The following is a 141,772-nucleotide window of genomic DNA, read 5'->3' as shown; positions in this document are numbered from 1 at the left end:
AAACGCGTTCGGTGAGTCAGTTAAAAAAATAGTGGACAAAGTACTGGCTTTTCGCGCCGTCCATGCGAGTTCGAATCAATCTCGGCTTGATATTTTATCCATTTGAGAGAAAGTATTGTTTCTTTTCGCTACAGGATGGATTTTCTCTTTGGTTTCATGTCAAACATGCTCACGTAATGAAAAGACGCTGTAGATAATAATAATAATAATAATAATAATAATAATAATAATAATAATAATAATAATAATAATAATATGAAATATTAGTAGCTAACTCGTGTGTGTATTTCGACAATATAATTTTATATTATTATGTGGAAATAAGTAAGACTGGCTGGCGCCCGCCTCCCTAATTTTTTCGATGCGCCTCATGGGTCCACGGTGTCCAACGTTGGTCCCATCGCTCTACAGTTTCCCGTTCTCTCGATATAAATTGCTAATATTTTGTTTGTAAGGGAGATATGGCGTTACAATCATTACGTTTGAAGAAGAACTGAGGAAGATATTGCCTTGCCACAAACAACACCTATTATTATTATTATTATTATTATTATTATTATTATTATTATTATTATTATTATTATTATTATTATTATTATTATTATTATTATTATTATTATTATTATTGTTGTTGTTGTTGTTTTACTTACCACTAATCTTGCCTACCTTTATTTGCAATGCAATGTGTTACTAAAAAGCAAATCAAATAACACTCCTCGCCATTCAGGCTCCCGAACTCGAAATACATGAGTTCTCTGTGTTAGAGGAATGCACATTTATTATATTATTCTTTCAAATAACACGTTACATAAGTTACTTCACTTTCAATGTGTAATTTCATATCATCACTAACAATCATCTTGTTCCAATAGGAAGATAACCCCTCCTGAAAAAAAAAAAAAACTGACCGTAGCGAAAGGGCATGAACCTTCTTTAGGCGATTAATCGGGTCCAATATTTCAATAAGTTTCTGCACACAAATATTTCAGTAAAAGAGGAAAATTTATTCAAACTTTCTGAATACCTATTTATGGGCGAAATTTGGTTCCCTTGGAACTTTTTAAGAGTTTGAAGGGCCACCATTTTGAACATTTTCATCTGATTATTCTGGTTAACGAACTCATCAAGATATTTCAACAATTAATGTTTGTGCCAAGTTTCGTCTCAATCCGCTGAAAATTAGGGTGGTTATGGCATTCACAAATAGCGTTATATATATACAAATAGATAGATAAGTAGACACACAGAGGGAGAGAGAAAAAGTGTTTTTCTCCCTTCTCGCACCTGTGGTGCGTCAGAGCTAAACCGGGCCCCTTTGCAAAACGTATTGACGAGCCTAACCTAAACACAAGCCTCTTACTTGCTAACGTAGAAACGTGGTCGGGAGGTGTAAGGCATGTAGAAATTGTATTTTTAATAACCATGAGTATGGTCGACTTCCATGTTTTTCCTTTTACTTTTTGCAGCTACTTCGGAACGTTCAATTTTTATTCTTTACTAATTGCAAATGGCGTTTACATTCAAAATATGAGGAATTTTGGTGGCATTTGTTCGGATATTCTTCTCTTTGGAAATGAAGAAAAGAATAAAAGCAATACGCAAAGACAAAAAGTATTATCAGTACTAAACATTACCAATAATAATTGCTACGAAAAACTAAATACGACCTCTTTTACCATCTCTCATGAGTTGTATGTATTATTAACAAAAATTTTTTAAAATGTACTCGCTTAAGATTAGAACTTGCGTCCTTTGCATTTGTAAGCCAGCACCTTAACCACTACACCAAGATCATGGCATGGAGACCGTTTAGTTGTCGGCGTATTTGTTGTATTTGTGTTTTATGTTCCCACTTCGACAATTTTTACTCTTTTTTTGTAAGTTTAACAGCTGTTTCTGGCTTTCTCTTTCGTGTCGTCCTTTATTTACACAATGCACTATTCGTATTCACAGCTTGTGCCCCTCTGCAATGTCTTATTCAGATTAAGCTTTTCTTTTTGCCCCTCAGTAAACATTTGATTGATTTAATTCTCATACCCTCCACGGATGGAGCGCAGGAATGCCAGACTCGAAAAATAGGTGTACATTTACTTTCCTGACAGATCATACCTAGATAAGTAACAGTGAGAGTGATGTTTTGTAGATTTCCGACAGTTGAAAGGGAAAAAGGATATATACTCGCAACTTGTTGGAAACAGTGATTTATCTACAAATCCTAACATACCCCCAGCAGCCCCCTAAAATGGTGATATAATTAGGATGCTTCTTTCTTTTTCTATACAAGAGCTAAGAGAAGAAACACAGAAGCGAGAATAGCGACTTTCACGTTCCGGATTGTAAGTTACAGTGAGAGCATTAGTCTTTAGACTTCCAACAGTTGAAACGGAGATAAAATTATTTTAAAAACTGAATTATTTAATTTCATTTTCTTCCAGTTGCAATATTGATCTTCACAAAGCAAAAATAGTATTATAAGAGACAGCGAGAAATGGATTTTCGATATCGAATCAGCATACCAAGAATAAGTTGTGTTTGTACCACAGGGCCGGATTAAGGGGTCTTAGAGGGCCTGTAGGTGGACAGGGGCCCCCACTCTGATCCGAATCTCGACTGGTTGTCTAAAAACAATCATACAAGATACAATCATCATTATAAAATAAAACATAACCAAAAATATGAAACATATTTCCTTAATTTCCTGCTGTATCGTACTTTCGCAGAAATGTATTAGGTGAAGTCAGCAGGGGCCACATATTTTTTTCTAATCCCGGGTCTCCAGATAAGTTAATCCGGCCCTGTTCTACTGTTATTCCTATGTTTGAAACGGAAGTGGTGGAATTGTACAGCTTGCGGTTTTTACACCGTTTATCATACTGAAGAAACTGTAATAAACAGCGAGAAGAAGTTTTTCAGTACCGCAGGAAGAGATTTTGTATCCACCCTTTATGTCTCTACTAAAACTGGAAGTGGTAGTAGATTTTTACCACTTCCGGTTTGAATATTGATCTCTGTAGAGAAAAGACAATGCTAATTAATGACTTTCTGAGATGGATTCAACATTCCACGTTTCATCTCTTTTTTTTCTCTTTAATTCAAACCGGAAGTGATGGAAATTTCGATTTCCGGTTTCAACGCTGATCACAATAGTGAGGAAACAGTAATAGATAGCAAGAAGCAGTTTTAAAAAAATGATTCAATAAGATTAAGATTAGAATAATGAATTAGATTTCTATGCTTTCGTCATCTATGACCATTTTAGCCCTATGACATACTGTATGAGAGATGATGTCCCTTGACGATCACACTGCCCATAGAATTGGAGAGGAAGAAAAGGAATGGGGAAGAAAGGAAGGGAATATTACGTTAGGTACTATCACAGCATTTGATTGATGTGAATGACGAAAACACAGAAAAAAAAACCTCACTCAGGATGGCTGGTTTCAAAAAGTTTTCGACCGAGTGCTCTCACCGGGTATCAAAACCGGAACCTCAGCACCGAAAAAAAAGGTTCCAACTCCTATTTTATTCTTCTATTGCAGTGGTTCCCAACGTGGGGAACGTGAAGAGCGAGCAAAAGAGACGCAAGATATGACAGAAATAAAACGTGAAATTATAAATAAAACACAATTTGTAATAAGCATTTACATTTTAGCTTTAGCAAACTTGAAAACAATACATGATTGACATTTTACCTTTCGCATTCCTATTCAAGTTTTTACTTTGTTAAAAAAAAAAAAAAAAAAAAAACACTAAATAATTATGCAAATTAGATTTTTTAAACAAAATGATCAAAAATGACTATAAAATGCTATTTGAGTGTATAAATGGAGTTCAAAACTTATCAAATAAGAACAATCAGTATAATAGTTGACATTGGTTTTCCTTTACAAGCTCCATGATATTCAGTGATAAGTTCGACAAAGCACACCTCAGATCACTTTCTACTTCCAAATGGTTGCCATATTTTGATGTTATTGTGGTGAACGTAGACAATCCTAATTCACAGAGGTAAGTTGCCGAGAGCTGAAGAAGAAATTTTAAGACTTTTATTTGCTACTCTTGGGTAAACAGGCAGAAAACAAACCCAAAATTCTTCCAAAGAGGTCGACTGAATCTGAAACAGTTTTTTTGGCTCCTGAATCGCACCTCAATTCAATAGCTTCCTCCTGAATTTTATATAGAAATAAATCCACATAAATGGTGAAAGGTGTCTTTGCTAATTTGCACTGCCAGTCTTCACATAAATAAGGAAAATATCGCTTGAATTCATCATAGACTGAGCGTTCACCTCTGGTGCTTGGGGTCCTGGGTTCGATCCCAGCCCCTGCCAAGTGAACTTTGTGGTGGACAAACACCATGTGCGTGGGTTTTTCTCGGGGTTCTCCCGTTTCCTCCCACTTTCTTCATTCCACCATTTCATTCATTCTTCATCATCACCGTCTCCTTTAGCCTAACCGGCATAAGCGTGGGACGTAAAACTCAAAGATTTCTGAGTCTAGGTGTAAGTTGATATTGTCTCTCCACACGGTTGAATCACATTCTTTATTGTCAAGAAGCTTTTCACCTAGCAGTTTGAAATTGGGATTATTTAATATTTGAACAAATAAATAAATAAATAAATAAAAACGCAGCAAGATATGAAATATGTCATCAGTAACAGAAGTATAAAGTTCATCTTTTCTACACTTAGGAGAAATATTTTCACATTAGACTTAAGCTTGTACAGACTACTTAACTTATTACCTTTCGACAACCAACGAACTTCGATATGGAAAAGTAAAAGTTTGTGTTCAGTACTGAGGTCGTCATACAAAGCCTCAAAGAGACGAATATTCAGAGCTCTTGACTTTTCAAATTTAACAACTTTAAAGCCAATGATAATGCCTGTTTCAGTTTTCTCTGGTAAAGTTTTTACAGTGCGAACCAATAAGATTAGGATTCTTGTACTTAGCCAACTTTAAAACTCTAGACTGCGAACATAACATTGCTGGAAGCCGTAATGGCAGCACCTGATCTAACTTTGGACTTTGGCCCCAACCTTTGTGCCGTCAAAGGTCAAAGATCAATGCCCTTGGCCCAGGTTCAATGCCCTAGGGGTACTTAGGACCACCCCCTCTAGATTTTGGCAGAGGTACCTTGGGCTATGACGTCACAAAGGTCGGGGTCAAAGTCCAAAGTTAGATCAGGTGCTGCCATTACGACTCTGGAGCCCCATCAGCAAATAGTCCTACAACTCTGTCTCAAGACAAATCATTTTAAAAGAGAACTGATAGCAGAGAAAATATTAGAACCATTGGATGATGTTTCCAAACTTTTTGAAAACAATATTTCTTCCATTGACCTGTTTTCATTTAGGAACCAACAGTACACTATTAAAGGATAATACTGAGATACGTTCATCGAATCATGACATTGCAGTGCGAAAATTTGAGATGTTTTATTCTTTCAACTACCTGATCTTTTAAATCCAAGGCCATTTAATTAATTCTGTTTCACACTATTGTCTGAAAGTGATATTTTGTAATTGTTTTCACCTTAAGTATGCAAGGTTTGATAAGAATTTTACCAATAGTATGAGGTTTTCTTATCTTTGGCTGTTAGAAGAGAAAGTTCATATGAAACCATAGTTTTTTCGGGATATTCCCCATTTCCTTCCACCTTCTCATCCCACCAAGTCTTCCATAATCGTTCATTTGCCTTAATTATACCGTAGAGGGGGGCTACTTAAACTTTGGAGGAAACTTTGACGTTTTCGGCGATACTTTGACACCATGTTCTTTAAGATATTGTTAACTCACATTCAAGCACACCAAGATGGAAAAGAAAAGGTTGTTGTAATAGGAGACAACTTGGGATCTCATTTCTACCCAAATGTTGTAAAAGCTGCAGTGAAAGAAGGAATCTATTTCACTTGTCTGCCGCCTAACTCAACGCTTCTTCTGCAACCTTTAGATGTCGGAGTATTTGCCCCCCTCAAAAAACACTGGATACAGATCTTGGAAAAATGGAGGAAGGAATCGCGTCGGAAGGGAATCATACCTAAGGAGCAAGTTCAAATTATATTGAAAAGACTAATGCATGCTTTGGCTGCTAAAGTTACAAGCAATCTCCAAAGTGCTTTTAGAACAACTGGACTTGATCCCTTCGATAAGCAGGCTGTGCTCAAGAATTTTCCTGGCGATGACAGTGGTACATCTGAAAGGATCTTGGGTGAAAGCCTTTTGGAATTTCTGAAGGAAGAACGAGGTTTCAACCAAGAGAGAATCCGCCACAGAAGAGAAAATAAAGTGAACGTAGCACCTGGAGCACCAGTTACTTTGAAAAGCAACAAGAACAACAATCAACTCGAATCTGAAGAATTTCCAGAACATGAAGTGCAAAGTGATGACTTCCCACTGGATGAACCAGCGTGTTCCAATGTGGCCAAGAAAAGGAAAATAGACGACAATTTTTGTTCACTTTGTAAGTGCAATTTCGCCCATTACCGAGGAAGAGATTGGATTTGTTGTGTGCCATGCAAGTTGTGGGTCTGCGGGATATGTAACAAAGGATCCAGAGATCCGTTCTATGAATGCAAAATTTACTAAGATGATATGTAATAGAACTCGAACTCATTACTTATTACAAAACATTTTGTAGTTTCAATTTCAATTTTTTTTTAATTATTTTTCTATTGTTGCACTTTGTTTGATAGCCAAATTTTAGTTTCAGAATTTGTTAAAAGTGTTGTCAAATGTAGAAAGGGCAAATAAAAGTACAAAACTGCCCCAAAATCTGCCTTTATCATCCATTAACAAAAAAATGTTTTTAAAAAATAAAATCAAGTGTTAAACAAGCCCCAAAAGGCACCCAAATTTGACCTAAAATGAAAAGAAGTTACGTGTCAAACTAGCCCCAAATCGTGGGGCTATATAGTCACCAATTTAAGTCAGAATATTTTGGTGTAAGACTTAGTGTAAGGAAACGTTATTAGTAGGGGTTTGTAGCCGAAGGTCCATTTGGTGTAACTGCACAGATGCAATATAATATCGAAAATAAATACGAGAGTTATGTTCAATAAACTTTCCAAAACATGTCAAAGTACCCCCCCCCCCTTTACGGTACCGTAGTCTTCCTTAGGCTAAAGGACATAATCATTGGGCGTTAAACTGGGAGTTTTAATTTCATTTCATTTTCAGATAGAGAAATTCGTAAGAATTATAGAAGTATAAATCAGTGTTGCAAAGTGACTACAACCACTTGTCGACAATACGAGAACATTGGAGAGGTGAAAATATAAATGCACTTTTGTTTGTAAAGGAATACAAAAGCTCATATAAAGCTCAATATGTAGTTGCAGCGCTCATGCAACTATGAACGAAAGTCATTTTCTTTCTTTTAACTTTTATTTGTATGAATTTTTGAAAAGTACGTTTTCAATAGTGTCTTTCGATAAAGAGCAAAAATTTTATTGTCATTTAAACGCAGCTTTAATATTTCAAAAACATTTTTTGAAGTTACAAAAAATAGACGGTTGGACAAACATGGAACTTAAGGCAGTAACCCATGCCTACAAAATATCCGTGTAATTTATATTTGTTCGATCGTCAATCGTAATGAAATTACAGATCGACTTTTGTTTCTTCATAAATACACAAATACAACTTGTAATACTAGATATTTACGTCACAAGAATGGCACTGAGCTCCTTCGTGGCTAAGCGGTTAGCGTACGCGCCTTTGGCGTGAAAGATCCGGGTTCGATTTCTGTCGGAAGCTCATGTGGTTCGGATTCCACGTTAATCAGTAGGTCCACGTCTCATATAGCCTCGCTGCTGAACGGAACGTAAAACTCAAAATCAATCAATCAATCATATAGCTTCGCAGCTGAAAAGGGACGTTAATTTCATTTCAATTTAATAGTTGTAAGAGAGATAGAGACTGTTTCGATATAGATTCAGCATCCGATGAACAGGTTCCGTCTCTAGCCCTACCTCTGTATTACAACCAGAACGTATAGATGTCTACTCAGTGGCGTATTTAGATTTTGTTTCGGGGGGCTATGCACAACACATGAATAAGCACTTATACTTTTCCTGTTGGGTGCCGACAATTTTTAATGATGTTGTGCAAATAAGAAATTTATTTCGGGCGGGGTTTGAGCACGATAGCCCCCCTAAATACGCCACTGGCTGTATCTACTATTTACGTTCCGGAATTGAATTCACATAGTTTACTGTAGTTCCAAAATGTAGAAGGAAACTCATTTGTACCTTAATGTAACATACGGTTGCCAACTGACCATTATTTTACGACTGGTCGTGGGAGACCCGGGTTCGATTCCCGGCGGGAGCTCATGTGGTTCGGATTCCACGTTAATCAGTAGGTCCACGTCTCATATAGCCTCGCTGCTGAACGGGACGTTAAACTCAAAATCAACTCAAGTCAATTTACGACTGGCCGGTATTTTTGTCAAGCTCAACTATATATTTCATGGTTTATAATGCAACTATTCTTCATCTGTATTGAGAATTATGAGCGGGTGCTGGTAATTTTATTTTTTACAGTTGGCTACCCTCACGAAAGCACTGCTTGGATAGAGACGTGATCATGTTGATTGCGGTACTCAATTCATTGGTTACTTAGCTACCAATAGTTCTCTAAGCACGTGGTTTACGCAGTCATGATAACTTACCTTAAGAATAGCCACGCGCAAAACATTAAGTTTTGCCCCATCCTTTAGTGCTAGTCCTTTACGCGTAGCACGCACTGCGTGGATTTAGTTTTGTCACTTTTAAATCGCTTCCGTATTTACTTCCTGCTGTTCTTTTATTGGATTTCTTTCTCCCCTTTTCTGTTTTTGAAGTTCCCAGGACTAGAACTTAACGTTTGTTTACGAGGTTTGATTCTCCTGAATCGGGGTCTAGAATACAGGAATCAGACATCATAAAATGAATTTTAGAGTGGCAAATGAGTACCAAGAGACGATTTCTATTATTAACTTAGGAGAATTAATTTTATATTCAAAAATTAGTGAATATAATGGATAGTAATACTGAAGCAAAATTCTGAAGGAACGATGTGTGTGGAGTTTTCAAAATACTAAACTTTTGTGGAGGACTACTAAAGATCTAGATCAGTGGTTTTCAGACTTTCCCATAAGCAGACCCCCTGTTCATTCGGAAAGTGATCAGCGGATCTCCTTGCAATACTATTTGAAATTTCACATGGTATTAAAAAAATATACTAATTAGAATTAAAAACTGACAAGAAAAATAATGCAATAAGTAATTTATCCTAAAGATACATGATTGTTTCCTAGTGAACGAAATTTCAATTGAAAATACAGTAACTTTCAGGACTGAAAATCATATTTTTTTTCCTTTAACGAAATCTACTTGATAAACAATGTTCTCAAATGAAATGAAATTCTGTTTTTTCCTATAATTGCATTGAAATCTGGAATAAGTTTTGTCACCTTCAATATTAGGTCCGATTTCACTTGAAGATGAAATCCATGAAATTTCGAGGCGTCGTGCAGTTAATGTATAGTACAACTACTTTTGCAAAAAGTTCCCTAACAAAGAAGAAATTTCTCTCACTTGAAGTAGTCCTATATAAAGGTCGACCGACTTCAAGGCAGAAATTTAGTAAAGAATGAAAATATTTAAATTTACAAACGTACGTATAATTTCTAATTGCTTTCTTTTTAGTAACTGAAAAATGCTTCTTGCATAACAGCTGTGAGTTCCATTATATTACAACACATTTCAATTTTTAGGCGTCGCGAACTCCATTTTGAGAACTACTGACCTAGCTGATGAACTGTATGTCCACTATCTGCTAGATTATTCCGCCGTACAATTACCACTGACAATAGAACTTAGTCTTTCTGTCGTGTTCTTGGTTACTGCATAATAACGTAGGACTACCACTAGAATGTGATCAAATATTGTATACGTTGTTTGGATCTGAGATCACTACGTTGACTTTCACTGCACTGACTATAGTCATATGATAACACCATCACAGCTAATTTCAACATATATCTTCACAGTAAAATATCTCATTACAGTAATATAGGAATCACTGTTCACTAACTCCGCGTATTAGTTTATAGTAGGTAATAGTTTTTCACACACTCCCTTCAGTGTGTTAATGGGGGCTGAACTTGAACTTAAATGTCATCTGGAGAGTCACTCTTTATCAAGTGACCCCGAAAACTATGGATTCAACACCAATACAGATCTCTTTTTTAATCATTTTTATGTCTGCCCCTCGAAGGTTAAGCGGGTTTTGCCACCACTAGGGTTGAATTTGGACTTGAACGGCATCAGAACTGCCACTAATTAACTTAGCGACGCTGGAGCAGTGGCGGATCCAGGGGGTGCGATTGCCCCCCAGAAAAGGAAACTTCCTTATTTTATATATATAAATAAAACCCATCCCAGTTTGAAGCTGTTAAAAGTAGGCTAGCTCTAAGTAACAGTATGACAACCCACCGCCCCCCCCAGAAGTCTGTCCTGGATCCGCCACTGCGCTGGAGACTAATGATTCGACATTATTATCGGTCAATTTCGATAGAGAGAGAGAGAGCGAGAAAGAAAGAAAGAAAGATGATAAAGTGACCAAAACCTCACCACTTTCATATATAAAACTATTTTTAGACTATTGAACCGAAAACCTATGGGAGTTCTGTTCTGCCCTCTTTACTAAAACTCGATTTAGCTTCTTTAGAAGTGAGTTCTCGTGGACATGAGTTTGGGGAACGTGAGTTTTCTGTCTGGGACCATGATTCGATTTTGGATATTTTCTGTTTGTACCCGCATGTTCTCTTTATGTTTCTGATTAAATTTCACGAACGTAAATCACGGTTATAATGAGAATACTGAGAAGTAACTTTCGAATGATAAATATATGTAAACAAATACACTGCACACACTTACTTATTGCTATCACATGATTTTCTTAATTTGTATTTTAATATTCACACGTAATATACCGGCGTGCTGTAAACATCTAGCACATCTAACAAGATGTTATAATTTAAACATAATGAGATGTTAATTTTAACATTACATTACCAAACGGGAATCGAGCTCACGACCTTACTCTCAGAAGCTCGTAGTTTACCACTGAGGTAACATGATCACCCTTGTAGAGCTACTTCTGAAGAAATCTAACTAAATTTCCAAGACAATGACATTCATATCCGTTGTAAATGCTCTTGTTGTTGTCTCTCCTTTATCTATTTTATTCCATTAAAGATGAGATTCGCTGTCTTTCATTTCATTCGAAATGTTCTTTCACGTAGGAAAACTTTAAATGACAAAACCAACATGTGCTCACATATAGGTTATACCTAGTTTCGAAATATTGTATCATTAAGAATTTCAATCAATATTATTTTTTCTACGCTTAATAACATTTCAAAATGTCTTATTACTCTTAAAAGAAGAAAAGCACAGGTGCAAAATTTTACTCGTTTGCGAAGGTTGGCTTGAAGGTTCGAACCTGATATCTTTGGTTTACTGTTTCCGAAGATACCCAAAGTTGGACTTAGATTTTTTTAAATCTCAAAACAGCCATAATCAATGTGCTCATTCTTTTTGGAATATGGTGTACATTGTATTTTATTGTAGTTATTTCATTAAGAACTTTTGTTTGTGATAAAGCCATGTTCAACTTTTAATTGTGTATCTTTGAGTTTAAAAGGTATTTGTGTGTATTCAAAAAGTAACTTCTGCCAGTGTAATACTTAAAATGAAAGACTTGCAAATATAGCACCTCAGTCAATCCAAATGAAATCGACAAATGACAGTTGCTGACAAAATTTAGTTTTTGATTATTTGTTTTACCTAAGTTTGTACCAGATTCTGAGGGTTGAAAACGGGTATTCATTTATTCATTAGCCGCGCAGGTTTTGTCGTAGCAGCCATTTTGTATAGGCGCCTGAGCGTTTTTTGAACTTTTCAGAGGATTCCGTTAAACGCTCTAACTTTTTAGGTTTTAAAAATAATGAGTTCAAACCAAAATCATATGACTGATAATGGAATGGAAAACACTCTGTGTTCTGTGGACATTAAGACGTACTTTAGAACGTCGGGGGAAAAAGCTCTGAACATTGGTATTGGAAACCTAAAAATGTCTATTTTGAAACGAAATAAATGAGACTCACCTTCAATTTTTTTGCCTACATAGAGACTAGATAATAGAGAATGGTCCAAACAAGTTTCAGATCTGAGAACCATATACTTGATTTTTTGGAAATTTTTAAACATTGCGAATTTTCGAAAATCGTGTATTTTCACCATCAAATATCTCAGGAAGAACGCGTATGAAAAATCTGAAATTTGCACAAAATACACGATAGTATAGCAGTAACAAGTGGGTAAAATTGCATCACTGAGACTTGAGTGGTTTCTGAGTTATAATTGTTTTCTTTACTGGGACTTAATATCATGAAGCGCCATGAGGCGCGGATATAAACTTTGTAGCAAAAGTCAAAATAACACGACAGTAATGTTAAATTGGTGAAATGTGCACAATTTATGAATCATATCTTGTACAAAAAACGAAACGCGTCTGTTATTTCTTTTCTACCTATATCGCTGCTATTATAGATATAGTGCTGCTGCTACTACTATATGCTACATTGACTTGATCCCTAGTCTTCCACTGCAAGCGCTGCTATCGGCTGAAGGAATTCCACTCGCTTTCCCTCGCTCAGCAACAGCTCAACCCTTACTGGCTCAACGCGTGGGTGTGAGCGTTAGTTCGCATTTTTGCCACGGCTCAAGACATTTTGGCAGCACAATAGACATCAGTGAGGTAAACAGTTGACTAATTTATGTTGAGGGTTTGGCACTGATGTTGAAAGTACGACCTGTAGGAATTTTGAACTCTGTGGGTGTGAGTTTCCGGAAAACCTTAGTGTTTGGCACTCACACCTTGTCATTCATAGGTAGTTTAAAAGAGGTTTTTGGGCCATGGGATGGAAAAAGTGAGCAAAAAGATCGTCCTGACTGATGTCTTCAATTCTCCCAATCCGCCATTTCTCGTCGTAAATACAGACTACGATATCATTAGGTACAAATGACAACATGCTATGTTCTGGAAGTACTGAAGCACTGTATTCAGTGAATTCATCTGGTTGTGACAATTCGTAACATCTGATTTGTCTGCGTCAAAGGTACAAATCTATGATATGATCTGGTATTGATAATTCTTTTACAAGTAGCAAATCTCGAATTTCTTGCTGTTTGACTGCACTTTCTCTGATAAAACATAGATAAATTGTATGCCTGAGATAGTGTCAACACAAAACCTGTATATCTGTACAGCTGTTAAAATTTCGAATTTCACATCATTGCAACAACCTATAACTTAGAAACTACTCAAGTCCGAGTGATGCAATTTTACCCACGTGTTGCTGTACAACTATAGTCTATTTTGTGCAAATTTGGAATTTTTCACTTACGTCCTTCCTGAGATATTTGATGATGAAAATACTCGATTTTCGAAAATTTGCAATGTTTAAAAGTTTCAAAAAAAAAAAAAAAAAAAATCAAGTATATGGTTCTCAAATCTGAAATTTGTTTGGAACGTTTTCTATTATCTAGTCTATGTAGACAAGAAATTGAAGGCGAGTCTCATTTATTTCGTTTCAAAATATACATTCCAAAACGGTCATTTTTAGGTTCCAACATCAATGTTCAGAGCTTTTCCCCCGACGTTCTAAAGTACGTCTCAATGTCCACAGAACACAGAATGTTGTCCATTTCATTATATTTCATATGGTTTTAGTTTAAACTCATTACTTTTAAAACCTAAAAAGTTCCAGCGTTTAACGCTATCCCCTGAAAAGTGCAAAATACGCACACACACGCGCCTATACAAAATGGCCGTTACAAACAAACTCGCGTGGCTAAAAAATAAATGAATACCCGTTTACAACTCCCTGAATGTCGTACAATCTCAGGTAAAATAAATAAATTTTGTCAGCAACCTTTGACCTGGAAATTGGTCGATTTCATTTGGATTCCCCCGCCTGCCAGTTTACCCTCTTGGAAATATTAATCATATGGACGCCATTGTACTGAGACTTTTTGAGTTTTCATTTATTACGGAAATATTTTAATGCTTTAAGCAACAAATATCATTCTATTTTGTCCTATTAGTATTACATAACTGTAAATATTGTCAGGTAAACCAGTTTAAAATTACATAATAGCTTTTAAACTTGTTCTAGCATTTAACAGATTTTTAAAATTTTCTTTCAATTACAATTTAGCACAATGCTCTGGGTAACTAATAAAACTGAAATTGTTTTTCCTCTGGAAACTGTGATTACCCTACTAATTGTAAAGATAAAAGAAGTTGTAATGCTGTAACTTGAACAAAGGAGCGATGTTTTTCTTTTCTTGTCTCGCAAACGCTCTTCAACTTTCGTCACTAAAGGCAAGATCTTTTAATTTCGATCCCTAGATGGCAGGAAAAGGCAATTCGTTACATAAATGCAGAACACTTGTGCCATCTACCACATGTATATCGAACTTGCAGAATCGAAGCTACAAGTTTCCTCTGCAGGTTCCCCTGATGCAATTTCACTTTTGACGGTGTATTGAAGGTTTAAGAGACTGCCTTACTAAAAATAATACGAAATTTACCATTTTCTTTTGCTTGATTATTCATCAGTGAAAGGAAATAATGAAATGCAAGTTACCACAATCATAGATAATGCTATTCTACAACAGAAAATATGAACTTGAAGAATGTTCAGTGTTGCAGTCCATAGAAATTACAGTGTTGCCAGGAAAACACTTTCTCCAAAATCTAAGTTAAGACAGCGAGTAGAGGAATGAACTCAACTGCATTTGATTACGTATCACGTTTAGAGATGCAAGGGCTCGGAAAAAACCCGGCTTTTTTGGAAAAAAACTCGGTTTTTTCTGCTTCGCTTTTTTGCTTGGGAAATTTTGGGCTTTTTTGAAAATTCTGCTTTAAATTGATAAACCAGATTTTGTTTCGCTTCTCCACAACACAAAAAGTCATTTAATTAGTGGTTGATGCCGATAATAATATAAAACCTCGAAAATAAACCATGAATTTCGAAAAGATATTTCAAACAGTTTTACTTCTCAACATATTTACATTATGAATTCCAAAGGATTAACCAATGTATATAATAACATTTTTTTTTTAAATCTCCTACATACAAAAGTAAGCAGGGTTGGCAAGAGCCATGGTTGTTTTTGAAAATGCCAAAAACCCGTTTTTGGGGGGAGTTTAAACTAGGCTTTTTTGGTTTAAACCAGGTTTTTTTGGGTTTAGATATTTTGCTTTATGTATTTATATTACATATTGACAGAAATAAGTTTGTTTCGCCTTGGTGATATTATACAACAACGGGGTTATGCTGGAAGAGGTCATATAAGCTTAAAGAAGTCCGGTCAGTAAATTTCTTAAATTGAGAAACTCCCGCCCTAGCCATCGGGAAAATCCCGTCATTACTCTAAATGTAAAACAATAACGGAAAAATCCTGTTATTGCTTTGCATGTAAAATTTAAAGGTCAACGTATCATAATCAGTACGCTAAAACTGAGGTATTAAGGCAATCGATAAATTTTGTCAATTTATATCAGTATATTTAAGCAACCTTGGCTTCTTTATAAAACAACAGGCATTTAGGCATGCAGAAATATACAATTTAGTTTCGTTTCGTATGTTCAGGCTTAACATCCTTACGTAATACCGAGGTTATCAAGGAAAAGACTTTCGCTTAAAGTGACATCCGAACCGCTACCTTGTTTACGCATGAAAGAAGGGTTGTGGTTCGACCGAGAATTGAACATGGGACACCTTTATTAAAAGGTGAAAAGGAAATAAAACTAATGCAGATGGTTTGATGTATGGAAACGTCACCATGAAGTTCACACGATTCGCATTTTTCGTACCTTTTTTTTTCGGTTTAAACCAGTTGTTTATTTTTTTTTTTTTAAAAAAAGAAGAAAAACAGCTGGTGTAAACCAGCCAACCCTAAAAGTAAATACTTCTTTTAAAAAAATACTCAAATAAGTAGCAAAATTCCATGTAGTATTTTTACTTCAAAATATTCCATACCCTCTTTTTGGAACAAAATAAAATTAAAATAAAACATAAGAAAAATACTTAGATTTATATGATACACTTAAAGGCTGCACACCTAGAGCTTTTGGTTTTGTATATTCTTGAAATTCTACAGTTTTATATAAGCACCATCACGGTTTATTCAGTCCTCAAGTTTTCTGTATTTTTAACAAGAGGGATTGAACATGAAGGGTGTGAGATAAGAACATGGTAACCCATAATTTTACTATTTTAAGAAATTAGAAATTTTCTGCTGCACAATCCATTTTGAAAGTCGGAAAGCTGATTTTTCACATAAGTCTATACATGAGGGATTAAACGAAGCGGTATGCGTTGCTGCCTATCTGATGCTGCGTAACTCAGCAATTGAAAATTTGTTAGTTACCATGTTCTTGGCTCACACCCTTCATATCATTATGGAACTCTCCCCACCCCACCAACACACACACAAAAAAAGGACTACGGAATATATTTAAGTTAAGATAAATACAACTGCACAACAAACATGATTGACTGGAGCTTTTGCGCTTCTATCGAGAAGTCCGGAATTCAACTCAGCATTCGACTATTCTGACAAAATTTTCTTCATTCCGTCTATGAAGTAGAAATAGTGCGTGTACTGTGAGTTGGCTGACTTCATTTCTTATTGTTTTTAAATCGTTATTATTACTAATTACCAGCAGTGACGGTTTTGCGAGGGTTAGAGGGGGCGGTCTTTCGAACTGAAGCCTGTTCCCCAAAATTACGGAATGTCTAAAACAAACGAAATATCTATTAGTTATGCCTTTACTCATAAACTTTAAGCTGCCGTCAAATAAAAATTACGAATGTTTAGAAAAACTAAACATTAGTAAGAAAAGAAAAACCTCCCAAAATACTTTTCTAAATCCGCCACTGATTCTCAGTATAAAATGATCTTCAGGGTTGTATCCGGAAGATTATCGCTAAATATATAAACGAAACGAAATACAGTATTAGTTATGCCTGTACTCATAAACTTCAAGCTCCTCCCAAATAAAATTAGGAGATTTTAGAAAATGAAACAATCAGAGAAACCCGTCCCAAAGTACGTTTCTAAATCCGCTACTGATTATTTGTATAAATTAGTATTCAAGGTTGTATACGGAAAATTATTGCTAAATCGTTGCACAGCTACAGTATAACAGAAATGTGGAAGTATGGTTAGACGGATATATTGAAAAACGTACGCTTTGACGGATATATAGAAAAACGTAAGTTTAACTTCTGCGTTAGAAGCTAGAGTACTAAGCTCTTAGAAATGAAACAGACGACAAACTGAAATGATATCGAGAAGAAAAAATATCGATAACTCAAAAGTTAAAATAAAGTTAAATAGCCTCTAAAATTGCCCTCAAATACTACATTCTTCATGTTAGCTTTAATTCGTAAAACATGTGCTCCATCCATCTTGATGGTGAATTTTAGAGTGAAATATGGCATTTAGGTCATGGAATTCTTATCTAAGTATAGAATATACTATAAGAAAGCTATTTAGATAGAAAAATCATGAAAATGAAAAAAGCCAAAATTTCCAAAATTCTCGTTTTTTCCCAAAAAAGCCGGCTTTTTATGTGAAAAAAAACCATCGATTCAAAAAAGCCGGCTTTTTTGCATCTCTACTCACGTTGTTTTGGTTTCTTGTGAACTACTTTTTAATTAACATTATTATTTAGTTTTAACAGTGGTGCCCCCCCCTTATGTCTATGACGCACCCCCAATTGTCTATCCGTAGGTGTTCTTCCATGAAAAAAATCTTCTTTTCGATTAATTTTAACCCCCCTCATCAAACATATTTATATATATTTAACCCCCCCAAATATTTCAATGACGCAGTTTGCGTCATATCCCCCCCTTGTGGGCACCCCTGGTTTTAACAACTGTATGTTAAAACTATTTTGTTTATTACAAACTAAATACAACTATTATTTAAAAAGTAGTTCACAGGAAACCAAAACAATATGATACGTAACCAAATGCAGTTGAGTTCCTCTACTCGCTGCATTAGCTTAGATTTTGGGGGAATTGTTATTCTGGCAACACTGTAATTTCTATGGATTGCAACACTGAACATTTTTCAGGTTCATATTTTCTGTTGTAGACTAGCATTATCTATGATTGTGGTAACTTGCATTTCATTATCTCCTTTCACTGATGAATAAACAAGCAAAAGAAAAATGGTAAAATTTGTATTATTTTTTTTAGTAAGGCAGGCTCCTAAAGAACTAGTGAAATTACCGCAAACATTCACTCATAATTTCGTTTGTAGTTCAGGAAAAATTGGTGCAACAAAATGCTGAAAGAAGTTACAAACTGGAAAAACAAAGAGAAAAAGACACATCAAAGACAAAAATAAAGCAGATTGTTAAGCATACAGAATCACCAACAGTAACATTTTAGAACTGATTTTCTGATTGCTCAAATTGCATGTATGGGGTAAAACGTTTTCCTGAAATTTGATGACTGATAACAAATGTAGCCAATATGGTGCAAAGAACATTTCATACTTTTCTACAATTTTTAGATGAGCAGACAGAGTACTGAAGGTGAAAAAAAATGCCAACTACACATTTTACAAAATTAACGTAACTTTTAAAAAGTAACAGAGAATTTCCTTGTACAGGTTTAAAAAAATATATTTTTGCTTCGCTCCGTACTACCTGGATCTGACTCGACTCCGTGGCTGCATACATACAGTCTCCCGCCGAGTGGAAGCGCGTGGTAACCAGGTTTCTCCACGCTAAAAAGCTGTCGATATCAGAAATCCACCGGCAGCTGTGCAAAGTGTATAGACTAGATGTTATGAGCAAAGGTAGAACTAGAAAAGATAGTGCAGAAATTCTTAACAGACCGCATCAATGTACACGATCAACACCGTAGTGGCCGAGCGTCCATGATTACGTCTGAATGGTTGAAAGTGAGGAGCAAGTGGTTCACAATGTACGCACATCTTCCGTTTCCTCATTTCCATACAATGAGATTCAACACTGAAATCAGAAAGTTCGAGAGAGACCCTATTCTTGCGACGCTGAATTCATATCAAAAACACTTTTACACTCTCTTTTATAGTTTTTGCCAGGGGATCCAGGACGAACTTCTTGGGGGAAGGGGTTGTAATTCTGCTATTTAGAGTTAAAGTAGAGCGTCGATTATCCGAAGTAATTGGGGGACATGGGTGTTCGGAAAACTGGTTTGTTCGCATAATCGAACTGTACTGTACTGTACTTCTACAGCTAGTGCCAAACCGACAGAAGTGTGCTGATTGTTGAAACACAGCGACTGGCGGCTTGGCCGGTCAGCAGCGCCTTATGAAGGCCCCATTAGAGGCAATGTTCCGCCAGCGGTGGCTCAGTGCGGCGACTACTGTGGGAAACTTGGTTTGGGAGTGAGGGGGATGATGGACGGTAGGGTGGGAGAGTCATAGGTGCGAGTGAGTACACAGTTCGGTTGACCGACGTTCGGATAATCGACGCTCTACTGTACTTTTAGGAGCTCCAAAGTCTGGGATGGGTTTTATTTATATATAAAATAGAAAAAAGTTTCCTTTTCTGGGGGCGATCGCCCCCCATGAATCCGCCACTGGTTTTTGCACTATAGAAATGAATACTGAAACCCGAAGTTCCACTAGGTTGTATTTACTTCCGGCTTCAGTAGAAAAATAAGAGCTACGACGGAATCTGTTCTTGGAATCTTGAATGGGTGAATCCACGTATTACAATTTTAGTTCTACGGCAGCATAAATACACCCTCCATTCCAAAAGAAACCGAACGTTTAAAAAAAAAAAAAAAAGCAATGTACATTTTGGAACAAATCATTTTTATTAATCAATGTATTCCCCTTCTGCATCGATACACATATTTGCACGCTCCAACAAGTTGTCAAACGACTTCTCCATGTCCTTTATTGGAATGGTCTTTAGGACGGCGGTCGTCGTCTTCTCAATGGCATCAATCGATGCGTGCCACTTTCCTTTCATCGCCAAATGCAGTTTCGGGAACAGATAGAAATCGCACGGAGCGAGATCTGGTGAATAGGGCGGATGATGCAACCGAATAATGTGATTTTTGACCAAAAATTGAGTTACAAGTCGCGAACGATGTGATGGTGCATTATCGTCCAAAAGAGTCCAACTGCCGATTTCGCGATATTCGGGCCGAATACGACGAATTCTTGCCAGCAAACGCTTCATGACGCCCAAGTAAAACTCTCCAGTGACTGTCTGGCCGGGCTGAACAAATTCTTTGTGGATAATTCCTTTTGAATCGTAAAAACAAATCAGCATCACCTTAACTTTTGACTTCACCAAGCGACTTTTTTTGGGTGTTCCTTCATCCGGCGCTCTCCATTCAGCACTTTGCCGCTTTGTTTCGGGCTCATATTCAAAACACCACGTCTCGTCACCAGTTACAATCGATTTCAAGAAGTTTCTATCCTGCCGAGCACTTTTAACGATGTCTTTGCAATGCGCAATTCGATCAAGTTTTTGGTCTTCGGTGAGTTTGTGTGGTACAAACCGCGAATTAACCTTCTTAAGGCCCAAAACTTCGGTCAAAATGCGGTATGCGGTTGTTTGAGGAATGCCTAATTCCATTTCAATAACTTTCACCGACGATTTTTTGTTATGTTTGATGAATTCACGCACTTTTTCGATGTTTTCTTCCGATAATCCGGTTCTGGGACGGCCTGATCTTTCGTCATCATCCAGCGTCTCTCTACCCGATTTGAATCGCCTGAACCACTCGTAAACTTGCGTACGGGATAGACACTCATCACCATATGCATTTTGTAGCATTTGGTGCGTTTCACTAAAAGTTTTACCCAGTTTAACACAAAACTCAATTGCAGCTCGTTGTTTGAAACTCATTTTCCGACCGATGTACACAACACACTGACAGTTGAAACGCAATAACTTTGTTGCCGTGCATCCAAATGTCATGACATTTATACCAGTTGTCAATGAGGGACTACGCCATCTACCGGTAAAATATTACAACAGATGGCACTAGTGGTACTATTTGTTTTCAAAAGTTCGGTTTCTTTTGGAATGGAGGGTGTAAATCAGTAGGCTACCACCTGTGGCTTTAGTGGCTAAAAACCGGTAGAGAGAACACTGAATCCATCCATATTTTTGAAAAAATCGTTTTTTGTTACTTATCATTTCTCTGTGGAAATCAGTGTTGACACGAAAATTCTTAATTTTTATTACTTCCGGTTTGAATAGAGGGAGAGGGAGATATGGGTGATGACGAAACTCAGTCCCTGGCACACTGAATCCACCAAGCATGTTATAAAATAGAGGATCTGCCCATACAACAAAATCGTGAAGCCATACGTCACAGCTTCGCCACACCTACGCTGCCCACTCCGCGCCACTAAGATCGCAATGTTTCGAGCCAACAATCATGGCGGAAACGAGAGTAGCCAATCAGACTTGAAGGATCAGACGATGCTCGGTTGTTTTGGGCTTCGTTGAGTTCATATATTGAAGATACGAATGGGCAGATCCTCTATTTTATAACATCCGTGGAATCCACATTGAAGAGTAAATTTTTCTTCATCGCTTATCGTTCTTGTATGAAAATGAATACTGTAGCTTTTTACAACCTTGTGGTAATTTATCAACGTTCAAACCAGAAAGTTAATTTCCACCACTTTCTGTTCGTATAGAAGATTAAGGATGAGATGGAATCTCTTCTAAGTAACTGAATACATAAAAAAAAAAAAAAAAAAAAAAAGTTTCTTGCTCTGATACCTATTGATAGACAAAGAAACAGGCATGCGCATAACATAATTTTGAAGTCTTAAAAAACGCACATACATGTGCTTGCCCGTTCCCTGTTGAATGAGGTCGCCACCCATCGACTGCAGTTTCGCAAGTTATCTGTGCGATGGATTCGAAAGAAAACAACTGATAATGGAGCCCATGAAGAAATGCCGTCTGTTTTGACCTTACGTTTCAGCAATTCAGCGATCGCGTCTTCACCGGAGGCGAAACATGGGTGTCCTATTTTCACGGTTGGTAAGACCCAGTCACCTGCTTTCCGAAAAAAAATTTGTATCGCTTCTGTGTGCAACCGTTTTGTCGCAAAAAATTCGAGAAATTGTAAAATTCTCAAAAATCGCCATTTTCTCGAAAACACCATCTTTTAAAATTCTGAAATTTTGTCAGATGGTTTAGCTTTACATGAATAATAAACACACCAAATACCATTCTCGACCAATACTTCATGAATTAACTACAGCCTTTTGAAGTTAGCGAAGTTTCGTTAACTTTGATATCACAGTTAGCAACACTGGAAACAATAAAAATGCAATGATTTGACGATATTTGTGGCTCACATTAATTAAATGAAGAATAAAAGGTTTTCCTGACTGTTTTTTTTATTATTTTGATCAAAAAAGCGCTCGGAAATAGTAAAATTATTCCTCCCCCCTTCTCCGTTTTTTTAAAAACGAAGTAATCTGAGATGGGAATTACGATTACAAAACACATAAATTTTAAGTTCATTTACTTAAAATGGTCTTCGGAAGCAAAATTTCACTGATTTTTTTTTTTTTTTTTTTGTATGGGCTTATCATTTGCTTGCTTGGTGTCTTTTTCGCTAATAGCAGTAGTACACTTACAACTCGTCCAGAGGTGGATCCAAGGAGTCGATCGCCCTCCCAGAAGAAACTTTCTTATTTTATATATAAATAAAACCCATTCCAGAGTTTGGAGCTCTTAAAAGTAGCTCTAAGTAGCAGTATTTCATCCCCCCCCCAGAAGTTTCGTCCTGGATCCGCTCCTGCGTAGCACATTGTCGATAATCACAAAACACTTATTTTCACTTCTCTTATGCTCTTCTGGAAACCTGTACCCTGCTGAAAATCCATGTGGAAGCACAAACAGCACTTCAACTGTACGTAATTCATGATTTATATATATATATATATATATATATATATATATATATATATATATATATATATATACCTTCTGCATCTCAATCCCCCCCCCCCTCAATCTACAGAGAAATCGGAGCCTTTGAGCATATGTATGTAACAAAAGTTCCTTTTTGCAGACTTCTTAAATCTACACTTTGAATTGCAGAAGCTCGATTTTGGGAGAAGCATGAAGTTAGTTTGTGTTGACCCGTTACTGCCATAAAAACTTCGCCATTTTCCGAAAGCCAAAGGTGACTTCGTTGAATACCAGTTACCGGTCACATACTTTCCCATTCTTGCTTTTTCTTTCTTTCTTTCTTTCTTCCGGAAGTTGTCGAATTCAGTTCCAGGCAACAAAACGAGAGTAATACCCGGAGTTTATACTTGCACTATACTCACGAATTCTTCTGCGGTTTTAATACTGTGTACCTGTTTTTGCCTAAGGTTATGCCGCGTTGCCACATTCTTTACAACTCCCCCTCCCCCCCCCCCAATACTGTCGCAGAGACCCTAACATGGCCGGTTTCACTGCAAAACCACTGCTTTATCGGACCTGTCTGCATCTCGAACATCTGAAAGCGATTTTTAAAGTGGGATGCAACACCATCATAAATCACTGACACGGTTTGGGAAATTGTAGACACTTATTTCCACGTATTCGAACCTTTTTCTATAACCTATATTTTCGCTTTTCTTCGAGTATTTTTAGAATCTTGTCTATGGCTATGAGTACATGAGCCGAATCGTGTGTTTTGTCGTCGCTTATTACAACAAAACTGTCAGTTGTTCCATATTCCGGTGATATAACTGAATTTCACTTTGCAGAATAACAGTCCAGTTTTCAACGAAGTGCACATGAAGTAAAATAGAATTTGTATCTTGAAATTTTATACGATGCTTTCGGTAGCAATTAGTTCTCTTTGGATTTTCTTGATGTAGTCATGAATTACAAGTCTTACAGTTAAACCAGCAATGTACGATACGAAAACGGAAAGTGGCACAGTTTTTTGTTTAACGAGATCATTGTTTTCCCATATGGCATACGTAACACTTTCATTTTCAGCAGGATCAAAGACTCCACACTTATTCCTTTCATTTCAGGACATTCACTACATTCTTGAAGGAGACAGCTGTCTTTTTCAGCGGATCATACTACTAAAGGAAATAGGTCTCTCATGACTGCTTCAATACAGGTTGCACCTTTGATTTGTTGCAATGCAGTAGCAGATAACTTAAAATTTGCACAATACACACACACACACACACTTCCCTAGCAGGTTGCGGACTGACCCACTTTAGTCGAATACTATAAAATTCCGAGTGACCCATTCTTATGCTGAGATTGTTCTGTTTAAAAGAAAGTCCATAATTTCTTTGATGGAACGGGTAAGAAATTGTTTGGATTTTTTAAAAAACTTTTTGTCCTTTTTCGATCACTGTAATGGCATCGCACTTAATTGAGACTTTGTCTGGATCATTCCAAGTCATCACTGAGGTAATAGTGCAGGCTTTTTATAAATCATCAGAATTTATTGGATGGCCATTTTAAGTAAACTTAAAATTTGTGTGTTTCGTAATCGTAATTTCCATTTCAGATGACTGATTTAAGAAAACGGACGAGTAAGGAAGGGGGGGGGCTCATTTTACTATTCCAGAGAGCTTTTTTGATCAAAATAACAAAAACCAGTCAGGAAAACCTTTTATTCTTCATTTAATTAATGTGAACCACAAACATCATCAAATCATTGCACTTTTATTGTTTCCAGTGTTGCTAACTGTGACATCAAAGTTAACGAAACTTCGCTAACTTCAAAAGGCTGTAGTTAATTCATGAAGTATTGGTCGAGAATGGTATTTGGTGTGTTTATTATTCATGTAAAGCTAAACCATCTGACAAAATTTCAGAATTTTAAAAGATGGTGTTTTCGAGAAAATGGCGATTTTTGAGAATTTTACAATTTCTCGAATTTTTTGCGACAAAACGGTTGCACACAGAAGCGATACAAATTTTTTTTTCGGAAAGCAGGTGACTGGGTCTTACCAACCGTGAAAATAGAATTTTAAAATTCGAACCGGAAGTGCTCGAAAAAAAATCGCAAACTTCGACTTTTCAGATATATTAACGTTCATTTGTTAATTTATGTACAAAAAGGTACGCATGCGCAAACCGAAGTACAATAAAATATACATACCACAACAAGAATTATATCTCTACCTGTCTCCATAGCTGAATGGTGGGGCTCCGAAGTTGACCATTTTCCATGTCTTTTACAATTCATAAATTGTACTCCGTCTTTGATGGCCCATTACTTGGCGGGAAAATTTTTTTCGACAAAACAAAAAAATATGGGTCTCTTAAAAACATGTCTAGTTACTATAAAAAAGTTTCAACAATATCTGAGATGGTGATGGTACATGCTCTGCCTGAATTGAGATGGAAGGCACCTTATATGAAACGTGAACCTACAGCTTAACACGAGATTCGAACCACATGAGCTCCCAACAAAAATTGGACCCGGATCTCTCACTTCAAATGCGCATATGCTAACAGCTTATCACAAGGAAGCTCAATTTACAGATCACAAAATAACGTTAAAAAAAATAGAAAAAAGCAATTATAAAGGGTGATTATCGCAAACTATGATAAAATGCAATGTTGCGTTGTGGTGTTTCGGCAAGCCATTATGGACTGAGGCCAACGGATCACTCATCGGTAACACCAAATGCCAGATGCGCCCTGTCTTAAGTCGCATGCTTGTGCAATGCCTATTTGTAACATCGACAAATGTCAAGAGTAAAAAACTCCCCTCTTCAGAATAAAACAACATTGAAATGTCTAAGAAGCTGAAAGAAGCGCTGTAGATTCACTCGTGTGCAAACCTTAAGGCCGAGATAGATAAAGTAGCATACAATACTGCATTGTCGATGGAAAGGAATGAAAACCTGGCAGCATCTAACCAGAGATGTCCCACACATGCACAGCGAGCAAGATATTGTATAAGTGAGCGTAGCCCCGAATGGGTCTGCTTCCCTAATATGAAGCAGGTGAAAAAGAGGGAGAGACAGTATGTGTTAGCCAAAGAGCTGTTAAGGCGGACTGCAATGGTGTTACTCGCATCATCATTTAGATGACTTAAGGCGAGTGTGGCCAACAGCATCATTTGACGTGCGAGAAGAGCGTTCCGAACCACAGGCAATGCTGTGCGAAGGAGAGGTGATGGTCGACCACGCCCAACTACAGCAGCAGACAATCACATTATGCAATAGGTACAGTATGTGTTTGCAATTGCACGCTGTGTTTGATGTTGGTTCCTTATTGTTTAAGAGGACTGGCAATCGCCAAATCTGACCTTACGCAAGTTCACGGTGTAACTGCACTGCCACAACCAGGTAGTATGTTGGATATATCAACACCAGCTACTGACCTTCGCCTTATCTCCATTCGCATGCAACTCACGGTGTGAGGGCCGATTGACCACATACTTCCACAAAAAGCGACAGAACTTTCTTGGTTACCTTTACAGTCTTGGTCTGACAAGCAATCATTCGAGATATCGATGAAGAGACCTGTATTTCGTACACATTGCTTCTAAGGCGCATATCTCCTGTACTAATGAAGATATCGGAATCGTCCAAAAACAGGTAGGTAGCACACGTAATAGGCATTAGATATGTATCACATTCATCACACTCACAGATCCCAGTATCCAGGGCAAAATTCCGGAATTCATTTCAAATTTTTGTCTCCCCACTGAATTGACACAAAGTTGTTTGCTTTCACAATAATACAAGCGAGCGGGAAAATAAAGAGGTATTTTCACAAATTTGTTTGGCTTCTTCTTTCAATCTTGGCTAGGTAATGCGTCCTTTTGTGTGTGTTTATGTCTGGGAGTAACAAACGGTTCTGCGAACTCGAAATTTTTTAACAACCTGTTCTAGCGAATCGACTGAATAGCACCACTGTCTGTGTATATATAAAGAACTATTACTCGTCTGATTTTTCTCTGCATGCGGCTAAGTTGAGAACTAACTTCCTTGTTTACAAGTGGTAGGAGCAACATAGCAGGATTGCCAGAGGTACTAGTTTCTTGAGATTTCCTTTATGGTCAGGTTTTCGAGAAAATCAAAAGCATATGAACAGAAATATTTTCATTCAGTGTTGCTTAACACTGTGTTGATGGTGCCGGCAGGAGAATAAAATAGGGAAATGATATGCATGGTATACTCTATGAGGGAAATGAGGGTGTTTGGCGGCGGAGGCACAAGGCCTGTTACTTTGTAGGAAGACGTCCTGGCAACCCTGTAAAGGAATACAGAAAACCATTCTTGCCTTCCCTCCCACCACACCCTTCGCCCAGTGCCAAAACAAACACAACAGCAGCGCCACTACAAAACAAATGCACAGACTCGTGCGACGGGTAATATGTATAATAAACTCAAAAAGAAGAATAAAACGCAGTTCTATTTTCTGCAGTCATCTTCTGCAGTAAGCCATCTTCTTCATGAGTTTTTTTTTTCTGGAATCAGCAAAGACTAAAGCGACGTAACTAAGGCGGGGCAAACGGGAGCTTGTGCCCCGGGCGCCGGATTGGGGGGAGACTCAAAACGGGGCAAATATTTATTTTCACTATAAGACAAGAAAAGCAATTTTAGCAAGGATAAGAATTACCTCAAACTTAACAGGATAATGACTCACCAACCTTAGGATCATATCCATAAAACATAATTTAGCTTCAAACTTATCTTTTGAGGATATTGTGAAAACCTTTGCAGCCAAAAAGGCCTGCAAAATTACATTTTAGTTCCAGCTTTTTGTTTTCTCATTTAACTTACATACATTTAAAAGATTTCCAAAATGTCTGAGTATAATATTCGAGACAACACCTTGACTGTTTGTCATAAATATTCAATTCTAAAGCAAGAGACTGTTGATTCATTCCATACATACTCGTATGCACATCTCGATATAATTCCAAAAACATTGTGATTTGCAGTTGTTATGATAAGACTATAAGAATATGTCAAGCATATGCTACTCTCAGATTATTTGGCAATCAAATACTAATTAGTTTGGTGTTTTATCTTCTACTAGAAATTAAATTATGTACTCCAATTTTGAAATCAAGCTTTACCATTTGAAGAAAAATGAAATAGAAGAATTATTGTGTGATGCCAATATGAGGTGTGGTTGGGGAGCATTTTGTTTGGTTGCTTAGGAGGGGTGGGGGTTGCTAAGACGAGTTCTTGCCCCGGACGACAATTAGCCTAGTTGCGTCGGTAGGACTAAAGCAGATAACGTCCTTCAATGGTACCGATGTACGAAGTCATCTCTCTTACATATATCTCTAAAACCATAATTTTCAATAAATTGACCATGGGTCGTCAAAAACGACTTCGGGAGAATAACTTGGAGTATACAACAACAACAGAAAAAACGACTGCTAATATTTACCATTTATTATATTTAAGTCTTTTTCTTTTTTTAATTCGAGACACAGATGCATGTCTTGTCATATACAATATATATAATCATTATTTACTATACAGTAACATACAAAATACTCTATCATTTTTTTTTTTATCTGAAAGAAAATTAATGAACCAATATATAACCTTGCTTTACTATACATTAATAAATACATTGGAATGGAGTATGAATGGGGCAAAAAAAACAAGCAAACACATGTTAACATTTACAGCACCATGTTGTTGTTTTTTTTTCTTTTCTTCCTAGCATTGTGTTAAATATTGCATAACACGAACAACGTACACTTAGCTAATTAATATTACATACTACCTGTAGTATACTGGACATAATCACTAAATATATTTTTTTTTGGATAAAACTATTGGAACATATTTAAGGCATTTTTATCTTCAATCAATGATAAAATCTAATTTTTTTTACAAAAATTATTTATTTATTTAATAGCAACAACACATCCACCTGAATCAAAGTATTTGTTTTCTTTTATAGTATCTATATATATACATATTACATACCATTAATCACTTACCACATCAAAGTAACACATAATAAACCCTCACCTACCACTGCATATTTTTTACAAGTCGTCATAATCAGTTTGCAACTAATTTGGTCTGTGGACTTTTTTCTCATATCAAGACCCGAATTTCCAACAATTATTTTTCCACAAATTTCCACCAAACACATGTGATTGACTAGCCCTCCTTTTTTTTAAAAAAAAAAAAAAAAAAAAAAAAATCAATTATTATTTTTAGTACTGTTAAAACGGATTAATTACTGAAATTATCATTCGTTTCATGAATATAAAGGTGTCGGTCAATTTATCCAGATTTTAACAGCACTTTTTATTTTTCCTGAAGGCAAGACGCATTGTTACATTCAGTACATATAACTTGTCACTATTCCTCTATTATGTATTTTTTTAACACGTAATACATATAAACAAGAATATATATATATTTATCTTCATGTGCTACTCTTTTTGCTTTCAACAGTAATAGTTAACATTGAGGCACCAAATATATAATATATAGTTATTTCATCTTTGCAAAAAGAGAGATATGGTTATGTATATAATTACGCGCAGCTCTGCTGTTTTCACGTGGTGTTATTTTTACAGTAGAGAAATCACAGCAATGGGCAATACTGCTTTGTTGGTTTAGATTACATATACATATGTGTAAAGAGGCTGAGGGGCAGACGAGAAAAACAGAACTCAAAATTTATGAATTCTACAACTGAAAAGGTTAAAGAAAACACACGCAAAATATGTGTTTAAGTTGATTAAACAGAGGAATAATAACAAAAAAAGAAAGTAATGTTCGGAAACTTAAAAAGGTTTGTTTTTTGTTTTGCCTAAGTTTTGTTTGAATTTGCAGCTGGTTCGTTTTGGGGTTGGGGTGTTACCGGACTCGCTCCTCCACTTCCACTATCATCGCTCGAAATTGAGGATGTGGCCCAAACTAAAAGAAAGAAACAGTAAAAAATAATTATAAAAATAAAAATAAAATAAAATCTACTTCTATCACAACTTTACACATTTTTTTATCCTATATGTTTTTAAAGCAGGCTATATAGATATTTACAAACATCATATATACACACATACACATATTAAAATATATCTTATACATACGAGCAGAATTACATAATTTTATTCTACAATTGTGTTATTCTTTTAACTAACTCTTTGCTGATTTAATACATTCAATGTTTTATTCAAGCCATAACATTACACAATAAAATGTGCTCCCTGTATAAACAAAACTGGATAAATATAATCTCAGGGAGACACTGTTGTTTTTTTTCTTCATACCTGTCAAGCAAGTGTTTCTTCCAGGTGAATTCAGCTCCACCCACCTGTCCCGAGCAGCATCTCTGATCTTGCCCCAAGCGGTAAGACTAACACATTCTGATCTTAAAGGGGATACCACGAAAATTGGCAGATCTACAGCTTTTGTATATACTGGACATTTTAAAGTCATATGAAAAGGAGACTCAAAAGTGCTCAACAGCTTTTGAACAAGCCAATGTAGACATACTACATTGTCAGTCCTAAGCCTGAATAAAGTGTGAAGGAAAGTTGAGACTTTTTTTTTAAATGTGTTTACTTTCTCAATATATGTTTTTAAAGTTTCATATTATGATCTTACTGAATTACATGTGTTGACTATGATGTTTCCCCTAAAATTGAAAAGTATTAGTCTTACTGCTTGGAAAACGGGGGGCGGAGCTGACTAGAGCTGGAAGAAACATCTGCTTGACAGGTATGACGAAAAAGAAGAACGATGTCCCATTGAGATCATATTTATCCATTAAAACTATATATATTGGGTTAACGGATTGATTTTAACTCCCTTTTCGCACCAAGGAAATGTGAAACGAGACCAATGGTTTCAAGAGGATACGAAGGAACAAAGTGAAACTGGAATCGTGAGACCTGTGGATTTTTTTTTTTTTAATTCAACGTTCCGCGATTATGCTTTTTAGGCGAAAGGAGACGGATAATTAATATGAAAGCTTATGAAAGAATTGGTAAAATGACAAGCTGGAAGGATATAATTCCTAGAAATACCCACGTTGTACAACTCACGCAGAATTGTAAGAACTAGGAATTCCTCGCATCTGATGTATGTATTCTACCACCGAGTCACGCTGCCATATCCAGTATGTGAATTAAGCTATTTTTACAGTAAGATGGCACTTGAAAATCCGCAAAATGCTTTCTATTATACACTGGAATATACAAATATATACTTCCCCCGCCCAGCGTGAGCTTATAATTCATTATATAGGGGAATGTGCTATTTTCAAGAGGAGTTTCTGTCCTTATCCGGTAATTCTCATCCAGTTTTGCTTCTATACGAAATTATACGAGTTTGCAAACTGGTGGTACCAGCGCCTGCGAAGGATTACTGTATATTCAAATGCTTCCATTAGAGCATCATCGGTAACGGCTGTTCAGACACATTTCCATATAACATCTATTAAATAAGCACTGTGCAACAGCATAACATCTCACGGTGGACGAAACAGTTTAAGACGGACTATTTGAGGAAGGAAAATTGCACAAGCAAACGCGGGTGTAGCAAAACCGTGACCATTGTTTAGATATCTACCGAACGGGACCCACATCGAACATCTATGAATGTGTATGTGTCCGAAAGAAAAAATAACTTTATGGGAGTTTACCGTTCATGTTTCATCGGTATTCACAAAATACATTCATTAGAGAATCACCGGCAATTTTTCCTTTTTGTATCATTCGTATTGAATTACCCTGCATATAAACTCGGTGATTTATAGATATACAAATAGACAGTGCGTCTACAATACCCGTAATTTCTCTAAATCTAAACACTGTCGGACCCAAAGGGAGGGAGCAAACTGGAAGAAGGAAGTTTTGCGAAACAGTTTTGCCCGGAGCAATTTAACTCTTTGATTCCTCAGTGTGCAACTTCACACCGACGGCGCACTGTGATCCAAATGAAGCAGAATGTTATCAAATCACTTTTCGTGTTCGTAGTGAGTGTATACATATTTGAAGTATAAGGTTACAGTCTGCGCACGTACCGATCGAAATTCTCCCGCAATTTTGCCGCGCGGTGTTGCAAGTTACCCTGGAGCAGTGTGCGGCTGACCTATTTCAATGCATGGGGAGCTAGTTTCCGTCAAAACCCCAACGGAGTGAAAATAACTGCAGCAACACATACTTCACCTATTTGCTCTTTCAGTGTGCGGCTTGAGTCTATTTCAAATGTGTCCCTGCTGGCACTGCTGTCGACGTGTTTTTCCCTACCTTTCTCGAAAGAGCTTGTCTGTAGTGACATCTTTCAATTGTTGTATGCGGGAGCGTTGCCGCAATGAATTATTTCACGGACTTCGCTGTGCTCTGTCTTCTTGGCCATTCTTAAGTAGCCTACGATCTTCACTTGCCAAGACCAAACGACAGAATGACAAATTGCCAACACAACCGAGGTCTTTCACTTCTTTCCCCAAAGCAAAGGGAAGATTTACTCCCGTTAGAGGGCGGCGGGAGTAGAACCGAAGTATGTTTCATATATTTTCCGAGGGCACACTTCAAATAGAAATACTTTTAGATGTTGATTCTCGAAGTTTATCACATTTAAAACACTATGCATACAAATAAATGGTAGAAATACGAGAACTTATACGAATTATGGAACGTTCTTCGGTGCTTCGTAACTGGGAGTTTAAGTCTTAATTTTTTATAGGAATACAGGGGCATATTTTTTTTCATAAAAAGCTTCGAAAGGGTGATATAAAACCTCATTAAACATAATAAACATGGCATTGTAACTATACATTTGCCAAATAAAACTCATGTTTTAACACCCGTCCTAGGCAGTTTAAAATAATACATACTCACTGACAATTATTCACAGTTTTTCTTCTTTCTCTAAACCACAATATGAGTTAGACAAAGCAGTGCTACACACACACACACATATATATATATATATATATATATATATATATATATATATATATATATATATATATATATATATATATATATATATATATATATATATATATATATATATAATGCACACCACGGAGTAGCATAATATAGATACAAAAATACGAAGCATTACTCAGCTAAAACGTTATAAAGACTTGGTCCACTGTTTGAAGGGTAGTATATTTACATAACAATGCTTGCGTTATTTTTCTTTTGCGTTTTCAAAAACTAGAAACTGTTAATTGTACAAAAATAGCTTCTAATCAATTGGTCATACTGCGTGGAAGAACTCGAGCCATATATAGTTCACGGACACATTATATGGTATTTATATAAATATAAATATACTAGAAAATATACATGATTTTTTACGAAATCAATACTACTATTCAGTCGATATGAAGCATTTGTACAAACATCTTAGGAAAAAAAATATATATCCTGACTACACTCAATAGTTGGTTGCAACATTGCAATACCGTATAGGTCCGAATATAACTATATGTCAGTTTTACAGAAATTTCTTCTCACTAACTTATGACAGGATCACCCACTTACCTGAAAGTGAGTTTAAAATGTAATGTATTTGTTTGACGATTGACAATGATGGTGAAATTAGCTCTTTTTCTTTTGAAAACTTCTTTACAAAAGTCCTACCTCACAATATCTGCAGCTTAACACAGAACTCACATTTCTGGCTGGCTAATTTCACACTAAACCACGCTAAGGTCTGCTATACACTATAAGATAGATCCTAGGAAATCTCTTACGATTTCTCCTAGAGTGAAAAATCTCAACGTGTATGGCATCAGATCGCGTATCATTTCCTATGTTCTGAACGATCCTACGAGATTTCTCTTGTTTAGAACACGCTCTATTTCGGAACGAAAATTCGTAAGATTTCGATTTAAGCGACACCAAGTGAGAGGAAGTGAAAACAAATTTGTGTTCTTCCCGCCAACCGTATAAGGGTGAAAGAGTAAAAATACTCGACAAAACGAAGAGTGGTGCAGGACCTGATGAGGTATCTTTTGCTAATTTATATTCTGATTTTTATACTTTGTTTAGAGGTGTGCAATTTAACAATATAGCGCCTGGTATTAATATCAGTAGGATATGCAGTATAGTTATGTGTATGACACAAAAGAGTAGGATTTCGTACGAGACATGTAACTTTTTCTCAGATAAATCCTAAGATATTTCCTGGAACTTATCTCCTAGTGTATACACGCCTAACCGTACGCGTTTTTATCTTTGTAGCTCAACGCTCCATTGCAGCATCGAGGCTAGAACTGACAAGTGAGAATCGATTTCAACGTAGGATCAGAGACACAGCAAGTGAATCAGAATAATACCCAAGAAAGGCGAGAACTTAACATATTTTATCATAAAATAGTTCCTGACCTTAATTAGGATAAGTAATCCTTTATATTTTAATTTTGATGTATTCACTTAGGTTTGCCTCATAAGTACCTTGGATAACTTACTTATCTTCTTTATAACGTGCCTTCATCCTAATTAATGTAAGACCGTCACATACACAAGCTGTCTTTCTTAGAAGAACTTTCCGAAATTCGGACCAATATAGTATTTCAAAAGCATGTTATCTGCGTCCAAAAAAAGTACTACTGAAATGGGTTTATTTCTAATTTTAATTTTCAGTCTCCCAATTTCTTTATGGTAATATAAAATAACAACAGTAGCAAATTACTAGGAAAATCCTGTCTACCAGTAATACTTGTTATTAAAGCTAAATACATTAAGGATGAGAATACAGCCAAGATAGCGCATATCTCACATTTGCTCTTGCACTATTAGAGTCACTTTCGTAAGACCACACAAGCCTCACTGACCATAGCTGTTAATAATGAGGTTGAGGTCAACTGAGGCAGTGGCGTACGCAAAAGTCTGTCGAGAGGAGGGTTCAAACTCCCAAGTTTATATAATTTCAGATGTTTGTATATGTATTTAATTTTGTATATCTTGCCCTTTGCATACGCCACTGAACTGAGGTATAATGTCCACGCTGTAATACAATACTATGAAATTTGGAATTTAACACGTAAAACTGAGATTTTTTTTAACATTCAGCCCTAATGCACACAAACACTGAACAATGATCATTACACATTAAAATAACACGTAGGAGTACAAAGTTACCAAGCCCCAGATCAAAATGTGTTCATATTATGTGTATATGGCGAAAGAAACACTTGTTTTAACTTCGGAACGGTTTAAAGACGGAATAAGACACGAAGTTACAACAGTTTCAATTTGTTAATTTGATGTGTTTTCGAGTTGAGTGTTCCAAATATAAGCAATGAGTACATATAAAACGTTGACTCATACGGTTCAACGTAGGGTCGGAACCATATGCACTCCTCCGAGAATTAAACCCAAGTTTCTCGCATCAAAAGGTAAGAACTGGATTTAATTCCTGGAAACAGTTATATGTGGTTTCAATTCCCGTCTCATACAATGTCGACGCTCAAACAGGACAGTCATATCTAAAGTACTGTAGCCTTCCGAATTACGACAATTGGAGTTATGTAGTAAATCTGGAAAAAATACGACTACTTGCGTTTATGAACATGTTTACGACTTTGACATCCACTGCAGTATTTAAGACATACTTAATACATATTTTTCTGTATACAAGAATACATGTAAAAGAGCCTTTTTATATCTGAGTAAATACTGCCGCAAGATGTTTCATTTATAAAATAATTATGTGTTTCTATATGCTTACAGAACACATTACTTAGATAAGTCGAGGGGTTACTGTAATATCAAAACTTAACTATCACTTCAGTTTTCTCTGGAGAATATTTTCAGTATATTGTAAGTAATTTACTCTGATTTAAGAACACGTATCACATAACCAGTTCCTTACCGATAGTTCAGAATTAAGTTCTGATCCCAACTTGCTAATCTAACCTACCTTGAGTTATTACCCTCATTTCTCTCGTCGTGAACGAACTTCGTTCATTCATTCGTGAGTCTTAGCTTACTTCTTCAGGGAGATACAAAGGGCGTCCAGTAAGTTATCTACCTTGACAGGAAAGGAGGAGTGGAGCATGACGTCTGACATGTACGCCAAGGCCACTGTGGGGAACCCCAAGATCGTCTGGCGAAAGTGTACTGGGATGCAGCATCCGTGTTTTTCGTCGGACAACGAGGTCTAACAGACTGTTTCCCAGCGATTTGCAGGGAATGACAAATGCTTTTTTCTCTCTGGGATTTCTTCGCTGCTTACAAAGTGGCGACGGTGCATAGACCTTCATGAAGACTACTACATCGAAAACAGTGATGACCAGGTGAGCCTATCTGCATTCCTTCCTGTCTAGGTAGATAACTTATCGAATGCCCCTCGTAAATATGACAATTGTAAGTGTAATATTATATATTCATACATTCCAGGTAAGAAGTTCCATCCCCAACAGGTACAAACATGAAAAAAAAAAAGGTAGTTTTACCAAAACTTTCGATGAATCATCATTTACTTCGCTACTTTTAATTACTAAACATATACCTTATCAATCTTGCAAAAACATGCCAAGTTTCACGAATGCATGGAACTGTTTGTTCACGTCAAAGAAATAAGTACACTTGAATACCAAACATGATTTTAATTCATCAAGTCGAGAAGTGGTGTCAAAACTATTTTAGAAAAAGTTTTATGAAAATTTAGCTATTCAACACCAGAAAGTAAGAAAATACAATCCTGGTAAAATTTCACTCCACTGTGTAGAATATTCATAAGTAGCTATTTAAAAAAAAATTGCATAATTCAATTTTTAAACACGTAATAACGATTCTATACAATGGCAGTGTTAGCTACTCTTTAAAAAAAAATAGTACTTATGAAAATATACCTAGAAAACTTACCCATTTCATTTTTATTACTATTATAGACTAAGATACATTCAAATTGTGTATCACCTATAATGCTATATAAGGATTATCAAATAGCAAAAATAACTACTATATCTGCTGAAGTAACGAAAACTCGTACCAAATGCTTGAAATTACAAGAAAAAAGTTATCCTATACAAATGTATATATATATTAAAAATATTTATTTCCCAGAATTACACGATCCAATAAAACTGATCGTTTTAATTTACAAATTTTTTCTACGCAATGATATGTTCATAGGTATCATTTTAAAAGATTTACGTATTTATATTATGAGATTACAAACTAGGTTAGAAAAAATTAACTGATACTTTTTAAAGTCAGCTTAAAATATAATTGAACTCTGCTTCAAATTTTCTGTTTTTCGAGGATTATTTCTGTTGTTGTTTAAAACAGTACAATCCTAATTTTCTTTCACAAGTTCTCAACAAGAATATGGGCCTGGTAACAGTGCCTTACATGACGACCAAACAGAAACGTACTAACCAACATCGAAAGATATTTATTGATAATGCACACACAAACTTTGATTATGGTATTTTCACTTAATTCCTGAAGTAAAAGTTAAGGGGAACGCAGGGGGACGTCGTACCCCCGCTTCAAGAAAATATCCGTCGCGTCCCCCAACTTTCTAAAAAATTACAATGGGCAAAGATAGATACGGGGGACGGCGTTACGTCATGCATCCCCCTACCTATTCAGATACACTTTTACCCCTGCTTAATTCAACAATATACTTTTAAAACAATTGGCCACCCACTTTGGTCTGAAGCTGTTCCTATACTGACATTATATATGTAATATTTCAAATAGCATTTACCCTCGTACACTGGCATTAATATGCGTAATATTTCAAATAATTATAATAATTTTATCTTATCTACTCTTTCGTGCTAGCAAAACCGAAATGTCACTCCATTATGCGAAAGTCCGATGCAGAATTTAGATTTTTCCAAAGAAAGGGCCTATTCGGTTGCAATGATGTATACAGACTTTGGAGAGATGGCAGAAATTTAGCTTAAATATAGAAGAGACAATGCAGATTCTATATTCGAAAAGCAAATTGTCCTAAAACTGACGGAACATAGTTTTAAAAAAATCACGAAACATTAACATTGTCAATGGAAATTCAATGAAATAATAATAATTCCTCCACTTATCTCAAAAACCAAACGAGGGAGATGACTGAAATTCAGCTTAAATATAGAACAAACTATGTAGATTCTATATTTCAAAAGCAAACCGTCCAGAAATGGATGGAACATAGTGAAACGTCACGAAACATGAAAACTTGAAGTCAATGGAAAATCAATGAAAAAATTAAGTCGCTCACATATCTCAAAAACTACAATACGGAGATGCTAATTGAAAAATTTTTGCAAAGACATAATGAAGAGCTTCAAAAAACGATGTATAACACGTAAGGTATATATGGATAGAACATTGTCAAAAGTCAAGTTGTTTGAGTAAAATCAATGATAATGATAAGGTATATGTATCTTCTTCGAATTACCCAGGGCGCCCCCACGAGAGCACGTGTCATTATGTGCTTGAAATCTCTCATATTTGGATTTGGAATCTCCACACTTGATTTAGCACGCAACGTGACGTTTGACCTGATCAAGTGACACAGTCTGGTCCTTATGACAAACCGGATAGGCCCTTTCAAAACTGAATTACTTATATTTTCGACTTAATACGTTAAATTTTGAGATACAAGAACATTATTTTTTAAGATCTGAAAGATGAATTTAAAATGATAGGTCACCATTAAAGCTTTATTCCACGATTCTATATGCTTCACATGAAAAGTCACTCAAGAATATGAGATTTTTATCTTTATTCTTCGGTCAATAACCTGCGAAGATATTAACCAACTGGAATATGAAAACAAAATTTTACCTTACAAATTTCCACAACAGCACGTTAATCTACAATTCGATACATTTTGAATAAAAATCAATGTCATTTTCTAGACAGAAAAACGTTATCGAAACTAGAATACTAAGGAATAAGTAAAATTTATCTATACTTAAATGCAACAATCATCTATTACGTTCCGGCTGACATCACGTCACAAGACATGATAATCTGTTGCTAAGTTTTAGATTCAGGTAAGTTTTAAAAATGCCTTTGAACCTCTATAAATAAATAAACCGTAATGTAGTTTTTATCTACGTGCTTTTTTAACACCTTTCTTGCCTTTAGCCCTAAAGTTGGGATTGATTTCTGTACAAAATAAAAAGACTTATAGTCACATCCTACTGTTAGAAAGTTTAAAAAAAACATCGATTATATTTTCCTGTGCTTGATTCCTGGAGTAAGTTTTTCTTTGTCGAAAAGATAGCATTTCCTTATTTAAATAACCTTCCTACTTATTACTGTGTGTAATTTTTCAGGCATTCTTTTAGTAATCTCAAACAATCCTACCATGCAGTCATTACTGCATGTAACCTTTCAAATAATCCTGCTACACTAACATTACTGTACGTAATATTACGAAGAATGCCTCTTTTACTGGGCACAGTAACTTCTTTGTCTCTCTAAAGGTTGATGTCCGTTTAAAAGACAAAGCGCAGGTTCCTTATGCTGCCTAACGTCAGTACAGCTCCACAAGTTTAAGATTTCATTTATTTTGGGCAATTGGTCACTGTTTTATTATTTATTTATTCTTATTTTCAATATAACAACACGAAAGATAATACTGTTAGAGCTTACGTTCTGTTCGAATCTAAAATTAATTTCCAAACATTTTATACATACTTCAAGAGTGCAAGGTAATTAAAGTTTCAGTATAAAAATAAATCTCATTCTTTTTTTAATCAGGTACGACAGTTAACTCTTTTTTGTTTTTCAGAAGGCTGTAAATAAGGGAAATTTCATCAGAGCTATACGTACATATGACGAAATTCCTTGTATTTTTAGAAATAATAAAGTGGGTTTTTTAACTGTTCTGATTCCTTTTTTTATATGAGTATTTCGATATCATATCTTACTAAAAATTAATTTATTATAAGATAAAAATATTTCTTCAAACTACCTACAATAATATATCTACAGGATTTCAATATTTTTCCGGGGATTTTGTACTAAATGATTAGGTGTTTCATTACGAAATATGCAATATATTTGAAACAGTCCCACTGAAAATCTAAAAACCGACACAATATCTTTCTAGCGTTAGACTAAGAACTGAGATACAAAATTAAATTTATTTTAAATATCTTCAGCATTTCATGAGGTTGGTGTGATTTGTATGTGTGTGCATGACCATTTGCATATACATTTCAATAGGCAGCTCCGAAGCTGAAAACTAGCTTCTGTTCACGATAGAGGGATTTATTACTTTTATTAGAAATAAATCTCTCGATCTCTATGCAATACACTTTCAGAATAAAACAAATACACAGAATGGCATGAAATTGTTTCCTCCATTATATTTATAGAATTAAAGAGCACTTTCCCATATACAGGGTGTTTCTAGTCACAGTCAAAGAAAAAAAAATACAAATACAGGCTCACCTTATTCTGTACTGGTGAAAAGATAATTTCGTCAGCTAGAACTGGCGTCAGAAGTTTCAGGTTTATAAAAGACACAAAAGCTTTACAATATTAAGATAAAACTACGCGTAGTTTATTATTTAGCTTATTCTTGCGTCAGGCAGAATCAAATCTATGCCTCATAAAAGTTTTACTGGTGAAAGCTAATCATTCTTGTGAGTGAATTTATATCTCTAAGAATTATTTACGGTTAAATTTCGTAAACAAACAAGTATGGCTCGTCAATTTAAGTTTAGGTATACAAACTGAGACAGATTTTAATAATTGATGCCCGACATCATTGTTTTGCCTTCCAGGGGAAAAAAATATATTGATAATTGCGAAAGAAAGAAAGGGTTAATTCAAATTTTCACGTGGCGACTGTGATGAAACTATCACGTCAAACATATCTCTAATTCTACAGCCTATGGAACCCAGAGGTTCAATGTTGCGTTCACAGAAGCTTTCTACTAACTTCTATCCTTAGTCAACTGGGTCCACTTTCTACTTTGTATTCCTATTTCTGCGAGATCCATCTTAATATTCTCCTCCTATCTACGCCAAGGTCTTCCTAATGGTCGTTTTCCGATTGGTCTTCCAGTTCCTACTTTCTTCCATTCTGGCTATATGGTCTGCCTACCTGAACCTCTTAGATTTGATGACCGTAATCATGTTTGATAAACGGTATAATCATGTAGTTCCTCGTTAAGAAATTTTCGCATCCCTACTTCCGTTTCTCTTATGTCCGAATATTCGTTTGGGATCTTGTTCTCAAATTCTTTCAGTCTACATTCTTATCTCAGAGTAAGCGACCATGTTTCGCAACCGTAGAGGCATGATTATCGTTTTATATGTTTTAAGCTTCAAATTCCTCGACAGAATTCGCGACAAGAGATTTTGAACTGAATAATAACACGAATTCCTTGCTGTTAGTCGACATTTTATTACTGCGTGAATACGGTTTTGGTCTGTTATAACGAAGCATGAAGTATGGACATTGTGAAAACTTCTAAAAGTGACTAGCTTTCTAAATATGGATATGAAGAAGAATGGAAGGAATTATGAGGGTAAGATGAAAACAGAGGAAAGTTAGCATGAACGGAGAAGAGAATAACAATGATATAGATAAAAAGTGAGCAGAACCTGGATGTGAAAGAAAGGAGGGAAGAAAATGTAGAATAACTGTATGGCAAAACAAAAAGATTAGTGGAAAGTTGTGATGCATGGAAAATGGAAGTCTTTATTTATTTAATATATGAAACACCCTGTATATCTTGATCAACACCTCTACACTAAATCATTTTTTTCTATAATATGTTTTTTTTAATGAAGGAAATAACTTCTGTCAACGTTTAGCAACGTTATGTAGTAACATGTACAAACAAGAACAGAAAGACAGAAATCACTGTATTACATACGTCACGAAGCTTTTAACAATACTTGACACCAACTTTTCTGATTATCAATCATATAACAGCAGCTCATTGCATCTGACCCAACTACCATTTACAAAACATTACAAGCAGTTTTCCACATTAACAATACGCTTAAAGCAGTCAGTTATATGGGAGTTTAATTCCCATATTCAGTTGTATTACATAGACAAACGACAAGATACAGAGAATGTTAAATGCACAGGTTGAAGGGAAAATAGAACAGGTATAACTAAAAGGGCCCAACGTCCTCATGGGTCGTCCATTTTATTAGTTGTCAGAAGTGCTTGGTCAAAGAAGTCCACATGCGATAGGCTTTCAAACTCTTGTTCTGTTCATAGAGCGAACGAACACAAGGAGTGTGAGAGAGAAGTTACCCTGCCGCCCAAGCTGCGAAGAAACCAAGCATACAGCACAAAACAGTTAGCATACGAAAGTTCAAAGTAGCAATAAATAACACTTAATTTCCCAAACAGTTGAATTTGTTACAGCAAGATTTACAACGTGCAATCTAAATGAAATGTTAGTTCAAGCTAATAGTTAGTAATAGTGTTCCCCTAGACTTTCTACTTGTTCTAAATATTCCTTTCCCAATTTCTAATACCATTCTAATGTATCTAGCATAAAGGAAAAAAATATATAAATACATATCACAAACACACAATTCTTTAAAAGTGTTGAATTCAGACATATTCCCTACTCACTAAATAGTAACTTCTGACAACTGTCTTGTATCCACTAAAATAATCTGTTCCATCTATTTCACTGGTCGCCAAACTTATGAAACTTCTGAGTCACCATACCGTTTTCAAATCCTACTGTGAGCTACCAACTTTTTTTTTTTTTTTTTTTTTTTTTTAAATATATCTTACATTTGTTTATTGCCTATAAACTTACATCTCTAGTAAATATGAAATCAATCTATCCAAGTTAACAAATGTCTAATATAGACACGAAAAACATAACGTGCACAACCCTACGCGTATACAAATCGAAGTGAGGGATGAGCCTACCAACGTCAGCTGCGCGGGAGAAAGAAGCAAGTTGTTTTCGTCAGCACCCTCTGTTATTAGTGGAATAATCACAGTTAGCCAACCGGGGCGTTAACGCGATCTACCAAAAATGTCCCCGCGAGCTACTAGTAGCTCGCGATCGACGGTTTGGCGATTACTGGTCTATTTTGTTTAACGAGGTGATTATTGAAATGTCACTGCATTAACTGTGCTGCTTTCATTATCCGAATCAATGAAAAAGACTTTCATTTAACTTTCCATACACTTCCCTTGTCCATAGAATAAAGGACACGAATGGCGGAAGTAAGTGAATGGTAATGGAATGCCTGCGCCTTAGCCTAGAGCGCTCGCTTCAGCTACGATGAGTTCCCAGTTGGAACCCAAGCCGTGTGTGATTGTGGTGGACAACATCGCGTCCGTTACTTTTTTTTTTTTCCACTTTCACGTTCCACCAATTACTTTCACCTTCATTAATCAGTCCTCGCCACTGGTTTACCTTTGGTACATAGGATTCGTTTTCCATTTAGTCAGTCTTGAAAGCTGAACGAATTACGATGTTTCGATTACCTTAAAACTGTAGATTCATGTCTCATATAGCCGCAGTGCTGCAAAATATGCTAAACTTCGATTCAACGAAGTTTTATCAATATTCCATGCGTCACCTTCAGCCTAAAGGGCATAAAGTTGAGGGTTCAATTAAAGATGTCTTTTTTACCCTACACCCTAGTCATATTGATCTTTCAGTTTTCGTGACATTATCAAAGTCAAGAAGTGCGTGGTCTTGCTAAACCTTAGATAGGTAAATACTACCGAAAACCAGATACCGTTTACAGAGTGACGTTCACCCATCATCGTGAAGACTGCTACAAAGTCACCTGACAAGGAAGAGGTAGAGCCTTTCTATTTGAACTGTGCCCCTTCTGGCGCTGCTGTCGATGTGTTTTCCTGTACTTCCCTCGAAAGAGGAGGAACAAGTTGCTGCGGCCGATATCTTTCAATTGTTGGATGCGGAAGCGTTGACACAATGAATTATTTCACGGACTTCGCTGTGCTCTGTCTTGTTAGCCATTATAAGCAACCTACGATCTTCACTCATCAGGGCCAAACGATTGAATGAAAAACTGGCAACATAGCTGAGGTCATTTACTTCTTTTCCCTACGCAAAGGGAGGATTTCGTCCATCAGAGGATGGCGGGGGTGTATAGTTCGCATAGTTTCCGAGGGCACAGGCGGAATAAACAGGCTCTAGCAGACTTAGCCAAGAAAACTACCATCAATGGCGATATGTTGACCTCACACCTCGCACTTTAAATCGCCGGCTGGATGGCTTAAACATACCGAGTTTAGCTTCTGGTACAGAATGATGGAAATGAAATATTTCAGTTTACCGTCGCACGGTTATGTTCTTTAGGCTAACGGTGAGGATTAAGATACGTGAATGATGATGGAATTGGTAAAATGAGAATATGGGAAGAAGCGGAAGTACTCGCGAGAAAACCCACGAGAACAATGTTATCCACCATTGGTACAGAATGATAACGGGACGGGAAGACATGATGCTGTTCACCATAAACTCACTCATAATCTGGAATCAAATCACGGATCTTTGCATCAGAGGTGAGCAATCTATCACTAAGCCACCATGCCCAATCGTTACACGAAATCTAAATCTGAATTACTATATCTTTTCCTAACAGCCATGACTGAAAATACTTACGAACGCTTTGGACATTTACAGTTTCAGTTCTTGAGTCAACTTTCGGTGGTTAGTTTATTTTAATAATAATAATAATAATAATAATAAAAAACCTAATAGGCTGTTTCGTCCTGGTACACTGACTCAAGAATGTATTACGCGGAACGAGGACGGAGATATTCAAATATGCTAGCTACGAAACAAATGTACTTTTGCATAGAGGAATACCACATTTACGTGTAGACAACCTTCCGAAGTAAAAACAATGTAACTGAATTCAACACAGAATCAATCATGCTTGCTTTCACACATTCTTAAATTACGTGATGAATGGACTTCCAACGACCAAATGACTGCACTGTTGGCCGAGCTAAATATTTCTTACTATTTAATATTTCAAATACTGATGTTATTTGCTTGTTCAAGCAATACGCTGGTAACGGGTATTTATTTATAAATTTTACGTTCAACAGTTGTACCTTGAAGATTTGTCGAACAAGTAAGTGAAGTTCCACATTTGCTAACAGTGTCGACGAGTCAAAAGGTGTGTACTTCAAGTGGGTCATTAACAATCTTTGCACCATTTTCCTGTTTCTTTAAAAATGTAGAACATTTGAAATCCATTAAATCCAAATTAAAATCCATTGTGTTCTGGCATGTACAAAGTGGTCTGAACAACAAATTCTGCATATGCTATATTCAGCGAAGAATTGTTCAATTTGATGACATAACAGTAATATTTCTCTGCTAACAGTAACACTCAAGACTATGATTCAGGGTAGAATGCTCATAAATTCTAATACTGTATTTTTTTATATATATAAAATAAAAGACAAATCCTGACCAAAGCAAATACTACGTATTTAATAAATAATAGCGTTAGGCTAGTTTTAGATGGAAGCATTTATAGCAGCATTTGTCGTAGCAAATGTGCTGCCAAAAATTTCATATAATATTCTATGGCATCAAAAGTATATGGTGCTTTGAAACGGTAGCATTTTGATAAGCATCTGTCGTGACGTGGCAAACAAATCACTGGAGAAGAGCGCAATTATGGCTCCGAAAGTAAGCGTGAGGTAGCTAAAGCTATAGTAATTGTAACAACAGTTCTCGCCGGTCATATTAAAAACGAAAATCAAAAAGAAATATGTGGACAAAGAGCATCCTTACTCCAACTCATTTTTCTTTACTACAATTCAATTTCTCATACAAAACAAAGAGCATGGATATTTGGCACAAAATCTTTCGCTTCTTTTTAACACACCACGGCGCTGCAATCGGACCAGAAATGCAGGGAAAAATGCTACGAAATAAAGCAGGTTCTATCGACAAGAAATACCATAGGATATGCCATTGCATGGGAAATGCTATAGCATTTGCTACTTTACACGGTACGATATCGATGATACGATTTTTACTATGAGAAATGCTACGATAAATGCTTCCGTCTAAAACTAGCCTTAGAGTTTCGACAAAGCATCTTTGCCTTCATCAAACGCATTCTGATCAAGGTAAAGATACTTTGCCAACTATTATTTATTAAATAGTATATGCTTTGGTCAGAATTTCTCTTTTATTTTATGGAACTTCCAAAGCTGGAATGAGTGGTATTCAGACTACATTTTGGTTTAGTTAATAAAAAACAAGCATTTTGTATTACTTTGAATAGTTTTGAAACACGTCCTATACGGGCTTTTGTGTTTAGTAAGTGCTAGCTATAGTGCTTATATTACCAGAATGAACATCTACATTGTTTACGATCAACAGTATACAGAGATACGATATCCCTACTGGAACGAAAAGTATCTAATCTCTTCCACAAGTTAAAGAACAGTGTAGCTATGCTTAATCTTTGTTTGACAAATATAAAGACCACCCCTTGTTTCGTGACTGTTACTAATTTTGAAACGTGTAGCAAAATGTACACAGTGTGGCAATTAGGAAGCGAGATTTTTTTTCTACGTAGTCAGTTTTGTCACGAAGGTTTTTCATAATGGTGAAATCTCGCTTTAGAAACACGTCCACAAATTTCCAACTCGGCCGGTCGCCAGTATAGCGTGTGATGCGGCTAAGTATAGACTGCGATACCTCGTCACCGTTTCAACAACGGAACATAAAGTGAATATCAAGTTCTGTTCGCGTTTAGAGAAAACACCAACATAAATATTTGAGTTATTGAAAACGACTTAAGGGGGCAATGGCTTCTCTCGGTGCCGTATTTCTGAATGGCATAAAAGGTTCAATATAGGCAGAGAGTTTCTGAGAAATTACGAGCCTTCAGGTCTGTCAGAACAACTGAAATGAATGATAAAATTTGGCATACTATTTTGCATCATTGAAATGCAAGTTTCAGGACATCAACTCTTGTCGGGGTGAATAGGGAAAGATCGATAAATAATAGCACAAAATTTGAAGAAACGGAGACTACCTGCACATTTTGTGCCCCATTTCCTAACGACGGAGCAGAAATTGAAAAGAGTGCATCATTATCAGGAACTAATGGCCACTGCTACCCCACATATTGCCCAGACCTCCCTCTATGATAATTTTCTTATTCTCAAATTAAAAACACTACTGAAAGGTTGCTTTATTTGACGATGTTTCCATCATTCAGAAAGCAGTGATGACCTTAAACATCATTGTCCAGGGCTTCCACAAGTCGTTCTATGACTTACTGGATTGTGCAAAGCTATGTGTAGACAAAGGAAGTTCCTACTTTCAATAAAACGAGATGATACGACTCCTCTTGGTATTAATTTATTATTTTTATATAACTAGTCTCATTTTCTAATTGCTGTACTGTGTACATACCTAAGCTATTCTGAAAATGTTGTATTATATCACAGCAAACATACAATCATTCCAAATGCACAATAGAGAACTTCCCACTCAACTTTATTATCGTGCTGTAACTGGACAAACTTACACATTAACCCGTTAAAGACACTCAGAAGCTCAGAACTATTGCAACTAAAAAGAAAGACACAATATGTGACTAAATTTATTTAACACTGATATGGCTTAAATGAAGCATTTTCATTTGTACCATACGCACTACCATTGAAGGGTATAAGGTCAACGGTGTACTTGGTAAAATAGAAAGGGTATGATAGTTCAGAATTGAAGGGTATTTCCAAAAATGATCGAATTTTCTGGTGCTTAAAGAACGCTGGTTTCTGCGATTTTCTTGTAAATAGATGACTAGAAATAAACCCTTCAATTCAGTAACACGTGGACATCCCTTTAATTCTGGTTACCGTCATTTATTTACTACACGAACGGAACACAAGACGTCAATTTACGATCACGGGCAAGTTTGAGACTATCCTCTACCTTTTTCTCTCCTCATATTATTTTGTGATTCGTGTAATCGAATCGATAACTTGCCTTAACATTGATCCGTGTGGTCCTGGATTCCATATTTTCGACTGAGTTAGCATCGTGATGTAATAAGAAACTAGATGAATTAAAAAGTAACAAAAAGCAAGAAATCGCAGAATTTAGTCTCCGATTCATAAAATGAAATGAAATCTTTAAGTTTTACGTTCCACGTTATGCCGGTTAGACTAAAGGAGACGGTGATGATGAGAAATGAATGAAATGATGGAATGAAGAAAGTGAGACGAAACGGGAGAACCCCGAGAAAACCCACGAGCACGGTGTTTGTCCATCACAAAGTCACATGGCGCGAGCTGGGATCGAACCAGGGATCCCAAGCACCGGAGGTGAACGCTCCACCACTGAGCCACCGCGCCCCTTAGTCTCCGATTTCGTTTTGAAGCTACTGTACACTGGAGATATTCAACAATGAAACAAGAGGTTGAAGTCATCCAGACCCTATATTTTAAAATGTTATTCAAAATGCTGTCTCAGAACTTCCTTATAAGACGGACGAAAAATCATATAAAACTTTCAAATTCGTGCCCGAAACCTTTAGATTATGCGAGAACACTTGTTGTGCACCTACACTGATTGATAGAGTGTCCTACTGTTGAGTACATTGTTATCGAATTACAAAGTTTGACCTCGAAAGTGTTCTTGACCAGTTACGACCGATATATATTAACCAGGCCCCTTTCTTTAAACCCAGATCCATTATATTTTGCCAACTCTGCTTCTGATACAAAATAAATGGAAATCGTTGGAAGTCCACATATTACCTTCGTGTTATAAATTATAGACTGTTAGGTGTAACTTACAAGCTATCATATAAACTTAAATCTACGAAGTTAACCATACATTACTAAAAGTAAACACATACACACATATATCCAAGCAAAGATACGAAATAATATTCTGAATCGACTGCAAATACAACTAACGTTTAATTAGACTTGAATCAAGAAATCAATCAATTATTGAATACAAAGCTAGTAGTGTTTTTCGTACTGTAAGAGTATGATTTCTTTGACTATCTGATTTTTATTTTAAATCATCCTTCGGATTTATTAGGAAAAATCACTAAAGTTAAGAGCTAGTCAGACTTCTCCATTTTCCTCATATAGTTAGAAAAGTTCTGTCGTTTTCTGTCCATGATGTTAAAAGAAAAAGCAATAAGTTTAATCATCTATATTCTTTGGTCACGAAAGCACGCTCTATTACATCCTACACCCTTCTGCTATTGTTTAATAATGTCTTAGTTTAGTTGTTCTTATGTATTTGCATATGCGCTAGCATCTTCACATATTTAATTATTTATTTGAAGAATCTTGCAGTAACTTAACCCATCTTATTTGGTATATAGCGAAATCTACCATATTCTGTCCGAGTTGTCATGGGAATGTGATAACTGAAACGAAGTTTTGCTATCCAAACCCTTAAAAGTTTGTCGAAGTAAATGGAAGTTTTTTCTTCGCCTCCTCTATCCCCTCTGAGAATGACGATCTGAAAGTTTCTCGTACGCTTTGCGCAGTATCCTAAGGAGTACAACTGAAATAACACTTTAGCCTCGTTCCGTGAATTCAAACTGGGTAAGTTTCTCAAATATTATATATATATATATATATATATATATATATATATATATATATATATATATATATATATATATATATATATATATATATATATATATACAGAAAGAGAGAGAGAGAGAGAGAGAGAGTGAGAGGAATCTCTTTTGGAGGCTGTGGTGGTTTTCCGGTTATATCCAGAAATTATTTAATAATAATCGCTGACATTAACATCGTGGATTATATACGCAATTCGGTTACCACTGATGATAGTAATATTGATACGTGTAACATCTGGCTACTTCTGAACAAATTACATGTAGTTCCGCAGCAATTCTCTCTTGTAAGGCATCGTCATTTATGACGTGAAGTATCTTTTAGTCTCACCTTAACCAGAGTTCAGCTGTCTAGTCATCTGAGTCATTACCGAACATCTAATATTACTTATGCTTCTGTTGTTTTCCTGTACTTTCAACTCTTAAAAATTAACGCCAACTGATTAAGTTTTGCCTCATCAAACACCACTGGAAGGGTCGGTGCTCTCCCTACTCCTGTCGCCATACCTTTATTGTCTTCTTGAAAAGCTGTCATTCTATCCGGCGGTTTTTTTTTTTTTTTTTTTTTTTTTTTTTTTTTTTTTTTTTAAATTCTACCCGAACTGTCCTTTATCACTCACATAATTACCCTGTTTCTTGCCTGAAACTTAGCTATTGCGAAGCAAAACGTGATTGCTTACTGTTGTTCCTCTCTTTCGCACTGATCTCAGAGATAAGTAAATTTTGAAAGAATAAGTATATATGTGTATATAACATTCTTCCTGCTTACATAGTGACACGTGTAGGAATACGATGAACACAAGAAATCAAATCAATGCCAACTTACGAGAAAAACTACGAAGCCAGATACCATTTTTCTGCTATTAAAACTTTTTGAACAATATTAGTTTTCCTAAAAGTAATGCACTGTACAAATTCACCTCAGCTACATGTATCTTCTCCTATAAGATCATTGGCACTATCATATGCTCCTGAGTTCCTTCGTGGCTAAGTGGTTAAGCATACGCGCCTATGGCGTGGGAGACCCGGATTTGTTTTCCAGCGAGCGTTCATGTGGTTCGGATTCCATGTTAATCAGTATGTTCACCTTTCATATAGCCTCGGTGTTGAACGGGACGTTAAACTCAAAATCAATTCAACTCATATGCTCGTAATAATCAAGACTACACCTAGATTTCTAGAAAGCAAATCTAAAAATCCATATCTACTGAATTTCACACCTTTAAAATTCATCTGTTTATTATGGTTGGATTACTGATGTGGTTCCTGATCGTTGCCATGGACATATGATATTTTTCTACACAAAAGTGTTAGTTGCTTGCTCTATACTTTGGTGCGGTTAATCAGAAGCTTCTTAATACAGTGTGTTTGAAAAAGAACTTCCTAGTTTTAATGTGTCCTAGAATCTGTACAAAGTGACATACACTATTCTAGTTCGTGATGTTTGATTCATCAACTCTCCAAGTTTGACTCCCCTGCAGTTGGCAGGTCTGCTTGACCTTGAGACGGCACCAATGCTCTTCCCATATCAAAAAGGACCCGAAAACCGTACATAACTAAATATGGAGACAGAAGATATACATATTCTCGGAATTTTTCCAAGTCTTCTTGCTCATAATTGTTTGCTTGCATTTGTTTTCAATCTTCTCTAGTTTAAAGCACATAATTGCGAGGTGTTATAAACTGAAGGTTTTGTTTCAATGTGATCAGATACTGCCTACTATTTCGGATAACGCATTTTCTGCGAATTTCCGATAATGATGAATCGCGTTATGAAGTGCAGGCTTTGAAGATGAACGTAATTGCGAAAACAAGTTTTTTTTCTTTCTTTATTTCTTTCTTTCTTTCTTTTTTTTTTTTTTTTTTTTTTTTTTTTTTTGCCAGTTTGAATTTAATTTTTTATAACATGTTTTGCTGGTATTCTTCAAGAATATCATTCAAAATCACTTTTCCACGCCGAAAATAGTCATTTGCTTAGAAATAAGTTGTATATTTGCGCATTTACTTTGGTCAGCTGTACTACGACTCCCTTAAAATTAATCTATTAAACTAATTAACACACAAAACTAGAAAAATAAACACACTGCTGAACAAAACTGCACTTATTTAATATAAAAACACATTTACACGTGACGTTTCGATTTTATAGCCAAGATCCTCATCAGACGAGAGTGTACGTCTGATGAGGATCTTAGCTAGAAGATCGAAACGTCACATGTAAATGTGTTTTTATATTAAATAAGTGCAGTCTTGTTCAGCAGTGTGTTTATTTTTCTGATTTTCTTTGCAAGACGTATGACTATGATTGTGTGACACAAAACTAACATTTATAATTAACACAGAAAACTTAATATTTCAGTACTGAGTTTTAACAAGCCTAATGCAATCTTGATATTACATTATTTATTATGCAAACACACACACACACACACAACACATTCGCACTTTCTACACATAATTTATATCTATATTATTAACAATAAGAGCTTAAGAGAACTGTGAAAAAAATGTTATCACAAGAGACAATATAATTTATTTTTTAATTACCAAATTTAAACTTCTTACAGATCTTGGATTCAATTACCGGGTAGCACTCAAATTTTGTTGCTGGCCTAGCTACTTCAATTGAACAGTAGTTAACTTTGGTTGAGAACGGAAACACAGTAAAATGTTGCTGTAACCAACGTTCAGTACTATGAAATTTTCAGAACTGTGAATTAGTTTTAGCCCTCTTCCCTTTTTCTCAATTAAAGCGTTATTTTTTTTTTATTTTGACGAATTTCAAATTTTCAGCATGCAAATTTCAAATTAGTGTTCAAGTAATAATTTGTAATTTGAATAATGTTTCGAATTATTATTCATATTACAGGAGAAAAAAAATTGGAATAACTAAAGTAACTTTTTTTTTTTTTTTTTAAATATATATATATCACTACCTCAGATCGATCTTTTCACAGTGCCCCTTAACACTCTGAAATATTCCATCACCTAAGGCTTAGCTACAGTAAGAGAAAGATAAGAGAAAATAGCGCACACCTGCCAGCCTTATGAAACAAGAAGTTGCACAAGAGCACAGAGTATTTACATGAAGTTAACTAGAAAGAAGAAACATTCGAATAAAGCCATGATTAGTACATTAATTACAATATCAACAATACATTAAGAAACAAGCCCATTCTACTTGCGATTCTAAAAGACATTTGTACAATTAGTTATATAAAGCTCAAAACAGTTTGAAAAAAAAATGGATAATTAGCAATTACTGAATTACTGGAGAATATCAAGCAACGTTAAGGAAGATATTTACAACTGGATTATACTTTAATTTAATAAGAAAATACACGCACACACACTTGATAACGATTTTATTATTACCTGGAACACCAAGATTACACTTTCTAAGTTAGGATTTGAACACATTATGAAACAAATATACTGAATTCTCATACTGCCAACACCACACGTCACCATAATCAATTGAAAAACAAAAAAAAAATTACCTTTCTGGACAGCTAGAAGGAAAATGTTTCTCTTAATCAAACATCATTACTTCCTCCGACAATTAAAGGAAGGTAAAACGGCTTACGATGCAACTTTACTTCATGGCCGTTACCAATACAATAAAGTTTTTTTATACTTTAGAAACCGTTATAAGAAGTTTTTGGAGTGTTAGGCTTCCTTTATATTTATACAGGGTGAGCATAAATGGTTCATTCATTTTGAAAAAAGGCTATATTTTCAAAAGTATTACATGTACACACATGAAAGATATATGAAAAGAACCAAGTTTATACACCCCACACAAATATTCACCAATACAGGGGTGTCCACAAGGGGGGGTATGACGCAAACTGCGTCATTGAAATATTTGGGGGGGTTAAAAATCTGAATAAATATGTTTGAGAGGGTGTAAAAATTAATCGAAAATATTTTTTTTTTCATGGAAGAACACCTACGGATAGGCAATTGAGGGGAGGTGCGTCATGGACATGAGGGGGGGGGGGGCACCACTGACCAATATGTATCCTTTTGGTGACAAGACACGTCCACACGATACTCGACGTTTTTTTTTTTTTTTCTTTCTTTCTTCTTGCTTTTCCTCCATTTTCGACAGGTACTAACCTCGTACTGCCACATCCGATCGGAAAGATAATTGACTCGTGCTCCCACACAATATAAAAATCGTGAGTTTGTGTTTCTTTTCATATATCTTTCATGTGTGTACGTGCAACAGTTTTGAAAATATAGGCTTTTCAAAAACGAATGAATCATTTATGCTAACCCTGTACGTTAATGGACATATCTTGTGCTTGCTAATTAACTTCCTGAAACCTATTTCCAATAGCTGTTATTTATTATTTTTGTCTTGAAAATTCTGCCGGGGAAGGCCACTAAAATTTGATTATTTTATTTTACTGCAGTCAGATTTTGACAATCGAAGAGCAACGTGAGTAGCATTTGTTCATATACAGGGTGAATCTGAAAGATGTATACAAACTCTGGGAGCTGATTCGTGACATCAAAAGAAGACAAAAAGTCCTCTAGCTTACTGTCGAATTCCGCGTCGTGTACGCTGTACACATCCTTCTATTCCGTTCCAATTGTCAGGATTCGAGTTTCGATTCCAAGGTGGCAAATTCGAAAACATGCAAAAGAACTTTTTGTCTTTTTGATGTCACGAATCACTTCCCGGAGTATGTGCACATCTTTCAGGTTCACCGTGTATAATCCAGCTCTTCAAGCAGCTTGCATTAACAATGTGTTTTCACTAGTTACATCGTAAACCTTTTTCCATTTTGCCTGTAAGCCCATTTGGGAAAATTCGATCGCTATACAGGAAGCTCAGGAATGCTACTGGTTGTCTGATTTTCTTTTGATTTGATAAATCCTTGCCCTACCCCTATCGTTTGGTGATTGCGGTTAAAAAGTAGAGGACCGAATGCATTGGAGACAAATAGTCCAATGATACCTTCTGCTCTTCTTCAATAAGCGTGTTCTCTTTTTTCTTTAGATTTTCTTATTTTTAATTATTTTGAACAAGTGTTTATTCAAGGATATGAATTGACGCACATTTATAAAAATGAGTAAACTTACTCTTTTATTTAATGCGTCCAATATTTAATGCATTGTTTAACTGTACTATTTCGGCATTCTTTTGACACCTTCCTCAGCACATCTGGACAACTCAAATGGAGCTTATCTTCTTTCTTAGAATTTAGTCCTGCACTATTTCGGTGCACGGTATTAAAACTGTGAATGATAAGGCATAACAACTTATTAATATGGTAATTTAAATTCCCTGCACTAGTATCCTCTTGTTTTGAAGGGCTTATTACTGTGAAAAACTTACGCGAAAGATCACAAATTTGTAAGTTTTCGTAAAAATCTTACTCAAAAGTGTTTATGAAATGAAGTTTTACGTCCCACGCTTATGTCGGCTAGGTTAAAGGAGAGGGGATGATTAGAAATGAATTAAATGGTGGAATGAAGAATGTGGGAGGAAACTAAAGAACCACGAGAGAACCTACGCACACTGTGTTTGTCCTCCATAAAGTTCACTTGGCGCGAGCTGGGATCGAACCAGGGAATCTACGCGCCAGAGGTGAATGCTCAACCACTGAACCACCACGACCCACAAAAGTCTTTATAGCAATAAGACATTCAAAGTAAGTGATTCTACTGCAAGGATTTTACGTGATCATATTAACAAGTTCTCTGATTTCGTTCTTTACCGTGCACACGAAATAGTCAAGGCTATTTTTTTAAAGAAAAAAGTTATGCAGATTTATTAACAAAGGTAACAAAGAATACTGAAACAGTACAGTTAACAGTACATTAATTATTAAACACAGTACATAAAAACTTACGAATTACTTTAATCAAGGCTTTAAAGGGGGAAGAAAGTAGATCATGCAAATGTTTTCCGCGAATTAGAAATGGGATTACCATTTGAGAAGTGAAATATACAAACACGGTAGGTAATTCTTCTACATTTTAAAATGAAACGCTACACTAATAGAAATTCTCAAAAGAAATGTCATGTCACAGGTTAATAATAACTTTCTTACATGATAAATAAATACATGGCAAACGGAATTAAAAACATTTATGATTTTTGAACTTCATAATTAAGTTCTGAAGCATCAAATGTAACTGGCTCACTAGAAAAACAACAGAAAATCGATCTTTCCTTACCGAGCTATCGGCATAGTTATAGTAAGTCTGAAGAAAATCCAGTTAAGCACTATGATATTCACAAAACGGACTCCAACTCATAAAGCAAAAACCCAAATGCTTCATTCTTATTTCTCACGAGGTTACGGAATATGAATAATAGTATATTGACTCACCTGTATGTTTCTTGAATAGGTATTTCAATTGAACTATCGGTCAATTTACCTCAGAGCAAAGGGCTTAAATTATTTTCCTACAAATATTTTCACACAGCTATTATAACTAGCACTGGTATCTAGTAAAGAATTTTCATATTTGCGTCCTTATATGACGTATTCACGAATATTTTTTAAAAAATCTTACCAGTTAAGAGATCATACCTTTTTTTTTACTATTTTAATAAGCACAACTATTATTTATGTTCTTTTTAGAAGTCACTCAATGCGATCTTCTTGTATTTATCTTCATTATATCCAACCGATGAGAAATTTGAAGCGCTATTTTATAGTATATTATTAAAATATACTATTAGCTATACTATACTAAAGTATACTATGTTCCTCAGTGAGTAATTACGATTTTCCTTTCTAGTAATTTCTAAAACCACTACTATTTTATTGAAAATGTAGAGTAAAAGAAAAAACATACAACCCAATGTAATTCTTACAAACATGAATATGTAATTAATCAACTTTTTAACCTATCATGCATGATGAATTGCTTATTAGTCGTTAAGCCCAAAATACCAATAATTAAAAATCGCCCAAATAATTAAGGTGTATTAATTAAGTACTTGGAACACGCCACCAACCAGAAACTTCCTCCAGACTATAAAAATATTTAGAACACTGAGTTGAGTTGATTTTGAGTTTAACGTCTCGTTCAGCAGCGAGGCTATGTGAGACGTGGACCTACTGATTAACGTGGAATCCGAACCACATGAGCTCCCGCCGGGAATCGAACCCGGGTCTCCCGCGCCAAAGGCGCGCACGTTAACCACTTAGCCACGAAGGAGCTCTATTTAGAACATTGAGAACAGAAGGCTGACGCATAACATCTCTCATATTGATGCAATGCTGATATACACATACCTTTTAACAGTGTCAGTTCCTACGTAGCTCATGAATTATAGATTTTTTTTAATGAACTGGAATTTTAACGATATGATTTTACTGAACGTTTTTTCAAGCTTATTTAAATTTCTCTTGTATTTTTAAAATTCATTGCATTATACGGGGACACCATAGTTTAGTGCTTAGAGCATTGAACTCACGTCCACGTGGGTAGAGCGTTCACCTCTGGTGCTTGGGATCCCGGGTTCGATCCCAGCCCCGCCAAATGAATTTTGTGGTGGACAAACACCGTGTGCGTGGATTTCCTTGGGGTACTCCCGTTTCCTCCCACTTGCTTCATTCCACCATTTCATTCATTACTTATCATCACCGTCTCATTTAGCCTAACCGGCATAAGCGTGGGACGTAAAACTCAAAAGATTTCATTTCATTTTTCACGTCCACGTGGTCCCGAGTTCAATTCCGGGCTGATGCTTCCCAATTTTCGACGTACACCAAGCGTCGTGAGGCAAACTGGGGAGCCACGTTAACAAAAAGACGTGACGATCACTAGGTCTAGAAATCTGTTGATACGCCTATTTAGAGACATGGCGACACAGCGCTCTCATCATGTGTTTCGTCGCTAGACTGGACATAGTTCAGCCGGTCACTAGCTAACAAGATGGCGTAGAACGGCTCAGGCCCACAAAAAGGGCTGTTACGCCAAGTGGTTTGGCTTTTGTTTGTATTTGCATTATACAGGACATATCAAAAGTCCATGGCCATAATTACTTCCCTTATGAGTAAAGATATGAAAAAAAAAAAGAAAAGTTCCTTGAAATAGGTACTTTTTCAATCCAAAATGTTGGAATTTTTCCAACTGTACTAATTATTTGGGCTTCACATTGGTACGGCGCCTTATGTTAAATATAAAAGTAATGCTATCATTTCACAAGGCTGTTCCTTTTGGTCCTCACAATATCAACAGTACAGGATTGTTGGGAAACCGATTCGAGGTGTTCGTTTAGTTCCATCATACAACAATGTGTACACGTTTCATGCGTCATTCATCCTTGAAATGAAATGAAATCTTTAACAAGTTTAATGTCCCATAGTTATGCCGGTTAGGCTAAAGGAGACGGTGATAATAAGAAATGAGTGAAATGAAGAAAGTGGGAGGAAACGGGAGAACCCACGAGCACGGTGTTTGTCCACCACAAAGTCCACACGGTGCGAGCTGGGATCGAATCAGGGACTCCAAGCACCGGAACTGAACGTTCTACCACTGAGCCACCGCGTCCCCCTCGTCATTCATCGTTGTCTCCCGTTATTTTCCGTTCACACAGCCTGCTGAACTGGAAATGTTGCCTTTTCATGTAACATACAGTGCCCTACCCATACGGAGAACAAATGCGTTTGGAAAATTCTCACTATTTTAGACTGAAAATAGCTTACTTCAAACAACATTCCATTTTTTTTCGCATTTTTACAAATAACGGTTCTACTATGGCCCCGAATTTTTTTAATATATATAAATATAATTTTACTGAAATTTGATAATTAAGCATTATAATTACACATAACAAAATTTTATATTTACCAAAAAGGGACATTTAAATAGATTTGAAGACATTAGTAAAATCAAACCATTAAAATTCCTTACACAGAGATAGAAAAAATGCATGAACCGGAGCGGGAATTGAACCCGGAATCTTGGGCGTACCGTGCCGATGCGTTAACTACTACGCTACCCAGTTCGCTCCCAGAATAGCCATACACCCTCCCACTCAATGTTCGATCTCCGGTGGAAGCGTTTTTTTTTTTTTTTTCTACCGTCGTTCTAATGCGGCTCAGGTTATTCAATATCTTGGGATATCTGTAATAGTGGTGGGCACAAAAATCGGTTTTCTCCAAAAAACGGTTCGGTTTTTCACCGGATCCGGTTTCGGTTTTCTTCAAAAACGGTTCCGTTTTCTTCCAAAATGTGTTCTATTTCTGACCAGAATAGTGTTTCGTTGTCCTCCGGAAACCGAATCTGTTTCCACAGAAATAGATTTGTGTTTTCCAAAAGTTTTTACCAAAACCAATTTCGGTGAAAACCGAACCGGTTTTGGAGAAAACCAACCGGTTTTGCCCATCCCTAATCTGTAACAATCCGGGAAGTTACGGGGAATCGGAGGATCGGGTTGACTATGCCACCTTCTTGAGTGCCCATGTCAAGACAGTTGTGGAACCTTTACCTTCGCAAATACACAGCCTTGGTCCCTTATTACCTGTCCTGAAAGCAGTTGATTTTTACTTTATATGCATATACTAGACTTAAAACATTCGCCATAGTGGCTTGTCCCCATTGACAAATGCTGAGACAAGGATGTGTAATCAGCTCTTGACGAATTAATAATAGGAAACAAGATACTCAACCTAATGGCAAGAGGGAAATCGCTTCAAGCCAGATATCAGATATATTCCCATACCTCAAGAAAGTCTAGTACTTCGTAGTACATGCATTTACGTACTCACCACTAGAAATCTGGGATTTTAATACATTTTGTTTCGCCGCTATTAAACAAAAAAGTAATCCACAGAGAACTCTTAATAAGAGCCTTGTAAGGAGAGAAAAAAAATCAAAGCTATTCCAGACAAAACACATAAGCGCTTGAAAACAACTAAACTAACTCACCTACAATTATAATAATTAGTACAATTGCAATTGTTATTAATATCAGCAGCATCTGAAATTAAAAAAAGAATCATTCTAAATGTTAGTAACATAACCAAGAAAATTAAATACATGCACTGTTACCAGTATTGGAAATGCTTGCTTTCTTTCACTGCAGAACTGATTGTCGCTGATTACGAAAGTACGAAGAAGTGGAGATAGAAAAGTAGAGAAAGACTTGAGAGAATATACACAGTCTAAGAAATACTTTCCATTGCTCTTTTCTCGTCAACCAATTTATCAATTAATATTCGGAGGAGTTATACCAATATACAGCAAATGATACAATTAGATGCCGATTTTTTAGAGCTGTAATCCTGTAGAAATGACATACTATTCAGCACTATGATTTTTCATCCGAATTTGTTAAATAATTGTTCGGTAATGGATGGCCAGCTCTGTTATTTGTGGTTTTTTTTTTTTTAATCGATGGCCCTTAATCCAAGTAGCTCTTCAAATGCTCCATGATGCTAAGTCAATACAGAAAGTTTTTCTTTCACCGGGAATCCAACCTCAGATTAAGTGCACTATAGGCAAGCATGCTAATCATGAACAAAGTTTCAAATACAGCTGATCAAGTCATTTTGCAGTGATGAAAAAAATAACTTAATAGGATAAGAATCGGCCAGAAATCTTGAAAATAAATTAATCAGGGTATATTCGCCTGTTGTGACAACGAAAAATTTAGTGAGATTAATCAGCCATGAGATTTAATTCAAATCACCTAATTCTGAAGCAACATTAATTCTTCCATCTCTGCTTTGTGAACGTTTTGAGGATTTATATACCCCAAAAGTCCACTCTCCATGTAATGTGGGTCCCTGTCACCACGGCATGGCACATCCTCAGGCTGTGGATCAAGAAGAAGGCCTCTAGATATAAAGGTTTGCTAGAATATACTGAATAAGCAGTCGCGGACAGACAAGCAGTGGTCCTCCAGTTTGGGGATTTGGCGTGAGGCTGTTGTTCTGTTTGAAACATAGTCACTTACTCTGAGGGAATATTCGGCCCCGAGAGAAACGGGATTGGGGAATGGCTGAAACTTCATAACAAGAAACTACATAATTTATACAGTTGATCGAACATTATTAGAGTCATCGACTCTAGGAGGCTCAGATGAGCAGGCCATGTAGCCAGAATGGAAGAAAATTCTAACTGGAATTTCTAACAGAAAGTTCTAACTGGAATTCCAATCGGAAAACTATCATTAGGAAGACTTACGCCCAGATGGGAGAACAATATTGAGATGGATCTCGCAGAAATAGGAATACAAAGTAGAAACTGGATCCAGTTGGCTAAGGATAGAAGTCCATGGAGAGCTTTTGCAAATGTGGCATTGAACCTCCGAGTTCCATAGGCCATAGAGTTAGCTAGTTAGTTTTAAAAGTCTCTTCCAGGAATAGTGAATTTGTTCACTGAGGTCAAACTGCTTGACAAAGCAGTTTGCTTTCAGGAGTACATACGAGTTTGAAATTTTTGTTCGGAGAACTTTCTTATTTACAGAAGCAAGATTCAAGAAAAATAATTAAGATTTGTACACAACTAAACACACCTCAATCATTGTCTTACCCTGAGGAATAACAGTATTTACATTTACGACTGTTCTGAATGAGAATTTACACGAACTCAAGCTCATGTCTTTAAAAAACCTTCCGCAATTTGTGTGTTGCGACGTTTGACCTAGGAAAACATATTTTTATTTTATTATATACAGATTTGGAAAACCTGAAAAAGTCTCTCTCTCTCTCTCTCTCTCTCTCTCTCTCTCTCTCTCTCTATATATATATATATATATATATATATATATATATATATATATATATATATATATATATATATATATATGTATATGTATGTATGTATATGTGTGTGTGTGTGTGTATATATATATATATATATATATATATATATATATATATATATATATATATATATATACCACAAAACGAACTAAGTTATTTTATAAAATATCCCCATCTAAATAACTGAATAAGGCAAAAAGAAAAAATGGTTTCTGGGAGGTAAAAATCTGTACTTAAAACTCCCTGACAATATCAGATTCCTTCAGCTTTTTATGAAGTTCCCGGACTCTTCAGGACTTTTTACGAGTAAACAATTTTAGCGGGAACCCTGGCTATTCATACAAGATGACTAAATAGAATTACACGAACCTTGGCATATTTGTAGCGGAGAAATGTAGTTCGTAATATAGTAATAGTTGCCTATCAAGTTACATAAGATTGTGCACTTTTTTTGTTTTTCAATCGACCCTCATACTAGAAGAATCGCCTTTAAAAAGTTAATATAAAGCTCAAAGGTCATACAGGTGAGGTGCCACAGAAAAGGTGCTATTCGCAAACACGTATCCCAAACAGAAAAAGAAAGAAAAAATGAAAAGGAGAGAGAAATCTCCGCAACAAAGAAACACACAACTGTTAATAGGCACGTTTACCCACATATAACAGAACAGCTCGGCCAAGAAAATCAACTTACTTCACTGGCAAATTCAAGACCATAATCCTTTGCGATGATAGCTGGTCGTTTCCTTGACAAGTTCAATGGTTTTTCTAACAACGAAAAAACAAAAAATGGAATAGAATAATTTTGGTTCTTTTTTTAAAAAAGAAAGGAAGCACTTCCATACCGTTTACATACAGGAAAGCCACTCATGCTCCAAGATGCTGCATGGTATCTAGAGAAAGATTCTACAACTAGGCCAAATATAATTACTTACCTATGATTATGATTAATATTACAAGAGCTATCACGCCCATGATTATCATCATCTGAAAAACCATAATAATTAAAATGTATTTTGCCACTGAATACAAAGCGTCCCAATAGAAAAAAAAAATCCCAATTTCTTACAAGTATAATTATCATTATCTAGTACCAAACACTTAAATCTTCAAACTAGGTACCGTACCAATTAAATACCTTTCTTAAGATTGTAGACTAGACACATCATATTTAAAACTTTGACAAATGATTTTATGTAGGGAAGTATTCATTTCCTTCTGTCCCTCGATATACGAGGCGCATCCAGAAAGTAAGTTTCCCATGCGTTCCATAGCTAGGAAACCGTATGATGCGCGAAGTGACTGCATGTACGTGAGAGTAAGGTCCTAGCATGGCACATGCTAGTGCTCTCAGCAGCATCGTGGCAGCGGTTGAAGATGGACGTTCCTGTTCCAGCTCCCGCCACGTGTGAAGTGCGAGCAGTGATAAAGTGCCGAAGTAACTGAACACAAAGCAAGGCGCCTGAAATCAGCATTGACATTTTTGCAACGATACCACGATGAGAGAGAAGGACCGATCATCACAGGGGATGAAACGTGAATTGCTTACAGGACGCATCATGCAAATTTTGACGTCCTGCTGCAAACTGTCTACACCAGCAACGCATCATCTGCTTGCCCATGATGTTGGGCTCCGAGACCTGGCACAGCTGACGATGGATTTTAATCGGCGCTATGCCCTGTGCATTCAAAAATTATCATTGCTCGCATTTCACACGCGGCAGGAGGTGGAATAGGATCGTCCATCTTCAACCACCGCCTCGACGCTATTGAGAGCACTAGGGAAGTTCCGCTGTCGTATGCGCCATGCTAGGACTTCACTCTCTCACGTGCACGCAGTCGCTTCGCGTTATATACAGTTTCCTAGCTATAACACGCGTGGGAAAGTTATTTTCTGGATGCGCCTCGTCATAATATTCCCATCATAATTTACAATAACGGACAGAATAAGAATGTCATCTGATTTAGAATAATACAAGTGAATTTGAGCGGAAATTCTAACATATAGACGTAACGGCGTATAAATTGAAAGCACACTGAAATAGCAAAACAAATTAAATCAGAGCGTGTATCACATAATTCACCTTTATTTGTACAAACATTTCACATACAACAACGAACTATGATGTCTGTAGTCTTACAGTTTTAACCACTTCGTAAAAATGTTTTATTCGACTGTAAATACAAGATGACCGCCTTATGACAAATTTCTCTCTCTACCGATGAGTTTGTTTACTATTTGCCGACTACCAGGACGACTCAGTGTGTGCGACAGCTAGCGAGTTGCATGGTTGTCTTCAAATCAGCAATGCTGTCACGTCTGAATTACAAAAAGCGTTAACATTTTCGTAGTGTAGAAATTGTTTTATAATCATTATGAAATATAAAAACTGACACAACCTAGTTCTCATTGCAGTATTAAATTTATTGGAACATTTCTATTTGTCAGTAGAAATCATTCCTTTAAAATACGAGATAAAGAACTCCAAGGAAACTGCAGTGTGTCTAAACACATGGTTTGATATGTAACTTCTGACTGTCAAGACATAATTAGACACAATGAGAAAGTACACTATTACGTTTTCAGGTCAGAACGCTTTACCAGATAGGGAATGGAAGAAATAGGGAGGAAACCGAAATACTAGAAAACAAAGGGTGATTCGTGGAAGTGTAGGAGTGCGAAGGGATAATAAACAGGAAAATAAATGCAAAATTAAAATTAATAACTCGTTCCAATAGTTAGTTCTAATCCACGAATTTGTCTATTTACGTCTCGCGATACGTGGGAGGTGCCAAAAGTACGTTTATAAGGCATACGAGGTCTGTGAGGAAAGTAATGAGACTGTTTCTCTATTTCAGGAACTACACACAGTTGTTCAATGAAACCAATGGAGCTGATAGAGGCATCCTTTGGCTACAAGCAGTGAAAATTTGAAGTACCTACGGTGAACACAAGTGAGTATATAACATATTTTGTGAGGGTGTGTTAGTGTTGCTCGTCGGAGAGATGGCGAGTACAAGACTGGAACAACGCTACGCCATCAAATTTTGTGTGAAACTCAAGGACAATGCAGCAGAAACATTTAGAAAATTAAAACAGGCGTATGGGGACCACACAATGTCTCGTGCACAAGTGTTTCGGTGGCATAAGGCATTTATGGAGGTAGAGAGGAAGTTGAAGATGAGGCACGTTCAGAAAGACCAAGCACGACACGAAACGATGAAAATGTTGCGAGAGTGAGGGATCTGGTAAGAACAGATCGGCGCTTAACGGTTAGGATGACTGCTGATGAATTGAACATTAATCGCCAAGCAGTGCACGAAATTCTTACTCAAGATCTGGGAATGAGAAAAATTTGTGCGAAAATGGTGCCAAACAACTTAACAATTGAACAAAAGGAGCATCGCATGACTGTGTGTCGTGACCTCATCAACCGCATCGAAACTGAACCAGACATTTTCAAACATGTTGTGACAGGTGATGAGACATGGGTTTTCGAGTATGACCCTAAAACCAAAAGACGAAGTGCTGAGTGGCACACAAGTAGCTCACGACGACCAAAGGCGACCAGGAAAAGCAAATGAAAAATCAAGGTCATGTTGATTTGCTTCTTTGATCATCAAGGCGTGACCCATAAAGAATTTGTTTCTCAAGGACAAACATTGAATCAACAATTTTACATCCAGGTCCTGGAAAGACTGAGGAATCGGGTCATTCGTGTCCGTTCTGACATGTCCCAATGATGGATCCTCCATCACGACAATGCGCCGTGCCACACTGCTCTTTCTGTTAATGAGTATCTCGCGAATAAGGGCATTCCTGTTTCGCCACAACCTCCCTATTCCCCAGATCTCAGTCCTTGTGACTTCTTCCTATTCCCCAAAATCATAAATGCTGTTCGTGGCCATCATTTTGGGTCTGTAGAAAACATTGAAAGGGTCGTGATACAGGAACTTCGAAGGGTGTCACTTGAGGACTTCTAGCAATGCTTCCATGAGTGCGAGCAACGTCTGCTTCGGTGTGTAGCTTCCCAAGGGAACTACTTCGAAGGTGACCATATGGTTTTGTAATGCATTGTAAATAAACATGTTTTACAAACACAGTCAACACTATTTCCTGACAGGCTTCGTATATGGCAATAATCACTTATTATACTCTACTTAAACCAGTCGATACTGTTTATTGACACAGCATGCAGCAAGTCGAAACGCACTTGCTCTGAGAGAAAGCTGTCATAAAGCTGTCAACACTATTTACTTAAAGCAAGATTTCCCAACCTATTTCACACCATGTAACCCCTACCCTTTATTAAACCTCTTGCCAGCGATCTCCATAAGGAATTTCCGATTTGTAATAAGCTTTTTCTTTTATTATCGCTGCTTATTGCTTACAGTTTTATATATAAATGAAAAATTTCATATATGTGATGAAAATTATCAATATTTATAATATTTTCCTTTATCATTATTTATCGTGACCCTTTACATTCGAGGCGTAATTCATCTGCGGGAGAGGCATCAACAGTGACATTTGTGTATACGAATGGCAACAGAGCAAGTAATGTTATATTCTAACTGTACAACTATAAAGCACATATCCTGCATTTATTACAAGGAACAATAGTAAAAGTAAATAAATAAAATTAAAAAAATGAATTATAACAAAAATGGGTCTTTATCATACTTTGACAGTTGTGCTTCCAACACTGCGCCTAATTGGATGCTTCACAATTATTCTAATATTAAGATGTACTTTAAAAATGCTTTTATTATTCAACTGCGCGTATATTGAAAGGGCAGTGATCACACAGAAACTGTATTTCTGAGAATTCTAGTGAAGTACTGATCTGATAAAGCACAACACATCCATTTATTATAGTGAAGGAACAGATCTTAATTAAGTACTAGTTTGACAATGAATGGAAGTTTTATCTGGACCAAAGATTTTAAATGCGCGAAAAATAAAAGTTGACAATCTGTTACAACACATGGTTTCTGTGCTGAATTAAGAAACTGAATTCAAGCGAGCGTTTTCATGACTTAGGGCGATAAAAGCACAAATTTACCGGCATATCAAAAGGGCCATAAATAGACTTCTTTAAGGATACTTTGAAACTTAGTTGTTAATTATTGAAGTTTGGTTGTTTTTCAGGACTCAGCCTGTATAAAGGCGTGGACCTACAGTTAAGAGCAGTCGTTCTTTCAGACGAAATGTTCCGGGGAAGCACTGCTGGTACTAATCTATTTATTATTATATTATAGACGTATTATTTTGGTCTCATCCGGGGAGGCACTCTCGGAGCTCCGGGGGGCAGTGCCTCCCAAAAACATGTCTGGAAGAAACACTGGTTAAGGGTGGAATCTGAATCAAATTTCAAGGCTCTCCCACACCGAGAATCCAAATCGACACCCTGTGAACTAAAGCCGCGCAGACTAGCCATCCTACCAGGACGAAGAGCTACTTGTAATTTTGAACTCTTGTCAGAAATGGTACGAACTAAAGCAGCCATGTTCAACAGCCGGCCCTCGCGCTGATTGCGGCCCACTGCACCCATTCATCCAGCCCGCCTGATCTGTTAATGGAAATGTATTTCTTACGTAACCTCTTAACTTGAATTTATTTATTTATTTATTTATTTATTTATTTATTTATTTATTTTCCTGGATAACTGACGTCCGCCTTGAAAATATGCTTTGCGTTGGAACATCCAATTTACCTTCAATTCATTTTGACTATTTAATTCTTGTGAAAATGTTATACATTATCTCGTACGGCCCTCAACAGTAGTTAAGGCCTTTGTGATTGGCCCAACCTTCTTCCGATTTTCAATGCCTGCACTAAAGTATATGTACCTAAACTAGCCTGTGTGTTCCACAGACTTCTCGAAAATAAATTGTATAGCAGGATATGGCCTTTCGTTTGCAACTGTACGTATAATCTATGAAAATGATGCTGCTATTTCTAATATTTAACTCAAATTTAATAAATAAATAAATAAATAAATAAAACTGGAGAAATCAATGCTTAAAATAACGAACATACGAAATCTCAGAATAATATAAAAACATTTTAAATTACAGTATTTCTAACACTCATCTATTATGTGCCGTGGGAATCCAAACTGGACAATTGTTCCTGACATGGTTTGGACGATCGATCTTGCTGCCTTCCATACCTAGGCACTGGGAGAAATTATGGTTGGTTTAAAAAAAAAAAAAAAAAAGTTTAGATAGATCCCCACATACTTCGGGTACTAGACCCTAACCAAATCGCTTGAACTACTAGCGTAGATTCATTCATAAGTTTCATGTGACCCCCTTCATTGTCTCTGCCAGAGTTTATTACACTTAGTATTTTTTTTTTTTTTTTTTTTTTTTTTTTTTTTTTTTTAATATTTCTTTTGATTGGAAATACTAAAATCAGCAATCAGCAACAGCATACTGAAAATCAGTGTGTGTTGTAAGCGACAGTTTTAGAAGTTATTGCCGATTTTAATGTTGCTTTCAAAGAAATGAAAAAAGAAAAAACACGTTTTTTTAATTTGTGTTTGACTGTGGAAAGCAACAGGATTGGTTCCTGGAATCATTTCATGAATAGAATCATTCAATTAGGATTCTCAGGGTTCACAATCGGCGAGTGTTGGTTAATTCTGTTCTTTACAAGACGACTAAAAAAGAAAAAAGAATAATTTTGACAGTAACCAGCGGAGTGGGATGGTTCGATTAATACAACAAACTATTTTCAAATATATATATATATATATAACTTATTCAGAAACCATTTTTGAATTTCTTTTATTACCTTTAGATTTTTCCACCAATATTTCCTCTTCAACTTGCCAGCCTGCTGTTCAAATTGAGAAGCTCCTTGTTGTAAAGCATCTAGAGTTTTAAAAAAAAAAACGTTACAATTACCAAACATGCCACAACACAGTTATATTTTGTAATATTCATTACTTATAGTACAAATAAATTCAACATTACTGCCTTTATGCTAGATTGGAGCCACTATACCAGCGTATACTTCATCCCTATACGGCAGCAATGCATCTATAGTTGTCATTCACCATTACAAGGTGTCCAGTCATACGGCGAAGTCAATATGTCAATGGTGACGTTTATAGAGCGGAAATGAAATCTGTTTTAGTCCCACGGTTATGCCGGTTAGGCTAAAAGAGACGGCGATGATGAGAGATGAGTGAAATGGTGGAATGATAAAAATGGGAGGAAACGGGAGAACCTCGAGAAAACCCACGAGTACGGTGTTTGTCCACCACAAAGTCCACACGGCGCAAGCTAGAATCGAGCCAGGGACTCCAAGCATCGGAGGTGAACGCTCTACCACTGAGCCACCGCGTCCCCGTTTATAGAGCGGATAATAAGTGGAAAAAAAATCTTACAACCCTTTTACAGACATTCCTGTGAAACTACTTGAAATTTTATTTTATTCCCGTTGTTAGGCTACCGACAGTCGCGCAGATCCGATAGTCTTTGAGAAAGTTAAGAAGAATGGAGCAGATTTATTCAAACTGGTCTTCAACAGAATCTCCTTCAGTGAAATTGAGATGTACGCGATAGTTAACAGACATTGCTTGTACACTGACTACAACTGCTGATAGTATCGCAGTATTTCTTAAACTGCAAGGGAACCAATTTAGTGACACACTTCAAATGAAATTAACCCAGTTATGCCTGAAAAAATTTCTACTATTAATTGTTTTAATTTTTTTATTTTAGTTCATATTACTGCCTTATGACGAAAAAAAGGCAAAAAAGATGATCCCCACTTCCAGTTTCACCGGGAGGGGGTGTGTTTTAAAAAGGGCCAGTAGAAAGCACATTGGATTGATAGAGCATAGACGAGGACGCCTTAAAATCAGTATTGCAGAGTGTCCTTTTAAAAGGATGGTAGGCATATCTGGGTTAAATGAAATTTTTGACTTTTACGTCCCATGGTTATGCCGGTTAGACTAAAGGAGACTGTAATGATGAGAGATGAATGAAATTGTGGAATGAAGAAAGTGGAAGGAAACGGGAGAATCCCGAGAAACCCCACGACCACTGTGTTTGTTCACCACAAAGTTCACACGGCGCGAGCTGGGATTGCTTTGAATACAGTTTCAACTTATGTCAGTATACTTCGTCCTATACCATGTTGCTTCCAAACCGCTTTCCTAACACCATCAGGAAGACAACTCGAGTTTTCCGGCACTGACTACGTTAAGACTTCTGGTGAACCTACATTGCGCGCACACACTGTTTAAGTATTTGATTATTATGCGCTACGCAAAACAGGTCTTGAATTACAATACAAATATATATAGTCAAGTAAATAAATAAATAAATAAATAACTGAACTGTGTAACCTGTATCTCTTAGTAGGTAGAAATACAGTAAATATATCCATATATATACATATCGAAACTTATAATTTATGATTACGAGAGCTTTAGAACAGACATGTGTACACAGCATTTAGTAAAATTACATTATTCATTATTGTCTATCTAGAAGCAGAATACTAAACACAATAATACTAAAAGAAAATACAGATGAAAAAAAAAGTAACCCAAACTATTAACAACTAATTCAAAAGCAGTTTCTTATCTCTTAGTTATAGTTGTAACTTGATTTATGTTTATAGCAATGTATAATTCTAGTCTCTCAATACACTGAGCATTTGTTTCACACACATATGAGTATTAATGACTTGCGTACTCTCGGTAGGCTTTTTCCAATAAAGGGAAACTTGAGTTTTCTTGATTTAAATCATCCTGCTGTTCGTTGAAACATGACTACGTACGATAGAAAAATTAGGAACATATGTATCAAACACTGTAGAGGACATCACGCATTAAGAATACTTGTGTTTAAATACGAGGCGCGTTCGGAAAGTACTCTCCGATTGGTCACTGTGTATGAAGCAGTGGAGCTGCGCTACCATCTTTGCACAGACGTGCACGGTAGATCAGTCTGCATCCAGCCGTGGTAGAGTGAAGGCTGTCTGATCACTAGTTCCACTTTTGTAGCGTATCAAAATGTGTGCTTCAATAGAAAACCCCGCTAAGTCCGCGCTGTTATACGTTTTCTTACGGCAAAACAATATTGGGCAGCAGCTATTCATCGGACACTCTGTGCCGTGTATGGACCAAGTGTGATGAGTAAAGGAGTTGTTCGTGAATGGGTTCGTTCATTTAAAAGTGGACGAACAAATATTCATGACGAAGAGAGGAGTGGCAGGCCATCAGTGGTCACTGATGAACGTTTCCAGAAAATTGATGGTAACATTGCCCATCCGAGATTTGACACCCAAGGATTATCATCTTTTCATGCATATGAAGAAATGGCTTGGATGATGATGATGAGTTGAAAGATATGGTCCCAGGCTGGCTCTAGGCATAGGCGGGGAAATTTCTAAGCTAGTGCAGAGATGTGATAAGTGCTTGTATGTTTATGGAAACGATGTTGAAAAATAGAGCAAAGTAGTAGTTTTCAGATGTATATAATAATTTCTTCTTATCTTACTTTGGTGTTACTTTTTTAACTGATCGAACGTTACTTTCGGAACGGCCCTCGTATAAACAATTTACTTTTACTTGGAGTGTACTTTTGTCACATAATTACTTTATTCCCTCCTTTAACTTGAAATTACTTTATTTCACAGCGAAAGCTTAGATATCAGCTACATTATAGTGTACGCGTGTGAAACAAAATGGCTTGTTCTTTATCTGACATGCAAAATTATGCCAACTATAATGTCCAAGAGAAAGAAATACTGCTAACGAAAAACCAAGAAAAGCTTTTACTTTTTGTAAAGTTATTGTCAATACCTGTCAAAACATTGCAACAAAGTTACAACTCACAATAAGCTCTACCAGAACAACTCTAAGTTAAGATAAATTTCGAATTTTACTCTAACCCAACCAGATGTAAAAATCTACGTTGTAAGCCACCAAAGATAATATTTTATCTACATTTAACTACTTGCAAGCACAAATAGCACTGGCCATTCACGTTCTTTTCTTTCCACTATATATAAACTAAGCCCAATATTTTTCTTTCTAATTATATAACATGAAAGAGCAGTATCGAAGCTTACCGAACATTGTCACATGCTGTGGTACAGTAAACCCAAACTCGGCTAACTCTGTTTAATACAGCCGCCAGTACCTATTTTGTAGGTGATCAGTAACTTGGAAACGAATGGTCTGATTCAAGTAATAGTTTCTAGTTAACTTATTTAAAATTATAATTTAGTTATTTTTCCTTTATGTTGGAAGAAACCGTATTCATATTACCGTAGTACGTACGGAATTCATTCGTACGGAATTTATTGATAACAGAGCCTGTATGAAGTTAGTATGTTCTTTCAGAGTGTACAAAGATCCTGATCAGAAATTCCTTCGTATTAAGGAGTGAAATGACGACAACGAACTGGTTCCATGACTGCTATTTAGAGGTAATTCTGGCACATAATGCAGTTTCTTTAATCCTTTCACAACTGAAATCGTAGTATGTTCTGCGCCCCATCTCGCTTGCCATACAACTAAAACAAAAGGTGTGTTACTAGTAAATGAATGCTGGCTTTGTGTCTCCGAAAATGGCTGACATTGTAGTTTTTTTTTTTACGATTTTTTTACAACTGTATACATATGACTATTTAAAAGACACCCTCAAAATACAATTAAATTATTAACTAAGTAAGAAAAAAAGTATTTTAAATACATCTGACTTTTTTCGTTTCTTTTCACATTGTAACCAAGCGAGGGCGGGTGTGGTATATGAACATATAATAGATTGTTCCGTTGAGGACGTGTGGTATATAAACATATAACAGATCGTTCCGTTAAGGATGGGTGTGGCACAAACACATCAGATCGTTCCATTGAGGACGGGTCTGGTATATAAATATATAACACATTTCGTTGAGGACGGGTGTGGTATATAAACAACGTTTGCACGGGGAGGACGAATATGATTTACAAGACTCATTCCCTTGAACTTGCCAAATAAATCATTCAATATTCAATCATATGCTTGGATGAGTTTTAGGGAGTCGATCTTTTTCAGTCTCTGAAAAAAGACTGATAGAGCAACACCAGGGTGTCTACTAAAATTCCAAAATGAAATTTCGTGACCTTTTCTTCACCAAATCATAAAATTTCCTAACATTTTCAAGAGCGAATTTGTGTGCGAATTAGGCCGAATTTTCATCCGTGCGATAGAAATGTACTTTGCTTGCGATTTGGTAGCGTCTAAACCCGACCATAGACATTTTTGGTGGTGAATTTTGACGTTTTATGGAACGAAATTTTCCAATCTGTACTTACATTTGTACAGTTAAAAAAAATCGTGACCCAAGAGCTAAATTTCGTGACTTTCATGACCGTTTTTTGATTTCGTGACTTTTTCGTGACTTTCTGACCGATAGACACCCTGTACACCCAAAGGGTTAATAACTGCAAAATTTATTATTCAGTACAAAGCGGTCAGCAGAAGCAAATATTTAGCACAATCACAGGAATACAAATTCAGCAGTGAAAGAATTTTCAATAAAATAAATTATTTATCAAGATACCAGTCCGATATTCGCTCTGTTTACAAAGAGAAATCAAGAAAATTTCATATGGAGTACTTGAAATTAAACCCGAGTTCTCTTTATTTCAAAGTTAGCACTGGATTTCCCATTTCTATTTTTCTCTCAATATACATGGTAAAATACTTAGAGAAAAAGATCTTACCTTGCTTTCGGGAATAAAGAAATTTACTTTACAATTTCGTTGCTTCCTGGTACCTTTTTTCACATGCATCTACTGCGCTGCTCGACTAGTAACATGAGACGGGCTTCTTCCTTTCTCTGGAGTCTCTTTTCTTAAAAGAAATTAGTAGATTCAATTCTCCCTTCAAAAATTGTGTAGTATCTTGAAACGGGAACTAAATTTACTTATTTCTCTTAAGAAAAGACTTCATGGAAAGAAAAGAACCCACCTACACTCCATTTGATACAATTTGTCCTTTCTGACAGGTACTTTCCTCTGTTTTTTCCCCTTCTTGCACGTGGTCACAACAATCAACTGTTTCTATGGCAACAGCACGTTCAGCCAATTATAGTGGCTCATTTTTCTCGCTCTGCAATGGTAAATATTCCACCCTTTCCACATGTTGCCAATTTGATTATAAACAAATGCACATCGTTTTAGTCGAATGTCAACTTGAGTACTGAACCTGCTGGTTACTGAGAGCATTCTTTTTAGTTCTCTTTTGTGTCATTTAATTGCAGTGAATAATTTCGTGTTTCAATACCCGACGCAAAAGCTGGCAAAACAGCATTGAGCACCACGTGCGCGCAGGAGCTGTCAGAAAGAACAAGTAGTGTCAATCGCAGTGAATATGCTTTCCACTCAACCAGGGCAGTAGATGACTTGGAAAAAGATGCCAGACAGTACGGGAACTGACTTCTTTTTAAAAAAAAAGTAAATTCCCGGATACAAGATAAATTCTTTAGTAATCGATATAGTTACTGTCCTGATGGCAGAACTTTCTTTGTCTTTCTGCGATGCCTTTCCTAGAGTCAAAAATTTTCTGCAGGAATTATTCAAAAATTTTCTGCAGAAGAAACACTTGTGATTGTTAAAAATACGCTTTACGCGACAGAAAAAACAGTTCAAACAATATTTATGCGAGTCGTCCATGCATTTAAGACATCTACATATAGCAGGCATGTTTTTACACTTTTCTGTACAGGCGCGGCAAATTTTCTGCAATTATATCGCAGATCGCGGCATGTTCTGCTATGAGGGTTACTATAGCAAACATACATGCTAAAGATATATCACAATGACTTGACACTTAGTCTTCTGTTCCAAGCGCTGCTATCGGCCGAAGGAATTTCACTCCCTTCCGCTAAAGCTCTCTCGGTTAGAAATAGCTGAACCCTCATTGGCTCAACGCGTGGGTGTGTCGAGGGGTGAGCTTTTAGTTCGCATTTTTGCCACGGCTGAAGACATTTTGGCAACACTATAACATATTTACGTTTCGTATTTTAAAATTAGCTTGGGTTTACTGTATATAAAAATATTACCTGTGGAAAAAAAAAAAAAAAGAAAAACGAGTAAACACTGAAAGCAAAGAAAACACCACCTTCTTCCCAATAAAACAATCCTAGGGAAAAACAAAATACTTGCAAAACTGCGAGTAAGTTTCTGTACCTGCACGGTCATCCAATTCCGAGAGCTTCTGGTCCCGCTCCAGGACTTTTTCTACGTTAGTTCTCATAATACCCACTACCTGCAGTTACAGCAGCATGCACAGAAACAATAATTTGCATTAGTTTAAAACTTACAAGCTACTTCTTTGAAAAGAAAAAGCAACTGGTATTTGATATTGAAGACTGAATGCAATACATACAATATAATGATTTGTGCGTCAAGCATCCCTGTATTTTGACTAATTAAGGTAAAATTCCGTATCTAAATATTATGTTCTAAGGGTAGAGATATATATATATATATATATATATATATATATATATATATATATATATATATATATATATATATATATATATATATATATATATATATATATATATCTATATAAAAGACAATGCTAAAAATTGGATAACACAGTACCTATAAGTTTAAGGAAATAAGTTTGGATTGTTATTTCAGCTAATACACTTACAGCCTTCCACTTAAGACTGCAGAAACAGTAATCAAATAGAGTAATAAACTCCATTCATTTAGGATTTTTTTTCTATTTTACAACATACTTCTTTAATAGAGACGTATTTATACCTGGTGATCTAGTATGATATTAGACTTCGTTACCAACAAAATATCTACAAATAGTGTGACTGTTTCGTTTCTTTAAAATACCACTTTTATCTTGCCATAGTGGGACAATCTTTGGAACCAGTGACGAGAATCTAGTTATATAACATACAACTTTACTTCTAAATCCCTAATGAAAAATTTTAGAAGCTCTCAAATTAAGGGATCTAACACTTTGCTGTGACTTCTCAAAGTTCAGTACTTTTCAGCGGTCATCGATTGAGGCAATAGTATATAATAAAAAATCACTTAAAAGAATGCATCATTACAGAGAGAGAGAGAGAGAAACGACGCCGCCACGGTGACTCAAAATATTTTTCAGGAAGAAACTAGATATTTGCTTAAGGTTTCGCATCACTGCAAACATTTATACATCCTACACAGATTTGAACGTTAAATATGACCATGTTGCATTTTCCAAGAGGAGCGAACACCTCATGAGGATTAAATTTATAAACTACACATGTAAAACATTAAATGCTGATTCATAAAGGACGAAAGATGTTTTTAAAAAAATCAAAATTATTGCGTTTTAGTGTCACTTTTTGCCAGAGGATGATATAGTTTCATCTACCAATAAAATAGAGTACTCGAAAAATCTGAAGAATTGTTAAGTTTTGTGGGGCTGACGGAATTGTTATACACATGTTCATTCCTAGCAAAATATACTACTTGTTGATCACGGAAAGCATTAACAAAACAGTCTTCAAAATCAAATATCAAATGCTCAACAACAAGCTTCAATTGTACCCTAGCTTAAGATCAAACATTCTGTCGTGCCTGGAAAATATATGTATCTTGCTTCTACTAAGAGAAATGTCTTACACTGGGGAAAAAGAAAATCAAAGCATTCCCTCTTTTTTTCTTGTGACTCATGCTTCGTTTAGATTCTCACCTGCTCTGTCATCTAATTCTGATAATTTTTGATCACGTTCTAAAACCTTTTCCACGTTCACTCGCATGATCCCAACAACCTATGGGAAGACAAGACCCAAACAAAATATAAAAACTAATCAATATCTATTTACTTATTTTAAACTTTACTGACATGCTAGGCACGCAGTAATGTATAAAAAGGAATCACTTAACATTAAGAAATAAGTTAACATTCTACATTATTTATTTAAAAATTCTGAGAAGGAAACATTGCAACCTGGAAAACAGTATTAAAGACTTGTTCCCATGTGCAAGAGTAAGTTTTTGGATCTTTTGGATCTTTTTCGGTATTATATGGCTGCCAGCAGAAGTGCACCCTGTTTAAGTCTCCCATTTTAACTTTGGGATGAATCTGCCAATTCAATTCGACTTACACAAGCTCCACTCAATAAATAACCGCAATACAAAACGTCGATAGTTTTTTTTTTTTTTCCGGTGTCCTAGAACAGGGTGTCTACTAAAATTCCAAAATGAAATTTCGTGACCTTTTCTTCACCAAATCATAAAACTTCCTAACATTTTCAATAGCGAATTAGGCCGTATTTTCATCCATGCGATAAAAACATACTTTACTTGCAATTTGGTAGCGTCTAAAGCCGACCATAGACATTTTTGGTGGTGAATTTTGACGTTTTATAGAACAACATTTTCCAATCTGTACTTAGATTTGCCCAGTTAAAAAAAAAAAAAAGTGACCGAAACGCTAAATTTCGTGACTTTCATGACCGTTTTCTGATTTCGTGACTTTTTCGTGACTGATAGACACCGTGTAGAACTATTATTAGATTAGCCTGGCTCACCTACCTCGCGAACGGGATGCTGGTAATCAGTGAAACGAGATGGCAGCACGCCTGCAAGTTTTTGCACCACCGTGGACCAGCGGAGTGTCATTTGATTTCTGTTAGCTGAAGGGTCGGATGAACATCAGTGTCGGATCAGCCCACCATATTTTTCATAACGTACTGATGTTCATCTTTGCTGCAATATTACCCATCGTAATACGCCTGTTTTTCCCGTATCAACTCAACAACTCTCGCAATGTTGTTCTCCGTGACTGTACAGACAGGGCGCCCTGGTCGTGGCGAATCTTTTAACACTTGTTCAACATATTTCTGCCCACTCATACACTTGTGTCCGACTCAAACAACGTTCACCACATTACACTGCCATCCGACGGTGAATTTCTATTGGTTTCAAACCTTCAGCTACCAGAAATCTAATGACATCCGCTGCCCCACGTTGACACAAACCTGAAAGGATGCAGCATCTTGTTTCACTTATTCCCAGCATCGGAATGCGTTTGCGGGGCAGGCATGTCAGGCCCATCTGATAATAGTTCTAGGATACCACCAAAAATAACAAAGCAGCACAAACTTTGTCGAAGCTTTATATGTTTTATACAACATTTTCCAGTTATTTATTGAATGGACCCGCTTTAACTACAAAGAACACTAATAAAAGGCAAGGTACCTGGATGATAAACTTGAAACAGTCGCGAATAAATCTAAAAAATACTCACAAACTTTCGCTAAATTAAATTTTCATCATTTTAAAGAGTTTACAAAAAATTAAATAAAATTATCTTTAACGTCCTCTAGGTTAAAGGGGATGGATGGTTAAGTGAATGTTTATGACAACTGGTGGAATGACGGAGTGGAAGGAAACAGGAAAACCGTGAAAAACAGAACACAGTGTAGTGCTTAATAAATTTACTTGGCCTGGGATCGAACCACGAGCCTCTCACACCAGAGGTACGCATTCTACTACTAAGAGATGTGCTTCTAAGAAGCTGACGTATTAACGGAAAAGTTACATAAACAGGAATAAAACCAAAATACGCAAGATAATTGCGTTGCTTACATCAACACTTCGGAACAAAAAAAAAATTGACGTTGCCAGCTTTTCATTTATTTCTTGTGATATTCTTCTCTGGCCGTATTGAAACGTGATTTAAAAAAAAAAAGTTTTTTTCTCTCGAAGAAATTTTAATGCACGCATTCAAGAAAACTAAGCATTTAACTTAGCGAAAACAAAGTGTAAAAGTAAATCTACTCAGTGCGGTTTTACAACGACTATCTAACACGTAGTCTTATCGTAATTCGACTGATTTTTACGATTCAATCATAATAGAAAGAACGTAATTAATATTGTCAAAATTCGCACAAACATTTTGCTCAGTCGTTCTAAAATTCACAAAATAATAATAATAATAATAAAAGTATATGGGACGGATAATTATTTTTGCTGCTGACTGTACAAAATACTCTGCTTTCTTGAGTTTACGAGACGTTTAGGTTCTCGCACACTGGAAATAAATATTTCTGGACACCACAAAACAGACCTGCTGGGGTGCTCACCTGACCAATTTTAAAATCAATCGAAAGGTTTTCAAGTTCACTCATCTTGCCAACAATTTGATATGTGCTAACAGTTCACGTTTTACAATGTCTTTATATGTATTCACTCACGTATCGTATTCATTTTCGCCAATTACGCGAAATTCTGAGCACTTTTAGTTCTACTCTTCGCTGAACATATACAAATCTTTGGTCCTTAAGAACATCAGTAGCAAAGGATATGTTATGCACAACAAACAGTTACTAACAAGTACTGTCCAGTCTCCATCGGAGAAGTATTACGAAGAATATAATTCCGCAGCATCTCACATACTGTCATCGTAAAGATTTCTGCCAAGCAAAACCCAAAGCTACCTATTCTTGTGAATCAAGAATCAATGGTGTAACGCACAATGCACTTGCATCTTAAATTCATAAACCGTGGAGATTTAATAGTCTGTGACAGGAATTTCAAATAGTTATTCAAAGAGCAGAACATCAAGTTCACAGCAGATAAACAAAGTAATGTTCTTATGCGAGAACTACATTACAGCGTGATGACAGATTTTGCAATATAATTTCCACTACTCTAAAATAATTGAAATTTTTGTTCGGAGCCAATGAAGTGCTTGTGTCTTCCAATCATTAACCCTTTAATTGGCACAGTTCTCTGGAAATGTGTACTCTCAGGTGGCAGACGTAGTACTACGTCGTAGCCACAAGAATCTTAGAATTATGAATTAATGATGTATGTTTCACACAAATATCAATAGCACACAACAATTAAACAATTAAAAAAAAATTGTTACAAAGACGTTCCCGCGTCACAAGACGTTTGCTATTGTTTTGAAATGCAGTTTGTTTCTTTTATTACAGCAGCAGCAATGTTCTTCTTACGACTAACAATGTGCCATCTGTTATTCTAAAAAATTAATGTCGTTTGCACATTATGGGCATTCAGAGCCATCTATTGATTTGTTTCAGATTTAAATGTAAAAGTTTTCAAGAGTGACCTTCGTCATTGCCACTGAACATTAGAGACTTTTTAGTCAAGACATAGTACTACGTCGTAGCAGTTTCCACTGCACATATACCATGACGTACTAGTACGTCATAACCAGTTAAAGGGTTAAATAATGTATCATGCTCCTTTTATTACGGATCAGATTAAAGAAATAAAATATATTTCACGTTACGTGAAAGTGATGCAATTTTTATCCATACGAAATTCAAAAATTGAAACCTGATCTTCCGGGAGAATGTTATTATCACCACTGTTTGGTGTGGTTGTGTAGCTTTTGTCATATTTCTGAGTACGTATTTTGTAGTTTGAGTAAAAAGTTTTCGTACTACAAGTACTAACAAACAATACAAGAACGTTTCAAATAGAAAGTAACTACATTTTTTTTAAAAACCAGGTTAAGTATTAGACATAGAAAACTGACCTTGTGGTAATAACTTACGAGCTAGAGCAGGGGTGTCAAAACGTTTCCATATAATTTGCTACGCCGAACTACTCAGTACGAAGCAGTAGCAAGTTCATCGTATATAATGAAAAATACACGATTTTCTTATTTTCTTTTATTGAAAGGGAGTAAAAAAAGGAAAATGAAGTTTAAGAGTTTCTGTATTTATTACTGATCAATACAGAAAGTATGCTTGAAGTATGCCTTACTTTTTTTTTACAATATTATTATTATTATTATTATTATTTTTAAAAAAGTAGATTGCTCTGATCCACATTTAGGGTGATTACTTTTTAAAATGATATGCTTCAAAAACAGTTCTTTAATTCGTTTTCCACATTATGTAAAAACATGCTTTGTCAGTGGCATGTTATACACCTTTTTTTTTTAAAAAAAAAAAAATCTTTAATTTAACGCCCCACGGAGACGGATGATTAATGAAAGCGAATGATAACAAAACGACTGGTGAAGTGAGACTGTGGGAGAAAGCGGAAGAACACCGAGAAATTTCACACGCGAACACAATGTTGTCAACCACAAACTCACTTGGCTGAGGTCGAACTAAGGACCTCTAAAAACTAGAGGTGAGAGCTCTATCTAGTCACCGCTAGTTTGTATTTTTTTTTTTTTCTCATTCTCTTCGTGCACTGACAAATAGTCTCGTACATCCAACGAACCCATATCCTTTTCCGTAAACCAAAGTTAGTAATTTGTGAATGGCTTTTAAAGATTTTTTGAGGAGGGGGAAAAGGGGGAGTAGGGCTAAGTTTGGTGAGATTTCGTATTTGAAAAAGACACTTTTTAATTCCTGATGTCAGGTTCAACATAACCTGCTGAGTAATTGTATGTCATATAAAAACAGTTTATCCCATATACGAAAAGTAAACTTTATTTCGTTCTTTATTTTAGTACTTGCATTTTAAATACTGAGTCGGCACTTCTCACAAGGGGCTCTGCATTCGAAGTTAAATTACGTGTAGCTTCAGCACTTCCCACAAGGGGCTCTGTATTCGAAGCTAAATAACATGTAGCTTCGGCACTTCCCACAAGAGGCTCTGCATGCGAAGCTAATGACGTATAGCTTCAGCACTTCCAACAAAGGGCTCTGCATTCGAAGCTAAAATGACGTATAGCTTCAGCACTTCTTACAAGGGGCTACATTCGAGACTAAATGACGGGTAGGTAACAACTTCTTTATCAATCGCAATATGTACGGATTTATGTCTCACACTGCTGAAAATGACAACGGTATTCTTTTTTGATGGGATATCAAACAAGAGCATGAGAAAAAAAAAAGTCATGCTTCTTGTTTACGTATTAAAGATAATCGAAGCTCAGTTGTTTTAAGCCGTATTGCCAATAAATGTTTTTACTTTTTTCCCCCTGATCTATTGTTTTGATACCAATATTACCTGAGTGAATGTTTTATTAAACAATAAGAACTATGATTTGTATTTCTTTCTGCACATGGAGCACGAATACGTCTATATCAAGCATTGTATAATTTATTGACTTTAAAAAAAAAAAAAAAAAAAAAAAAAAAAAAAAAAAAAACTCCACTTCCAACATTTTTTCATGTACCTCTGCAACGGAATATACTATTGAGTTGGAAAGAGGTGGGTAAATATCGGCCTTTTCTCACCTTTGATAGTCATAAACGAATGATTCCAGGTAAAATCATTAACTCTCGTCTGCACGAAAATATATATAATGGTTCGTGAGGTGCCTCATACTAAAATTGTTGTTGCAAGTGAGAGGAGGAAAAAAAAAAAAAAACCTGGCAGAATGACCACCATCATGGTATGTCGGATTCTTTTTATGACTTGCCACACCTTACATAGTTGTAACGTTTAATGCTTGAACTTCACAAACATACGCTTTTCTGGCATTTATGAATATTTTTACTTTTTATGACTATCACACGTGGAATATGTCCGACCTTTACCCACCTCCTTTGGGTATTCTATATAAATAAGGATATTTTTTTGATAATTTATTCACAATCATTGATGCACAAATGAATTTTATTAACTGAACTACAATCATTCATCCGAAAATCTGGAGGAAAGATTTGATTTCAATTTAGCGTCCCTTTTAGCAGCGAGGCTATACGAGACGCAGACCCACGGCTTAAGTGGAATCCAAACCACGTGAGCTCCTACCGAGAATCGAACCCAGATCTTCCACACCAAAGGTCAGTACGCTAACCGTTTAGCCACGAGGGAGCTCTCACGAGGGAAGAATTCAGCCTAGTTATTATTATTATTATTATTATTATTATTTCATTTACTACACATATTGATGTGGAAAAGCAACTTTGAAGGATCAGTATTTCCAGTGAACACGAACTAAAATCAACACAGAGCAATAATACTTATTTAAACAAGAAGCAGCACTTAATAATATACAGTGTGTTTGAAAAAGAACTCCCTAGCTTTAATGTGTCCTAGAATCTGTACGAAGTGACATACACTATTCTAGTTTGTAGTGTTTGATTCATCAACTCTCCAAGTTCGGCTCCCCTGCAGTTGGCAGGTCTGCTTGACCTTGAGACGGCATCAGTGCTGTTTTTTTCCTCTGCTTCTTTAGTTCAGTCCAGGCAAGCGTGCAGTGCAGAGCAACTCAGCAACAATGTGTACTCCGCAACAGAAAGCGCAGTGTGTTATTTGGCTTGTGAAAACTGAGTCAGTTGTAACAGTGCAACGTAATTTTAGACATCAGTATGGTGGTGAACCACCTACAGCAAAAACTATCGGTCATTGGCTAAAGTCTTTCAAGTGGAATATCGTCTCGACGTGTGCAGGGCGAGCACGTTGAAGTCTACCAACATTAAACAAAACTTGAAGGAAATTTTCTTTCATGATATGTACTCATTGATGTAAATGTTCATTTATTTCCGAATTAAATTTACACTTAAAACTAGGGAGTTCTTTTTCAAACACCCGTATATCTTCCACTTAAAGAAAAAAGTCAATAGATTTCCAGTTATCTACAATTATCTCAGATTTATTAATGAATTCAGTTATTGGAAGAAGCTTACTTCGTCAACTTGAGCCTGGGTCTGTTGTAACCTCTTCGTAGCTGCTGTGTGTTGAGGATTTCGCTGAGGTGCTGTTGGGGCGCCATCTCCGAGCCCCGAACTTGGCGATACGGATGTACCTTCTGCAGACCTATAAAAAGAAAAAGTTATTAAAATCTCAGAAACAATTCGTAATGAACTATAGTACTCGCGCCGAGTCGTGAAGCTTGACCTATATCTACCAATTTCACTACCCAATAGAACGCGAGGGTGTGTTCCGGTCGTCAACCCCCACGCATCAAACTTTGCCAATGTCTTCTCTCGCGCTACACGGAAAACATCTCCCGAGAGTACAGTGTTGTCGGATTGGCGTCAAGTTCCATTTTCTTAATTCTTTTTTGTTGTGTTATGTTTTCGTTGTCACTATTTGTGTTATTGTTACCATTTTAGAATAGTTGTTACAGTAGTTATTGTTGTGCAGTGTTATTATTGCTAATTTTTAAATGTTTATATATATATATATATATATATATATATATATATATACTCGTTTACTATATCTTCAAAGTTTGGCAACCTAGTTGGTGAATTTCAGCTGTTTTGACGTTTCCCCAAGTGTGCGCTCGGGAAGCGGCTCCACGAATTGTACCGAAGTTTTCCGATGTGTTGGAGCTCAAGCAAAATATTTCTATGATTGGTTTAGAGCCCATGCTTCACGACTCGGCGCAAGTACTATAGATTACAAGAAAAACGTCATCAGCGGAAGCAAAGAAACAGAACAAGGATAAATATTAAAGCATTTGCTTGTATCCGTATTACTTAACAAGAATTATTATTATTATTATTATTATTATTAAGAAAAGCATATTTTATAGTGAGTTAAATAGCTATGGAAAAGAATTATGTTACATAGTTTCGTGCTTAGTATTGTTCTGTGCAAGGTAGAAAAACGTGGGCAGTACGAAAGTGTGATCGAAACAGGGTGGAAACGTTCGAAATATGATTCTGGAGTGGGGAAAATTCACTGAGTGTAACTATAATCTCATGGGAAAGTATCAGCCAAAGTTGGGAAAGAAGAGAAACTATTAAATAGAGAAAAAACAGTTGAAAGCAGGAAGGCTAATTGGTTAAGACATTTAAGATGAAACTACTTTATTAAGGATATGATAAAAGGTATGGCAGAAGAAAAGAGATGCAAGGGAAGAAAGGTACAATTAATGCAATATATTAAAGATAATTCTTGTTAAAACTACAAAATTAGTGGAGAACCACAGTCCATGCAAATCCCTAACTCAGAGTTGACAAAAATAATGTTTTTTGTTTGAATATACTTGCTTTATTTGTTCAGTTTATACATAGATAGAAATGAGTTTATTTGGCCTTAAGAGCCTGACATACTAAAATTAATACAAAATTTACTTTTTTTTTTTGCTTGTTTTTTCGTAAGTGAAGGGAGATAATGAAATGCAACTTAACACAATCATAGATAATGTTATTCTACAACAGAAAATATGAACCTGAAGAATTTTCAGTGTTGTCATCCAAAGAAATTACAGTGTTGCCAGAATAACGATTCCCCCAACATCTAAGTTAAGGCAGTGACTAGAGGAACGAACTCAACTGCATTTGATTACGTATCATGTCTTGGAATCCTGTAAACTACTTTTTAAATAAGAGTTGCATTATTTTGTAATAAAATAGTTTTAACATACAGTTATTAAAATTAAATAATAATGTTATTTAAAAAGCAAAATAACATGATACGTAATGAAATCCAGCTGAGTTCGTTCCTCTAGTCACTGCCTTAACTTAGATGTTGTGGGAAATGTTATTCTGGCCACACTAATTTTTTGGGTTGTCAACAATGAAAATTCTTTAAGTTCATATTTTCTGTTGTAGAATAACATTATCTATGATTGTGTTAAGTTGCATTTCATTATCTCCTTTCATTTATGAAAAACATGCAAAAGAAAAAATGGTAAATTTTGTATTATTTTTTAGTATGTCAGGTTCTTAACGTCTTTATGCAGAATTGGTAGGGTTGCCAGATTTTGTAAACGAAAAACCGGAACACCAATCTCAGGCTATATATAAGGTGAGGGTTCCTACTCATTTGGTTAGAATCAATTAAGTGCCTATCTTTTCCAGTTTATTCTATACACAGTTAACACAAATAAAGCCTCACAAGAGGTGTATAAAGAATGAGAAAAGGTAACATAGGCATCCCTTATTCCGAATTGTGTTTAACGGATCCTAAATACTGCTCCAATTACAACACACCCTACCATTTATGACTAAAGAGATATTGTTTCTTTTGTTACGTCATCACCTGAGTCAAAAATACTACCATAATGTAAACTTAGCATTTAGCAAAAAAAAAAAAAAATAAATAAATAAAAAAAATAAAAAATAAATAAATAAAATAAATAAATAAATAAATAAAATAACTAGTAGTTAAAGTCTATCACCGAGTAAAAGACGTTCATTTCTACTGAAAGTGATACTCGAGAAATTATTACCATAAGATATGCTACTCTTGAATATTTTTTTAAAAAATCTCTTTTTCTCTGAAAGCGAAACAACCCTATAGGACGAAAGAATGGATGCGATTTTCAAACTCCTTGTTGCTTGTTTAGTAAAATTGAGTTACATAAATAAATCTTCCGTTTTTAGTGAGACATACTAGTTCTTGCAGGTTGATTTTTTTCAGGCTGAAGAACGAAAACCGGGACAAACAGGCGTCCGGAAAGCCTTTTTTCGGGACAGTTAATTCTTTCATTGAAAACCGGGACTGTCCCGGAAAACCGGAACGCCTGGCAACCCTAAGAATGAGACCTACAGCTTGAATATAGTTGCTAGATGTTAACGCTTTTTTTTTTTCGTTAGTTTCCTGGCACGTTTTGCGTTATGTTCTTATTTTCCTCGTACAACGATAGGCTCTCTTTCGTTTTTTTTTTTTTAATAAATATATGATATAGTTCTGGACAATTTAAAAATGTTTTCATACGATTTTGTTCGTGATTAAAAAAAAAAAAAAATACAGCAATTGATGTCTCTTACACTATTAACAACTCAACGTACCGATGTAACAGTATTTAGAGAGAAAACACAACAGGCTGCGTTTTTAGCTCCTATCTAGCTGATATCCCCACGTTATTTTTTAATAATAATTTAGTTTTAGCATCTTAAGACTTCGACTGTTATCTCATCATAGTCTCGATCATATTGCAGTTTCGATCGATTGTGATATACTAATGTCAGAATAGAAACTATTGTGTACTAACAGAAGTTGAATACGATAAATACTGAACAATATAAACAGTTGGAAATCGAATCCAGATCTGCAGCACCCATGGCTCATGTGCTAATAGTACAGCCACGAAGAATCCAATATATAGGGTGTTTCAAATCTGATTTTAAAAGTCCATATCCACTGATGAAAACATGCTACAAAAATGGGATAAACTGCAAAATACCCACAAATTCTTCAAGTTTTAGCTATGCTATTACAAATTCTTTGTGTGTGCATCAGAAGAAACGTTTGCCGAATTGTTTCCACAATTTCATCGGAAGTACGAGGCCAAACTGGACCCTTTACCTTCCCACAAGCATCCTGCCTCTTCAAATTGGCGAGACAAACGACGAAGGTTTTTGGGTGCAAGCGGATTAATGCCAAAAACACCGACGAAAAGCACGCTGGACCGAAACCACTGACCCAGGCTTTGCAAACTGCAGCACACAAAACGCCTTTTGTTGGGCGGACGCCATCTTACTTCTGACTGACTGCAAACTGAGAAGTCGCATTGACCAGGGACGGCATTAAGGGTGGGCGACCGCCCACCCGATGTATTCCCTCGCCCACCCATCCGCCCACCCCAACAGAAGTAGAATAATGAAGGTAACATAATGTACTTCAAAAGCAATAGGTATTACTTTCGAGTGTAATGTAATAGGTTCTAGGACCCTGTTTATCTCTGCAATGAACAGTGATTTTAAGTGGGATAAACAGTTTTCACTCTAAAAGTGAACACTTCCTCTCATTTGAGAAAATTGAACCACTTGCACGTCATTATGGATGTGAGGTCGATAATGTAGAGGTGGAACTGAAACTTCTCCCGAAAGTTTTGAAACACCATGAGGAGGAAAAGCAATGCAAAATTACCTCCGTTTCTCAGTTTACTGAAGTGATGGATCGTTTCAAAATTGCTTTTCATGAAATTCACAAATTAGCCGTAATTGCTATCACCATTCCTGTATCTAGTTCACCATGTGAGCGTTCTTTCTCGTGTCTTAGACGGGTTAAAACATAACTAAGAAATCGAATGGCAAACGGTCGCATAAGCGATCTTTGTTTCCTTTCAGTAGAAAGAAAACTTGTAATGAATATTGCTGTAGAGGATGTGGTAAACGCATTCGATGCTGGACACAAATATCGACGATTTGCACTTAATTAAAGTGCAGGTATAAAAGTTTATTGCAAGCTTGTTCGTAACATGTGATCAGCCCTTCATAGGTTAAAATACATTGTTGTTTTTGTGGCTCATGATGAAGTTTTGTTAATTGCTATTTACTTCTTTATCCAATTTATAATTGTTTTAGTTGTTTTTCCAACTTGAGTTTCAGTTTCAAAGATTTCTGTGTAAGGTATGATCAAACAATCATGCTGTCGAATGTCTTTATTCTTTTAGTAAAATAGGTCTTTGCTGTTGCATATAGAGATCACGTTAAAAAATTTAATGTGCACAAATTAAGAATATATGAGAGAAAATATAAATGATTTAATTTTTTCTCTTGCTTTCTTGTAATAAATCCTTCAAAGATAAAAATGTTGCGTATGTTGGTATTGTAAGTTGGGTTTTTCAAAATATGGTTATCAATAAAGGTTCTGTAGTTTAATTCTTGCGTGTCATTACACAAATCAGAACAGCGCAGTAGCCTATTTTATCCTTGTTTTACTTTACCTACTTATTGTTTATTTTATGTTATTAACGAAAGATAGAGTAGTATCCGTTAGTCTGTGTTGTTTGAACCTTCTTTTGTTTCTATGCATTCATGTCTATTCTTGGAGAGAGAGAAGGTAAAGCTGTCTTGAACTTCATTGACTACACAGTACACACCGTTATCGTTAAAAAAAAAAGATGAAGTAGTGTGTCTGCCACTTGGAATTCGGTAGGTCGAGCATATAGCCACGAACTCCCGCAGCCCATCCTAAGTCCTGCATTTCTTCAGTCCCACCAGGCGAATGTCGAAATTGTACCTTCTATAAGGCCAAGACAGCTATTTTCCACATACTTGTTCCTCCCCTATTTCGGTCTGAGCCTTAGCTAACTAAAGAGTATAAAAATTGAAAATTATTGTCAAAAAATGTCTACATTGCTCAGTTCTTATTTTCATTGTCCGCCCACCCAGCAACTAGGTCCGCCTCTTTCCGCCCACCCCATCAAACGTTTCTGGTGCCGTTCCTGGCATTGACTAACATCTAACGGCGATTTTCTGAAACTAGGCCACGCCCATTCATACAACACTCATTTCCTTGCCGGCACGTCCCATGTTCAGTAATTATTACCGTCCAAAATCAGGTCTTCTTATTGAAACACGGTGTATATATGGTGCGTGTGTGTCTGTCATAAGATTTTCTCAGATAAAGGAATCACCTAAAGTCACCACATTTTGTACACAGAGATCTTCCAACCAGGTCTAATTGTGCTCGAAGCCTTTTTCTTTCTCGTTTTCAGTTCGAAGGTGGGTTGGTTGGTGGGGAGGTTCGAAAAGTATAGAGGATCTCAGATGCTTCTCACGTTAGATAACCCACGGTACTCGACTGTGTTGTACGGTTGCATATTGTTCATTCCATGTTAAGATTGGACTCTTTTACTAGTATGTGAATAAAAGAAATCTTTGCAAGTACATTTGTACTTTAAAATAAGAATATGAAAGAAAATATCTGAGTACATTTTTATTATAATAGCAAGACAGCTCACCCTAATTTCTAGCAGTTCATGTTCACGCTAACAGGTGTCGCTAGCGTACAAGCAATTTGCGAACGAACAGAATAGTTCAGTGGAATAACTTGTTTACCTAAAAAGTTTGTGTCCGTCCATCGGTGTAACTCGCCTTTCTTATCTTAACAATGTTTTCGACTGAAAGCGAAAATTTGACGTGAAATTATAAAACTTTTACACTAAGTAGGATAAACAGATTTCAAGGTTAATGCTAAATGTTATCTGCTCCTTAGCGTTATACCATATCACAGACTGTTATTTAAGAAGAAAATAAAAAGACAACGACGAGCGCGATGGATGAACATTGGACAGCATTTAAGTCTTCATCCCGGCGAAATTAAAATATCGCTAATTTTACAGTAATTATGTGATATCTTCAAATAGATTAAATATAATTGAAATATGGAACAAGAGCGCCCTAGACAATATTATTTTGCGTGAGGTACCGTTATCACAAGTCACCTAGTGGCTTTCTGTTTTCAGCTGTTTAGAAACGCGAAAATAAATGCCGATTTTCAAAATGGCTCGAAATCGAAAGCAGATAAGTGAGTTGTGATAACGGTTTCTCATGTAAAATAATATTGTCTAGGCAGGCCCGTAGCCAGCCTCGAAATTTAGGGGGGGCTAAATGTAAATTAGGGTGGGCACACACAGATATATATATAATGTCTGTCTCTGTGTGATGATGAATAATTTCTTATGCTCTTAAAACTAAAACTACAGCGTCAAGGAATTATTAAAATTTTCCCCTATACCGTTAGTACAACTGTACCTGAAAGCTAGAATACTGTGTGTTTCCTTTTTATTTATTTGTTATGGCAACAAAATATTTCTTCCGTTTTCTCATCTTCAAGGAAATAAAAAAAATATATAAAAAAAATAGTTGGCCGAACGAACCAATCATTAAAATTTCCAAAGAATTAGTACAGGAAATACGTTTTTTAATTTTTGATGGACTGAAAAAATATTTGTGAAACTTGAAAACATCTAGAGAGTAATGAGATTTAATACTATCTTCAAAGAGATTCTACAGAGAAGGGTCTCAAAATCTTAAATCAATATTTTGACATACATGTGGCCTAAACAAATATATGATATTGGAAAAATGAAATTAACATCTTACCTGTATTATTATTTACATGTCCTTAGATACGAAACTTTATATTTCTTCAAATATTACGCGCTTTATTTTACGCTTGTACTTCTAAACATTTTTTGATCAGTTTTTTATAGTGATGTTCAAAAGAAATAATGATATGTTTATGGGTTTTTGCTATCTACAAATTTATAAATTTTATAAGATTAAGAAACACAAACATAACACGCATATATACACTCCTCATGTTAGCAAACTATAGTAGAAACAAGTTGAACATTTGAACAATCACTAACAACACAATCACAGTATAAGTCTCCTTGTTTTGGATGCTGCCAATCTTAGAACGATTGTGTCCAGATCGAGATTTCTGGTGATGTTATTGTTGTAACTCAACAAAACGAGATCGGCACGGTGCAGTTAATGTACAACTCCTTTTGAAAAAATGCCCTAACAAAGAAGGAATTCCTCTCACCTGAAGTAGTCCTATATAACGGTTGACCGGCTTCAGGGCAGAAATTTAGTAAAGAAAATATTCAAATTTACAAACGTAGGTATAATTTCTAATTGCTTTCTTTTTAGTAACTGAAAACATACATTTTGCATAACAGCTGTGAGTTCCATTTTATCACAACACATTTCAATTTTTAGACGTCGCGGACCCCGTAGCCAGGTCACGCAGACCCCCGGGGTCCGCGGACTCCAGTTTAAAAACCACTGTTCTAGACTCTTTGGAACTTACTATCAACAATCATTTAGGACGATTGCTACTAAAGTCATGTTTAAGTAAAAATAATATGTTACGTTTTGGTACTCGAGCATTCAAATAAGAAATAACTCCAAAAAAGTTCCCTGTTCTAGCGCAGTTACATTCTTTCCCGAAACGAAATTGGTAAGAAAAGTAACAATTCATTAAATTTTCTTTGTATAGTACAATTCATATCAAAGTATACATGACATTCTTCTTTACATTGTACAAATAAGAATTCGAGATCAGTTGCTTTCGTAGGTACTAAAAAAGTTTAAGTTAAGAACTAATGATTTAAACAGCTATTTACTTATTTCTATTGAAGATATATCTTCTTCAAAATGAAACTACATTAACAAATTGTTACTTTTGTGGGCTACCCCGTAGCCTCATGGGTACAGCGCTCGCCTTTGGTGCGTCTGGTTTCGGGTTCAAACCGTATTGGGAGTCCTCGGATTCAAACCGATAGTGATTTGGACGTTACTTTAAGCTATAGGTCCAGTGTCTACATAGCCTCCCTGCTGAAGAGGGACGCTAAACTCCCCAACGCACCCTGTTTTAAGTCAAAGGTCAAATTTCAAATTTATAAAGCATTATACATATTATCATCCAATAAGGTTCAATTTTTAATTGAAAATTCTGTTTTTCTTATAAGTGCAACTACTACCTCCGTTTAGTCCGCTACATTTTTTGTTTACATACCAGAAGATTGCAAGGTATTCTTTTACAAAATAGTAACTTTGGATGATTAGGCTTACGTCTGATGATCTGCATGAACATTTGATTCTGGCACCAAAGATTGGCAACAATTGTTAAATTATTTTAATAAAGTATCTAATAATTCATCCCCGAGAAAGATTAAGTGAATCGAACTTATTTTTAGTTTAAAGATATATTAAAAGTATTACTTATCTATTCCAAGTTATTTAACAAATAGTCAAGTTGCTGATACACTACAATTCTCATTCTTCAAGTCAACTTCGGTGCATCTTTAGAAACCAGCATCGTTCAACTTTCAATTACAACCATGTTCAACTCATAACACAACAAGAGTAAACACAATTCAGAAAAGGAAACTTTCTTACTCCGTTATCACGTGACATAAAACGTAGTCAAAATCCCCCCTCTCCATATCCAATATACACAAAACAAACCAGCATTAGAGCGAAGCAGTTGCGACCCCCTGTTGAGGGATGCTGTCTTTTCAATCTCTCGCATATTGACCGAAAGCCAATGACTCACAGCAAAAGGATGTTTTCAGTTGCAAGTTCCAAGGACAGGAAGAAGTAAACTCTTCGTCCGCAGATTAAGGTAAAACTATGTTGTTTCTGAACACAAATGCACGTTTGCCGATAGAATAACCATAAATTATTTTTCTCCTGCAGCGAGGGTCGTTTGCACATGAAGCATTAAAAAAAAAAAAAAAAAAAAAAAAAAAAAAAAAAAAAAAGTATCACGCTCAAAGAAATATTAGCAATTCAAAGAAGCGTAGCGCATAAATAGGCCAATACCTTAAATGAGGATAATAAAAGTAAATTTTAATTCAGCACTCTAAAGTACATTTGGAAATACAATTTCTTACAACATTTCAGTCAGTGTTCGAATTAAACTTTCGAACGAGAGGGGGATGCTTGTGTATTTTTGCTGTAAATGTAGAAGGCAAAAATTTATCCCAGAAATGGATGTTATGTTACTTCTGTGATACGAGCCGGACATACATTTTTACCGAAGGGGAATTTCCCCGGCATCCCCCGTTAATTCGAATTATGACTTTAGTTAGGGGGCTGCAAAAAATTTAGGGGGGCTGAGCCCGCCCTAGCCCCCCCTTGGCTACGGGCCTGTGTCTAGGGCGCTCTTGTTCCACATTTCGATTATCTTTTATCTGTTCGAAGATATCACATAATTACTGTAAAATTAGCGGTATTTTAATTTCGCCGGGATGAAGACTTTTCAGAGGGTTACTACGTCGAGGGAAAAAAGTTAACGATAGATCTAAGTTGATGAAAAATTTCCAATTCTCAGCACCTGAATGAAGAATACTAACATTGATTTATCACTTCGCCGTATTTTTACATTGTTTTCTCCTTTTAATAACTTTTTTTTTTTTTTTTTTAAATGTTAGGTTACTATATCAGATGCCCCATGTTGCATATTTTGTCCTTGTGGCACTTCTATCACAATTCCCTTCTCGTATTTACAGAGTGGTCAGGAAGTCCCTTTACACCCGAACTAATTGTGCGTAACAATGTAAGATGTTAATATATTTAAGTTTTGAACCACATATCCTGATCATTTTTATGGCAACAGTGCTCCTCACGTGAATCGTCACGTGACTGCCCGCAGAGGACTGTGCGTTGACCATTTCATTGTCTCACATTTTTATATTTGGTGAGTTACAATGGCAGATACCAGTGACTTCATTTTGGAGGAGCGTTTGGTGGCATGTGTATGGGCCTATGAACGGACGCATAACAACGAAAATATGCCACAGGTGATGGATAGGCTTCGTGAACCGTTTGGTAAGGAGCCACCAAGTCGTTCGCCTTCGATCACGTGGGAGAATAAAGCTCTTCACTTGTAAAGTGTTTTGGATGCCCCAAGTTCTGGTCGTCCATCAACCCGAAACGAACCGCGTGCAGAAGTTAGTGTATCAGTGATGCGTTCACCCTGCAAGTCCGCCAGAAAGTGTTCTGCAGACTTACAGTGTAGGGATTAAATAAATGCAGGTGAAGAGAGTTTTTTAGGAGGACCCTGCAGATGCAAACATTTCTATAGTTCTACTACAAATGAAAGTATCTAAAATAGGATATGAATACCTCCTTCAGATACCGGCAGCCATCTTCCTGCCAGTTTGTAGGTTCCACGTCAATATCACGTCTGGTTCTGAGACTGCTGTTTCCACTCCCAGCTGATTAGTAAAGCATCGTGATTTCAGGAAGTGCGCCATGGACCGAAACATACAGTAATTCGAAGGGAGAAAGTCAGGACTATATGCTAAGTATGGCATTAGCTCCATGTTATCCAGTTCCAGCATTTTTGTTGTGTTTTCTAGCCGAATTTAATTTTCCGTTATCCTGTTGCAGCACGGCGTGCTTTCAGTTCACCAATGTACGATACTTTTGACGTAGCACATATAGAATAACATCCGCTCCAACTATTCATTTCGAGTTTGTGCCATCAATGCCGATTTGCAGTCCGAAAAGCGTTAAGTATACGTGTTCGGAATGAAAATCAGCATTCATGGCACGAACTCGAAATGAATTATCACTTCGTAGTTCCATGACTTTATGCTCGAAACGGGCCTGTTTGACGACCGGTTCTGGAAGTTGGCCCTTGCTCAGTTATTGTTTTTATACACTGGGATTTCAGAAAGCAGCCTCGTTTCGTAGAATGCGACAATCTCGTTTCAGGAAACGTATATCATGTGGATTTTGCAGCAGTTGTCAGCAGACATCACTTTCCTCTAGGTTTGCGCTGGGATCAATTTATATGGTAGCTCCTAATGGTTTTCCCCGAGTTTGTGAAGGTGACGTACTACAGTGGACTGGGGCATGCCGTGTTTATTTGACAATCATCATGTGCTGGAGGATGGATTTCTCTCAATAATGTGTTGTATAACCTCAGGTTATTTTACTCTGGGGCGGGCGGACCTTGACTGATCGACATTTTTACAACCTGCACGAAATTTCTGGAACTTACGAGCTATTGTGCTGTGGTTCACTGCATCTTCTTCTTTCGCATGATAAATATTTTGGGTTGAAGCCGCAGCATTGTACCCAAGTTTGAACTCATGGAGTAACATTTCACCTATCACACGCTGTTGAGCACTCATCACCACTGCTACTAAAAATTAACTGAATTGTGGAAATATTGCAAGATTTATGAATCACCTTTGTACATATTTCAGTACAGAATTTCAAACTAGGTTAGGGAACCTTTTGCAGAATAATGTAGATTAGATAATTTTACAAGACTGTAAGGGAGGAGTGAAAATCTCATAATAGAGATCCATTTTTCATCCACGACAAACCGATAAATATATTTCTAGAATATACATGGGAAATATATGAAACAACAGGTGCTTTTCTATAATTAACGAAATTCAAAAATTACAGGATGCGACTTGGTTAGGAATAGAATTCGCGTCTCTACCTTAGTGTCAGTCCGCTAAACTCTACGCAATGAAGTTTTCCCCCTAGAGCACTACATGCTCACATTGTTTTGAAAGCTACAACAACGATTATAGTTTGAACACAAACAAGTTTTTCATAACAAGTGAAGATTTAAAGGTAACATAATTAAAGAAAAAAGCAGGTCAGTCTGAATCATGCATTCTGGTGATAAGGACAAGTGACGTAACTGTTTGTAACTGCATGAATATTCGACTTATTGACCATTTGAAAGTGGCCGCTCATGTCCTTTCTGAAGTTTTGCTGATAAGAAAAGCTCGTCTAGCTTGTAACTCCAATATACTTCGAAAACCCTTACATGCAAGACTTCTTCGCTACTTAGTTTTCAGTTGAATGGATCTGAATAATAAAGGTCACTCACTGTCAGTCATCGGTGTAAAATAAGTAAACGGATATAACCTTAAATAGAGTATCGTAACCTTCGAAAGAAAGAAAAAAAAGTGAAAGAAAATGTATTACGAAATGGTCCTGTCATATATTACACAAAGAATTTAATGTGCATTACTGTAGTGAGGTAGTTGACCTTTTCTTGATAAGATTATAACTAAATTATATTAGAAATCATAAAATATTAGCATGATCGTCACATGGATCTACTATCTTGATAGAACATTCCATCTAAATAAATACATGTGACTCAGTTTTCTTTTATTTTCTTTCAGGAAGAAGGGCATAAAAGATTTTAGCTGATACCAAGTAGTTTGACCAGAAATAGAAAAATGAAACGAAATCTTAAAATTTTACGTCTCACGGTTATGCCGGTTAGGTTAAAGAAGACGATGATGATGAGAGATGAGTGAAATGGTGGAATGAAGAAAATGGGAGGAAACGGGAGAACCCGAGAAAACCCACGAGCACGGTGCTTGTCCCCCACAAAGTCTACACGGCGCGAGCTGGGATCGAACCAGGGACCCCAAGCACCGGAGGTGAACGCTCTACCACTGAGCCACCAACGAGTACTATCAAACAGAAGAATATTTGCTTGGTGCTTTAATCATGTTTATTACTATTATTTAACCTCTGCAATCTTTTTCGTCTTGATTATTAATTTTTTGTTCACCATGCGTCCCTAGGCCTAGTGGTAAAAGTGCGGCCCTGCGGGCTCCCAGGATCGACGCCCGTGTAAAATACAATTAATACTAAACCAATTTACTATGTTAATAGTGCAACCGGTTATTAAACGATTTGAATTACAGCACTGATCGTGTGTGGTGGATTAGGGATTATTTACTATATAAAAAAAGAAAAAAAATCTGTCTATGTATATAGTACAGCTGTTTGTAACTAGGTCAGTGCCACTGTCGCACCAATAAAATAAACAACCTCAGTTGAAGTTTTGCTATCAAAAATGTCAGGAAAATCACAAGAATTACTTAGGTTTCTCTAAGAATAAGTGATAAAAAAAGGTTACGTCATTTCAGTAATTGTTTCCTTTGTTTCGATGTTACAAACAGAATGCAAACATTTGTTATACAAAGCTTACCAGACTCGGTACCATTATTTGCAACGGGAACCATCATTATATAATGTTTCCGCAAGTTTATGTACTGAGTTTCGTTACCAATTATTTCTTGAACCTCAGCCAATATTTATTATTCAGGAATTGTATTTCTTCGGTAAACGGTTCAACCTTATTGGTTACTCGTTACTCAATGAGTTTAAGCGATTGCATTTTCACTTTTGAAGACTACAGAAGTGAAGAATCGTGTAACAGTAAAGAAGCCGAATTCAAAATGTCATGGATAGATGGCACAGTGGGTCAGTAGCAGAGCGCCTACTTCTGGTGTATGGTGTTCCTGGTTCAATCCCCGTACAAATAAGTTTACAGTGGATAACATTGCGTCTGTGAGTTTTCTCGGTGTACTCCCGTTTCCTCCCATATTCACATTCCACCAATTCTTTCATCATTCGTCTTCCTTAACCTAAAGGGCATACCCATGGGACATTCAACTGAAAGATTTCATTTCAAAATGTCACCAGATTTGAAAATTTATGACACCTCCCATGCAGAAAAAGTTCATTTTCAGCAGATGCAAAAAGTCCAATCTTAAACTGCCTTTTGTATTTGCTAAGTTAACATTTCTCTAACTACGTAACATTTTTGTTTTGTTTACCAACATTCCCGACGGCCGTTTCGCTCGGGACAGGACGTTTGGGCGCCGCCATTTGGGCGCGGACGTTTTGGCGCTGCCGTTTGGGCGCAAAGCCGTTTAGGCGCCAGACGTTTGGGCGCAAAGCCGTTTAGGCGCCAGACATTTGGGCGCAAAGCCGTTTAGGCGCCAGACGTTTTGGCGCGAGGTACATAGTAAAAATCACAATTTACGACATATAAAGTAAGCTAGGCACTGAAAACTAAGCGCCAATCAAGATATATACATTTCCTACACTTCTATCTTTATCTCACCTCATTTATCTGTATATTTTCTATCTCTATCTTATTTATTCATCTAAATTAAATAGTTTAATACGTTTGTGGCATTTGTTGCCTAACCTCGTCATGGATTGATTTTTCGCTTGTTCACGATTCTTGTACTTCTGATCTAATGTTGATCTAATTTTTGTAATATATAAGAAAGCTAGGAAATGAAGGAATCAGACGAACTGTTAATAATTTTCTTAATGTTCAATAAAACATATTGCTTTAATTTTTGTATTTTTTTAAAGAAAGTTAATAATTACATATTTATGAATATTAAAATTTGTTTTCTTTCGTATTACGTTTGCCAAACTCTTCTCTTCCTTAAGTCCAATAAAGAACTACCAATAAAATATTTCAGCATAGTCGCTAACACTCTCGCCTTCGGTGCGATCGGTCCCGGGTTCGATTCCCGGTGGGGGCACTCGGTCGAAAAAGTGTAACACGCTCTTTCAGGCCAGCCACCCTGAATGAGGTTTTCCTGGGTTTTCTTCATTCACATCAGGCAAATGCCGGGGTGGTACCTAATTTATAGGTCCAGGCCGCTTCCTTCCTTCCTCAATCCTTTCTTCCTTCCCTTTCCCCGGATAGTGTACTCCCTCAAACGTGACGGACTAAAAGGCCTTAGATGCCGAGAGCTAAGAAATCTAAAAATCCTATATCCTAATTGAGTTGAGGGAAAGATATTTTGCATACATGGTGTCTAAGACATATTTCGCATACAGGATGTCTAACACATTGAGTTTAGGGACTGTAGTATGCCGTATTTCTGGTATCACTTTTTTTATTAACATTCCAATATAAAAATCAAAACTTAACACACATTTTTTTCGTCCCATTGTAAGCATTTAATCTGCATTAAAGAAAGTGGCGAAAGGAAAAAAAAAAAAAAACAACAACGATTTCAAAGTGAAAAATAATAGTTAAGTGTACATATATTGCTCATTTAGCCACTAGAAATGTGTTTGACATTCACACTTATTGCGTAACTACAGTAGAAGGCCTGCTTTAAGGTTTTTAATGGAATAGGCTCACTATGTATGTAATGCAATCAATCATATGTAGTGTGGCCGACTTACATTTGGCTTGAAAAATTATCAAATAAAAAGCACACTTAACTTTCGTTGAAACTTAAATTTACGAAGTTTAATTGTTAATTCAGTTTTTATAATCTTGAAATTCCAGTATTTCTAGTATGTAAAACAAAATCCAGTATAATTCAAGGACTTCCACTACAGTAGACACCTTGTGATATCTTGATTCGAACTTAGTACTCAGCGCCTAACATAACGACTTTTTAACTCGCGCCCAAACGTCCGCGCCCAAACGTCACGTACCGGGTTTCGCTCATTACTTGACTAACTTAAAAATCGTCTTTAATATAAACTTCTAACTGGCTACATTTATTTTTTTAACTTATGGTTGTACAGTCCGCAGCAAAAACCTTGCAAAATGAGCATGTAAGTTTATTGTGAAACGACGAAGTTTTTTGCTCCAAAATAAGTGTGTAGGGGAAGACGCCAAGATTTCTCTTGGCGTGATTCGTGCCACTTAGACGTTATGTTGATTCCCTGCGCTGTTACGTTTAGTTTCACAATAAACTTACATGATCATGTTGCAGGTTTTTTGCTGCGGACTGTACAAATATTAATGTTCAAATTTAAATATGGTTATGGCACTCGTCTTAATAATAAAAAGCATTATCACTATCTATTTTTTAAATTACGTTCTAACTTAATCATTACAATATACGATATTACCGTAGAAAGAGAAATATATTAGTGCTCAAAGGTAACTTTGCTTATGACTGTCAAATTCTGAAATGGCTAAATTGAAACAATTCAGTTTTCAAATGGCGATAAGCCGTCACAATAGTTTTAAATTCCCAATTTGACTGCACGCTAGCGCCACCTGTCGACGTAAAGCAGCGCACGTAGTAGAAGAGCAGGTGTTAAAATAAAAAGTATTAGTAATTAGCATTACTCACGGACTGATACGTTTTTATTTTATAATAAGGATAATATGACAAAACAATAAGTCTACATAATAAGCAGGATCGAAGACGGTATAATATTTCTTTATCAACATTTAAGGGGTGCAATGTTAAAAAATGGACATCTTCGTTCCCACAGGCCTTGGCTGCAACTGTATTTCTTTCAATCTTTTTTATTTTTTTTTCTCCTCAAAGACAGAACAAAAAGATTTCAATCAAGGTTAGAAAGTCCTTGAAATACAATGCTTCAATGTGCATAAACATCGTTAACACACCGTGGTTTTGTTTCATCAATCACGAATTACGAAAAAGAGAATAGTTGTTCTTGAATGCCCATGTTTCTTTCACTGCTTTTAACACTTCTGCGATTTTTACGAAAGGAAAATAATAATGCCAGTACAAACTGTTTTTTTTTGTTTGTTTGTTTTACGTCCTTCTGGAACGCCGAGGTTATGAAGGACAGGGAACTCCAAAATATGACAGGGGTTGAATCTGGTGGTTGGACAGACCCTTCACCACCACACCATATCGCTTCTGAGAGAGCTGGATTACTGAACCATATGCCACTGGGTTCGGTAATGTTATTACGAAGAATTCATCTTCATACATGTCTACAATTTCAAGGATCCAACTTCCCAATTGATAATCATCTAAAAACTCGCAACTCTCTGCATAATTTGTTACTGAAAAATAATGCAAAAATGGTAAAAAGAAGCCTTTCAAATAGGTATAATTAAAAGACGTAAAAAGATATAATGTTGAGAATACAAATAAATCTTGCCTTGCATCCGACAAATAAGCAGCTGTATTACGTGTACACCACGTCAAGGAGTTTGGTTTGTATAGCATGTTACTTTCGCAACTAATATTGAAACCGGAATTGGTAGCGGATTTCGGTCGCGGTGGCTCAGTGGCACAGCGTTCACTTCTGTTACATGGGGTCCTTGGTTCAATTTCAGCCCGTATCAAGTGAGCTTAGTGGTGGACAAACACCGTGTGCGTGGGTTTCGTCGGGGTCTTCCATTTCCTCCCACTTTCTTCATTCCACAATTTCATTCATTTCTTACAATCAGCACCTCCTTTAGCCTATACCCTGGCCGGTGAACGATGATTTCTGACAGCTTTGCACCATCTTTGCATAGGCCACAGCGAGCGAGCAGAAGACAGCAGCTCAACCAACCTTAGGCTCAGAACCTGTCTCCTCTCCATGGTAACCACCGCACATTGCCAAACTTTCACTCACCCCCTCTCACCCTCAACGAGGAAGCAGACAATTCTTTCCTTGCGCGAGAAGCACATGGCAACACCACACTCCTCAGTCGTCCTCGCGAGCTGAGCTGTCAGAAATCATCGTTCGCCGGCCAGGGTATGGCCGGCATAATTGTGGGACATAAAACAAAGATTTCATTTTCATTTGGTAGCAGATTTCTACTGCTCCCGATTTTAGTAGAGAGTTAAGGATGACGATGATGATAGTACCGGTATTCTTGGAACGATTAATCGATTACAGGAAACAGCTTCTCGCTACCTATTAGCGTTTTTGTTTTATAGTAATTAACGTTAAAAACAGAAGTAGTTCATTTCTAGCACTTCCGGCGGACGGATCACGACCATTTAACAAACTAAATCCCTGACTTTTGACTTACATCTTGGCCAAAATTGATGATGATCTATCCAGTAGTTAAGCCTGATTGTCTCCAGAACGGAGACACACAGGATAAATATGGAAAGGAGTTTCGGTAAACCAAACTTCACTAAAATCAAAATATATATAGCTTGAAGGTTACTGAGGCTCCTTCTCGAACTTATTTCTCTTTTCAGAGGTTTTCTGATGAAGCATGAGTACGAAACCAGTTTTAGTTATAGCTTAGCGGATGAAAGGAAGCAGAGAAACTTTGAAACGGTTGGTTCTAATATTTATCTCCACTTATTTATATATGTACCCTACCGCGTGTCCGTCCGGGAGACAATAAATAAATAAAATCATAATAAACATCGAAAACTACTTGTGAAGAACCACTCAAATTTTGTCAGGACATGGAGGATCAAAAGTGAGGAACTGAGTTTGTGTGAGCAGGCGATCCACACACCAGAAGTGGTAGAATCTATTATTTCTGGTTTTAACGTTGATCACTGCTGAACAAAAATGGAATGAAATTCCAGTTTTACGTCCCACGATTATGCCGGCTAGGCTAAAGGATACGGTGATAATGAGAAATGAATGAAAGGGTGGAAAGAAGTGGGAGGAAACGGAAGAACCCCGAGGAAACCCACGCACACGGTGTTTGTCCACCACAAAGTTCACTTGGCTGAAGCCGGGATCCCATGTACCAGAGAAGAACGTTCTACCACTGAGCCACCGCGGCCCCATTTTGAACAAAATAATTTAGTAACAGATTGCAAGAAGCGTTTGTCTACAATCGATTGAGCTCCCAAGACTATTTCCTCTTCATCCTTAACTCTCTACTAAAACCGGAAGTGATAGAATCCATTACAAGTTCCGGTTTCAATAATGATCTGAGGAGAATAAAAATTATGAGGGACAGGAAATTCTTATTTACAGCGATTTTGTTAAATAATCCTACAGAAAATGTACAAGCATACCGAATTTCAAGTTTTTGTTTCAATTCCTAGAACCTAATACATGAGATTATAGGCTTAAAAAAAGCTAATTTAAATAACATGGGGAATTTCTTCATGCCCTCTTTAGATACCCTAAAAATTAAAAGTATTCCGTTTTGGCAATTTTCCTGTGGGTTAGTTCCAAAAATTTACAATCATGCCAAATTTCAACTTTCGACGTCAACCGGAAGTACCCCATGCCAGTCCATGTAGTTTTATATTGAGTTAGGATTAGGATATATGAAAATAATTTTAAACTGGAAATTAACAGAAGTATTAATTGAATGAAAATTTAGCTTCTGAAAAAAAAAAAAGTTACTATAGATACTAATTAAGTTACTGTTAATATTTTACATACGATCATACGATGTAACTATGAATTCGTCTGTGCACTACTAATGAACCGAATTAATTTTCATATCAAAATAAAGAAAGAAAGAAAGAAAAACAAGACAAAGAAGACTGTCATTTTTATGTAAAGGAAAACAAAGAACCAAGTTGAAGGTCACGCTTACACGATATAGTTTGAAACACCTGAATTTAACACACGCGTGAATTGAAATCACAGACTACTACAGATCCAGTGTGATTCATATTCGTCCGCTACGACCTGGTCAATGGGCGCGGAAAGCAATTTCTTCACTTCCTTTCACAACAACGGCCGGAATATATCAATTTATTGTTTCAAGTTTCTTCTTTTGTTATAGGTCAGTGCAAAACATCACTATTGTAAATTCCATGTTACACAAATCTGTTGGACTTGGAATATACTGGACACGAAATACGCCGAAAGTATGTCATGTTTCACTTTTCCGTGCAGTAATAATAATAATAATAATAATAATAATAATAATAATAATAATAATAATAATAATAATAATAATATTCTTGGCTGCAGAGAGTGCGATACAAAACTTAAATTGCAATGCAAATTTGCTTCTAATTTTGCAAACCAAAAATCAATATCTAAAAAAAAACAACAAAAAAACTGATTATTATATAATATATAATATACAAGATGTCTCAAAAGTTCCCTCACATAGGGTAACTCTATTATCAGTTACAACAAAATGTACGAGGGGAAATCGTCTCCAAATATGATGTTTTCAATATAAAGTGAAGATTTTTCTTAAACCATACGAGCCGTTTGGGTTGTACACTCTTTATGCGCCTAGTGCTAAATGAAAATGCAACGTTGCCATTTACCTGGATCCACAAGATACTGTAAGTGAATGAAGTTACTGTTTGAAATGAGGACTGGCCATCGACACATTAGCGTAAAAAACAGTAACTTCATTCACTTATGTTGTGGATACAGGTAAATGGCAACCTTGCATTTTCATTTAACATTGGGCACATAAAGCGATTTTTTGAAAAAAAAAAAAAATCTTCACTTTATATTGAAACCATCATATTTGGAGAAGGTTTTCCCTCGTAAATTTTGTTGTAACTGATAATAGGGTTACCCTACGTCAGGGAACTTTTGAGACACCCTGTATATATACACACACGAAAGTTCACCTTTTAGGTGTGCATAGTTTAATGTTCAATTCCCGGTGATACATCAGTCAAATATACCTGCATAGGAGCACGTTTGAGAATTCATTTTCATACATTACTTCGAATATTCGTTAAAATGTATCTCATAAACCATTCAAATTAGAAGTGCCGGAAATAGTTCTTATTGGACATCTGTGCTTTTTGTCAATACAAAGTCTGCATTATGCTACTGTAAAAAGTTGTGCAAGCGTCGCCGGGATGAATAAAAACTCATTCTTTCTATTAAACCTTTTGCCCTCTCTATTTATAAACATTCACTGAAAGACATTATTATTATTACATCACTTTCCAAGTGTGTCAGGCTGAGCTAATCCTTCTGAAGTAATTCCGTTATCATTTGTATACGGAAATCACGTATCTTTCAAAATATTGAATCACGAGGATAAATTATGCAGCATCAGCCGAATTGGTCAATTTACGTACGCACCATCACATGACTCGAATGAGAACGAAGTTCTTTATATACGTACTTGGAGCACATGATGTTACGCATATATATATATATATATATATATATATATATATATATATATATATATATATATATATATATATATATATACTGAAACATATTACTGATAAGCGATATGGTCATGTTTATCCTGCAATGGAAATGCAACACAACTTAGCGAAGGTTAACTTGAAGTCAGAAATGTTCTGCATAATGTTAAAATTTACATATAATCATTACTTTACGGTGGTATTCTTCATCAACGGTAAGAAAAGATTCGATGAGTTTTCATGTGAAACACGTGTAAAATGTGATGATTTTCAATGAATTTAAAAGTTTCGTTACTGAATTCTGTATGTCACTGTGTGTGTGTGTGTTATTTGTGAATGTTTCAAATTTGAGCTCTGCATTCGATTGAGCATCAAAAACTATCTCAAAGATGTGATGGAATTTTTCGCTCACTCTTACCGTTCCCGAGCTAGCGACCAAAAAAGTTTCGATATCGGGAAATTTAAGGTGCCATATCTCGGGAACCGTAAGTCATAGAGAGATGATATTTTGCTGCTTTTACAATTTTCAGTCCTCCATTTTGAAATGAAATGAAATCTTTGAGTTTTACGTCCCACGGTTATGCCGATGAGGCTAAAAGAGACGGTGATGATGAGTAATGAATGAAAGGGTGGAATGAAGAAAGTGGGAGGAAACGGGAGAACCCCGAGAAAACCCACGCACACGGTGTTTGTCCACCACAAAGTTCACTTGGCGGGGGCTGGGATCGAACCCGGGACCCCAAGCACCAGAGGTGAACGCTCTACCACTGAGCCACCGCGGCCCCCTCCTCCATTTTGAGTGTGTGTTTTCGTAAAATAACAAATCACAGAACGTTTTAACAGAACTCTAAAACAAAACATGTGGAAAACTTGTGTAGTGAAAAAAAATTATAAATGGATAGATATATTACAAGAATTGTTTAATGAATATAATAATAAAGAACCTAGAACAATTGAAGGGTAAGGGAAAAAAAGGAGGAATGTCACACAACTGCATTTTCGAGAAAACGGCGTTTTTATATTTTAAACCGCGTAAAAAAGAATAGGGTAATCAAGCCTTTTGCCCCTTTTTACATGGACATTTTTAAATCTATGCATGCATGGCATATACAGACAAATAGTACCAAGAGTCACCAACAGATAGGACAAAGTACCAGATAAAGCACATACATGGACATTCCTTGTTTTTTCCCCCTTACCCTTCAATTGGTATAAACCCTGTACAGGTTAATAAGAAAAATTAATTCTCTTCAAGTTCATTCTGGCTATGCTCTTGGAGCACTCAAATCGTTATTAACTGAAATCTTTACAATAGTCTACTCCATGTGTTGTTTCGAACTGCTGAAGTATAATTACAAACAGAAAATAAAACGGACCAGCGACAACCGACATGGTGGCTCAGTGAACGTCAGGTGCAAGGGTTCCTGGTTCGATTCCAAGCAATGTAAGTTTGAGGTGGTCAATATTGTGTTCATAGGTTTCTTCGAGGTTATCCAGTTTCGTCGTACATTCTGATTCCAAGAAATTCTTTCCTAATCATCCATCTTATTTAGCCTATAAGGAAGTTTTCCTTTTTAATTATTATTTTAAACAATAAGAGCAGAAACAAATGTCCTTGAGTTATAATCAGGAGCAGTGTTTCTTCCAGACCTGTTTTTGGGGGGCCACTGCCTCCCGAGCTCTTAAATGCCCCCCCCGGAGGAGACCAAAATAATACGTCTACAATATAATAATAAATAGAAAAGTACCAACAGTGCCCCCCCCCCCCCGGAATATTTTTTCTGAAAGAACAAATGATCAGGAAGTTTCGAGTTCAAACCCTACAACAGACTCTTCAAACTTAACTGTACACCTAAATGTTTTATAGATCGTCACTATAATACAGAGAACAAAAACACTCCTACAGATTAACTTCCAGATGTTCCAGTAAAATTATGGAAAACTATGATTGATTAATTCGTGGAAAAAATGTAACCTGAAAACAAGGTTTCTCCAGCTTTCCTTCAGTCCTACCAAGATGTTGAGACTTTCAGAAAATTCTTTTCCATCTGCAGATTCTCTGCAAAAATGTCTTTACACTGAACATAAGAAATACGTAGCACATAATTTAATTTAAATTAAATTTAAATGTCTCTGGTTCAACCCGAAATCATATTAAATTATGGTGGCCAACACCGTATTCACGGATTCCTCCGTTTCTTTTTACTTTCTCATATCCTTCCCAAAAGCGATCGACTCGTTAGGTGACATGTGGAAAAACAACTAACTAACTAACTAACTCTATGGCTTATCGAACCCGAAGGTTCAATGCCGTGTTCACAAAAGCTCTCCACTGACTTCTATCCTTAGCCAACTGGATCCAGTTTCTACTTTGTATTCCTATCTCTGTGAGATCCATCTTAATATTGTCTTCCCAGCTGCGCCTAGGTCTTCCTAATGGTCGTTTTCCGACTGGTCTTCCAGTCGACTTTGAGAGCGTTCCTACTTTATTCCATCCTAGCTACATGACCTGCCCACCTGAGCCTCTTAGATTTGATGACCATAACAATGTTTGGTAAACCGTATAAATTATGTAGTTCCTCGTTATGAAGTTTCCGTCATTCCCCAGTCCCGTTCCTCTTGGGTCCGAATATTCGTCTCAGGATTTTGTTCTCAAATACTTTCAGTCTATGTTCTTCCCTCAGAGTAAGCGACCATATTTCGCAACCATACAGAACAACAGGCATGATTATCGTTTTATACATTTTAAGCTTCAAATTCCTCGACAGTACTCGCGACAACAAGAGATTTTGAACCGAATAGTAACTCGAATTCCCTACTTTGTGAAAAACAATGCATAAAAAATAAAAATATTTCAGTTCAACGTCCCACGGTTATGTCTTTAGGCTAAGGGAGATGGATGGTTAAGGCAAGTGAATAATGGAAGAATTGGTAGAATGAGAAATGGAAGTAGCCCCGAAAAAAGCACAAACACGATGGTGTCCATTACAAACTTACCTGGCTGGGGATCGAAACAAGAACCCGACAAAAAAAAAAAGAAAGAAAAAAAAAAGAAACTTTCCATATCATATGGCATGACAATTACGAGTATAGTGCATTTGTACGATTAATTTTAAAATGTTCCAATCACGTATTGAGGCTGCAACATCACTTTGCTTACCAAAAACAGAAATTTCACTTTTGTTCCTCATTTGCATTTTTGGCACGCGCCACTGCGACACCCTCAACTAAATTTTATAATTATCTTTTCGTATTTATGATAAATTATTGTCACTCTACAGGCATCGTCGTGAAATGTTACACTAATACTATAATTTTCAATATTATTGGGGTTATTCTGTAACTTGAACAACTGTTCCATATTAAACCGTAGCACTACTTGGATTTAACAGAACTACGATGTTAGAATTGCATAACTTCGCTACAATGTAATTCCTTCCAAGAACTGTGAAGCTAATATCTTTGACATGAAAGACATTTTTTATACGTACAAAAATTCCTCAATTTCTTAGGATACTTCAGTACTACTACTACTACTATGTTACTAGGAAAAAAAAATCAAGAAAATATTCACGCGTTTATCCTTCACAATTTTACGACTATAATCATGACCTTCGAATATCATTCTTATTAGATTGACGTCGTATTGCGAGTCGAGTGCTCTTACAACTAAAGGTAATCCTTGCGTAGTTTTGAGTACAAGGCGAGATATTTAGTATACCGTTCGACAATTGAGGAGTATGACAATAAGGGCGTAAGTCTGAAACAAGCAGTTGGAGAAAAACGATGTTGAAATTTTATGTAGTGTTCTTTTTCTTACATAAAACAATGTAATATGGAGCATTTTTATTCCGATATTGAATTGAAATGTTACCAGGAGGCTAAACAAGCATGGCAAAAGCCACAAATGCGTTTGATGCAAAAAGGGCGTAAATTCACTTACGCCCTTATTACATCAAACTCCTCAATTATAACCTTTCGGCTAAGGGAGACGGGGTGACTGCGGCAAATGAGTGATGATGGAAGAACCGGTGGAATAAGGATGTGGGAGGAAACAAGAGGTTCCAGAGAAACCTACGCACTTACTTGGTCGGGTATCGAACCAAGGACCTCACGCACCAGAAGTAAGCACTCTACCATTGAGCCACCGTTCCCACTTGCGCAGTTTTAATCTTAAAAATATACAAACTTACTCTATACTAGTTGACAAATTATGGAAACAATTCTGAAATAAACAGACACAAATCTCCACAAGAAGAGAGGAAAGGAATCCCTATTTGATATGTCCTCGAGTGTAAGAAGTAGTTTATTTATGAAACCGGTTTTAAATTAATTTTCAGCAGCCAGGTTGAGTGGAATGTGAACCTACGAAATGAAATGAAATCTTTTAAGTTTTACGTCCCACGATTATGCCGCCTAGGCTAAAGGAGATGGCGATGATAAATAAATGCAATGGTGGAATGAATAAAGTGGAAGGAAACGGAAGAACACCGAGGAAAATCACGCACCTGGTGTTTGTCTATCATGAAGTCCACTTGGCATGAGCTAGGATCGAAGCAGGGATCCCATGCACCAGAGGTGAATGCTCTGCCACTGAACCACCGTGCCAGCCACGTGGACCTACGGTTAGGGTTGTGCGATATTTCAATATATCGATCAATACGTATTTTCAAATATCGAAAAAATATTATTGATCGATATGGATTTTCGAATCCAGACATGCCTATCCGGTTTACCGTAGGATTCGAAACATTTGGGTGTCCACTGCGAATCGAATGTAAGAAGTTCAAAGTCCTTTGTATAAGTCCGCTCACCTCAATGCTTCGAATATATAGCGCTGCCCTACATCCAAGTTACTGACAACATCTAAGTTAATCAAACAACCAACTGTTTGGCTGTATGACAATAACACTCGACGAGAGGATTCGACATGGTGTTGCTATTTCTGCCAAGCTTTTTACAATCATACTTGAAAACGTGTTACAGCTGTTGAATTGGGAGAAACAACAAAGGGATAAATATAAACGAGAAATCTCTGACCTATCTTTCGTTTCGCTGATAATATCGCTCCCGTTACTCACAGAACCTAAGAAGTACAAGATATGATAGGAGAACTTAATTAGAAAAACAAGGAAGTCGAGACTACGCAAGATTGTAAAAGGTCGACATTAAAAATACGGAACCAAGAATGCTTAACTCTACTGCAACACAAGATTTTTAAAGATGGCGGTATTAAAGATGAAATTTACATAGTAGGTATTAAACTAGGATGGCATATATTTGGAAGAAATAACTTCATCTTTAATAATAATAATAATAATAATAATAATAATAATAATAATAATGAACTGTGTGTGTGTCTACGTCGCTTTTCGCACAGAAAGGACTGACATACAGCTATTAAATTTTGTACACCCATAAATCCTCATCAGATCTAATCGCCTACGAAGCCCCCCTTTTTTAAATTTTGGCACATGGAGGAGGGAGGAAAGAGATCAACATGTATGCATAAAGAGAGAGATGATGAATACCCGGAACGCGGACTATTACTATGTTATGACACTTTGGGGGAGGTGAGAACAACAGGCCCAAAATGACCGATATTAGTGTCAAGTCCATAGTTTTCGGGACGGCTAAACTGACTGGAGATAGACCCGATTTAGGCAAGAAATGGCATGGCATGGCATCCTGTCCGCGAACTGACAATGAAAATTTCCAAGGCATTTTACTTATTACACTCACATTGATAGGAGCGACGCTCTTTGTTTTTTGTATATTACATTTATACTGACAGTTGCAACGCCGAATGCATTACTATTTCTTCTTTAACTCAGTTATTTCTTTACGTTCCAATACGAATATCTCAAACCTTATTTTCCCCGTACAAAGAACGGCTATTTCACCTGCTGTTAAATAAAATGCCAATTTCCAACGAATGTGATCGGAGACTATAGCAGGGCCAACAAGAGATGGTCTCTGAGGTTTCTTACATGTGTAGGGACAATCCAGTCCCTACTTTGGTACTAATGTTACCAACCACGGTCACTCTGTTACACCATTAATTAGTTATTATAGATGCACCGTAAAAAGCCCTGACACGTGAGTAGTGGCAACGTTACTGCGAGCTGTCAGAGACCTCTTGCTGGCTCCCCTATAACACCAACGAAATCAGGCATTCACCGTCTGAAGACTTCAGGCTGTTAATGAACTATACCGAGAAACTGTAAGAGGTGATTCCTCACATCAAAATAAGTCAAAAATTTCCTATGCACCTGTGGGGAAAAGTGCATGGTTTCAGAGCTAAGGTTGTTCAAAATCGCGAAAAAGTCAAATTTCAAGAGGCCCTATTTGGAATTCGAGAAATCATGGAGTAGTGGTCCTTATCAGTGTAAACTAAGTCACGCATGCGCAATCCAAAAATGCATATTTCATTAATGTTGAATGAGTGTACGGATTATTCCCTGCACGGTGGGAATTCCCAGACACGCCATCAACCGAATTTTGAGATATGCTCTGATTTTATGATTGGTTCAAAGTAGGCAAACGATAAGCCTTGACAGCACTAAACATGGAATCCTTTGGCGCGGTCTCTCGTACTCGGGAAAAAGCATACTGCGATGTTTTCTTTCACGCTTATAAGTGAAGAAAACGTGAAATATACCGTGACGAAATACATTGCATCACACGTTATTCCGAACACAAAAATATGGAGCTGCCGGTTCCTAACACTTCCGACTTCCCTCCAAAGCACTGGATGTGTCGATTGTTGTCTAGACTTACCTCCGGCCTACTTTGGACTACCCTAGGAATCAGGGTATATCTAAAAACTCTATTGAGGGCATATTTGAGAAATATACCCTGTACAGAAAACCCTACACACCCACTGGAAATTGATGTAATATGCATTTTTGGATTGTGTATGCGTGACTCCCTTGGCGCTGATAAGGACAACCATAGACAGTTTCTAAAATTCGAAACAGGGCTATCTTGAAATTTAGCTTTTTCTTGTTTTTGGACTGCCCTAGCTCTGAAACTGCACTTTCCGCAATAGGTTCATATGAACATTTTCGCTTATTTTGATGTGAGGAATCACGTCTTACAGTTTGTCAGTATAGTTCATTAATACCCTGTATTATGACAGTAATTCAAAACATGAATCACGAAGATGACAGATGATATCGTAAAAATAAAGATAGCACGTGTCCCCAAAAGCCTGTATTCACTCTAATGGATAGGTCAAAACAGGACGTATTTCCGACCGAACTTCTTGCATTCTTTGTTTTCGGTGGGTTCTAAAGATATGTAGTAGATATAGAAATTACAATGGCTATGTTTTGTATTGGCTTTATAATGGAGGAAAGAATACGACTTGTTAGAAGGAGTTTAAAGGGCAAACAGAACAAAGATAAGAAAGATAAGGAAACGTATTTACGAGAACATAAAGCGAAAACGTATGACGTCAAGCGTCCCCCTACCTTTTTACATTCACTTTTACCACTGTGCTTACTGCACCAAAGAGATCAGATCAAGAAATGCCACAGCAAAGAAGAATTCAATAAGAAAAGATCAATGTTAACCAGAGCCTTAATATTGGACTAAGCAAGAGATTGGCCAAGTGCTATACATAGAGTGTTGGGCTGTATGGTTCAGACTTGGACATTACGGAAATTAGAGAAGAAATATTTAGAGAGCTTGGGGATTGTGGGGATGTGTGGTGCTGGAGGAAGATGGAGAAGATAAAATGGACAGAGAGTTGGAAGGACACAACTGATTGAGAAAAGTGGAAGAAACATTTCCAGGCCCAAACGTAAAATTTAAAAACCCACTAGTCCTGGAACCTGCTTAAAATAATAATAATAATAATAATAATAATAATAATAATAATAATGTTAATGTTCATTATTTTGAAGAATGAAAAACAGGGAAGGGCGTTATATTTTAAATACGATTAAACAATTAAACAGACGAATTCACGTTCTTTGCAGTTATCTCTGCATGTTAGGAGCCTCAGTTTTTTTTTTTTTTTTAATTTTATTCACGAATTTAAAGATAATCAGGATTAAAAAAAAACGAACTAGATAATCTACATAATATATAATAGCTACAAAGTCCTATTAAGTGAACTATGATTCGCTTCTAATGTTTCTCACACAGGTCATACACCTGCATGCACAGAGTATGACAATTGTAAAGCATTCAAATTTCTGCCCTATAACAAAGGTCAAGTTAAGTTTACCTGACAGGATATTGTAAGCATTAAATATCTCATTTTCAAAAGCTGAAACACTGTTTATTACTATTACTATTTATATAAAATTACAAAATGTAGTGAGCGTAGTAAGGACCCAGTGAATTCACGCCATTTGCAGTTAGTTGCTTACGTTAACTCTTTAGATTTCGAAACCTACCGTCCTAAGATTCTACTTTCTATGACCCTCCTAACTTGCCTTGCCATATCTCAAGTTTACGACATGCGTCCTGCTCAGACGTCACAATTTCGTTACGTATATTTGATGACGACATGACTGGCATTCAGCACAGTCTTGAAATCATAACATGCCTTTGCAAATCACACATGTGCCAATAATATACAACGAATGAGAAAATGCACGACTGGGCGGAAAATCGAACCCGAATTTTCGGCTTACTGTGGCATGCTGTAACTACTACGCTACACAGTCCTCTCTAAACAGCAACACACGGACTGTACCACAATTCCTACACTGCTTGGATAAATAATCCGGCGCGGAACAATAGAGATATCTCTCCCGGTAGAATTATATGTTTCGCGTTTAAGGGGAAATTTAATGATGTGCTAAAACTTTCAACACCTACAACAGACCAAAAATAACTCTTCATAGACTGACAACCGAACATTTCAAAATGGAAAGTGCATTTTTAAAATTCTAAATTCAGAATATAAGCAAGAAATGAAATGAAATGAAATGAAATCTTTCAGTTTTGCGTCCCACGTTTATGCCGTGTACGCTAAAGGAGACTGTGATAATGAGAAATTAATGAAATGGTGGAATGAACAAAGTGGGAGGAAACGGGAGAACCCCGAGAAAAACACGCATACAGTATTTGTCCACCACAAAGTTCACTTGGCTTGAGCGGGAATCGAACCCCACGCACCAGAGGTGAACGCGCTACCATTGATCCACTGCGGCTCCTGAATATAAGGAAGAAAATAAACTTGTCCCAAGTATTTTCTTCTATGACGTTTCTTTTGTTCTGCTAAAATTGCAAGGGATAAATAAGCTCGTCCATTCTTTATTACCAAAATATTAAATACTATAATAACTATATCCTGGATTTTTTTATTAAATAGTGAAATATTCAACCTTCCCAACAGACCGGAAGTCCTACATTTGAAATAGATAATTGTCGACCGCAATTCGAAACATGTACAAGAAAGAATTTTTATTCCGAACATCCGTTTTAATAGTGCTCTTCTTGTCCTTAAAATGGCGACGAAAGTGTAAAGAAATGGGTTAATCTTCAATGCCGTTCTCAGTGCCAAGAAAACACTGTGGGAACAAATTACTAAAAACTGAATTTCCTGAGTACTCCGATTATCAAGCAAAATTAGACTGTGTTGCAGTTTTAAATTTGTTTCCAGACCTGTTTCGAAGTTTAAAGTATCAACATTACATCTGACATCAATCGGATATGTTGTTTAAAAAAAAAAAAAAAAAAAAAAATGAAACCTTTAATTTAAAGTCGAGGAGACGGCTTATCAATAAAGTAAATGATAAAAAAAAAAAAATGGAGGAAACGAAAGAATTCCCAACAAAACTCACGAACAAGTTGTTCATCACAAACTTATATGAGCTGGGATCGAACCAGGGTCTCCTCGCACAAAAGTTAAACGCTCTATCCACTGAGTTAACCACAGCCTCTGATTTGATATGCATCACTTTCATTTCGACAGACAATACGTAATAAGAGCTGAGTTATGGGTCTGCTACGAATAAAATTTCTTCTGTGGAGAGTTTTATGTAATGAGTTTCTTGTTCCAAATACTGACATCAAATCGTTGTTTTCAAAACCTTCTGTTTGTGTCCATTACTTTTAACAATGACTCTGTATTGTTTATATCAACAAAAAATCAACCAATACGAGTGTACTGACTCAAGCCGATTACTGTGTAACAATAGTGCCTGGTACCAAGTCTGTAGGCATCACAACAGCGACACAAACACAATAAAATGAACTCAAATATCTAACTTGATTCCGTATGTAACTAGGTAAAACCATATACATCAATGTTTGACCTTGGAGATGTTACAAGAAAAATTCTTCTGCTCTATATATATACACACACGCACTGCAACTTACGTCATAAACTCGCTAACAATTAACGTCACAAAAATCCAATTGATAAGAGGTTAAGTTTGTCGAAACTGTTGCATCTGAAGCTGATAATAGGATTATTACTCAGATATTTTACTATTTCAACAAATTAATTCCACAATGACTCGAACGTTTCGAACAATAGGAGAGTCTTCAAATGTCAAAAGGAACAAATTGTATTGCCACGCTAACTTGCACAGACGAGAAGAATGAGATAGAAAAGAAGAATAGTTCTTCTTACGTTATTTCACGAAGAAATTAAATGTCGACTAAAAGCAGGAAATTCGTGTTACTATTCGGTTCAAAATCTCCTGTCGTCGCGAATTCTGTTGAGGAATTTCAAGCTTAAAATATATAAAATGATAATCATGCCTGTTGTTCTGTATGGTTGCGAAACATAGTCGCTTACTCTGAGGGAAGAACATAGACTGAAAGTATGTTCTTGAACAAAATCCTGAGACGAATATTCGGACCCAAGAGGGACGGAAATGGAGAATGGCGGAAACTTCATAACGAAGAACTACATAATTTATACGGTTTACCCAACATTGTTAGGATCGTCAAGTCTAGGAGGCTTAGGTGGGCAGGTCATGTAGCTAGAATGGAAGAAAGTAGAAACGCTTTCAAAGTCTTGACTGGAAGACCAATGGGAAAACGACCATTAGGAAGACCTAGGCGCAGGCGGGAGGACAATATTAAGATGGATCTCGCAGACATTGGAACACAAAGTAGAAACTGGATGCAGTTAGCTAAGGATAGAAGTCAAAGAAGAGCTTTTGTGAACGCGACATTGAAACTCCGGGTTCCATAGGCCAAAGAGTTAATTAGTTAGTTTCGTTATTTCACCAGTAATGTGGTAATATAAACAAATATATTATAATGGAACTTGGTAACATCTAACTCAGCCTTTCCCTACCTGGGGTCTGAAAGACGATCTCAGGTGGTCCGTAAGCCAGTCTGAGAAAGGCACACACAGTGGTGACAAATACACCATTTTAAGTTAAATGATCGAATTAATAATGACAAGTCAATCTGTGTGGGAAGTGATATTTGGCCTACAAGAAGTTGCCTATACTATAAGCCTACATACTGGATTTATTTATATATTTTCGATATCTTAAACAAGGTGTCCGATCACAGGTTTGAAACACAGGACTGCCCGATTAGAGGGGTAGGCATCATACTACTCTAACATGATTACACCAAAGCAAAGAAAAACAAAAACACACCCACACCCATATATAGGCTATATACACTAACATATAGAGCAAATATAAATATTAACAGTATATATTGCAAGCGGTCCTTCACATGTATTGTAGACTCTAAAGGGAGCCGCAGCGTGGAAAAGTTTGGTCTGTTACTGCACTTGCCTGATATGACTGAATGAAACTTTAATCAGAACAAACTACTCACGGATGAAAAAAAAAAAAAAAATCCAGCTTCAGTCTGGTATTTTGGGGCCTTGTAATTAATGTGTGGCATGTTATAACTAGTGTTTGCAGGTTTTCTTAAGAAAATTTCCCTCGACTGACACAAAATTTTCCCTTTGCCTATCAAATTCTCCCTCGTTTGACTGTCCAACTTCTATGACAGAAGTTTTGTGAGAAGATTAATTTCGCTATATTAAAGGAAGTGCCATGCACATTTCTTTTGCTAATTTGTTTCTTATTTCTATTATTTTTACTTTTTCCTTCACTCTTTTAAAGAAAATAATACACATATACACCCACTCAATAATGGAGTGCAAATTATGCTACTTTGAAAAGACATTCCCTAAACACACACACACTATTGCTATTGTACCGGTTTATCTCTGACGAACAAAGAAAAAGTTAAGCATTTATATTGATCAATCAGTGAGAGTGAGAATTTCCCTGAATTTTCACGCTTTATTGAAAAAATTCCCTTTTGCTAAATTTACCTACGAAATTTCCCTAGATTAGGGAAATTTCCTTCAAACTACGAACACTGGTTATAATACAGGAAACCGCAAAATAAGACTTCTGCAATTCCAGGCCGTATCGTCCTTGGAATGCTAGGTACGTTAGTATGGGATAATCTTTCCATAAGGATAAGTTGAGGAAAATACGGACTAGGCTAATTTCCTTCGAGAAATTTCGATTTCCTTTTTCCTTGGATTTTGCTAAATAATATTTTTTATTATTACACTATCATTTTATAATTTTAACTATATAATGTCTAATTTTGTACGTATTTACTTCTGTACATTTGAATTTCCAATGTACGAGGGAGGATCAGAAACTAGAGTTACAAGGTCGATATTTCTGGAGTTTCGCCTGTTATGGAGAAATTAGGAGTGTGCAGTAATTTTAATACATTGTGCTGGTACCTTTGCAGTTTCAGCCACACGTTACCTACGGCGCTAGTTGTAAGTACACACAAATGGCGACTCGTTTGGAAAATTGATCTCGCGTAGAAGTCCGCTCGGTTATTCTATTTCTGTGAGCGAAACATGCAACCGCGACTGAAATTTACCGGCAGCTGGTAGAAGTTTGCGGAGAGACTGTAATGTCTCATCAGCATGTCAACAGAATGGTGTCGAAAGTTTGCGGCTGGTAGAGAAAACGTCGCTGACAAGGAACGCAGTTGCCGACTCAGCACGCCATCAATAGACCTGAACACAGCTCGGACAGCATAAACCACCCTCCCTACAGCCCAGATCTCGTTCCAAGAGACTTTCACCTGTTTCCGCACTTGAAGGAGCACCTAGGAGGCCGTCGCTTCGCTTCCGACGAGGACGTGAAACAATTCGTTACAATGTGGCTGAACACTCAAAAACAGAATTTTTACCAGAAAGGAATCTTCAAATTCATCCCACGAGACTATGTCGAAAAATAACCTAATGTATGTGCAATCTGGTGGCTGTATTGGTTGTATGAAATAATATATACACGTTTCACTGCAGGGTTTGTAACCTTACTTTCTGATCATCCCCCATATTATAATTTGTACAATACATATTGTAAGTTTTCTTCTTTCTGTTAATAATAAAGCATTTTTAATAATATATCCATTTTTCAATAGTAAATTACCCACCGGAATCACATTATTTCGTTGTTTTGAGTAACGTCCATTTTCACGGCCGATGCTAAAGGATACTTGGATTTACAACTTAACATGAAAATGAAAGTAAATACAATTTCTCGCGGGGCCGCGGTGGCTCAGTGGTAGAGCGTTCACCTCTGGTGCTTGGGGTCAGGGGTTCGATCCCAGCCCCTACCAAGTGAACTTTGTGGTGGACAAACACCGCGTGCGTGGGCTTTTTCGGGGTTCTCCCGTTTCCTCCCACTTTCTTCATTCCACCATTTCATTCATTACTCATCATCACCGTCTCCTTTAGCCTAACCGGCATAAACGTGGGACGTAAAACTTAAAGATTTCATTTCATTTCAATTTCTCGTCTTACGTCCCAGAATTGTGTTTTTTAGGCCACAGCAGACAGATGATGAATGAAACTGAATGATTATGAACGAAATGGTGGAATGAGAATGTAGGAAGCGGGAAAACTCCGAGAAAACCCACAAATATAATGTTGTCTATTACAAAGGCGTGTGGCCGGGGATCAAATCAGGGAAGCCTTGCCCAAGAGGTGAGCACTAACACTGAGCTACTATGCCCCACAGAGAAACCGTTCGTAGAGCTTACAGAACAGCGAAGTTGGTTGAATATAGCAGTACATTCTGCTTAATAGGACCAGCGAGGTAATAGAGCTAAAATTCATGGTCATAATGTATATAAGTACCTGTATATGTGTAAGTCTATAAATAGTACGTCCTTTCTCTTTTACCGCCCTTTAATTGGACATCGTCATATGTAAATTAATTATATACATGGTTATTAGAAAAAAAACTGTTTATACATTCCTGAGTAGCAATTAAACGTCAGTCTAGTGATCTGATGAGCTTCCTTGTGAACAAGGTCAAGGTTATTGACATCCTGGCCAACTTCCCAGCTGCACACGCGTTCACACAGGAATACATTACCTTGAAACTAAGGTCATCGCGTTCTTTTAAAACTCTTCCAGAACATCTAATGAACGACTATCTCGAAAAGTAACAATATAGAACAGGGGCTCTAACTAGAACACAAACTTTCAGTTTTAGTAAACAGTTCTGACCATGTGAAATTATATTCTGGGATTGACACGTGTGAGAATAGTCAACGAACAGTACACGGCGAATAGGAAAAAAAAAAAAAAAAAAAAAAATGCACGGCGTTAGAATTGATTGATTTGCAATTATGTCTCTTGTCAGTAGAGACCTACAAGCTGACACTGCAGTGCATTCGATGCTCTTCCACTGGGAATCGAACCAAGTAGGGTAACAAAATGAATTAACATTTTGTGGAAGAAATATATTTTTTCCAGTACTTTGCGTTTTTCCAAAATTATACAAATTACTTCCTTAAATTATGAAAGGTGTTCTCACTTTGCATAATAGGCACATATGTATAAATAGATTTCGGCTATCTATCAACTTCGCCCCGAAACTCTTGCACTTCTCATATCCCTAACGCATGTCTAATTTTAAGGGATTTCGAGATATGGCCATTTTTATTGTAACAACTGCAACCCGTATCATTTTTCCTTCACGCCAGAAAACGCTGAAACACGTCCTGAATTATTAAAGTATAAGTGACATAATGCCAAAGAGGAAATTTAATTCTTAGAAAATTGTCTTTCCAATCTCCCTCCGTAAGTGGGTGAAGCGGGAATGAATGGTAAACTTTCAAATGAGAACCCTCCTTTTACTTGCAATAAGTATGGTTTGTTTGAAACACTTGGGTATACAAGTGACTGGTACTGTAATGAACGAATATTGTGCAGACGACTTTTTTGAGCAAAACCAACGTTTGTACACGTTGTTCTAAAATTACATTGTTCAACAAATTGGTTTCGCATTTCCGTTTATTTATTTTTGCACAAATCATTACCTGTAATCAAAATGGAAGGTACCATTTAACAAGAATTTTACTACAGACATCTATCTCTTATAAAAGCACACTTCAGATAATTTTGTTGTGTAGATATAATTTGCAAAAACTAAGGTTCTCGTTTGCAATTTCTCCGTTCCTTCCCGTCCCGCTTCACCCACTTAACGTTGGACCGATAATTTTCTAGGAATTAGATTTCATCTTTTGCATTATGGCCCTTTTACTCTAATCATCATCTCCTCTGTTGCAACATTTTCGAGCCGTGCAATGATAAATACCCTCTGTGATTTCCTATAGGAGTTTTATTCTGTTCATCCGTTATTATCTTCAACCGTTTCATATTAGTGGTATTGGACGTTTTATCTGATACAAGCACCATGTCTTGGCGGCCATTTTGAAAACGGTGACCCATATGAACAATCTTTTGCCACAACACTGTTTAGTGTATGAAGATCTATCCAACGAGGTATCACTTGACCCATATTTTCGTTTAAAATTTCTAAGTTGGGCCTCGGTTCCCATGAAAGGCGGCCCTGGGGGGCACCGGGACAACATTATTTGATTTACCCCATGGGTTTTCTATTTGATTGTTTGGTTCATTTATGTTCAACCGTTTTCATATTAGTGCCACTGAACGTTTATCTGATACAGGTAACATATCTTGGCGGCCATTTTGAATACGGTGACCAATATGAAAAATCTTTTGCCACATCGCTTTTTAGTTTTTAAAGATCTATCGAATGAGGTGTCACTCGCTCCATGTTCCAATTTAAAATTTTAAAGTTGGGTCCCGGGCTTCCTTGAAAAGCGGTCCTGGGGGCTTCGCGACATCACTATTCGATTTGCCCCATGGTATTTTCTATTTGAGTTTTTGTTCAGTTGATTTATGTTCAACTGTTTTCGAGATATTTCCATGGAAAGATTAAAATATATATAAAACAGAATGAAATCAACATACTTTGCGCTGACAGGGCTATCATAAACTCTGTCAGTACCTCTGTTGTGTTCTTTTTTGTATATTGTTAGCGTTTGTGATTTTCAATTTTTCTGTCATTCCCCTATGCACTATAGACTAAGATTTTCTTTCCAAAAGTTTACTATACTGATTTTTTTTTAAAGAGTATATTTTGTAGACCATTAAATAGTTATTGAAAAGAGATGAAATATTCAGACAATCTGTCCTTTGACCCAGAAGTCTTAAATAACATATATAGAGAGAATGATACAATTGGCGGAATCTTGCCCAAGTACTTGAGGGGAAATCGACACCTCTTAAGATAAACGAATACTCATCTTTCAGCTGCAAATCAGCTAGGGATATTGATAAGTATTTTCGGATTACAAAAAGTATGTTGCATACTGGTGTCTACCAAGCTACCTGTCAGTGTTACAGTTCTTACATTCGGACGACAAAGAGGTGTATAGGAACTAGAATACAAGAACACAGAAAAGACGAAAAACTTTAGGATTCTACCGCGTTTTTGGCTTATCAAGACATCTAGGTATGCATGAACACTACTTAAAGGAGGTCAAAAGTTAATAAGAAAACGCAATCATCAGTTGAAAGAAATGTGTCCGTCATGTTACACCAGAACAAAATACTCAACGTTATATTTAGACGAAGGAAACCTCAATAAGAATTGGGATTTAGTTATAAAACAGGTTTATTCAAAAACGAAATCCTTCATAACTTCATACCGTAAAGGTAGGTATCGCAATTTTCATCTATATATATAAAAGAGAACGTACAAAATCCTTTGTCCGCTCATCACGCTAATACGGCTGAACCAATTTCTTTCATTTTTGGGGGGTTATTAGGATTTGGACCCTAGATGGTTTTTATCATATCACTTTAATTTTTAATTACCAGTGTCTTGAGATAATTGACCATTCAAGTGTCCATAACGTACAAATCCTTTGTTATTAGTTCATCATAGGTAAAAATAAACGTATTTATATGCAACCCGCATGACCGTGTCACCCGGCGGGTTAACATAAATGACAGGCGATATACAGCGGAAAATAGCTTGAATCTTCTGTTTAAAATTTTTTAATTGATTTGCTTATTTTTACAGACACTTTTACAATATGCCAGCACCGGGATGACCGCAGCGAAGCGGGGCGGGTTAACATAAATGACAGGCGATATAATGTTAAGATTTACTGCAATCTTCTATGGTTTTTATCATATCACTTGAAAGCGAAAAAGTAAAAATTATCTAAGTAACAAAGTTTATTGCGTTCCGGGGTGACCGCAGCGAAGCGGGGTGAACGCTGCTAGTATTTGTATAAATGGAAGAAATTTTTCTCTGTGTGTTAAAGATGAAGAAAGGATCTGAGCTAAAGTGAAACACTTTAAATTGTATGAAACGTGCGTGAAGAGTTACATTGTAAATTATTTTCATATTGGCACCGCGAAGTTGTGAGTTAGTGTGTGAGCTTATTACTAATTTTAAGATTTTACATGGAAATGTTAATATTAAAAAGAAATGAAGAGTCGAAGATACATTGGCGGTACTGTCTAACCGTAAAAGACAATAGAATTGTTTGCTGAAATCGTACTAGGAATAAAAGAAGCAGAATAAGATTTCCAGGACAGATTATTATTAATCATAATTACATAGTTCATGTACACGTACAGTTATTCTTAAATTATATTATCTCTTTACTCCTTCATTTTTAGACTAAGATATTGGTATTGGGTGTGTTATATTACAAAGGTCTTTGCACTCATCAACGTGTAAAATTCAGCAACGTCTCTGCCATGAAAGTCATTATAATATAGAAAACATACACACATTGTGGGATATTAACCTTCCTTTGCCCCGGCTACACAGCACTGGTAAAGGAAGTCCCGAGTTAGTATTAAAGATAAAAGAAAGCCTGAGTCAGTATTAAAGATAAAAGAAAGGCTTGAGTCAGTATTAAAGATAAAAGAAAGCCTGAGTCAGTATTAAAGATAAAAGAAAGCCTGAGTCAGTATTAAAGATAAAAGAAAGCCTGAGTCAGTATTAAAGATAAAAGAAAGCCTGAGTCAGTATTAAAGATAAAAGAAAGGCCTGAGTCAGTATTAAAGATAAAAGAAAGGCCTGAATTAGTATTAAAGAGAAAAGGTAAATAAATACGTCCCAAGACTGGCACTTGAATTTGACACAAAGAACGCATTAAGCGACAATAGACAGAGAACAAAAATGAGTTCAGTATAAACACTAGGGCGACCACAATGCAGTTAGGGCATGGGCTGACGAAGAAACATAAAAGCTTGTGACATCTTTCGACAGTCATCTTCGAGTAGTGTTGCTATGACTATTGATAAGGCAAAGTCAGCTCTAAGCTGAGCATAATGTGAACAATCCACAAGCGAATGTTGAATACTATCTAGCTCCAAAGAATCCACCCAATGGTAAATCGTCGCCACAAAGCAGAAATTCATGTATTAAGTTCGAAGCCCGATGCAATGTAGAGTTAGAATTCGTTCCTCTTGTCAAGTCGAAACCTTGAAACTGGTGATCCCGACGCCAAGTGCCGGTTTGAGTACAAAATGTTTTATTACTGACAGTCTAGCCTCATTCAAGTTGCCAGCGCTGCTGGAAATGAGCAGTGAATGCTGAATGCAGATCTGTGCTGGGTACGGAAAGACTGAGCTCTCTTCCTTCATAGGCAGTAATTTCCTCTATACTGTCTGTCTCTTCAAGGTCAGCAATCCCAACATGGCTCGGAACCTTTTTCATTTCATTTTTTTTTTTTTGTTTTTAACCACGGGAAAAGAAAACTGACACCCTACCTCTGCTCCACTTGCTACGTGATGCTGCCTACCGAAACAGAATAAATGACCAGCACCAGAAGTGAGGCAAACATTTCAACGAAGACAATATTACGTACTATTCGTGAATCAGAATAACGAGACACACTTATTTGCTCGTATCTTGTAAGTGAGGCATTATGCATGAAGCGTGCTAAGACATTTTTAGCAAACCCAAAATCGATCATATTCCTAACTTCTACGATTGGCTAATCACTTCTATTGCAGAAGACAAACTCGCGATAGATTATTTCATTTCCCTATTAGATAGAATTTATAAGAAACCCTTAAGTCAGCACATAAGAGGTTGTAATACAAACGAAGCTTTACGGATATTCGCGATATCAAACAGTGAAGAAATATAAAATCCTGTGCTTATGACAGAAGAAATTGAAAGGAAAAAAAGGTCAGTTTTCATCCCTGTTTATTTATTGGTGAATCAATCATATTTTCTGAATATTCGGCGGCATTTTTCTGCCGGCCAAAAAGTGTCCTTTGTTCAATACAAATTCTTTGATCTGGCCTTTTTTTTAATGGCCTATTGTGAAATAAAAAAATAACCCACAGCAAATTATATACGGACATTTTAAAAGAAAAAGAAAGTTTGCAATAAACTTTTACTGACAACTGATATGGATAAATTTTGTCTTTCACTGTAATTGGTTTTCAATAGTTATGTAATTATGAAATTTTCAATAACTTTCAAATTTTCTTACCACGTTGTGCTTACGTGTTTACATGCATTATTTTGTTTCTATACATGGAATGTTAATATATATAACAAATGAAAAATAGGATAATAGTCTTGGGTGCTTTCTATACAAGTTACAACACACGTCACTACTTTACTTTAATATTGGTTCATACATAAATAGAAATTTCTTGTTCTATTCCTATTCTATCATTCACATTTCACTACTTACAATTATTGCTGTAATATTTGTAACAATTATTTAAACATATAGGTGTTTTAACAAAAAACTGGCTACCTACCAATGAATCCTCCCTTGAAAAATTTAAAGATTTTGACGTTTCGGAACTCTCAGCTGGTTTTACCAGAGGAAGAAACCAGCTGAGAGTTCCGAAACGTCAAAATCTTTAAATTTTTCAAGGGAGGATTCATTGGTAAGTAGCCAATTTTTTGTTAATTTTGAATATCCCCCCATGCGCCCACGTAATTATAATATAGCTATTTTGCCTGGGCCACTAAGCATGCATCTGTACCAGAATCAAAATAAGAAATTAATGAAGTCTAAATAATTGTGGCACTTATTTTTGTAAATACCAGCAAAGAATCATTTTAAATAAAGTATGCATTAAACTGTACTTATTCCACTGATATTTATTTGCTGTGATTGTATGTGCAGTAATAAGAATTATTCTACGAAACAAAACTGGTTTGAAGAAATTTAGTATATCAGTATCACAAGTATTAGACTGTTTTGAAAATATGAATGTTTGTGCAACACTATTAGATTTAACGAAAGCTTTCGATACAGTGTCACATGATATACTCCTTTCAAAATTGCATTATTATGGGGTTAAAGAAAAAGAACTGTCTCTGATTAAATCTTATCTTAGTAACAGAAAACAGGCTGTTTGCGTTGGTAATTCGACTTCAGAATTTTTTAATGTAACAACTGGTGTACCACAGGTAAGTCTCCTGGGGCCATTCTTTTTCTAGTTTACGTTAATGATTTTCCAAGTTTTCTTCCTTTTGACAGTGTTTTGTATGCTGATAATACAACTGCCTTAACCATGGATAAAAATTTTAAAAATGTTCAAACTAAAAACACTCAAATGTTAGAAACGTGTTCAGTATCGCTAAATTGTAATAGGCTGCTATTAAATATATCAAAGAAGGATGTTTTGTATTTTCATCTTAATAACAACATAAATGATTTTAATGAGTGTCATTCTGTAAAACTGTTAGGAATCCACTTGGATCCAAAGTTAAACCGGAACATACATACTGAAATTCTATGTAGAAGACTATCTAGAGTTATATATTTATTACGTAAACTAAAATCTGTTGTTAATGAAAAAATACTTCTGTCAGCTTATTATGCTTTCTTTCATTCTCTATTGCTCTACGGTATATTATTATAGGGTAATTCAGCTGGTGCTCAAACCGTATTTAAATGGCAAAAAAAAGGCAATAAGAGTGTTAAAGGGACTACGTGATAATGACTCTTGCAGACCTTTCTTTAAAGAGATGCAAATCATGACAGTGCCCTCAATGTATATCTATAGCTGTCTCATGTATATTAAAGAAAACTTGGAAAATATCAGTACTCGAAATGAAATTCATTGCTATAATACAAGATACGGAGACGACCTCGATACACCATATTTCAGGTTAAGTAAAACACAAAAGAGTTATAAATACACTGCGATGAAGATGTATAATTTTCTACCTACAGAAATCCGTGGTATGTGTAATAGAAACTTTGAGAAACGCTGTAAATCTTGGCTCATTGAAACAGCTGTGTATAGCGTTTTAGAATTTGAGAAAGAATTAAAAAATAAAAAGTGACTAGTTCTGTACCTATTCAATGTATATATTTTGTATACTCTCTTGACGTTGTCTATTGCAACAAATGTTGTTTAACGACAATAAAAAATATTCTATTCTATTCATTTTATCTGGATTATAAATTTTAAGTTACTGAACTTAAAAATAAAATAAATTAAAAACACTAGTGATTTAGAAGTGTAGTAAAATATCGTGGAAGACTCAGAAATACAGCCAATTCACACTGTAGGAGGAGGAACTAAAATAAAACTAGCCACGAATCATGTTCATGGTCTCAAAACTCAATGTCTGTCTCGTAAAAGGAATCTGAACTGCACTATTAGAACCTCCAAACCGTTATGCTTAGTTTTACCTTAATTTTGAAGAATCCTTCAACCAAAATAAGAGTTCAGCTTAAGGTATTGTCCAAGATCTATATATATTATTCAACAAGCAGATGAAACGAATCACGTTACTGATTCTTTTCACAATTGCTTTATTTAGTAGATTTTCTTTCATAATTTCAGTTTAATACTTCCTTTTGGCCTTCACTAATTTAACTTCAGATGTGTAACGTACCTTAATTCTGCTAACAGCAGCAAAATAGTAAAATTAATGCAGGAGCAGAAATTACATATGACTTACGGTACTTCCATTTTAATTTAAATCACCATCGAGTACCTAGTCTCAAACCCAGACGTCCAGCAGATTAGGGGTTCACACGCCTATTTCCATGGCAAGGTTACATTAAGACATACACAAAAACTATGAATATAATCCGCCTATTTTTATTAATCATCGAAGTTTCTGAGTGAATAATTTTGAAAATATTTATCCCAATTACAGAAATCGAATATTTAGAAAACAAAAATATTCGAATAACCTAAATCCACAGAATTTACAAGAAATTTCCAAAACATATGCACCTTATACAGAGTCGTTCTGACGTGTTATTAGTGTCATTCGACTAACATATGTTTTCTGCAGTAGTCAGGCCTTTAGTATGAAGCTAATCATATGTCAAAACGACTCTGCATAGGTCCCATGCATTCGATGGATAACAAACTTGATCATCAGCATGAGTACGCCTACAAATAAGCTAGTTAAATAACATGACTAACTGATGTAAACGAGTTTCTTGTACGCCTAATTATAAAACACAGGCTATAATTTTCGCCGAAAACTGAAGTTAGCGCCCGATATTTCTTTTTCACTTCTTATTGTCTTGTAGATAATTGAATCAGTCATTGTTAAATGAAAATACGTTCCACTATGTTTAAAATGTTACACATATGCTCTTTTAACAATTACTGATTCAGAGTTAAGTGCCGCAGGTGTTCCCCCAAAATTACTAAATTTATGGACGAATAACAGAATATAAGAAATTACAGAATATAAGAATGCTTATATGCTTATAACAGAATATAAGCATCGGACAAACGAGAAAAATTAAAAGAGGTCTTCACTGTATGGCCAATAATTACGGAGAAAAATGAAATTCAATCTTGGACTATAGGAAAGTGCGGAGTGAGGGAATATTAACTGAACCGATAATAGAATATAATGTGTCAGAGTTTAAAATCAATTACTAACAACTAAACTAGTAAGTGTGCATAGGGGAGAGAAAGTTACCGATTGCTTCCATCAACACTCAATAGTACTTCATCAATGTATAGCTCCTACGGGGCTCGAACCTACAGAAGAAATATGTGAATTGAGTTCACAACAGGATTATATAAATAATCAAATCCCACCTCTTATATGTATAAAATATAGAAATACGAAATGGAAAGCGTACACCTTAAAACGTAGTACTCCACAAGGAAGACACGAATAAGTGAATTACTATACGTACACAGTCTACAAAGTGATCATAGAAATGCTGCAAAGCTGTGTCACAAGGCGTGTTTTCATGGCATATGAAGTGTTTTTCCACTACCGTCATTTAAGCGCATAGACCTGCCCACCGTCGCTGACCCGCCCGCTGCGCTTTTGCCCTGGCTCAGATAGTTTTCGTGCTTTTTACTGGCCACCTAACACAAGTTGTTTTGTGCTTTTAAGTTGATTCGTGTTTTATGCACTGTAGTCTTTATACCAAGCTTCGTCCTCCATCATAATGAACATTTCTGAATAATGATAGTGTTTACAAAACTGAACAGTTGAAATGTGTTACTTTTGAGCAATAATTCAATATGGAGCCATACGTGATTAGCAAATAAATGAATAAATAAATAAATAAATAAAAGACGAAGAAGGAAATTATCAAATATTTGCGAAATGGGACGCTGAATGAAACGGGACGACAACGTTTAAAACATCTTTCATGTTCTTGATCACGGGGCGCCATCAACGGAACCTTAGCCTTGATTCAATTGGTGCTGAATTTCAATTCTGCTTATCCGACAATTCGTTTCTATCAAACCGAATATCCGATTTGATTATAATTGTAAAACTTGTACGAAATTTATCTTGAAAAGAACAAAAGAAATAAGGAAGAGAATGCAAATATTGCTGAGTTATAATTTTCAAAACACACTGTCACTGCGTACAATGGTAAGGTATTAAAACTGAATGAAGGTCTAAATGCATCATAACGTATTCTTGCGCCGTGACATGTAACACGAATATTTTGTATTTTGTTGCACTGAAATACTGGCAGTAAGTGCACTAAGGATAACAAAAATTACTGTTCGGTAACCGAACTAAACCTACTAACCCAGAGTTTAAACTGCCAAAATGTTGTGTATCACGAAATTACGATGGCATCTATTTTCACGTGATCATTTGGTTGGGGTGAAGCGTTCTGGCATCACAAATGTTTTCTCTTTGCATATGAATTATCACTTACCAAACTACACTTAACGTGTTATTCACATTGTTGGCTTATTGAGGGTTTGCGAGATTTGTAGCGTAACATATTTTTCACTTGTTCATTTTGTCATGTAGTTAAAAATAAATATATTTGCGAAAATTATGTATCTGACCCATTGTCATCACACTTCCGAAAAAAATTTAGGCATTAATTTTCGAATTGTAAAACCTTTAACAGCGTAAGCTTTAAAACAAGTTGTGATTGAGTCTTTTTTCCGTATATGTTTACTTCCATTCCATTACTTCCTTGTAAAGGAAAAGCTTTTCCACACACTGTGTTCTAAGTTCCAGCTTACTTTATATATTGTTCACTGGCGCAAAACAATTTCATGCACTAACAATCGTAACCTTCTGATTTGCGTGTGACACGATTACTTTACGAAGAGATCAACCCCTTTTCCATTTTAAAGGAAGACTGAGTGATCTACCAAAATAGGCTAGTAAATAAAAAACAGAGTATTGATAGTATTCTGCAAGTAATAGTGCCTAAAGTTCAAAGAATCCGGAAAACTTTCTCTCCTTCAAGCAAATTCAACAGGGTGTTTCCTGCATTCAAAAGGTCAATATTCTCGTTAAGATTGGAAGACAAGATCATTTGTAAAAATTGCTTGTATTTACTAACTACAATCATAGAGATAAATATTGTACGACTCTGTCACCTCGAATTCGCTCAACTTGTACATTTTACACATAATAAACCTACTTAACACACACTTGACAATGATTAAATTATGCTTCGCCTATATGTGTTAATACCTTAAATATTCTTAATAATATATTATGCTAATTACAGTTAGTTAATTGAGTAATTACTTACATCTTGTCACTTATTTACAGCGAGAATTAAACAAAAATTCACAGCATCAAGGAATAAACACAACTACAAACATGGAGGATATTCCTGTTGCTTTGGTGCGTTTGCTCTGCCGATTTCAGTTTCAGGCTGAGCAAGGTTTCTCACTTCTCTTCACTTCACCGCACCGTTGCCAGTCTCACAAAACGCGAAAACCGTACGCAAGATAAGGATAGACCGTTTTATTCTTACTAGGACTATATACTTTACAGTTACTTATGGAATCCCTTTACTGTTTAAACATACTTTTTTTTCTTGTAGTCAGGCATGTTTATAGTATTGCGTTGAATTTATGCACAAAGCAATATAAATGATATACTATTATTTTATTTTACACAATTATTTTAGTGTGAGCGGTCCCGGGTTCGATTCCCGGTGGGGCCACTGGGTCGAAAAAGTGTAAAAAGTTTCTACAAGCCAGTCATCCTAAAAGAGGTTTTTGTGGGAAATTCACACCAGGGAAATGCCGGAAAGGTACCTAACATAGGTCCCAGGACGCATCCTTCCTTCCCAAATGCTTTCTTCCTTCCCTTTCCCCGAATAGTGTGCTCGCCGAGGGACGTCATCCCTTATACAGGCAAAGATGCCGAAAGCCCAAAAATCTAAATCCTAAATCCTACATTATTTTAGTATTGTGGCTCAGTGGTTGAGCGTTTAGGTATACCTTTGGTGCGTGGGACCTCTGGTTCGATCTGCGACCAAACAATTTTGTATGGACAACATTGTGTCCATGTGTTTTCTCGGCGTACTCCCGTTTCCTTCCAGTTTCTCATTGCACCAATTCTTCCATTATTCACTTGCCTTAATTATCGTCTCGCTTAACCTAAAGGACATCACGTGGGACGTTAAACTGAAATATTTAAATACCACCCATTCTAGCTTTGGCACTTCTTATATAAATTAAAAGACAAATTCTTACCAAAGCATATATTGACTAATAAATAGTAGCGTTACAGTTTCGGCAAATTAACTTATGTCTGATGAAGGCAAAGTTAATTTGCCGAAACTGTAACGCTACTATTTATTAGTTAATATATGTTTTGATCAGAATATCTTTTAATTTATGAAATATTTAATTTGACTTAAAATTAAAAAAAAAAATCAGTTTGCAGCACGGCAAAATAACATTTAAAAAACACTTGCCAAATTGTTAATAATTAAAACAAGATATTATCTCCACCTTCCAAGGGAAAATTCGTTACTTTCCATTGAATGCAACCTTGTGTTCGAATTGCACAACAAACAAGTTGTCATGCAGTTTAATTATTTTGGGATGGTATCAAACTATTACATATGAACCCATTACATTGCACAATGATTGAATTAACCACGTGTTTATATGCTGTTATTTCATTTTTTTTTTTTTTTCACTGTAGTACAAAGTCTACATTTATTTTATTGAATGATGAACGAGGAACTAAGTCAGCACCGAAAGTAACACTACAAGTTGTTATGAATTCTGGACCAAAAGTTACTAGGATATAGAAAACATAACAGAAAATGCTTAAAAATAAAATGTTGCTCAGCGGCGCAAATCTGTCTTCAACATTAGGGGGGGGGACAAATAAGACCTTTTATTTTTTTATTTTTTTAAAATTTATTATTATTATTATTATTATTATTATTATTATTATTATTATTATTATTATTATTATTATTATTATTATTTTTTTTTTTTTTTTTTTTTTTTTTTTTTGTTACGCGATGCTCAAAATATTTGTGAAGTTGAAAAACAATCCTGTGAAGGATCAGGGAGTCTTCAACATTGGGAGGCGGGCAGATTTGAGGCTTATTCTGGGGGAACATCAATTTCATCTCACTTTTCTTTGTGGCAATCGGACACAAATCATAACTTTTTTTTTTTTTCAAAAAACACATTTCAAATCGGATTGTTGGGAGGAACAGTCCCTCCATTTCCAAGATTGGAGGGGACATGTTCCCCTCATCCTCCGGAATTTGTGCCAATGTATATAGTGCGTACAGTCAAGCAGTCGAATCGTATACCGTACATCAGCGTTTCCCAACCGGTGTGCCGCATGCCGTGAATGGGCCGGTGGTGTGCCGCGAGGAATCGAAACAAAATTATTAATTTTATAGCAATCAAATTGTAAAACGTAGGGAAATGTATATTTGTATCTCACATTACTATGAACCTCTACTATGAATCTACAATTTTAAGTTTCATACCGTGTTACTGTTCTGTACATTTCTAATGTTGAAAAAAGTATTTGTTGTCATTGTTATGACCATTATTGCTTCTTTATTGTTGCAGACTATTTCGCAACTTGAAAGTTTAAAATATCATTCAATCCTTTCGACAAATTACCTACATTTGTGTTTTAAAAGTAAAAGAGATTTGTTTGTTCGTTCGTTATTTAGTGATCTTCCTTCTTAGTAAAAGGTTGGATACTGTTTTTAAAAAGAAAGCTTATTTCTAAAAACTTGAGTCCAATATTTCATTGCAATTGTTTTCTATTTTTAAATTAGAATGAAAAATAAGCATAATGATTTACCACGGGGGAAAAACAGTGTTCGAGCTTTCTTCTCTGTGAGAATGAGATCAATAATCACAGAAAAAGTACCGCTGTGTTTTATATTTACAAATAATATCTATAAGTGTGCCGCGAGAATCCAAGTAACACCCGTAGTATGCCGCAAGTTGAAAAAGATTGGGAAACGCTGCCGTACATGAAGATGAAATTACCGTATTTATACGATTAAAATTGTACTTCTGGCAACCCTGCTTCACCGAAACCGAAGGACTTTAGACATGACTCGTTATGTTGTGAATATGATGTCATCATCCGGGAGTGCAGAAGAGTGGGTGTTCAATACAATTGAAGAAATATTTTGCGTATTTTCCGTTAAAAATAGTTTAATATATATACAATATAATATGTATAATGACAGTTCGAATTCTTTGTTTAAACTGATGACAAACGATTTAAAAAATATTTTGTTTTCGTTGCACATTATATTTGCATTTTCCATTCTGGTGAATGTCCTATTATCATTAGCATAAATAAGTGATAAGGGTAGCATAGGGGATATATCTTCGTCTTATTCATTGATCCAAAATTTTCATGCTGAATTTCAGTTTTCAAAATAAGTCTCATTTGGGGTCATTCCGTACTAGTCATCGCAAATACTGCATATAGCAACACAACACAACACAACACAACACAACGCAGAGTTATTATAAGTTATGCCGATTGTCGCAAACTAAATCTCAAATTTTGCGTTGCGTTAACGCAAACCGTTACGGTATGAGGACCACTGGGATGTCTACAAGGGGATTAAGAAATTAAAACTTTGAAAGTTTATTAAAAGAATATACTTCTTTCAAGACCACAGCCGGGGAGCCCAAAACGGGTATTGATATCAGAACCTTAATAGTTTTATGACTACCGTTGTTTCGTTGCAGAGGCATGTCAAGATAATTAAAAGAGACGTAATGAACATAAGAGAATGGCTATTCTTGTTACATACAGTGGCGTATTTACGATTTTGTTTCGGGGGGCTTTAGTAACTTTATTGTAGGAAATATGAACATTCTGCAAGATGTTTCATTTATTTTAATATAGTAAATAAAATTTCGGGCTATAGTAAATAATATAGTAATAAAATTTAAGCCGGAAGCCCACATTTAAGTACGCCACTGCTTAAATATATTTATCTTCTTCGAGTACAATTTCAGAGATGGTTGTGCCGTAACTTGTGGAGGGCAGGGGGAACTGTCCCTTTAAGCTGCCCATCGTTTGAAAGGAGTTTAAGATATAAAGCGAGCTTAAGATACAATTTTCTTACTCCGTATGATAGGCTACGATACGAAGATGAATATAGAGCTAATAAATGAAGCATGGAGTAGGTTCGCCACATCTCTTTAAATAAATAAATAAATAAAAACGAAACTCTGATCTGAGCAAATTTCAGTAAGATGCCTAGCAGTAATATATAATTCTTAAGGCTTTGTGCCTAATATTATACTCTCAATTAAACTTGTAAACAGTGGAATGGTCCCCCATACCACTTCGAAAAGAATTGAAAATAGCTTAAGATGCTGTTGCTCCCTAAATAAGGTTTCCCTAAGATGAAGCATAAATGTCATCTAGTCCCTACTTCAGTCAAATGCCATCTGGAGTTCCTAAAAGTAATTAAAAATGTTTATGATTTTAAATTCTAATGAAGCCAAAATTTCATATATTTTTAAGAGTTCCAAAATATTAATGCTTGATCCCTCGAAAAAGTTTCCAGTTACGACTTGAAATGGATTAACTTGTTTATGATCGGGGCGTTATAAATCTTCGAAACTTTGCTGATCTGAGCACAGAGAGAAAAAAATTCAATAAATAATTATAACTGATATGTCGATTATCAGGAACTAAAATTCAATTATCTTCTCGTTGTTATATGATAAGCGTAAAAGTCTTTGACGGAGATCTGGATTCGATTCCCGGTGGGAGTTCATGTGATTCATGTTCGGTCGATTCATATAGCCTTGGTGGTCAACGGGACACTCAACTCCAATGGCCTAAATTGAATTAATTGGTCTTAATATTGATTTTGTGTATTTGAGTTATGACCGTTAGTAATTCAAATTTTGAACTTTGCCATCATTTAGTTTTTGCAAATGTTTCACTGGTTCACCATAAAAGAAAAACAAAAGTGAAGAAAAACCTTAAGTTGGGATCGCAAGTTTGCATAGACGGATATTTAATAAGACTCCAGGTATTTATTTTCTTCATTCAAACACCCCAGTGTCTGATTTATTATTATTATTATGGAAATGGAAATGAAAAAACTTGATTCAAAGAAATTCTAGGCCAGAAGGATAAGAGATGGCGCTGTAAACACTAAGTATTGGGGAGCTTTGCTCTCGTTTTTTTATTTAATTTTTACTATTTACAATTCATTACTTTGGACAATTTTATTATTTGTTAAAATCTTCATATACTGTTTTTCATTTTCAATATGTTCATGCGCCGTTTATCCTTCTTTATTACATTAATAGTGTGATAAACAATTATGTTTAAAACAGGCAAATTCGGCCATCTTGGCTCGTGCCATTTTAGTACAATTTTTATTTCAAACAATTTATAATTAAAACAAATATAGTGACGTAGTTCACAGTGCTGCTCTAAAGCCGGGACTTCCTTTATAAATCTCCCGTAAGGGAGGTAACTGAAAAAAAAGAAGAAGAAAGAAAAGAAAAAAGAAAGAAAGAAAGAAATTCTACACATGAAGTAGGTAAACTGAATTGAATGGATATACGTTACATACATGTTGTAATAATAACACGGATGGCATCATAGATGTCTAGAAATGCTGAGAAATTAGAGCAGGGATCTAGAAATCAACTCATAAATTAAAATGTATGGGATTTTTACACTAAATATGTTAAAAGAGCAATACTTTTATCAGTGGTGGAATGAATTTTAGGAACCTATCTTTCGATTTGTGAGACGTTACCCCCATTCAAAGCATAGGCCTACTCCGGAGCGGATTAAAGGGGGGCCGAGGGGGCAATCGCCCCCCCCAAGAGCCCTCCAAAATATTAAAATTACACACACTGTTGCTTGTAGCTTACCGCCACACGAACGAAAGTTTGGGATCGTTCTTGCGTTATTTCAAAAGAGGGTTAATTCTTTAAATCTTATTTAAAAATTGTGTCTGTCCAGCATGTCGCGTTTACGCTAACGATAACTCGAGTCATAATATCAGATAAATTTCAGGAAGAAGGACGATTTTACTTGAGGCCATAACATCAGGAAAACTATCCATGGCTAGTTCTTTCCCATGAGAGTTTTTTTTTTTTTTTTTGTAAATATTGCTCATTTTTTGCAACGGGTTTGGTTGGGGGCTATCGAATAAACATGCCTCTCCAAACTCTTGTGACTAAACCTTTGAAGAAATTCGTTACTTTCTACGGTATTTTAGAAACTCACAACAAGCCATAATAGTACATTAACGCGTTGAAGTCGGAAAAACGTTTCTGAAAAACTACTGGGAACCAGTGAAACCAGTCGAGAATCAAATCAACTCGTCAAGAAGACAAGTAATCTTAAATCGCGACAATCTGAAATTAATGTTGTAGAATGTGATGTTCCTTGGAAGGCAAGGCATTGCTTTGCAAGACCACAGGGAAGATGCTTGTGCGGATAATTGGACCTCAGATGGTGACGGTGTAGAAACTAAGTTCAACAAGGGCAACTTTCGAGAATTGGACAAATTTAGAATGATTTGTGGTAACGATGTCTTAAAGAATCACTGGAAGAAAGCATCGAAAAGGACAATTTTTGCCAATAAAACCACACAAAATGCCCTCATTGTGGGTTGTGGATGAGAAATCACGTCTACAATATTGTCAATCGAGTGCGGCGAGAGGGTCAGTTTTATTCTATTATGTTTGATGAGACTGCGGACGTTTCGCACACATCTCAGCTATCTTTGATTCTAAGGTACGAACGCATGGGTGAAATAATAGAAGACTGCTTCAGTTTCATTGATCCTCGATCAGCAGAGCTGAAGCGTGAGGACATTCGTTCGAGCTCGGAATCCGAAAACGCAGAAATGCAGAACTCTCACTGACTGGAGGGAAAATTGGAAAAATTGCTCTATCTTTGCTTCGAGACTTCTCACTCGACCCGAAAAACTGCGTTGGTATTGGTACAGATGGTTGCGCCCTCATGACCTCTCAAAGTCGCGGGGCAGTGCAGGAGATCCAGAAGGAGGCTTCAAACGCGCTATACTGTTCATATTGCAATCACAGTCTCAACTTGTCCATCTTCAGGTCATCGTCAGTATAGTGCGTGAGGAAATGTCTGGGAACAATGAAAGAGATCATTGTGTTTTCCACCGCATCGTCAAAACGTAATACTGTCCTTAAGCTTACGCTTGGTGGCCAATTGGAGACATTTTGTGAAACGAGATGGGTTGAACGGAACGACATGGTGTTACAAGTTCACTTGAAATTTAAAAAAACAAACAAACAAAAAAAATAGTGAGGCTCTACAGTGTGTTCCAAGTGATCCAAGTTAGATACAACCAAAACACGGGCACTTTCTTCTGCCATGCACGACAGCGAGTTTATCGTAACTATTACTTGTCTTCAGGATGTTCTCACGATAAATCTCTCCTTCATCAACTTTTGCAGAAGACAGATTTAGACATGAACGCAGCGTCAGATGTCATTCAGGACACTATCGTAGCATTAAACAAGAAGCGTTCAAACAGCAAAGAAGAATTCAAGGTAATTTTCGAAGCAATATCCATAATGGCTGCCAGTGTCGACGTGCAGATTCGAACTCCTCATCTCATCCAAAGACAAACACATCGTACTCACTTCAGGGCAGATGACACGACATCTCACTACTGAAGAACTGTCTACATTCCGTTTATAGAGTCGGTCGCAGAAGACCTCAAAATGCGTCTTGCGCCGGAAGTTTTAAAAGTATACGGACTCAACATTCTATTGCCAACACGTGCAACTGACAAAACTCTGAGCAACACCTCCGCGTTCTAAAACTATCGGACTTTACAAAACTATCGGAACTGAAAAAAAAAATGCTGTTTTCCCTCCTTAGTTCTGAATTTGCAATCTGTACTTCTAAATGGAAGAGAAATAAAGAGGAAGGTGAAACTCTATCACGGACTGCGTTGGAAGCCTTGGCCACCAGTGACGAAGATCTTCGCGTGACTATTCGAAAACTGCTGTGCATACTTGTAACCCTGCATTCGAGTGTGGCCAGTGCAGAACGATCTTAATCCACATTGCACCGACTGAAAACGTGGTTGCGACCTCGTTCTGGCGAAAAGCGGCTGAATGGAAAAAATGAAAATGAAATTTTTGAGTTTTACGTCCCATGGTTATGCGGGCTAGGCTAAAGGAGACGGTGCTGATGAGCAATGAATGAAATGGTGGAATGGAGAAAGTAGGAGGACTAGCACTTTTGAATGTCACAGGAACATTGTCGTAGATCGCGACAATATTATATCGACAGATACGCCTTGGGTGGTATTCACAAAAAAGAGCGTTTTGCGTTGTAACTTGTAAGTTCTTTTGTACTTTTGTCTAATTCATTTTACTAAAATACAGAAACATTATGAGCTTTCTAAGAAATATTTAACCTGATATTTTTCTAGCGAAATATTTAGTAAAACATAGCCACGACCAGGCCTGTAGACAGAATATCGTTTTGGGGGAGGGGGCATTGTGGTGAATATTCCGTAGCAATTATATCTTTTACCCTATTTTCCTGAATCCGTTTTACCTTTCTTTTTTTTGGGGGGGGTATTTATGAGAACATATTCCACTCCACAACAAAGAGCCCCCCTCAGACGTTTGGTTTAATCCGCCAGTGGGCCTACTACATTAAAAGTTGAAATTTAGAAGTGAGTTGGAATCTATAACATTATCTGGGTAGATAGCTAAGGTAAGTACCTTGATTGATTTTAATCTAACTGATTACCTGCCAAAGCTATAAACCATTCAGTCTCTCACTAATTAATGCATGAAAACCGCAGAAGACAGGATCACAGAAACTTAGCTATCATTTTCTCGAAGTTCTTCTTATACCTAAAATTGTAGATATGTTGATCTTTAACTACTGTTTTATTGTAAAATCTCAATAATATGGGTAATATCTGACGGCACTAACTTACTTGTAAACATGTACAGCGGGGGACACTTCTAAATGGTACAGCCATATGGAGATTTACGGCTAAGGTGTACCATTTAGAAGTGTCCCCCACTGTACATATTCCATATTTAGTACATTCAGTTCCCACTTTCTGTAGCTATGTCTTTTCTCTAATTGGAATCACAAATACGCCAGAGTCTGAAAAGTTGCTATTACTTATGTCATACTCAAGGGTGCGCCTTAAGGCTTGATGATAAAATACCATGTTTAGAGCTGGAAGAGTGATGTCATGTTTGCACGGTTGTTCCTAGCCATGCCTTTCCTTTGTTTGCTAAATTCGCTTGTTTGAAAAAAAAATCTTCCCCTTCAAACACTAACAACATTGTGGAATGTTCATTTATTTTTTTTTTAAATGTTGCCATATCTGTGTTCATTTTTGGAAATGATGGGGGACACGGTGGCTGAACGGTAAAGCACCTACCTTTGGTGTGTGAGGTCATTAGTTCAATCCTCGGGAAAGCAAGTTTGTGGTAGACAACATTGTGTCCGTGGGATTTCCCTGGGTATTCCCGTTTCCCCCCACATTCTCATTACACCAATTTTTTAATCATCATTCACTTGCATTAATTATGGTCTCCGTTAGCCTGTAGGCCATAAACGTGGGACGTCAAACCGAAAGAAAGTTATTTTTGGAAGCGGTGAAATGATTTTGGTTAAAATTTCCTGAGATTTGTTCAGAATAATTCAGAGAAAAGTTTTGAGCATGTTATAAAAGTTGAAAAAAGGGCTTTGACCACTTAAACCATGCGAGTGTAAATTGAATAGTTAACGTTCTCGTTTCGCAATCGGGACGCGATGGCTCAGTGGTAGAGCGTTCACCCTTGATGTATGGGGTTCCTGGTTCGGTCCCAGCTCGCGCCAAGTGGACTTTGTGTGTGGGTTTTTTCCGTTTCCTCCCACTTTCTTCATTCCAGCATTTCATTCATTTCTCATCATCACTCTTTCCTTTAGCCTAGCCGGCACAAACGTGGGACGTAAAACTCAAAGGTTTAGTTTTGCAATAGGAAGGTAACACGACCAAATCTTACTATCGACTATCCTGGTCTGAAAGGTGCTCTCCAGAGTTTTCCGTCCTGCCTAATTTGAAAAAGTGCTATTTTACGCAATATTGGTTCCAAAGTAATGCCCATAATGTGTTTATGCTGATGAAATCGAGTAACGAATATGCAAGTACACAAAACACATTAAATATATGTGTTCTCATTCAGTTGCATAACTTCTAGGAGTACAAGTATAATGCTTCAGATGAAGTCCTAGAAAATTTACAAAATTTATTTCAATGTAAGTCATTTAGCTAGTTTTCATGGAAGGGAAGAAGGATTCGTCGTCCGGTTGGTAAATATATGCTTTGCGTACTGACTACATTACCAGGCTCTCAGTGGTACAGCGTTCACCTCTGGTGCTTGGGGTCCCGGGTTCGATCCCAGCCCCCGCCAAGTGAACTTTGTGGTGGGCAAACACCGTGTGCGTGGGTTTTCTCGGGGTTCTCCCGTTTCCTCCCACTTTCTTCATTTCACCATTTCATTCATTTCTCATAATCACCGTCTCCTTTAGCCTAACCGGCATAAGCGTGGGACGTAAAACTAAGAGATTTCATTTCATTTTTTTTACATTACCAGGCTTTCTTCCAGAATATTTTGTGCGGGGGAGGGGAGGGATTCAAAATATAAGGCTGCTCCACTGGGATACTATTTGCTAAAGGATGCCCTCTACACAAGAGTAACATTATTTATCTTACATTCGGGAACACTGTACGCCACCTATACTTTCAGATGCAGACCTAAGATCCTAGTGACCTACAGCATGCGTGTTGTAAACAACTGTATTGCAATACATGGTGACCCAAAAGTAGGTATATAGTCCCGTACTGATCGGTCATGACATTTTATGTCATTTACTTGTTGTTATCCATATAAGTATTGATTTAGTTTCTTCCTTATTTGTTCTTAATTTATTTTCACTTATACCTTAAGCTCAGAACAAACCAAAGCAAATAAATTCATTATATTAACAAATTAAAATGTTATATTTGATCGATGCTGGTCTGTATACTTACTTTTGGGCCACCCTGTATAGTAATTTTAATGTAAAGATTGATATAATGAAAGGTGGTGGACGAATCTCAGTCCCCGTTTCAATATTTAGAAAGTTCTTAATAAATATTAATGGAGTATAAAAGACTCGTTCATAAAGTTATCTAGATGAACAACAAATTAATAACTAACAAAGCGATACGTTGAAGATTCTGATCAGTGATCACTCATCACTTTTATCATGAAAAATGGTGTCTCTAGAATGTTTTCCTTTCTTAAATGACAGTTTGTATCTATCTTTGTTATCTATTTTTACTGATTACTTATCACAGAGTGGAAGATAAACTGTCTAATTAGTTTAAGATAGCTGACAAAGTCTATTTAAAATCTATGATTAAAGAACTAAACACAAAAAAGATAAGCTTTTTGTGATAAAGAATTAAAACGTACTATTTAGACAATAAAAATTACAATGATATGGGCCAAACAAATGATTGATGTATTATTTGAAATTGTGTATGTACTTTAAGGTATAACACTCTTTTAATTTGATTTAGATACAGTGTATTCGAATAAATTTACATACTTAAGATAAAGAGTACATGATCTAAGGCAACGTTTCTCAAAGGGCATATGTTAGCGAAATGGTGACGAAATAAATTTTGTCCCCTTCCTTTCCGCACAACTGAAAACAAAATTTATGTGAGTAGTAGAAAAATGAACGATCTGGGCCAACCTAGCTCAGAAGAGAACAACTCACAAGCCCCTGGGAAAATGACCATCGTACACCGTGAGCCCACGGTCTTTTACGACCTCCATTTTAGGGGTGAATTTATTCCCTTTTATGACCACTTTTTAGGGGGTGTACTCGTTCTCTTTTACAAGCCCATTTTTAGGGGTGTACTCGTGTATTCATAACAGAAATGACATAAGAATACATAACTCATTCCAACCCTTATTTTAACATAACGAGCAAAGATTACAATTGAACACCCACGGTCTACAGATAATCATTTTAGAGGGTTATTCATTCATTCTCTTTGATGACCATTTTTTCCACCCCTAATGAAATTACATAGGAGAGCAGATAATACATAAGATTCGTCCCCTTTAATTTAAATTGTTCTCTGGATGACACAAAAATAATACAAAATGTAGCATCACAAAGGTATAACATTCTGAGCTTTTCTTCTGATTGTTTCACAAATGAAATAGACCACCAGTAATACAAAATGGTATAAAAATACCTAGCTTGTTATAATGAACCTTCTTCCCTTTTTTTCGTGCTTTTTCTGCTTGCTATAAAAGTGAATAGGTCAAACAAATTTGTTTTTCTATGGTTGGTACAGAAAGTAGACCTTCTCCGCTTTTTTAATTGCAAACAAAATTTATTCATTCTTCAATAGGTCACTCAAATTTAATAGCACAAAAAGGTATAAATTGACCTTCTTTGCTTAAGCCACTCAAATTTATTCTTTCCTTTTTCTGCTTGCTATAAAAGTGAATAGGTCACACAAATTTATTCCTTCGTTTGTTTAAATAGTACAACATGGTCAAGAAATTGGGTAGACCAAAAACACTAAAAGCTGTAACA

General features: G+C 36.2%; 1 protein-coding gene across 9 annotated transcripts; it reads right to left on the bottom strand.

The window, feature by feature from the left end:
- Positions 1–29,261: 29,261 nt before the first annotated feature.
- LOC145672066 (vesicle-associated membrane protein 3-like) lies at positions 29,262–129,571 on the bottom strand. Of its 9 annotated transcripts, none has more exons than XM_081741307.1 (7): positions 129,411–129,571; positions 82,987–83,116; positions 76,104–76,182; positions 68,179–68,258; positions 59,539–59,590; positions 52,669–52,727; positions 29,262–30,001 (listed from the first exon to the last, which is right to left on the bottom strand). In XM_081741307.1, coding segments are annotated over exons 1-6 (357 nt in total). In that variant the 5' UTR covers positions 129,413–129,571; the 3' UTR covers positions 29,262–30,001; positions 52,669–52,713. The 9 variants fall into 9 exon arrangements, with proteins under 9 accessions (XP_081597433.1, XP_081597431.1, XP_081597429.1 ...); XM_081741305.1 differs by lacking the exon at positions 59,539–59,590 and adding an exon at positions 62,312–62,363 and having other exon boundaries at positions 129,411–129,570; XM_081741308.1 differs by lacking the exon at positions 29,262–30,001 and adding an exon at positions 41,868–42,305.
- Positions 129,572–141,772: the final 12,201 nt, after the last annotated feature.

Source organism: Thermobia domestica, chromosome 15, assembly GCF_964235325.1.
Source record: "Thermobia domestica chromosome 15, izTheDome1.hap1.1, whole genome shotgun sequence".
Lineage (NCBI taxonomy): Eukaryota > Metazoa > Arthropoda > Insecta > Zygentoma > Lepismatidae > Thermobia > Thermobia domestica.
This window is presented reverse-complemented; position numbering and strand designations above follow the sequence as displayed.

Excerpts from the sequence above, each read along its gene's own strand:
- LOC145672066 (XM_081741303.1), bottom strand. Across the intron at positions 68,259-74,584 it reads GGAATTGGATGACCGTGCAG|ATGCTTTACAACAAGGAGCT; the intron begins GTACAGAAACTT and ends TTAAAACTCTAG. Across the intron at positions 30,002-59,538 it reads ACTAATTATTATAATTGTAG|TTTGGGCCACATCCTCAATT; the intron begins GTGAGTTAGTTT and ends TCTTTCTTTTAG.